Here is a 144,179-nt window from a genome sequence, read left to right as displayed (position 1 = left end):
GATACAAAGCTGGTCGTGGAAAAACCTGGGTTCAATTACTACCTCAGACACATGCTGGCTGTGTAATCCTGGACAAGTCACTTGATCTTTCATTGGTCTGGGCAGCTAAGACTGAATTGCAGAACAGTTGCTGGTCTGTCCTAGTAGAGAGAACTTCCTCACTGGAAACTTCCAACACTGTAAAATAATAGTGATGATAATGTCTAGCATTTATAAAGCACTTCAAGGTTTGCAAAGCATTTTATATGTATTAATTCATTTTGTCCTCACAGCAATACTGTGAGACTGGTACTATTACAATCCCCATTTTACAGACAGAGAAACTGAGACACAGAGAGATTAAGTGACTTGCCTGGAATCACATAGCTAGTAAGTATCTGAAGTAGGATTTGAATTCAGGTCTTCCTGACTCCAAGTCCCATCTCAATTTACTGGGTGACTTAGCAGCCTGACCAAAAGATGAAAAGAATCTCAAAAACTAAAATAGATCTATGATCTCATTGATTTGAGAGTGCCCTGAAACAATGCCCATTACAATCCATCTGTGTTTTCCCATCCTGTGCAACTCTTGTACATGTTGTCCCAAAAATCAGGCAGAACGGGTCCACCAAACAATCTGAATGCCTTCCTTGATTTCTCTTGATATCATGAGAATAGGATTGGAACAATCCAGCCATTCATCTGCCATCCCTCATTCTTGCCACCTAATCAGCCCATCTTCTCTTCCTGGGAGTAGACTATAAGCTCCTCAATAACAGAAACTATCTTTTGCCCTCCTTTGAATCCCTACCACTTAGCACAATGCCTGGGTCTTAGTCAGCACTTAATAAATACTTATTGACTGACTGTCACACAATTTTTAGTGACATCCTTTCCTCCTTAAGAGTTCTTCATTGGAGGAGCAGCTAGATGGTGCAGTGGATAAAGCGCCAGCCCTGGATTCAGGAGAACCTGAGTTCCAATCCGGCCTCAAACACTTGATACTTACTTGCTGTGTGACACTGGGCAAGTCACTTAACCTCAATTGACTTAACCATCCAGGGTCATCTCCAGTCATCATCATATACATCTTGCCACTGGACCCAGACAGCTCTGGAGTGAGGTTGGTGACCTTGCACAGCTCTCCCTCACTTAAATCCAATTCAGTGCAAGTCATGATATCACTCAGATGTCATGTTCCTCTTTAAGGATGAAAGACAGGGGGCAGCTAGGTGGTGCAATGGATAAAGCACTGGCCCTGGATTCAGGAGGACCTCAGTTCAAATCTGGCCTCAGACACTTGACTCTTACTAGCTGTGTGACCTTGGGCAAGTCACTTAACCCTCATTGTCCTGAAAAAAAAAGAAAAAGAAAGAATGAAGGACAAACAACAAAACAAAATAAGAAAGCTTTGCATTGTCCAGAAAGCAATCCAAACTAGTTTTTTGCCTCCTTTTCAACTCTAAGCCTAGCTGATTGTCAGTCTGCACTATCTGTTCTACACAGATATAGTTGGACAATCTCTACACAGTGGCCATCCAAATTCATGTGGAAAGCTGGAATTTAGGGAAATCTGAGAAGTAAACATTCTTTATCCAATTGGTCTTTTCTGTGTGGATCAAGTAGCCAAACTCTTTTGAGTGATTATAGATCTCTTCCAGGAGACTTTTATGTCTTGGGACTAAATGCTTTCAACATAAAATTATTTTTAAGGGGCAGCTAGGTGACACAGTGGATAGAGCACCGGCCCTGGAGTCAGGAGTACCTGAGTTCAAATCCGGCCTCAGACACTTGATACTTACTTGCTGTGTGACCCTGGGCAAGTCATTTAACCCCAATTGCCTCACTTAAAAAAAATAATAATCTTTAAAATAGGAGCATCTGGAAGACTTCAGTGGCAGCTAAGGTGGCACACTGGATAAAGCACTGGGCTTGGAGTGAGGAAGACACATCTCCATAAATTCAAATCCAGTCTCAGACTGTTACTAGCTATGTGACCCTGGGTAAGTCACTTAACCCTGTTTGCCTCTTTCTTAGCTACAGAAGAAAATGGCAAACCACCTCAGTATCTTTGCCAAAACAAACAACCCAAATGGGGTCAGGAAGAGTTGGGCATGACTGAAATGACTAAACAATAACAGAAGACCTCACTAGTCACCAGAAATCCCTTCTCGATCTGGACTTTGCCCTAAAGATCCTCCATTTCACTCCATAGACAGTGCTTTTGAGGCACATGTATCTAGTTTTATGCCTTACCTGATTGCTATCAAAGGGTTATTGAACACTCATATCCTGGCTAATTCCAATTATTTATACATAAAGAATTCTGCACTAAACTCACTTGTGGCCTTAAGTGAGTCACTTAATTCCTCTGAGTCTCAGTTTTCTCATTTGTGAATTGAAGGTGTTAGGTTCAATGGATTCTAAGGTCCCTTCTATCTCCAAATCTATGATCTATTATTGTTGTTCAGTCATTTCAATCTCATATGATTCTTATTGACCCCATTTGGTATTTGTTTTAGCAAAGATACTAGAGTGGTTTGCCATTTCCTTTTCCAGCTCATTTTACAGATAAGGAAACTGAGGCAAACAGGGTTAAGTGACTTGCCCAAGGTCACACCACTAGTATATGCCTGAGGGTGGATTTTAACTCAGGTCTCCCTAACTCCAGACCCAGCACTATCTGCTTTGTCACCCAAAAGATCTTATTGGGGGGAGGGCAGCTAGGTGGCACACTGGATAAAGTACCAGGCCTAGATTCAGGAGGACCTGAGTTCAAATTTGACCTCAGACACCTGACAGTTACTAGCTGTGGAACCCTGAGCAAGTCACTTAGCCCTCATTGCCCCTCCCCCAAAAAAGATCTTATGATCTTACATTAAATAGATTCTGTCTTTCACTATTCAACTGTTGGTAACCTCCTAAAGTTCTGGATTTATTCCAAGACAGAATTAATTCACCTCCCAAAACCTGGTTCTATACCTCTTAAGATCTTGCTTCCTATTGGCTACAAAATGTAGGAGCCTCTGAGTTGGATGTCCCTTGGGGAGTATCCACTCCCTAGCTCTTCTTCATTGTTGTCCACAACTTACCTCTTTTGGAAGACAGTGTGTCACAGCAGCAAAAGAGAAGCACAATTTTTTCTGTCATCAGATATGACAGATTGATTGACAGGTTCCAAATCGAGTAACTGCTGGTGGCAATTACATTGACATAGGAAAAGGAACCAAAAATGGATTTTACTTTAACTCTATCAGTTTGGCAAATTTCTTGAAGTTCTTCTTTGAATAAGTTACTTTGCTAAAAATGAAAGAAGACAGTTCTTTCTCCTTTCAGAAAATTACAATCCTGTTCCTGGAGTCAGAGCTACAGATAGCAAACCACAAAGAAATTTGAAAAGGTAATATGGGAAAAGTAAATTCTTTTCCACATGGCTTGCAGAATGCATTTTTAATTTATACAATAATATACCAGTAGTTGAGATGCACAAGGAGATTATCAAATTTTAAACCTATTTCCAGGAATATAAAATAAAAGGGCATTTTTAAATGGACACACAAGCACATACACACACAATCTCTTCTTTCTATTGCAATTTTACCCCCAGCTTTAATGATCATACACTAAATGTAAGTGGACCTTATAAGAGATACAACACTCTTCTCTCTACCCCCTATCATTTTACTTCTCTCCATACCTCCCACCTTGTCTACCCCACATGCCCTTCTATAACATTCAGTAATTTATTTGATATATACTATAAAGACTCACATATAGATAGCTGCTGGTTAATCTTAGTTGAAGAGTATTTATTATTCTAAGAATTTATCCCAGTTTGTTAAGCTTTCTGCTCACTTTCAAAGATAGCTGCTGGTTAATCTTAGTTGAAGAGTATTTATTATTCTAAGAATTTATCCCAGTTTGTTAAGCTTTCTGCTCACTTTCAAAGAGTATTTGGGAAAAAAGTATGATTCTGATGAGTTCCTGAGCATCCTTTTGATTTTTAAATTGCTTATCTTTTGCCTTCAAACAACATACTGAGAGTAGCTAGAAAACAAATTCTGAGCTTGTGACCCCTGTTTTTCCATTTTATATGTGTCATATTTTAATCTTTCTGGTAAATCCTGGTTTTCACAAGAAATTTAATGACAGCCTGTTTGCTATACTTTTTTTGCTTGTGATGTGGAAGTGTATTAAAATTCTTCTTATTTTCTCTAGAAATATTATGAAAAAATATTTTCCTGGTCTAAACCCTTTCCAGATTTGTCTATCCCACTCCCAAGAAGGTGAATTAGGTAAAGAATAAGTTACTTTTTAAAGAATAAGTTACTTTTCTTAAGGAAATGAATTCAGGGTAGAAACTATATTTTGAAAAAAGAGTACAATTAGATCATTGTCTTCCTCACCTTCTAAAGTGATTGGTTTATTGATCCAATTAAGGGTAGCCTTTTCTTTAACTTGTCCACTAAGGTAATAATACTGTAACTCACACTTTTCTATTTAGAAAGCATGATACTGATATTTATCATAGGAAGGAGACCCTTTTCAATACGTGAGTGGAGCAGTCCAAGAAGTATGGGATAGTAATTATTAAGAGACTTGCGGGGGGGGGGGTGCAGCTAGGTGGCACAGTGGATAAAGCACTGGCCCTGGATTCAGGAGGACCTGAGTTCAAATCCAGATGCGTGACTCTGGACAAGTCATTTAACCTTCATTGTCTCACCAAAAAAAAAAAAAAAGAAAGAAAGAGAGAGAGAGAGAGAGAGAGAGAGAGAGAGACTTTTCTCAAAGGTTAGCCTAAACTGTATCAGTTATGATATTTTCATAGTTCAAGATTCCTAGAAATGTTATATCATCCTGGGGAAGAGAAATACCTCAGGACATGGGCAGACTATAATGGTTTGTACATTTCTCCCACTAGGCTGAAAGAGCTTGGCTATTTAGAACCAATTAAGTAAAAAATGTTTCTAGCAGACTTGCCTAAAACACAGAATACATTATTAATATTATTTTTCTTCAGTAATATCTTTCTTCCTGCTGTAAGGTTAAATAACATTTTTACTTTGCCTTTATCATTTTAAAATTTGACCCTAATGTACCTAGGAGGGTTGAATTTTTAGCTTCTTCTCATTGGAATTCAATGAGTTCTTTTAACTATAGAGTACTGTTTACTATAGATAATCCTGGGGGTTTTTTTTCTTTTCAATTTGACAAAATACAATGATCAGACTCTTCATCAATGTTTCTTAAGATCCCCATAATTCTGATGTTGTCTGTCCTTGATATATTCTCTAAAGCTGTCATATTTTGGCTGCTTTGTTTCCAAATCTTTTTTGGAATTTTGCAATTGAGTTATTTTCTGAGAGTAGCATTCAACTTCATTGGAAAAGACCTCTATGGAAAGACTGAAGGCAAAAAGAAAAGGAGATGGCAAAGAATGATATGGATGGATAGTATCATGGAAATAATGAACATGAACCTGGACAGACTTCAAGAGATAGTGGAGGATAGAAGGGTCTGGTGTGCAATGGTCCATGGAGTTGGACTTGAATGAACAACAATTAATGACCATCCTCTTGGTTCCCAAATTTTTGAAACATTCAAAAATGCCACCATAAATATTTTTTTAACATGGGTCTTTTTTCTTCTTTCTTTGATCTCTTGTGGGCATTGACCAAAGTAACAGTATCACTGGACCAAAGGGTATGCACATTTTGGTGATTTGGGGACCAGAGTTGCAAACTATTTTCCAAAAGAACTGGACCAATTAGCACCTCTATCAATAGTATGTTAGTTTTCCTGTTTTCTCACAAGCCCTCCAAGCACTGTCATTTTCTTTTTTGTCATCTTTGTCAATTTGATAGGTAAGGCAGAACCTCAGCATTATTTTAATTTGTATTTTTCTATTTTTAGTGACTTATAATGTTTTCACATGGCTATTGATACCTTAAATTTCTTCCTTTGAAAACTCACTATTCATATCCTTTGGCCATTTATATATTTGAGAATGTCTGTTGTTTTTATAAATTTGAATCAGTTCCTTATATATTTTAGATATGATACCTTTATATTTGTTTTTGCGCGGCAATGGGGATTAAGTGACTTGCCCAGGGTCACACAGCTAGTATGTGTCAAGTGTCTGAGGCCGGATTTGAACTCAGGTACTCCTAAATCCAGGGCTGGTGCTTTATCTACTGAGCCACCTGGCTGCCCCCAATACCTTTATTTTTAAAAAAATCTTCTCTGCTAAGGGTTTTCCCCCAGTAAGTTGTTTATATTCTAATTTTAACTGCTGATTTTGTTTGTGCAAAACTTTTTTAATTTTACATAATTAAAATTGTCCCATTTTATTTTCTATATTCTATCTCTTATTCATTCATGAATTCCTTCCCTTTTCTGAAAGGACTAATATACTAATACCTGCTCCCATGCAAGTTAGACCAGTTTTTCCTTAAATTATATTGAGACAATTCTTAAGACTTGCTTGGTTCAGGGGAATAAATGCTCGAACTATTTATATCACTTCCTAGTTACCTAATTAAAAGCAGTCATAAGAATCTCTAAGTTCTTTCTGATGCTATCCTGGGAGGAAATGATGGGCAACTCAGGCAGGAGAGCTTCTCTCCACTGAATGACCTGAAGATGTCCTCAATGTATATCCTTGTTGAATATTCTTCTCCTGCTATGACTAAGTAACTGTTACATAAATTGTGAGTAAATTGTTAATTGTTGAGTGACCTACAAGTGTCTCATTTTGAGAATACCAAACATAAACTACCAGGTAACTCACTTGAGTCAGGCATAGTCCAGAACACCAATGGAGAGATGTTTTCTTGTCTCTCTTTTCTAGCCAAAGTCCCTTAAAAAGCAGTCTACACTAAGTGCCTCTATTTACTTTTTTCTCATTCTCTTCTAAATCTTCTGCAATATAGCTTCTGATATAATCACACAACTGAAACTGTTTTTTTCCAATTACCAGTAGTTTCTCAACTGTGAGATCTAATGGTCCTTTTTCTGATCTACATCCTTCTTGATCTCTTTGCTACATATGACATTGTTGAGCATCCTCTCCCCTGGATACCTTCAGTTCTTCTAATACCTTCTCAGTCCATTTTACTCATTTGTCAGCCATATCATGCCCACTAAATGTTGGAGTTCTCTCAAGGTTCTGTCCTGGACCTGTCTCTCTATTCTCTCTTACTTGGTGACTTCATCAGTTCCCATAAGTTTAACTACTATCTTTCTGTAGATAACTTGATTCATCCCCAACACACACTCCCAGTTGCTAGTTAATTATCTCCCAAAATAACCTTGTCATATTCTTTCTGCATATATAACATCCACTTAAAATTAGGAGTTGACTCTTTTGTATAAAGGGCAAAATAATCAAGGGCTCACTAAGCATTTCGAGTATTATAATACAATATGGAAGAAGACTCATTTCAGATATTAAACATTAAGGCTGAACACTTGAAAAGGCAGAGCAGTGGAAATGCAGTGGGGCTGAAGCTGGCTGGGGATGGAGTGATGAAATGACCATGGCATTAGGTCCTTCAGGTTGCCTCACAGCATGTATCTCAGGACAAGAGACAGGATAGAAAGCTGTCTGCCTTTGCTTTGCAGGAAACACAACAAAAGCACTAAGGGCCAAGCCTGATGACATTACCTTTTAAGAACTATTGAAAAACTGCTTAGAGATTTTCTCTTCTTCTAGACTACCAGGATCCATTCTCTCCCCTCTCCCCTCTCCCTCCTTGGCTGCATGTTGCCTGGTGGTCCAGGGGGCTTCTTGTCTATGTTTTCACCTTAGTTCTTTCATTTTGACAATCTCCTACTGCTCTCATGAATCTATATATTCAAGCATGAAATACTGTGGGTGACTTGTTTAAATATGAATGTCATAGAGAAGGTGAGTCGATAAGAAACACAGTGGCTAGCTGAAGTTTACCTAGAGTGTAAGATAGAAAAGGAAAGTGTCTTCTCTAACTTAAGTCCCAGAGCTTCATTAATCACAATAAGCTCCTTGAAATAGCAGGGGGAAAAGACCATAGAATCTACTGCCTTTGGACTTTAGAAAGACAGAAAAATGAGCTTGTAGTGAAGTCTCTGATGTTTCCTAGGGTCTATAATGATCAATGGATCAATCTATATCAATCGATCAATTGATAGATAATCATAGGATTTGGCACAGCATGTTCTTAATAAATATTGTTGATTGGTTAATATTGAGTAGTACAGTGGCATAAGATTCCTATCAAAATGAACACTGGGACATGAAGATGGAAAACTGGCTTAATGATAGATGTGGCAGATCTGAATTTCAATTTTAGGACGTTATAGATACCAGCCAGTGTGACTTCCTGAAGATAATTTTAACCTTGGAACAGCTCCCATTTCAACTTCTTTTCATTATCAAGGCCAAGCAGGAACCATCTGCCTGATTCCCATTTTGTTGCCACCACTTCTTCCAAACAAGGCTCACTTTTTGGAGTAGGAATCCAGATTCAGAACAACTAATCCTGCCCTTCTATCCCTAAAAGAAGCATGAATCTCTTGTGTTCAGCTAGGGATTCTCTACCTTTTTTGTGTCATGGATTCCTTTGGCAGTCTGATGAATCCTATGGACTTCTTGGAATGATGTTGTTAAATGAATGAAGTAAATTATGTAGGATTTCAAAGAAAATAAATTCTATTGAAATATAGCTACCTATATCTATATACCTATATCTATGTATATTTTTAAGTCATGGTCAACAAGTTAAGAAACCTTATGTAGTCTAAGGAGTTTTAACCTTGACAATGAGGTGGCTAAGTGGCACAGTCAGAAGACCTGAGTTCAAATCAAGACTCAGATACCAGTTATGTGGTGACTAGGCAAATGACTTGGGCAATTCAGCTTTAGTTTCCTCTTCTATAAAATGGGGATAATAATAGTATCATATAATGCCATAAGACAACTTAGAAGGTCAGCAGAAAAGGTCTGCTGTACCAGGGTAAGAGTGGAATGCAGCCCAGGCCTCAGGAACCTCTGAATCAGTGGCAGCAGCAACTTCTTCTGGAACTCAGCCCACAGATGGTAAGGGGGTCAAAAAATTGGCCAGAAGGAGATTACAGGGGTCTCTTTGCTAGCAATGTCAGGACTCTGTTGTTCTGCCAATGCTCAGATCCAGGTCACAGTCTTGGATGGAGGTCTCAGGCCAGGGAGGAGCACAAGCACACAAGAGCTTGCAGCCACATTGCAACAGAAATCTGTTCATAGTTAAAGGGCAGAAAATCAGGCCTGTGGTTGCTTACAGACCAGAACACAGGGCACAGGGCAGGAAAGTGGTGAACATACCTCTCCTTAAATCATACCACCTTGGAATAACTAAGGACTTACAAATTCCCAGAAGTATCTTGGAGAACAGTTGCCCAAACCCCCTGAACCTTGGGACAGTGTGCCCTCCACCTTGGAAACAGTGCCCCACTCTAACAAACAGTTAAAAGTCAAGAAATAGACTGGGAAAATGAACAAACATTAAAAAAAAAATTCTGACCCTAGAAAGTTTCTAGGTGACAAGGAAGATAAAAATATATTCTCAGAAGAAGATAACAAAGTCAAAACTCCTTCATCCAAAGCTTCCAGGAAAAATATGAATTGATCTCAGGCCATAGAAGCAATCCAAAAGGACTTTCAAAATAAAGAGAGGTAGAGGAAAAATGGAAAGAGAAATAAGTGTGATGCAAGAAAATAATGACAAAAAAGTCAACAGCTTGGTAAAGGAGACACAAAAAATACTGAAGAAGATAACACCTTAAAAAACAGACTGTGAAAAACAGACTGGGCCAAATGGTAAAAGAACTACAAAAAGCCAAGGAGGAAAAAAATGCCTTGAAAAGCTAAATTAGACAAATGGAAAAGGAGTTACAAAAGCTCTCTGAAGAAAATAACTCCTTAAAAATTATTATTGAACAAATGGGAGATAATAACTTTATGAGAAATCAAGAAACAATAAAGCAAAACCAGAAGAAAGAAAAAATAGAAGGAAGTGTGGAATATCTCCTTGGAAAAACAACTGACCTAGAAAATTGATCCAGGAGAGATAATTTGAAAATTATTGGACTACCTGAAAACCATGAACGAAAAAAGAACATAGGTATCATATTCCAAGAAATAGTCAGGGAAAATTTCCCTGATATTCTAGAGGCAGAAGGTAAAATAGAAATTGAAAGAATCCACCAATCACCTCTTGAAAAAGATCCCAAAATGAAAACTTCCAGGAATATTATAGCCAAATTCCAGAGCTTCCAGGTCAAGGATAAAATACTTCAAGCAGCCAGAAAGAAACAATTCAAGTACTGTGGAACCACAGTCAGGATAACACGAAATCTAGCAGCTTCCACATTAAAGGACTGGAAGGCTTGGAAAATGATATTCCAGAGGGAAGAGGAACTGGGATTACAACCAAGAATCACCTACCCAGAAAAACTTAGTATAATCCTTCAGGGGGAAAATTGAAATTCAATGAAAGAGAGGACTTTCAGGCATTCTTGATGAAAAGATCTGAGCTGAATAGAAAATTTGACTTTCAAATACAAGACCCTAGAAAAGCATAAAAAGGTAAACTGGAAAAAGAAATCATAAAGTATATTAAAAGGTCAAACTGTTTACATTCCTACATGAGAAGATGATACTTGTAACTCATAAGAACTTTCTCATTATTAGGGCAGCTGAATGGAGTATATTTAGAAAGGACACTGTTGTGAGTTGAATATAAAGGGATGATATCTTTAAAAAAATAAGATTAAGGGGTGAGAGGAATGCACTGGGAGAAAAGGAAAGGGAGAGGTATAAAGGGGTAAACTATCTCATATAAAAGAAATAAGAATAAGCTTATACAGTGGAGAGGAAGATGGGGGAGATGCTGGGGATTGAGTGAACCATACTCTCATCAGAATTGGCTCAAAGAAGGAATAACATACACACTCAATTGGGTATAGTAATCTAACTTACCCTGCAGGAAAGTAGGAGGAGAAGCATATTGGGGGGGGGAGGTGATAGAAGAGAGGGCAGATGGGGGGCAGTCAGAAGCAAAACACTTTTGAGGAGGGACAGGGTAAAAGAAGATAGGAAAATAGAGTAAATGTCATGGGGGAGGCTATAGGATGGAGAGAAATGCAGTTAGCAATAGTAACTGTGAAAAAAAATTGAAGCAAGTTTTTCTGATAGGCCTCATTTCTCAAACACGTAGAATTGAGTGAAATTGGTTAAAATGAGGGACATTCCCCAATTGATAGATGATCAAAGGATAGGAAGTTTTCAGATGAAATAATCAAAACTGCCTATAGCCACATGAAAAAAGAAATGCTCTAACTCACTATTTATTGGAGAGATACAGGTGAAAACAATTCTGGGGTACTATCTCATACCCATTGGATTGGATAATATGACAGCAGAGGAAAATGACAAATGTGATAGGGGATATGGGGAAAATGAGGCATTAATGCTCTCTTGGTGAAGTTGCAAACTGATACATTCTGTAGAGCAATTTGGAACTATGGCCAAAAGACTATAAAACCATGCATAATCTTTGACCTAGCAATACCACTACTAGGTCAGTATAGAAAAAGAGATAAAAAACCCCAAAAAGTTGAATTTTAAATTGAGGAGATGCCCATCAATTGGGGAATGGCTGAACAAATCGTGGGATGAGATTATGATGGAACACTATTGTGTTATAAGAAATGATGAGCAGGATGATATCAGAAAAACCTGGAAAGACTTACATGAGCTGATGCAAAGTGAAATGTACGGTATACAAAGTAACAGCAATATTGTAAGATGATCAGCTGTGAATGACTTAGCTATTTTCAGTAATACAGTGATCCAAGACAACTCTGAAGGACTTATGAAAAATGCAATCCATCTACAGAGAAAGAATTCATGGTGTCTGAATACAGACTTAAGCACAATTTTTTTAGTTCCTTTTTCTTAAGTTTTTTTTTTTGTCTTTTCTTTCACAACCTGACATGTGGAAATGTTTTGCATGACTGCACATGTATAACTTATATTGAATTGCTTGCATTTTTAAGATGGAGTGGGGAGGGAGGGAGGAGGAGAATTTGGAACACAACATTTTAAAAATTGGTGTTAAACATTGTTTTTATATGTAATTTGGGGAAAAAATAAAATTCTAAATAAAAAACAAACAAAAAACCCCCCAAATTTTCCAAAATGGATTGAGATTGAAACAGTTTTGAGATACAACTCTCAGGAAATGTTTCATCAAAGCAGGAGTAATAAAGTGAGTAGTACAGAAATAAAAGGAAAAAGACTGAATTGCCAAAGATATAAGGAGGAGAAAATTCAGTTAAAAAACATAAGTACAAACAGATACATCAATAAAAAAGATATTTAAACATAATTTAAATGTTTTATCTCCTTAGCAGCCCCTGCCCCATGAGCCTCTTCTTCCTCTGATTGGAGAGAATGGAGGGTGGACATTGGAGACTCCTTCTGGATCTCCCACCATATAAGGAGGTCTCTCTGGAAATTCCCCTCATCATTTCCAACCTGGTTATTCGCCTGGATTTCATGATCTCCAGAAATTCATCATTCGTCAAGATGAAATAAACTCTGGATGTTTTTTCCTTAATTCTCTTCCTTATTGGAGGAAGCTAGGTAGCACAGCAGATAAAGCACTAGTCCTGAATTCAGGAGGACCTGAGTTCAAATCCAGCCTCTGACACTTGACACTAGCTGTGTGACCCTGGGCAAGTCACTTAACCCTCATTGCCCTGCCAAAAAAAAAAAAAGAAGATGAAATAAACTCTGAAACTCACCTCCTTAAGTCATCCCCCCTACAACCACTGTAGGACTTCATCATGCCCCTTTTGTTGGGTAACTTCTACCTTTCTCTATCCGACCCCCCCACACGTTTCAGCTTCTTTGTATGTCGTGTCTTGCTCCATAAGAATGTGAGCTCATTAAAAGCTGACACTGCTTTTCTTTGTATCCCCAGCATTTAACACAGTGCCTAGCTCATAGTAGGTGCTTAATAAATGTTTACTGACTTTATTGAGAAAAAAATGTGGGCACCAAGATATCCAAATAAGGCAAACATCTATGGATAAATATTGTAAGACAAAGGAAAATGAATTAAAATGAAGCAGAGCTCATAGATTCTCAAGAGAGCATGGAAGAAAAACAATATGTTACTGAATGGTATAAGAGAGAAATAAAAATTGCAAAAGGTCTGAATACCAGAAATAATTGGCATAATAGAAAACTTGAATCCATGAGGGAGAGTCTCTCCAAAGAAACAAAAGGGAGAACAATTGACTAGGAATGCAAATACATGGAAGTGAGGCACAATCTTGAAAAAGAGAAGAAAAAAGCAATAATGTTAAAAGAAAACATGCTCTCCATACAAGCAAAACATACTCAAAGACAGGATGCTTAGAAACAACTTAAAGATTATAAGTCTCCTAAAAGAACATGACAAGTTCAAAAAACCTGAATACCATAATGGAAGAAATAATATAAGAAAGCTGCCCAGAACTTCTGAACACAAAAGACGAAGTTCAGATTTTTTAAAATTCATATACTACCTCCAGAAAAAAAAAAATTTCTGTGCTGCAAACTTCAAGACACATCCTGGTTAAAATTTAAAATTCTATTATCAAACAACAAATTCTTCAAGCAAACAGGAAAAATATATAAAACATAAAGGAAATTCAAATAACGCAAAACTATTTTGCACCCACTAGATATTGAAGGAGGGAATGAAATGTGTTCAGAAGAGCAAAGGAACTTAGTATGCAATACAAAATAACCACCAGCAAATCTGCACCTAATCATTAATTTTAAAAAAGAGAGGTGTTTGAAGTATCCCTACAAAGACAACCAGACCTAACAATTTAATTTGCAAATACCCTCCTTTAGTTTCCAAGATCTATATGCATATCTATATCTAATCTATATCTATATCTATATCTATATCTTGGATACCAAATCCTTATCAAAGAAATATGATAGAAAGATTTTTTTTTCCATTTAAGTATTTCCCTTCTTATCCTAGGTGCATTAATTTTGTTTGAACAGAGATTTTTCAACTTCATGTAACCAAATTATCTATTTTATCTTTTGTAATTGGATTATTTAACATCTCTATTTGGCCTTCTTTTAGTTTGGGTATTTCATATATTTCAAAGGTATACTTCTAGTTCTTTTGCATTATTAACTTTGATAGTATTTAACTGCATAATAAGTTCTACAAATCATTTTTTATTTCTCCTAGTTTTGTTGTGATTTTTACTTTATTTGCTTTTTTGTTTATTTCCTTTTTTAGTAGATTGGTTAAATATTTATCAACTTTATTTTTTAGAGAATCAAATTTTTGTTTTATTTATTATTTCTATCATTTTTTGTTTCTAGCTTATTTCTCCTCTAATTTTTAATATCTCATCCTTTATGCTTATTTTAGGTTTATTGACCTATAGGTTTCCTAATTCTTTAGAGTATATATTCAGTTCATTAAACCTCTCTTTTTTCTATTTTGTTAACATATTTTTTCAGAGATGTAATTTCTCTTCTGGTTTTTCTTTAACTCTGTCCCAGAAATTTTGTTTTGTCATCTCATCACTATCATTTTCTTTCCCATAATTATTACTGGTTTCTATGATTTGTTCTTTGACACATTCACTATTTATTATTTTGTTTTTAATATCAAGTCAATTGCTGTAAAACTTTCATGTCATGCTGAGGATATGTACATTCCTTAGTTGTTCCATTAAGAAGATACCATCTCCCCTCAAAAAAAAAAAAGAAGATATCATCTCTTTTACCTTTAATTTCTCCTGCAATTTGTTCAATTCTATATTTTTCTTTACCTTTCTGTGAAATTTGTGCAAAACTGAAAGATATTACAATCTTTCATGATTGTATTAATCTGTTTCTTCTTATAATTCATTTAACTATCATTTGTCAATTTAGATGCTAAGGCATTTGAATCCTGTAACGATTGGAATGACGCCACCTGCTGGAGACTTACTGTAGAAAAGCTCTGCCATGAGGTGAAGGTCTCTGAAGGCAAGACCATGCATCTTTTCTTTGGTGTCAGGAAGGGACATTTGCGGATGGGAGGGAGAAGGGGGAGCCTGGCGCTCTGCCTTTCTCTCTTTCCTGAGGACTCTGGTGGAGAAGGGAGCTAGAAATGTGCTCTCTCTTTAATAGATAGATGAATCAGGCCTTTCTTTCTCTCTTTACCAAATTCTTATTCTCCTTAATAAATGCTTAGGGACAACTAGGTGGTGCAGTGGATAGAGCACCGGCCTTGGATTCAGGAGTACCTGAGTTCAAATCTGGCCTCAGACACTTAACACTTACTAGCTGTGTGGCCCTGGGCAAGTCACTTAACCCCAATTGCCTCACTTTAAATAAACAAATAAATAAATAAATAAATAAATAGATAAATGCTTAAAAGCCTAACTCTTGCTAAAGCTTATAATTTATTGACGACCATTCATTAGATATTTTAGACAGTATAGCTAAAATTTTAGCCTTAACAATCCCATAAGTCTAATACTTATATTAGTCTGTTGTCTATGGTTATTTCAGTATGATGAAATTTACTTGTTTATTTATTTTTATGTTGTGGATGCTTGTTTTTGCTTTATCAGATAAACATGATTATAACTCCTACTTTTTTGGATTCATATGTTGAACAGTAATTTTTGTTCTAGTCCTTCACTTTAATTCTTTCTATATCTTTGCTTTCTTAGGTGTGTTTCTGAAGCAGCAGGTGGGAGACTTTCTTTTCTTACCCAATATGTCACTCTTTTGTTTTAATACATTTTTAAAATGCAATCACCTTTAGAATTGTGAGAGTTAGGTGTATATTTTTCTCTGTTTATCTCTAATTATTTTTTTCTAAATTATCCTTTTTTCTTTTTCTCTGTAAGTAAAATGCTTTATTTCTTTATTCCCAATGATACTCTTCAACTCACCCCTTTTTTTCTTTCAGTTAAGTAGTCAAATAAAATCTACCTTCCTCTTCTCCCCCTTCAAATTATGTTGGTTATTAGTTTTTTGGAGTTTTTTGAGTTTTTGGGGGGGTGGGTTTTTTTTAGAGTCAATAGAAAGTGTTTTATTAGCAAATTAAGCCTTTTCACATATACCCCCCCAGTTTTGCTTTGTCTTCTTGCTCCTCTGGCCTTGTGCTAGTGTCTAAAATGGGTCTTTTTGCATACAAGGTAGTGTGGGCCATTAGTTTTTAATCTAATTCTTTAACCCTTTTTCAAAAAGAGTATGTTTTTTCCTTAATTCTCTTCATTATCAGGGGCAGCTAGGTGGCGCAGTAGAGAAAGCACTGGCCCTGGATTCAGGAGGACCTGAGTTCAAATTTGGCCTCAGACACTTGACACTTACTGGCTGTGTGACCCTGGACAAGTACTTAACCCTCATTGCCCCACAAAAACAAAAAAAAAATTATCTTCATTATCATCTTTCTCTATACTTTGTTTACTCATGAATCAGGAGAAAAATTCATGTGTAAACAACATATAAAGAAGATTATAGGAGATAAAATTTTGATTACATAAAAATATAAAGTATTTATTAAAAATTATTAAAATGGAATAGGTAGGAGATGACTTGTGTGGATGTGTGTCTGTAAGGGCCAAATTTAGTAATGATAAGAGTTAATTGGGTGGCTTGCCTTAATATTGAAGTAAGAAAAGAAACAGCCTCTTTCAAAAATAAAACAGTTTATTAATGGGAACAAGTTTAAAACACTATCTGAATCACACAAGTAAGATTAATGGAACTAGAAACAATGTACAAACAATGTATAAATCTCTGGGGTAAAAAGAAAACCCCAGGCACTGGAACCTGCCTCTAGCCCAGCTACCTCAAAAAAGCTAGCTTTACCTAAAAAACAAAAAAACTCACTCACCACACCTGAAATCTGTATCTCTAGTCTCTTCTGTTTTGATCCGAAGATCAAACAACTGCAGCTCCTCTAAAATGTCTGCCTTTCTTCCCTGTTTACCTCAGAATCCTCCCTAACTCACTTTTTTCCTAACCCCTCTAGCACCAACCCCCAACTGACTTTTACCTGTATCTTAACTTTCTCTCCCACCGGAAGGGGAGGGGCTGTTCTTAGCCATGCTGAGTCTCCGATTGCCTCAGCACACCCACATCTGCTGTTCCCATTATAATCTGGCCAGACCCACGGGGCTGTGGGAAAGCTAATAGAGGGAGGCTTTTAAAACAGTGTTTTGGGGCAGCTAGGTGGCACAGTGGATAGAGCACCAACCCTGGATTCAGGAGGACCTGAGTTCAAATCTGGCCTCAGACACTTGACACTTACTAGCTGTGTGACCTTGGGCAAGTCACTTAACCCTCATTGCCCCACCAAAAAAAACCAAAAAACAAATAAAATAATGGTTCAATAAATGTTCCCTGTGGTCAGAGCTCCTCTTGTTTGTTCAATTATCTCTCAAAGTACACATCCATCTTCTCCTAGGCTTTTAAGCTTCCATTTTTTCAGTCTAACCTTAATAAAGCAAAGATAGGGTTATGAAAACCCCAAATCACAATTAATTCCTTACAGTTTCCTAACTCCTTTATCCTAAATAAATTGGATAGATTGAGAGAAAGAGAGATAGGTAGATAGATATAGATAGATAGATAGAGGATGGTATATAGAGATATAGATACATTTAGACACACATATATGCATATATGAGTGTGACCAAAAGCCATTTTTGAATAATTAAGTGGTCAAAGAATATCAACAGTTTGCAAAAGAAAAATTGCAAACTATTAACAACCATGTGAAAAAATGCAAAAAATCACTCATAATAAGAGAAATGTAAATCAAAACATATTATCACATCCTTAAAATTGGCAAAGATGATAAAAAGTAGGAAGAGTCAATGTTGGAGGGGTTGTGGGAAGATAGGCACATTAGTAGATCTGTGGGTCAATAAACCATTTTGGAAACAAATTAGAATTATATAAATAAAATGAATTAAATTTCTATACCCTTTAACAGAGATTCTACTCATAGACTTATGTCCCCAGAAGCCATTGATTTGAAGTCACCATATGCATAAACTATTCATAGCAGTACTTTTTATGATAGCAAAGAATTGAAAACAAATTAAATGCCCATCAATTAAAATATTTCTAATAAAAATATATACATATATATAGAGAGAGGATGTATTAATGTAATTGAATATTACCATATCTCAGAAATGATGAATATAGAGAAGCATGGAAGGATCTATATGAAGTGATGCAGAGTAAAGTAAACAATGACTACAAAAATGTAAAGGAAAGAACAGCCATAGAAAATTCAAAAGTGAATGTTGCAGAATTATAAAGAATAAGTACAGCTCCAAAGGAGGGATTTGAGAAGATCCATCCTTTACAGAGGTGTGAAGTGCAAGTTTGGTGCATTGCACATATCTTCAGACTTTTATGATGTATTGATCAGTTTGGATGATTTTTTCTCATTTTGCCTTTTAAAATATTATTTATTTTACAGAGTGGCCTTCTGGGAGTGGAAAAGGGACAGATACTGGGGAAAATATGGTAATATAAAAAAAGACTGCTAAAATGTAATTTAAAAAAGAATAGGGAAGCAGATATCTTTGACAATTATAGACAGGAGACAAATTCATGAGTAAGTAAGGTATAGAGGTTAGAGGTGATTAAATGGACAATTTTAATGACAAAAATACAAAGTATCTATACATAAAAAAACAATCCAGTTACGATTAAAATAGAAGCAGTTAATTGGGGGAAAATTTTGCAGCATTTCTCCCAGATAAAGGTATAATATTTGAGATATGTAGGGGATTGATACAAATATATAAATACAAGAACTATTCCTCAATTGTCAGGGAATATTGTAAGGGCCAAATTCAATATGAGGAAAGTTAATTGGGCGGCTCTCCGTAATATTGGGGTAAGGAAGGAGATTAACAGCCTTTTTTTAAAAAATGAAACAGGGTTTATTAACAAGAACAAATGTAAAACACAAGTGAGATTAGAAGAACTAGGGACAAGGGAAAAAGGGAATAGGGGAAGGAAAATAATATGACCTGAAATCACACCAACTGGACTCAGCTGTTTCCAAAGAATGGAGAATCTCTTCCCTTCTCCTTCCCAGAAAACCCCAGGCCATCCACACACAACCGCAAGCTAATTGGATGGCAGCCCTGATTGACAGTCACATGACTGTCCTCACTGGGCTTCTAGTCATTATAACTTGGCCAGGCCCATGTAGGCATTGGTGCGTGGTGATGACATGAGCTGCAGTGCCATGTCAATGGCTACAGCCAGTGGGTGGAGCTCCATGCTGGCACAGAGGCAGCCGCGCCAGCTGAGGCGCTCCCCAGGGCTTCTAATTTTAGCCAAAGATGGTGTCATAGAAACCTCAAATCACAATTAATTCTTTACAATATGAATATATAGTTCCAAAAAGAATAAAGGCAAGCTACTAAAATTTATATGAAAAATTGTCCAAATAACTAATTATAAAAATTAAAATTACTATGATATTCTACCTCATATCCCTCAGCCTGGCAAAGATGACACAAAAGGAAAATTATGATTATTGGAGGGGGCATAGGAAGATGCACTATTGGTAAACCTGTGTGCTTTCCCATATATTCTGGAAAGTGATTGAAATTATACACACAAAGTTACTTAACTGTGTACACTCTGATCCAGCAATCCCTCAAAGTCTTATACTGCAATGCAATCCAAAAAAAGATGGAAAGAACCCATATGCACAAAAATATTTATAGCAGTACTTTTTGTTGTAGCAAAGAACTGGGAACAAAGTGTTGTACTCTTTCAGAGAATATCTGAACAAATTATGATATATTAAATGGTGAAAGGGATGAATCCTGAATGACATATAAATTGATGTACAACAAGGTTCCATTTATAGTCTGCACTATGCCCCCACTTGTAGTGTGGCTTGAAAGGAGGCAAAATAAATATCTCTATCCTCTATTCATCCCAACCTTCACCAAGGGATACTTTAATTCCTGCCAACAGGGGAAGCAGGAGATAGGGACCAAAGGTCATTCTGCTCTCCTCAAAAAGGGGAAAGGGGTGAGAAGATGATTCCAGGCAAGAATTATATTTCTCTACTCCCTTATATACTGTCAGTCTAAGGACTATAGTCAGGTTCAATATAACTTCTTATCACATCATTACTGAGAGGGAAAGAGGACCCCGAGCTTTATATCAAAGGTTTCACTCCCTTCTCACCAAATACAAGTTCCATAATGAACACACATAGTGAATAATAAAGAAAACCAAATCATAGCAAAAGATAAATCCGAGTCTTTTCCTTCAGCAAACCGAAATGGGGTTGACCTCTTCCATCTTCTCTCTTGAAGTATCAGAAAAACCTGAAGTGACTGAAGCTTGAAGAGTCCTTAAGAAGACTAAACAAAGTGAATCTCTCTGGTTCTTGCCTACTCTGCCTCAACCCTCAAGTAAGGCAGGGCTTTCATCTCTACCAATGAGGAGAGTCCCATACCAATGGGCTTTGTAACTGGGGGTACAGATGCATAGTGACTTGAACAGAACCAGAATAATTTATATAATGACTACATCATTGTAAAGGGAAACAAGTGAAAAACTTAAGATCTCTGATTAAAGCAATGACCAATCATAATTCTAGAAGACGGATAATGTGCTTCACAGCTCTAAATAGAAAAGTGATAGGTTTTAGGTGCAGACTAAAACATGCATTTTCAGACAAGACCAGCACAATGGACTTTTTTTATTTTTGCTTAACTATATTTATCTATTACAAAGGAGGAATTTTATTTGGGAAAGGGAAATTGTTCAGGGGAGTGGATAGTGATAGTGATGCAAAAAAAGAAAAGTGAGAAAAATACCAATTAAACACTTTAAATTGCATAAAATAGAACAAAGGGAAGTTCACAAGGGAAGATAGATAAGCAGGACTGTATTGGTACTACCATTTTAAATTTAACATATAGGGGCAGCTAGGTGACATAGTGGATAGAACACTGGCCCTAGATTCAGGAGGACCTGAGTTCAAATCTGGCCTCAGACACTTGACACTTATTAGCTGTGTGACCATGGGCAAGTCACTTATCCCTCATTGCCCTGAAAAAACAAAAACAAAGAAAAAGAAAAAGAGAGAGAAAAGAAAAAAAATTCATCTTCAACAATAACAGCTAATAAGTGTCAAGTGTCTGAGGCTAGATTTGAACTCAGGTCCTCCTGAATCCAGGGCCAGTGTTCTATCCACTATGCCACCTAGCTGCCCCCAGCATATACTTTTAAATGAGTTATGATGTAGCAATTTTGCTATTTCATATACAATCTTCTTCTTTTGGTCCTTTGTATTTGTAAACATTCAATTTAATTAATGATTGTAAAATGTGTTAAAATAACATATTTGAAAGTGTAGAATATGTCTACACAACAGCACTGCAATTCAAGAGAATAGTAATTACATAATCCCAAGTGCTTTTGTCACATTCAATTACACAGAAAATATGGACTATTATTACTCAGATTCAGAAAGACTCAAAGAAGTTCAGAGTTCAGAATGAGTTTCAGATATCTAACAGATAATACAGATAAAACCTCAATGTCACAGATTAGGAGACTAATTATTTTAATTTATATGCCATTAAATAAAAGGTCTACTGGCCAGTATAAACACTTTGGGTTCTGACCAATTCCCAGTAACTATGGCTGGAACTCAATGCTATTTTTAAGTCCATGAATAGGAAAGCTCCTGAGGCAGCTGAAGAAAGTGAACTTGGCTGGCCTTGGCTCTTTTACCAGACTTGGCTGACTAGTAAAAAAAATTGCACTGTGCAGAAAAAGTCAGCTAAAGGACATTCTTAACCACTCAAAAGCAGAGCCATTGTATTCAAAAAACTTCTATAAAACTTTGACCCTAAAGAATGGAGCACTGAAAGACTGATTGGATTATCACTCAAAAAAAAAGGAAATTCATTTATTTTTCAACTTTATGTCTACAGCTAAGGCAGCTGTTTCCTAATAGTAACTAAGGCAAATGTTGTATCTATGACTCCAGCAGAATTTATCTGTGATGACTAATAGCTCCTTACAATTCTTATGTCTTTCCCTGAAACTTGCCTAAGACTGTTGAGCTTTTATTGATGTCTACAAGCTGGCAAGAAAATTCAGTTGTGTTCTAGTGCTACATTAGGCAGTAGTCAGACAGAGACAAAATGGCTAATGCCAGGCATTTCAGGAGAAGCTATGTTCTAAGTTGATTTCTTGATTTGGGGAAGAGTCAGAATGGGGAATGGACACCTCTCAGAATCAGAAGCATCGCATATGGGGGCAGCTAGGTGGCGCAGTGGATAGAGCACCGGCCCTGGAGTCAGGAGTACCTGAGTTCAAATCCAGCCTCAGACACTTAACACACACTTACTAGCTGTGTGACCCTGGGCAAGTCACTTAACCCCAATTGCCTCACTAAAAAAAAAAAGAAGCATCACATACTCTCTACTAATAATAATCACTTGCATTTATGTAATAATTTATAATTTAGAAAATGTTTCATACATACCACTTGCTCTTGATCCTCAACAACACTATGAAATAGAGTAGATAATGCCATATTTATTTACATTTTACAGATCAGGAAAGTGAGACTCAGAGAAGTTAGGTGTCTGGTTCAAGTCCATACAGCTACTAAGTGGCAATCAGGACATGAAAATCAGCCCATTTCCCTTCCCTCAATTTTGTGGTACCTCTCCTCTTTTCCATTATCATTCAAATATTACAGACATTGGCTCAGGAATATCTGCAGGGTTTTTCAATACCCAGGGATCTTGTTCTTCTGGGCCAAATGATTTCAATCTATTAAGGGCAGACTAGTTGCATTCTTACTATGTCTGTATTTATAGTATCTTGGATATTGACAAACTATTAGCTATTTCCACACTGTCAATTCCAGTGCAAATATGATTCTCCTTGGCAGAGGTAACAGAAGCAAAATGAGAACTGAGCAACTCTGTTTTCTTTCTGTCATCAGTTATTATTGTCCCATCCACCACCAAGTGGCAGTTCTATTCATTCTTTGATATTCCTTTCCTCTCAATATATATATATATATATATATATATATATATAGCTTCTTAAAATCCTTTTTATTTTACTTAGTTTCTATCAACAGCCTCAATTTATTTTGAATTTTAGCACTTCTGACACTATTTTTATAGGACCATGCCATACTTCTTATATTCATCCTTTATTGTCTGTCGTTTCTTCCATTTTCTGTATATTTCTTTTTAAATCTGACTTGGTTGGTGAGTTCCTTGTACAATCAAATCTTCAGAAAACTCCCACTTACCTCCTACAATTTGAATTGCTTCCTTCTGCCTCTTTAGAATTTCCATTATAGGTTATTTCTATCCTTCTTGGACTGATCTCTCCTTTGGAATTTTAGTAAATGGAATCTTACCTATCTTCTTTTTAAACTATTTGAAAAATTCCTTTTTCTAAATCTAGGTTACATTTCAGACTAAGCCCACATTTCTTCTACTTCTCTATCACAAACTCTAGGAGGGAATAAAGATTTTCACCGAGAGTTCTCATCATTTCCACTTCAGAAAACAGTTTTTTCCTATGAGTGAGAATCACACCCAGAAGGGAATTTTCCCTAGTTTGTTTCTCTGCCTTTTGAGGAATAAATTGTCCTTAAAGTTAGTAAAGAAGTTCACTTGTGCTCTGATTTGGGTACAGAAAGCATTCTGGCTGATATCTGGACAACTGAAGTCTCTAATCACAACTATATCATGCCTCTGTGCCAGGCTTATGATCTATACACAGAACTCTTTATTGCCTCTTTTTGTCAAGGTAGTCTATAATATCCTCTAATGAGAAAAATCACTTGTTTCGCCCATTCTGTTGCTCTTTACTCAAATGTTCTACTGTTGTTGACAAACCAAGGCCTGAGGGTCAAATCCAGTACATAGCCTGTTTTTGTATAGCCTGGGAGTTATGAATGGCTTTTACATTTAAAAAAAAAAAGTTTCTCTGAATTTTAAAAATGTAAAAATCAGGGGCAGCTAGGTGGTGCAGTGAATAAAGCACTGGCCCTGGATTCAGGAAGACCTGAGTTCAAATTCGACCTCAGACACTTGACACTTACTAGCTGTGTGACCCTGGGCAAGTCACTTAACCCCCGTTGCCCTGCAGGGGAAAAAAATGTAAAAATCATTCTTAACTCCCTGGTTGTACTAAACCAGCAGGATGAATTTGGCCCTTGGACCTTAGTTTGCTAACTCTTATACTAGATCATATTTCCCATCTCTTCTTTCCAGATATCTTTACGTAGTAGCACCTTTCAGATCAATTCCCCCAACTGGCCACTTGCACTCACAGGTTGGGTTCCCCATAAATTGACTGACTTTTCCCTTCAGGGTTTTAGTGGTAACCTTGAGGTACTGAGATCTCTAATACTGTCATTCACAAGCACTGGCTTTTAGAAATAGGTAAATAGTGCTTCTTAAAAGCTGCCTTTTTCCATAGCTGGCTTTCTTCTCAACCTTCTCCATTGGCAGGGCTTCTCATAACTACAAAGCTAGTAAGCTTGCTTTGTGAAAGCCACCAGATGTGTGCTCATCCTTCACCTAGCAAATAGCAAGTGGCCCCATCATTTAATCAAGTTTGATTGAGGAACTTCTTCATATCTCCTAAAGAATTAAAGTGTAAACACTGCCTTTGCACACCTTTACATTGTCCTCCCAGATAATATTCTCTGTCCCCAGAAAATCAGGTGAGGAGATTCGGGGCATGTTAGTCCATATTCCCAATTCTAGATAGCTCTTTGGGTGATTTGAAACATTGTACTCTCAAGTGCCTTCCCAAAACTACTTGAAAGAGACCAAAGAGTGTCAGTAAAGTTTTTTTGGTATAGTTCTTCAATAAAATCCAGAAATTAATAACCCCTTGGGAGAATTCAGGCTACGAAGTTGGTAGGACTGGAGATTACACTTACCCCTAAAAACATGGAGAGCAATTAGGTGGCATTGTAGAGTGCCAGGCCTATAGTCAGGAAGATCTAAATTAAAACCTGGCCTCAGACATTTAACTAGCTGTGTGATTCTGGTCAAGTCATTTAACTGTTTGCCTCAGTTCCCCATCTGTAAAATGAGCTGGAAAAAGAAATGACAAACCACTCTAGTATCTTTGCCAAGAAAACCCCATATGTGGTCAGGAAGAGTTGGACATAACTGAACAACAACAATAATGACAAAATATGATTATGTAATTCACCTTCGCAAAATTCTTATCGCTCATTACCCCTTTCTGAATGTAAATACTTGCCACAGCCCAAAGGCAATAAAATAAAGGGGAAAAGAAAAATTATTCCCCTCCCTCAGAGGGTAAAAGTTCCCCCAAAGAACTCCCTACTAGAATAAGGGATCTGGAATTGATTGAACATCACCCTTCACCTTCAGGTAAGAAACCAAAATGTCCTAGGCCAAAATCCATATGGGTCCCTATAACATACAGGGTAATCAAAATTTCTTCATTGGATCTTAGAAACATCTAAATGTCCCAAATATATGTCCAAGTTCATTCCTCTCTAGGACAAGCAGATTAATTCAAGAAAGAAATAAAATACATTCAAAAAACTACTCAGAGAGGTGTGAGGCTCTGAAAAGGGGATTAAGAACTGTGGATTGATTGCTTGGAGGTTTCTTAGCCTAGATAATCCGATAAATAAGGAATCAATAAAGACCTTAGACAAACTGGCCTCAAGTCACAATTTGACAAATAGTCTAGATCTAATCAAAGAAAAAAATTAACATTGATTAGTCCCAACAGTATGCTTTAAATACACTGGTGGGTACCAGTGTTCTAAGGATGCAACATACCTGCTGCTCATACTTCCATAAGCATAATGAATACATTAATACAGTAGATAGCTGTACTTAATTGAGCCATGCAAAATTTATCTCAAAAAAACCCAACTAGTTTAACTTGTAAAAGAAACATCAGAAAACTCACTATCCAGTAACAATATGAAAACATAACAAAAGGGGCAGCTAGGTGGCACAGTGTTTGATAAAGCACTGGACTTGGATTCAGAAGGACCTGAGTTCGAATCCAATATCAGACACTTGACACTTACTAGCTGTGTGACCCTGGGCAAGTCACTTATCCCTCATTACCCTCTCCCCTCCAAAAAAAAAAACAAAAGAAATAATAATTTTTCTCCAGTGGATCCTGGATCCTTATAATACTAGGATATATGAAAAGGAAAACCTTAGAAAAGCCCAAATAGTACTCCCTCTGCATGTCCTCTCAGGTGAATTCATTGGTTTGATTCTCTTAAGGGAATAACTACTTAAAGCACAAAGTACTCTAACTTACAAGCCCCTGCCGGTATATTTATTTTTAATAGTAAGCCAGTTGACACTATTAACACAGCAAAGGCACTGCAGTAGTATAGTAAGAGCAATAATGACAAAACAATCCTGCCTATGGCATACTATCCCATAAACGTATACAACCCCAGTGGGAAGGGTTCACTAATAGGGAAGCAAATATGTCAAGAACACATGTGGCCAACACAACACCTATCTCTGGCACTTCAGGATACGAAAGTCTCTTCCTGGGACATCTTTCTATTACTCCCACTTTATACTGGGTCTTCACTACAGACGTCACTCCACTGGACTCCTTAAACCTATTTCTTTCTACAGGTCAACTTGACACATCTGGGTCTGTTCTCTGCTTGGTGTGTTTCTTTGTTCTAAGATGTCATTGCTGATTGAGAGTTTAGTAAAAAGGAATTTGGTAAATAGAATGAAAGGGAATTGGGTTAAATTCAGTTAAAAATATACTACAGAATTGTAGAGTAATTTCCATCAAATGTCAGGAACTTCATTGCTCATTAGAGGTGCTTTAAAAGTCGATGGAAACACAGTATAAGAAAAATCTTAGCAAAGCACAAAAATTAAATGACCTAATAAGTCCTTTCCATCTTTAGTTTCTTTGATTTCAAATTAGCTCAAAGAAATGCCTTAGAATAGGAGAGACCATAGAGCACTAGACTTTCAGTTAGGCACTAAATGGGAAATACTGAAGTGATGTCAAATTCATTCTATTAATATAGCCTATTTTGGATCAAATTTCCATGCAAGAAAATGGGTTTTTCCTCCATTTTAAGATGAAATTGCTCTTTTTTTAATTTAATCTTCCTAGTTGGAATTAGAATCCTCAAAGATATTTATGAATATACACTAAAGATTATAGCTTTATAGAATATTAAAATAGATGAGGGCCCTTGAGGATGGGAGCAATTACAGATTATCCCTATAATCTGAGTACCATTCTAGCTAAATTTGATAATCAATAAGCATTGAAGTAAAGGGTTATCCAGTCAGCCACTAATTTGTCGACAGATTAATCAGAATCCCACTCCTTTTGGAAGGAACCTCAGGAGACATTTAGAAATAAGATCATAGATTTAGAGCTCTAAAGATTATTAAATGCCCCTAGTTCAATACCTCACTTTTTACAGGTGAGGAAACTGTGACTGAGAAAGGTGAGATAACTACAGTCACATGAATAGCAAGTTACAGGGTCAAGATTTGAACCCAAGTCTTCCTACCTAAAAAATCAAGTATTTTTTTTCCATTGCACTATACTACTTACTTAAAATTACCTTTCATCAGTCTGGCTTGCTTTTCTCTGAGTGGTTTCTAGCTTACCAATGCTTTTCCTAAAATGTGGTACCCAAAACTGAAAAGAAATCTCAAGATGTGATCTGAACAGAGCATAGTGAATGGAAATAATTAGAAACATATGTTGGTGCCAGATAGTGATGAGCTTTTAATGCCAAGCTGAGGAGCTTGTATTTTATTCTAGAGATAATAGGCAGCTACTGAAGGTTCCTGAGCAGAAAAGTTAAATGGCTGGACTTGAGCTAAAAGAAAATTATTTGGGTGATTGTATGGAAGATGAGTAGGAAAAGGGAGATACTGGAAGTCAAGAGAATAATTAAATGGATATTCTAGGGGGCAGCAAGGTGACTCAGTGGATAAAGCACCTGCCCTAGATTCAGGAGGACCTGAGTTCAAATCTAGCCTTAGACACTTGACACTTACTAGCTGTGTGACTCTGGGCAAGTCACTTAACCCTCATTGCCCCGGGGGGGGGGGGGGGGGGGGGAGGGGCGGGGAGGATATTCTATTGGTCTGGGAGAGAGCTTATGAGTTTCTCAACTTGATGGTAGTTGTGTGAACAGGAAAAGGGGAATGATTTGAAATGTGTTAATGAAGTAGAATGAATAAGATTTGGTAATTGTTTATGCACAGTGATGGAGATGGAAGAAATGATGATGACTCTTGGATTGGGAATCTGTGTGATTCGAAAAATGATGGTTCCCTCAAAAGAAAAAGGGAAGTTTAAAGAAAAGGTAAGTGTAGGATAAAATACCTAACAAACATCTAGGAAATCTCCAAGTGGTCATCTAGACTTTGTTTCTTAATCTCTAGTGAGGGGTCATCATTGCCCATTCCACTTCTGGATAGCGGTAATTGTTGGAAAGCTTTTATTCATATTCAGCCTAAATTTGCCTCTTGCTCATTGCGCCTATGCTTTCTGGGATCAAAAAAGAAATTTAATCCCTCTTCCAAAAGACAGTTCTTCAAATACTTAATGAGGCCTATTTCATCCTCTCTAGCTTCTCTTTTCCAAGATAATCATTTTTAGTTCCTTTACATTTTATGGCATGTTCCCAAAGCTCTTCACCATCTCAATTCCTCTCTTCTTAGAGAGAGAACTTTGTAGTTCTTCCTAAGATGTGGCACCTATAATGGAATTCAATATTCAAGATATGTTCTCACTAGAATACCATTTGGAATATAACCTCTCTGGGCCTAGATAACATAACTCTTAATACAATCAAAAGTATCAAGGAGTCTTATGCTATTTGCTGTTGAGTAATTTTATTATGGGAAAAGTGTTCTTCCAATCTGTTAGCAAGCATTTATTAAGCACATACAATATGTTACAGGGATTGCACCAGGTGCTAGGGAAACAAATTAAAATGTGAGGCAATCCCTGCCACTATTCAAAGAAAATAAATATAGGAGGTTGTGAGAATTGGAATACCGCCCCCTCCTGGAGAGATACTGTAGGGAAGCCCAGCCATGATGAGAAGCCTGGTGAGGAGAAGTCAGGTGGTCTTCTGCATATGGAAGCTGGCTGGCTTGCATTTGTAGAGCCACCTGTTAGTTCTGTCAATCAGGGCTGCCAGCCAATTAGCTTGGGGCTGTGTGTGTGGACAGCCCTGTTTCCTGTGGGAGAGGGGGCTTCTGGGAGAGAGAAGGAAGGAGAGGACTCACTCTTACATGTGTGAGAGAGGGAAAAAGATGCTGGTGTGGTGGACCTACGGACTGGGCCGGGGAATACTGTGCAGCTGGTTCTCCTTGGAGCTGTGGATTCTGGGTGGTGGTGAGTTTGTGTTATTGAGGTGAGGCTAGCTCTTTGGAGCTAGCTGGGCTGGAGGCAGGTTCAGGGGACCTGGGATCCTTCTGCTCCAAAGATTTAGATTCTAATCATCTGGGAAGCCGTTGTACTTTTCCTTCCCCTATTCCCTTTCTCATTGTTCCTAGCTCTATTAACCTCATTTGTGTTTTAAATTTGTTCCTATTAATAAAACCTGTTTTGTTTTCTTTAAAAGAGAATGTTAATCTCCTTTCTTACCCCAATATTATGGCGAGCCACCCAATTAACTCTCCCCATACTAAATTTGGCCCTTACAAACTTTATATTGAGAAACCACTATTGGGCCCATAGGGACTGAGATACTGCATGGGTTGAACCCAAACATGATTTAGTATTAGTTCAGTACTAAGGAACCTGACCTCTCATGAGACGGGTTAGGCTCCCTTTTCTCATACTCTTTGATTCATTAATCCCCAACACTGCCACCTCAGAAATGATTTACTTATAATTTAGTTTTGCTTATGGCTAACATCTAGAGATTCCCCAAAAGGTACACAATGTACAATATAAATCAAGTATAAGACAGGTAATTTATTCCTATGCACAAAAGGAACCTAAACATAAAAGAAACACAATGTACATTAACAAATCTACTTAAACCAAGATTCAGCAATTATAACTGCTATTAAAAACTTGTGGGAGAATGATACTTTTAAAAAAATTATTCTTTTTGAACTTTAAAACAAAAAGACCAAAAAAATTCCATGTACACAGCACAACATAAAAAGAAGATTCAATATAAAATCATGAATTTTCATTTCATACTCTTTACTTTTTTTAAAAAACTATTTAATAAATACTATATATCATTTTCAAAGCTACCCTGCTTTTCTTTGCTTCCTTCTAAGTATTTTTTGTTCTCTGCTGTGCACTTTTTTTCCTCCCTCCCTCCCCACCTTGCTCCAGAGAAGACTACCACTAGGCACAAATATGTGTGTATATATGTGTGTGTATACATACATATATATATATATGTGTGTGTGTGTGTGTGTGTGTGTGTGTGTGTGTATGTGTGTGTGTATGCGTGTGTGTGAAACCACACTACACATAATTCCATTTATCAGTTCTTTCTCTAGAGGTAGATAGCATCTTCCCTTATAGGTCTTTTGTAGTTGATATGAGTATTTACAATACTCATAATGACTTATTCATTCAAAGTTGTTTTTAGAACAATATTGAAACTTTTGACAGTGCATCCTGGAAGCAGTGCCGCACTTTAAGAAGGAGTTAAAGGTCAAGAAATAGCCTAGGAAAATGATCAGACAGAAACAAATGCTGACCCTAGAAAGTTTCTATGGTGACAAGGAATATTGAGATCCACCCTCAGAAGAGGGTAGCAATGTCAGGACTCCTACATGCAAAACTTCCAAGAAAAATATGAATTGGTCTCAGGCCATAGAAGCACTCAAAAAGGACTTTAAAAATAAAGTAAGGGAGGTAGAGGAAAAAATGGAAAGAGAAATGAGAGATGCAGGAAAGTCATGAAAAAAAAAGTCAACAGCTTGAAAAGCCAAATTGGCCAAATAGAAAATGAGGTACAAAAGCTCTCTGAAGAAAATAATTGCTTAAAAATTAGGATTGAGCAAATGGAAACTAATGACTTTATGAGAAATCAAGGCAAAATAAAGCAAAACCAAAAGGATGAAAAAATAGAAGGCAATGTGAAATATCTCCTTGGAAAAACAACTGACCTAGAAAATAGATCCAGGAGAGATAATTTGAAAATTATTTGAGGGGCAGCTAGGTGGTGCAGTGGATAAAGAACCAGCCCTGGATTCAGGAGGACCTGAGTTCAAATCCGGTATCAGACACTTGACCCTTACTGGCTGTATAACTCTGGACAAGTCACTTAACCCTTATTGCCCTGCAAAAAGAGAGAAAAAAACAAAGAAACAAAGAAAGAAAATTAATGGACTACCTGAAAACCATCATCAAAAAAGAACTTAAACATCATCTTCCAAGAAATAATCAGGTGGGGGCAGCTACATGGCGCAGTGGATAGAGCACTGGCCCTGGAGTCAGGAGTACCTGAGTTCAAATCTGGCCTCAGACACTTAACACTTACTAGCTGTGTGACCCTGGGCAAGTCACTTGACCCCAATTGCCTCACTAAAATTAAATAAATAAATAAATAAATATATATATATATATATATAAATAATCAGGGGAAATTGCCCTGATATTCTAGAGGCAGAAGGTAAAATAGAAAATGAAAGAATCCACTAATCACCTCCTGAAAGAGATCCCAAAAGGAAAACTTCCAGGAATATTATAGCCAAATTCCAGATCTCCCAGGTCAAGGAGAAAATACTTCAAGTAGCCAAAAAGAAACAATTCAAGTATTGTGGAGCCACAGTCAGGATAATACAAGATCTAGCAGCTTCTACATTAAAGAATCAGTAGGCATGAAATATGATATTCCAGAGGGCAAAGGAACTGAGATTACAACCAAGAATAGCATACCCAGCAAAACTGACTATCATCTTTCATGCCTTTCAGGCATTCTTGATGAAAAGACCTGAGCTGAATAGAAAATTTGACTTTCAAATATAAGACCCTAGAGAAGCATAAAAAGATAAACAGGTAAAAGAAATCATGAGGGATATTAAAAGGTTAAACTGTTTACATTCCTACATGAGAAGATGATACTTGTAACTCATAAGAACTTTCTCATAATTAGGGGGGCTGAATGGAGTATATTTAGACAAAAGGCACAGGTGTGAGTTGAATGTGAAGGGATGATATCTTTTTAAAAAAATTAAGGCTGAGAGAGAGGAATGCAGTGGGAGAAATGGAAAGGGAAAGGTTGTTCTTCTTTTCACATAAAAGAAGAAAGAAAAAGCTTAGGGAGTGGAGGGGAAGATAAGGGAGTTGCAAGGGGAGTGAGTGAGCCTTACTCTCATCAGAACTGGCTCAAAGAGGGAATAACATACACACTCAATTGGGTATAGTAATCTATCGTGCCCTATGGGAAAGTGGGAGGAGAAGGGGATAAGGGGGAGGAGTGAAGGAAGGGAGGGCAAATTGGTGGAGGGGGCAGTCAGAAGCAAAACACTTTTGAGGAGGAATATGGTGAAACGAGATGGAAAATAGAGTAAATATCAAGGGGAAGGTAATAGGATGGAGGGAAATACAGTTAGCAATAGTAACTGAAAAAAATTGGAGCAAGTTTGTCTGATAGCCTTCAGTTCTCAAACACATAGAGAAATGAGTCAAATTTGTTAAAATTACAAGCCATTCCCCAATTGATAAATGATCAAAAGATATGAAGATTTAAGATGAAATAACCAAAGCCACCTATAGCCATATGAAAAAAAAAGCTTTAATTCACTATTGATAGGAAAGATTCATGTTAAAACAATTCTGGGTACTACCTCATACCTATTGGATTGGATAATAGGACAACAGAGGAAAATGACAAATGTTGTGGGGGATATGGGGAAATGAGACATTAATACACTCTTGGTAAAGTTGTAAACTGATTCAAACATTCTGTAGAGCAATTTGGACCTATGGCCAAAAGGCTATAAAACCATGCATATTCTTTGACCTAGCAATACCACTACTAGGTTGGTATCCTAAAAGATTTTTTTTAAAAGTTGAATTCAAAATTGGAGTGATGCCCATCAATTAAGGAATGACTGAACAAATTGTGGGATGAGATTAGGATGGAACATAATTGTGCTATAAGAAATGATGAGCAGGATGCTATCAGAAGAGCCTGGAAAGACTTACATGAGCTGATGCAAAGTGAAATGTACAGTATACAAAGTAACAGCAATATTGTAAGATGATCAGCTGTGAATGACTTAGCTATTTTCAGTAATACAGTGATCCAAGACAACTCTGAAGGACTTATGAAAAATGCAATCCATCTACAGAGAAAGAATTCATGGTGTCTGAATACAGACTTAAGCATAATTTTTTTAGTTCCTTTTTCTTAAGTTTTTTTGTCTGTTTTCTTTCACAACCTGACTAATGTGGAAATCTTTTGCATAATTGTACATGTATAACCTATATTGAATTGCTTGAGTTCTTAAGGGGGAGGGTGGGGAGGGAGGGAGGAAGATAATTTGGAATACAAAGTTTTAAAAATCGATGTTAAGGGGGCAGCTAGGTGGCTCAGTGCATAGAGCACCAGCCCTGGATTCAGGAGTACCTGAGTTCAAATATGGCCTCAGACAGTTAACACTTACTAGCTGTGTGACCCTGGGCAAGTCACTTAACCCTCATTGCCCTGCAAAAAAAAAATTTTTTTTAAATCGATGTTAAAATTTGTTTTTACATGTAACTTGGGGGAAAAGTTCTAAATAAATAAATAAAATTTTAAAATTAAAAAAATAAAAGAGCAATATTGCTGTTGCTGTGTACAATGTTCTCTTCATTCTTCTTATTTCACTCTTTATTATTTCATGCATGTCTTTCCATGCTTTTCTAAAATCAACCAGCTCATCATAGAACAGTAGTATTCCATCACAATCATATACCATAACTTGCTTAGCCATTTCCCTATTGATGGGCATCCCCCCAATTCTTTGCCACCACAAAGAGAACTGCTATAAATATTTTAGAACATATAAGTTATTTTCCTTTTTCCCTAATCACCTTGTCAAACAGACCTAATAGTGGTATTGCTGGGCCACAGGTTATGAACTATTTTACTCTTTGGGCATAATTCCAGATTGCTCTTCAAAATGATCAGATCAGTTTATAATTCCACCAGCAGTAAATTTGTGTCCCAATTTTTCCACATCCCCTCCAACATTTGTCACTGTCCTTTTTATCATTTTAGTCAGTTTTATAGGTATAACAAAGTTGTTTTAATTTGTATTTCTCTAATCAGTAGTGATTAAGAACATTTTTTCATGTGACTATATATACTTTTGATTTCTTCACTGAAAAACTGCTTGTTCATATCCTTTTACCATTTATCATTTGGGGAATGATTCATATTCTTATGAATTTGACAAAGTTCTTTATAGATTTGAGATACGAGACCTTTATCTGAGAAAATGTCTATAAAAATTTTCCCCAAATTTTTGGTTTTCCTTCTAATCTTGGCTACATTGGTTTTATTTGTACAAAGCCTTTTTAATTTAATGTAATCAAAATTATACATTTTATATCTCACAATTCTCTCTATTTCTTATTTATTCATAAATTATTCTTCTATCTATAAGTCTGATAGGAAATTTGTTCCATGTTCTTCTCATTTTCTTATTATACCTCCTTTTATATCTAGGTCATGTATCCATTTTGACCTTACCTTGGTAACTGGTGTAAGATATTGGTCTATGTCCAATTTCTGCCAGACTGCTTTCCAGCTTTCCCAACATTTTTTACCAAATAATTAATTCTTTTTTTTTTTTTAGTGAGGCAATTGGGGTTAAGTGACTTGCCCAGGGTCACACAGCTAGTTAAGTATTAAGTGTCTGAGGCTGGATTTGAACTCAGGTACTCCTGACTCCAGGGCCAGTGCTCTATCCACTGTGCCATCTAGCTGCCCCCAAATAATTAATTCTTATCCAAAAAGCTTAAATCTTTACATTTGCCAAAAGCAAGGTTACTTAATCATTTGTTAATGTGCATTGTATGTTTACTCTGTTCCACTGTTCCATCTTTCTATTACTTAGCCAGTACCAGATAGTTTTGATAATTGCCTTATAGTATAGTTTAAGATCTGCTGCTACTAAACCTTCTTCCTTTCCATTTTTCATTAATTCCTTTGATATTCTTGACTCTTTGTTCTTCCAAATGAATTTTGTTATTATTTTTATCTCAGTAAAATAATTTTTGGCAATTTAATTCAGATGCATTAAATAAATAGATTAGTTTGAGTAAAATTGTCATTTTTATTACATTGGCTCTGCCTACTCATGCGCAATAAATATTTCTCCAATTATTTAATCTGACATTATTTATATAAAAAGTATTTTGTCCTGGGTTTATTTTGCTAAGTATATTCCCAGGTATGTTATACTGTCTACAGTTATTTAAAATGGGATATTTCTTACTATCTCTTTTTGCAGGCTTTTGTTGGTGACATATATATATATATATATATACATATATATACATATATATATATACACTGATGATTTATGTGGATTTATTTTATATCCTGCTACTTTGCTAAGATTATTAATTGTTTTCATCAACTTTTTAGTGGAATCTTTAGGATTTTCCAAATACATCATCATATCATCTTCAAAAAGAGATAGTTTATTACCTCATTGCCCATTCTGATTCCTTCCATTTCTTTTTCTTCTCTTATTGCTATTACTAGCATTTCTAATACAATATTGAATAATATTGGTGACAAAGGACATCTTAATATTATTGGGAAGACTTCTAGCTTATCCCCATTACAAATAATGCTTACTGATGGTTTAGGTAGATGATTTTTATCATTTTAAGGAAAAATCCATTTACACCTATGCTTTCAAGTGTTTTTAATAGGAATGAATATTGTATTTTATCTAAAGGTTTTTCTGCATCTATTAATATAAACATATGATTTTGTTACCTTTGTTATTGATATAATCAATTATATTCATAGTTTTCCTTTTATTAAGCCATCCTCCATTCCTGGTATAAATCCCACTTGGTCAAATGTATGTATGTGATATATAATTGTAGTCTCCCAGCTAGCTGGCACAGTGAATAGAGAACTGGCACTGAAGTTGGAGGAATCTGAGTTCAAATCTCACCTCAGACACTTACTAGCTGTGTGACCCTAGGCAAGTCACTTAACTCCAAATTCCTTAAACATCTGGGGCCATCTCTAGTTGTCCTGATATATATATATATATATATATATATATATATATATATATATATATATATATATATATATATATATATATATATATATATATCTTGCCACTGCATTTCCTTAGAAAGGGAAATTTCTTAGTAGTACTGCATAGTGGAAAGAGCTCACCAAATATCATTTGCACCCTAAAGATATAAAGATGTCAACAGGAAGGTCTCCAGTGTGTTGAGTGAATTCTCATGGCATGAACAAGAACCAGAGGATGAGAAAATAGGGTGTATTAAGTCCAGCTGTATTGTGACAGATACAGTGCATTCTATAATGTTGAGGTTATAGCTGTGGTATCTCTTTTTATAATGTATACAAGGATATGTTTATTATTTAGGATGTTAAGGCTACAAATACTAGTATTCCTTTGTGAATGAATTGACAGTACTTGCTATAAATGTATCAAGGGAAAGCCGTAATGTCCTTGAGCAAAAACCCTTATTATCTTTGTACCACAGAACATGCTTCAAGGCCATTTCCTTTAGCATTGGTCAAGCTTTTTAGAGATAAACAGAACTGCTTTAGGATACTTGTATTCATACCAAATATTTATTTTCCTTCTTGACCTTGTTAATTTTTTTTTACATTTGACTAATTTGCTTTATGTCCTAAAATAGCTTAGACCTTTCCCTATTTCCGAAAGTTATGATTTCATAAATAATAATCATCTTGGCCCAAATGGAAGAATCTTTTGTAGCATCCTAATTCATGGGAATATAGATAATAGATTTTTGCATCCTCTTGCTAAGAGGCTTTTAGTAGAGATAAAAAATATGACTTTTCTAATTCTATATTCAACATCTCATTTAGCCCATCACTGCTGTAAAATCCCCAGATGCCAGAAAACTGAAATACACAAATCAGAAATAGTACCTCTCCAGAAGGAAATGTTGGTGAGTGACCTTTGGTACTACATCATCTGGCACCCTGACAGCCCTATGAACCATGTTGGTCATGTTGCAGGTGTCACTATCTATGTGAGGGAATTTCTATGTACCCCCTGCCTCACCCCCACAAACTGATCTGTGACTGCAAGTTTATGTACTTCCCAGATAACTGATGGAGATCTAATTTGGGCCAGAGAGCCAAGGAAGCACAACACCCCTTCTCTCCAGCTTTCTCCAGCTTTCTACTTGAATGTATTGAATATTCCTCAATAAGCACCATTAGAAAATATAAATTCTATGCATGAGCTATTTTCCCATTCTCTGGTATGGTAGTTAACTCAACACAAAATTATGTATATAGAAAGAAGTTGCTATGAAATAGTAGGGAAGAATGAGAAGAATTTTGTCAAATGTTTCTTTTCCTTTAGTCCATATTGACCCCAAAATAAGACCTTTTCATGGAGTGTTTTAGTCCTCTCCCATCTCCCACTTACTAGTTGCCCTATGACTTAGTGAAAATAATTTACCCTTTATCAGGTTCCTCATTTTTAAAATGAGCGTGATATCTATTTTTACCTTTCTCACATACCCATCTTGTTAGTACCAAATGATACTTATCTTAACAAAGTCTTCTACAACAGTAGTGTCAAACACAGAAACAGGACCAGTAAACCATACATAAGAATCCTTGCCTGTGGCTTATTAACTTAGATAACCACATACTGACATTATCCATGTTGTATTGTATTTTTATTTATTTTGTTAAATATTTCTCAATTACATTTTAATCTGCTTGGGGATACTGAAGAGTACAGCAGGCAGACCATATGTTTTGACACCTCCACTGCACAATGTGGCCCCATCCTACTTTTCCAGTCTTATTTTCAATAGGTCAAATCTACTATGCTCCAAAATAAACCAGTGCTTGGCTAGGTGTATGAGATCATAGTAGGAGTTCAGGTTAGGACACAGTAAGAGTTGTAGAATTCTGATCTTCAAAAGCAACTCAAAAAAGGGTTCTTGCTGAAGGCTCATTTCTCCTAGCTCCAACTAGTCTATGAACTGTACCATGGCATAATGGAATGAGTTAAAAACTTAGAATCAGTGATAACAAGGTTGGAATCCTGCCTTGGATGGTCATTTGTATGGCCTTTGGCAAATCATTTAACCTCCCTGAGCCTCAGTTTCCTTATATATAAAACGGATAGTTTCTACCCCAGAGGATTGTTGTGAAGCTCAAAGGAGTTCAAATTTGTAAAGTTTAATGCACTATATAAACTTGAGAAATTACTATTATCTTGTTCTCATCCTTTTGATGGAGTTTAGATAGAAACAGTGGTGGTATAAGTTATTAGGCTGCTATTATTCTTTTGTATTTAATGTTATATTGATTGTTGCATTCGTAGATAAAATAATTCATTTTTATGATTAAATAAGAGCAATTATAATCAAATAAAAACATGTACACTTGTCTTTTGTAGGCCCACAAAAAGAATATTTGCGAGAATTCTAGTAGCAGAGAAGATGAGGATACTAGATGCAGATCTATATATCTAAATCCAAATCTAGATCTATACATATACACAAACACACACACACACACACACACACACACACACACACATATATATATATATATAGAGAGAGAGAGAGAGAGAGAGAGAGAGAGAGAATATGCATATGTTTCCCCCTGGTCCCACATTATTTTTATTTCTTCTTTTAAATCTCTATATTTTAAAAGATTTTCATTTGATGTATTATGTAGATTGTGGAGTATTTAGTATTGTGATATCTATTTAAAGTGTTTCTCTGAACTTCTTATGGTTCTATGATATGTCCAAACAATTATAAGCAACAATTTTATCTGTAAGAATACTCTGGTGCCAGTGTAAGACATTTGTCAAATTCCCAAGGACAATTTGGGGTATATAGCTATAGATTAGGAATATTTCATCTGTTTCTTTATGAAGGATAGTGAGTTTCTGGTATTTACCTCTGGCTCTCAGATAATATCTTTCTTTTAATTTATTATTATTATTATATATATATTTTTTTAGTGAGGCAATTGGGGTTAAGTGACTTGCTCAGGGTCACACAGCTAGTAAGTGTCAAGTGTCCGAGGCCAGATTTGAACTCAGGTACTCCTGACTCCAGGGCCGGTGCTCTATCCACTGCGCCACCTAGTTGCCCCCAGATAATATCTTTCTAACTGTTCAATAGGCACTAAATTGTTACAACCTACAGTGTAATATTGCATTTTTTTATAATTTCCTGTCATAATCATCAATGATATATAAGTTTGGGATACTAAAAGATAACCTTTCTGTTATTTCTAGGGATGATGTCCTGACCCTGTATTGCTATCATAAGCTTCTCTCTTTCTATAAACAAATCTGAATGATTCAACCATTTGCTTGATGCTTCTTGATATATCCTTGACTGAATTCATGTGGATGTTGTCACAGGTCTTTTAATTCTCCTCATTTAACTTAGCTGTGTCATGGGCTCTGTGCATTTTTTATAAGATTTGACAAATCTAGTGGTGAATAGCTGTTGTCAGGTTTTCCTATTATTCAAGGAAGTGATGTCATAGCTGCCTTAGGATGATGGTCCCTGTGTTTCATTAACATTGTAAAGGTTTTTGTTATGATGTTTTCCAAATCTGTTATTGATTTTATTGTTTGGAAAGCATATGTTAAAATTATTGTTGCTTAGTTGTTAAAAATTTCAAACATCTACCTTTGAAATTTGACTTCAGGATGCCAGTAAGTCTCTTGATGTATACAGCCATAGTTTTCTCCTTAAGAACTTTATGCTTGGGGGCAGCTAAGTGGCACAGTGGATAAAGCACCAGCTTTGAACTCAGGAGGACCTGAGTTCAAATCTGGTCTCAGACACTTGACACTTACTAGCTGTGTGACCTTGGGCAAGTCACTTAACCCTCATTGCCCAGTAAAAACCAACAATAACAAAAAAAAACAAACCGAGAACTTTATGCTTGATTTTCTTGCCTGAAGAAAACCAAGGTGTTTGTATTAATTTCCATAGCCCATTGGTTTAATTTGACCTCCAAATACAAGCTCAAAGTTTTTGGTGTCTACTTTTCCCTTAGCATACATTAAGAATTTACATTCATGGAGTCCAAATGATATCATCATCATCATCACCACCACCACTACCACCACAACATAGACATGGCATAGCTTGAAGATTATGCCAATGAGCTTTGGCAACTCCAAATAAGTTTAAAAGTTTTCAGGTTCAGCCTAGCAACAAACCAATAGGATCAGCCCAAGTTCAAAGAAGTTCATCATCAGAAGTGTGGTCACAAGGTGAGAATTTCTTTATCATAAAACCTCATGAAAACTATTTACCAAGGTATAATCTTCATGGATAATGCCCATCCTGATTAAGTTGCAGATGAAATTTATCCTACTGTCCATATATTAGGAATCTAGGTTGTGTAGTGGATAGAGTGCCAGGCCTGGGGGCAGAAAGACTCATCTGCCTGAGTTCAAATCTAGCTTCAGACACTTATTGGCTATGTGACCCTAGGAAAGTCATTTAACCCTGTTTGCCTCAGTTCCTCATCAGTAAAATGAGCTAGAGAAGGAAATGGCAAACTACTCCAGTATCTTTGCCAAGAAACACATAAATGAAGTCACAAAGGATGACAAGACTGAAACAACAACCACATATGTGTGGATATGCATATGTACATATTCAGAAATAGCTGCCAATCCTGAACAGAATTTATTATATACCTTCTTTATACAGGAACCTGAGGATAAAAAAGATGAAAAGGAAACACTGTTGTTGCTCAGCACAAATTCTATTGGGAAGACAGAAACTCTATTGGTATTCAAGGAGTACCAATTCTACTGGTAGGATAAATGTACACTCATAAGTACAGTATGTCAGAAGTAAGTAAGTAAGTAGCACTGGCCCTGGATTCAGGAGTACCTGAGTTCAAATCCAGCCTCAGACACTTGACACTAGCTGTGTGACCCTAGGCAAGTCACTTAACCCCCTTTGCCCCGCAAAAAAAAAAAAGAAGAAGAAGAAGTAAGTACGCATGATATGCTAAAAAGAATTTTTGAAGATGGAATACTAGCAGAAGCTGGAAGATCAGGGAAATCGATAGAGAGTAGGTAGTACCTGAACTCAATCTGGAAAGAAGATAAACAGTCTAAAAGGTGGATAAGAAAGAAATACACTTTAGGCATGAAGAATGGGTTGAGATGTTATAGCAACTTAGGAGAATAGCTAATAGTTCAGTTTGAAGTCAAAATAGTGTGTTTAAAGGGAAATGTGACCTGTGGCTCAATGCTCTGGAGGTCCAAGACTGACTAGGTTCAAAAGATTGGATCCAATCTTGGGAACATCCTCCCCAAATCATAATTTTGAGTGCATTTTGTCCCAGCTCACTACAATAGATAGGATAAAAGTTTATGTTATGTAATTTTAATGGTGTAATATGAATGGCAGTGAATAGAGCACTGGTGCTGGAGTCAGGAGGACCTGAGTTCAAATCCAGCCTCAGACACTTAATACTTACTAGCTGTGTGACCCTGGGCAAGTCACTTAACCCCAATTGCCTCACTAAAAAAAAAATATCATGAAGAGTTATGAAGATCTTATTAAATTACTAAATAAATTAAATTCTTATGAAGATATTATTCAATTACCTTGGTGTTCACAACACATTTTTTGTTGTTATTGATAGAGTTTCATAGAACAAAAACATTGGGATGTACTGATCCAGAGGATTCATAGCACCCCACTGTGATTTGATCTCCTCTTGGAAGGGAAATGACCTAGAGGTTGCTGACATTTTCACACCAGAGATACATAGAAGTATTCAGACTAATGCTACTTAAACTAAGGGATTGATACTCTCCAGGGGGAAAAAATGTACTTGAGATTGTTAGAGAGATAACATCTTTCTCCAAGATTGTCATTTCTTGATCTAAGATTTTATGCTCTTGCCTCTTTAAGGTCAGGAATTTGGGGGTCCAAGAACTCTCAGGCTATGTGAAATGGGAAGAACTTCCAATATGCCTCTGCCCCAAAATCAGTCATTAGCACTCTGGAGATTGGAGGAGGGTATCTTCTCCAGGTCTCAGTTTCAGTGATAGTTCATTGCTCTCTGGTCTGTCCTCCAAAAGGGGAAAAGGCAAAAAGTGACAGTTTCCCACTATCAAGACATCCTTTTATAGGACTAACACAAAGATGGCTCTGTCCCATAATCAATCAACCATTTTAACAAAAGTTTACATATGTGTGTGTTGCCTAAAGTTTATAAAGTGCTTTACATGCATTGTTTCATTTGATAATCACAACAATTCTGTGAAATAGAGGTTTAGAAAGGTTAAATAACTTTCCAAATCACAGGGCTATTAAGTGTCTGAGGTGGGATTTGAATCCAGATCCCCTGTGTTCTATCCACTAAGCTGGGCAACTTCATTTTAAATTAATGAGATTCAAAGTCTCAAACAAAAGCCTTCTTCTTCTACCATAGGTTCAACAAGTTGATCAGGGAACTCCCTAGATCAACCTGCTACACCAGGATTATTGAAATAAAGCTCTAAAGGTAGGTTGGAACCAAACTATAGAAAGCCATACACATCAGGCTAAGGAATTTGTATTTTATCCTATGGTAAAGGGAAAACGCTAAAGATTTTTGAACAGTGGAGTGACATTAATACAGAGCTGGAAGTGACCTCAGAGGCTATAGAAAATCATTCATTTATAAATCCATGCATGTACATTTCCATTGTTATCAGATTCATGCCTGAGGGGCTGAGGAATCAAGGGCTTTGCTGAGGGGTCAGCAATTACTAGAAAGTGTGGGATGGATTCTTAAATGAAACTCATTTTATTAAATTCTTTTTAAAATTCTGTCTTGCTGACATCGCCCCTCCCCTTAACTCCAGAACAATCAATCCTCTATTTGAAAATATGATGTTACTGAGGAGAGTCTTCCTTACTTTTGTCTTGAATGTTCTGTAGAAGCAAGTCCCAACAACATTTTTGGCTGTGCAAATCTTGTCAGGTCTCTTAATTGTTTTAAGTTTCTTTTTTTCTCCTCTATAAAATCAGTATATTATTTGCAGTACCTTCTGTACCTGAACACACTTGATACTCAGGAACACACAGGCTCGTAATTTATTGTTAGGATTTCTTTTCTTTGAGTTATCTAGGTAAGTGATCTTCAGACACAATTGAACTAAGCCAGCGGTTTGTGTAGCCTTTAGCTCTTATTCTATTTATTCTTTTCGTATTCACACAAGCCCCAATTCTAGATTCAGTTGGATCAAGTTAAATTCAGTCTCACCATTGTTATTTGGTATATAGTTCACTAACTTAATTTACTATAGTAATTACTATGCATCTTTGCCCATATCAAGCATTTCTCTACAAGTATTTCATGCTTTAGCAATATGAACTCCTTGCTGTTTTATAACCATATTCTTCAGTTTCCTCCTTTAGAACTTTGCCTACGCCCTTTTGGTTAACTGACCTTTTTTTTTTTTTTTGCAGGACAATGAGAGTTAAGTGACTTTCCAAGGTCACACAACTAGTAAGTGTCAAGTGTCTGAGGCTGGATTTGAACTCAGACCGTCCTGAATCCAGGGCCAGTGCTCTATCCACTGCACCACCTAGCTGCCCCCAAAAGCTTGAGTTTGAATCCAGCCTTGAACATCTACTGGCTGTGTGATCCTGGATGAGTCATTCAACCTCTGTTTGCCTCAGTTTCCTCAACTAGAAAATAGGGGTGATAATAACACCTACCTTCCAGGGTTGTTGTGAGGAGCAAATGAGATAGTATTTGTAAATTGCAAGGTGGCACAGTAGATAGAGAGCCACACCTGGACTCAGGAAGTCTCCTCTTCTTGAATTCAAATCCAGCCTCAGATGCTTACTAGCTGTGTGACCCTGGCAAGTCACTTAACCATGTTTACCTCAGTTTCCTTGTTTGTTAAATGAGTTGGAGAAGGAAATGGCAAATTATTCCAGAATCGTTGCCAAGAAAACCCTAAAGGAGGTCACAAAGAGTCAGATACTACTGAACAAGCCCCAGGACACAGCAAGGGATGGAAACAATAGCATAACTTGGAAGACCTATCTTTGGTAAGAAGGGCCATCTATCTACCATAGGTTGGAACAAAGGTGTTCTATCCTAAACTTTCTTCTCCTCCTCAGGCTGCTTATGCCACCTTTCCTGTCCCTCTCAGCAAAGGAATTGTATTCTTCCTTTATTGAGAAGGTAGAAGCTGTGCACTTCAAATTTCCCTTTCTTCATCACTTCATACCTCAAAAACACTCCATCATTTTCCTTTTTCTATTCCTTTACTCCAATCTCTCTTTTTCTTTCTCTCCATACATATACATACCATACACATACATATATATGTATGTGTGTGTATATATATGTGTATATGTGTGTGTGTATATCTATCTATCTATCTATCTATCTATATATATATATCATTTTATATATATTATCAACTAGCTCTTTCTTTTCCTCTACTGACAATATTCCCAGGTCTCCCCTGATCCTTCAAAAAAAAATCATCACTTAACTCTGCCACTCCTGAAGCTATTGTCTTATGTATTTTCTTCCTTTCATAGCTAAACTCCTGTAATGATCTGTCTAGACTGAAGGTCTCCATTTACACATTTTCCACTCACATTTCAGTTAGTCCTTTATAATTGGACATCAAACCCCAACGTAAGACTGAAGCCACTCCCTCTCCGAAGTTATCAGTCTCTTGACTGCTAAATCTAAAGGCCTGCATTTTGAGCCATTTAAAAACTAATAATGATCCTGGATTTAGCAATAAAGTATTTTTTAATTGAGGCATGTATGTTGGTTTTGTCTTTTGTCTATTGCCTATGGTGATGTCACATTAGTACTAGACCAAGAAAAGAGTCCTGGCAATATAAAAAATGTTTGTTTGAAGAATTATTTTATAGTAATGAAAAATGGAGTGATTCTGCAACATGCAAAGTTAGTGCCCTCCATTACATTCTACTTATTTTTAATATGTGTTATATTATATATGTTATATTATATGTATACATATATATGTATGTATGTAATATGTTATATTAGTTATTTGTACTCAAATTTTCCTCTCCTAATCCCAATTAGAATGGAAACTCCTTGAGGTCAAGGATTTTCACTGTCTTTATACAGTTCACTGGCATGTTGTAGTTGCTTAATAATTGCTCTTAGCATTGAATTGAGTTGAACTGAATTATGACCAGAGCCTAGTTTTTAGAGCAAGTGCAACTATTAAAGTCATGTTAAGTATAGAGAGTCCTTAGAAAGACATAGTTGGTCACCCAGATCCAAATTTAAATAGGGTTCTCAAAAGGCAAGACTACTTTGTACATGGACAGATAAAGAAACTGATGTTTGGAGAAACAGAATTAGTTGCATAAAGATGGAGGCAATTTCTTTTTTTAAGTGAGGCAATTGGGGTTAAGTGACTTCCCCAGGGTCACACAGCTAGTAAGTGTTAAGTGTCTGAGGCCGGATTTGCACTCAGGTCCTCCTGACTCCAGGGCTGGTACTCTATCCACTGCGCCACCTAGCTGCCCCTGGCAGTTTTCAATTATTTGGGGAATGAGCATCATTTGTGAATTGTCCTTTTGATGATTTTATACCTTTGAACATTGTTATTTTATTGGGTAACAGTTGAAAGTTTGGTGGGGAGATTTTAAAAATTGTGACCTATCCATGTTTTGGGGCTTTTAAGCCTTTCTTTTGTCCATATTTCTCTATTTGCAACAATAATCAATTTGCTCTTTAAAAAAAAAAGTATTTAAGTTCAGAATTTTTAAAAATATAGAAAGTGCTTAGTAAATGTTGAATTGATTTGAATTCTCCACCTATGGCCATGATCTTTTTCTAGATTATTTCTTAGGTTTGGGGGCCTTTACACTTGGTACACTTCAGCTATCTTTTGGCTACAAATATTAAAAATTAAAATTGAGGTATGAATACATTTTCTATTATTGTACTTTAAGTATGTGCTTCACTATTATCAACATTACATACAGTATGGAGAGTGTATACCCCAAGTGTTTATGGGGGGAAGTTTTATTACTATTGTCTTATGATTCCATCTCAGTAAATGTTTTTGCTTTGAAAGACTGATTGAGAAGTTATCTGTTAAAATTTATGCATCCTCTAAGAATAAATGAATATGAAGAATTCAGAGAAGCATAAACATATGAACTGATAAGCCAGAAAAACAATATACATGACAACAATGTAAATGGAAAGCATAACAACAAAAGTGCCTTGAATTTTATATATATTTATATATTTGTAATGACCAAGCTTGGCCCCAGAGAAGTTCTAAAAATTAATCTCTCTCCTTTCTTTGCAAAGATAGAGAACTATGTGTGTGGAATATTACATATGTCAGAATAGATTGATGTGTTGGCTAGTTTTGAAGAACTGCTTTTATTCATCTTTCTTTTTTATTCTTTATACAAAGACTGGCTCTCTGGGATGGGGGATAGAAAGGATACGTTCAGAAATAAAGCTGTTTGTAAAAACAAAAGATTTTTAATGTTACCCATCATGGGGTACTCTCAGGGGATAATAGTAGACACATACTTAAAGTCTATTAGTAGGAAAATTTATTCATAATTCAATTTTAAATTTGGGATGCTTATAGCCAGAAGATAATGGGAATGAGCCAATTGTAAAGTCCCCAAAGTTTAAGAAATAGTCTAAGAAAAAGATCACAACCATACTCATCATTCAATGCATCACTATACACAATACTAGCAGGACAAGTGCTTCAGACAGCCATTTGAGTCTTAGGAAAGGTATTATCTCCACCCTTCTTCAGGTTGGAATTATAGACACATTGAAGACATTGTTGATGGATCTTGAGAAAATATCATATTGTCTGTAGCCATCCTAGTAATCGTACTCAGGAGGGCACAGAAACCTGTCTCAAATTCACTTGTCCATCGTACTATATGCAGGGCTCTGTGTTAGGTGCTGATGGACATTTTTTCTTTGTTTGACTCTTCGGGAGGAACCTAAACTTCCAAGAAACGTGGGTGTTTTCTTCCCAGCAGCTAACAAATTCAGGATTTATGAAATGCAAGAGCTGAGTGACTATTATTATTATCATCATTATTATTATTATAACTTTTCAGGAAAGGAACCTAGACCTGGGAGGTCCTGACACAAGCCTTTGCGCATAATGAGCACTAAGTGTTTGCTGAATTAAGGAGCTTTGGAAATAAAATGGCTAAAGCATTCAAAAAATGTCTCCTCCATCCATCAAATAACTTTTTTTTTATTTCTTAAGGGGTGGGGGAGGAAGAGAGGGGAGGGAGAGGAAGGGCTGTGTCGAGGTGAGTGAGCAAGCGGCACGTATGAACTCGCATATGTATTCATAATTTAATTATTTTTAAACGAGCCAGTGAGAAGTTCAGGGTCCAGGACAGCAAAGATGGTGACTGGTAAATAGAGGACAGAGAGGAGAGAAGCTCAGGTAAAAGTGAAGGGGAAGCGCAGTCGCACAGAGGATGAGCTAAGCAGTGGTCTCTTCCAGCCCCCATTTCCCCCTCTGGTGTAGAACACGTGGTTTGATCCCAGGCGGGTACACTGTGGGGGGGACAGTGAAGGAGGAGGGAGGCGGAGGTTGGACGCAAAAGAGTCTCGGTGGCTGATGCTGCGGTTAAGAGGAACGGATGAACTTGTAATTGCGCAGGCGCGGCGTGGGCGCGACCATGTCCGCCCTCTCTGAAAGACAGGTAATCCAAGCAGCAACTCTGAATATTTAGTTGTTAGATAAACCTATAATTCCATTTTGTCTTTTCAGTTCCTTTCACTTGCTTTAATTTTATTGATCTGTAAAGAGAGAGCCTACATAAGAAGCTTTCCTCGCCAAATATAGAAAGCTATTTGTGCTACTTTCCCCACAGCTGGCACAATGGGCGCGTCCCGCCTCCCCACACTCCCCGGAAGGCGGTGGCTAGTCTCTCCCACCCCCCCTAGTGTGGCGAGTTGGCTCCGCTTCCTCCCCGACTCCACTTGTCGGCCCCCTCTACCGGGCGGTGCCGATTCCCCCTCCCATCACCCCTCCCTCCTCTCCCTCCCTCCCTCTTTCCTTTCCTCCCTGCCTGCCTGTAGCGCCCCCGTGGCCGCCGTCACCACCACCACCTCCGCCACCGTCTCAGCGCAGGCCATCCTCCGTCCCCTGCGCGCTCCCAGCCAGCCGCGGAGGCGGCAGCGGCGGCTGCAGAAGCCCAGGAGTCCGGAGTCAAAAGCAGCAGCCGCGGCGGCGGCGGCAACGGGGAGCCCATGGCGTACAGTCAGGGAGGCGGCAAGAAGAAAGTCTGCTACTACTATGATGGTAAAAGAGGCCGACCCTCAGCGGGAGGGGGGGGGCACGTTAGTGGGGCTTCAGGCCCCCCTTCCCCCCCTCCCCCCACCTTGCACTCAACCTTGGCCTTCTCCCCCGGGCGGGGAAGGGGGAGGAGAAGAGCCCGAAATTGGGATGGGTCATCTCCTCCTGCTGTGAATTAGGGGTGGTCGCCTGTCTCCCTCCCTTCCCCGCCCCCGCCGAGTTTGCAGGCGGGAAAATGGGCATCTCTCCTTTTCCCCACCTCCCCAACCATCCTCATCCTCCTCCCCAAAAGTCGCCACCCCTTGGGGAGCCCGCCCAGGCTTCTTTGGGGTTGGGGTAATGGCGAATAAGGCCCGCCCTTCACTCCCACTTGCATGCGTGGGGAGGAGAGATTGGGAGGGGGGGGGAGGTGGCGAGATGTGCATCCTATTTCCACCGTCACCCCCGAAATAATGGTTTATGTTGGAGACATTATCGGTTTACACAAAGCGGTGCATCCCCCTAGAAACCGAACCCCGCCTTCTCTCCCCTTCCCACCATCAGTCCCTTCCTCTTTTCCCTCCCCTTTCATCCCCCCCTCCCCGCCCCCCTGTACTCCCTCCTCCCTTTCTCCCTCCCTCTGGCTCCCTCTCTTACCCACCTTTAATGCATCCACTGCAGTAGGTGGAAGAGTTTTCCCCAAATCGTAGGGCCAGGGTAGGATTACATCAAATATCCGTGTTAAGGAATGATCTTTTTCATTAGCCTTTGTCCATCCAGTTCATGGGGCCCTGTGGGATAAAGAGGGCCCCTTTTTCTACCTTGGCTTAAATGCCACCGGTTTTTTGGCGACTAAAACCAAGGGGTTTTAGCCCAAGGATTTTTACCGATTTTGAGACTTTCGCTGTAGTGATGGATTAGAATTAAGAGGAATGAGAGGTGACTGGGGAACTTGGAGGTGTTGCTATTTGTGTTTGGAAATCAGACCTGATGGGCCTTGGCCTTGGTGAAGCCTCTGTCTATCTCAGTGGTGCCAAGTTAGACGTGGTTGCCGCCCACTTCTTTGTTGTTCTTTGTTCAGCAAAGGGTGTGTGTGTTGGAAGGGGGGTGTTGTTCGAGAACCCCTGTTTGGGAGTTTTTCATAGCCATTTTGGAACCTTTGGTGTAGGTAGAGTTAGAATCCTGGTGAAGGAAAGCATTCAGCAGCAATTCAGAAGTGCTGTATGATTGCAGGTAGTTGAGTACTTCAAGGATCTGTCTGTTCGCTCCACTGGTACATATTGCAACCCTTCTTCATCTTATTAGAGGCTCTTCAAAAATTGATGTGGCTGGAAAAAATCACCCTGTGGCCAACATGGTGAAGAGCCTCTACTAACACCTTTTTCCCCCTAATTGTAGTGGGACTTGATAGCACTTGTGCTGCACTAGTAAACCCCTGAAGTTATCTCCACAGCATAATGAGGCATCGGAGTAGGGCCTGAGTAGAGAGGGTACAAATATTTAGAAAGTTAGTGGAACGGATTATGCTAAAGGCAAAAATCCCAAATTCTAGCAAAGAAATTAGACTGCTTGGTCTGATGTGCCTTTGAAAACTTGTATGAAATAAATCAAAAGCTTCCCTTTACAAACCAACCTGTTTCCTAAATCTGATATGGTATCTTTTGGAAGGGACTTCATAAGTCATATATCCCAACATAGAATCATAGTCTTACCAAAAAAATAGATGTTGAAGATTTGCTTTTGAAGTTTTTTCAAAAGCGATATGACATCTTTTTAGTGAAAATGACATAACTTTTCACATAATTTTTCTCAAACAAAAAAAAATGACTATCAAATTTTATGGAGATTTTATTTTATGGCTATGAGAATAAATAGATTTATCTGTTAGAAATATATTTTCTAGAAGGCTTAAATATTTAGTTTAAGTTGCTTAAAAGTTGTATGTGGGGCTTAAGTTGTTGTAGCAAGATTTATAATTCACTTTTTGTACATGTTTTGGGGTGCCACAAAATTTTTTGGCTTCTTTAACCAAAATAGACTTTGATTATTTATATTAGCAGGTGATTCTTTTTATTTAAATATAGTTTTAGAACACTCTTTTTAAAATTGGTGTTGTAAGGAAGGTCTGAAGGATCAGGGAAACCTGATCCACAGAATGCTTCAAACAGCTGTTAGTTGGTCTTGGCAGTGAATTGTGGGCTCTGAATGGAGTGAGCTTGTCTGTACTTTTTCTTCTGGTCTTAGTAACATCTGTGGTGTCCAAGGGAGAAACCGTCTCTTCTTTTCCCTTTAGCACTCTCTCATTATAACTAAGCATATTTGTGTACCTATCATACCCATCCATATTGTCTCAATCTTAATGGATTGAGAACTGAGACTCTCATTTTAAAGTTTTGGATCACCAGCCTGCATGTAAGAAGTGTTTAAAATAAATGTTATAACTGAGTTGACCCTACTACCGCTCTAAAGATTTGGGGTTATGGTGACTACTACACAGTGAATATATCCAGGTTTTTTATTTGTGGCAGGGCAGTAGTCCTAGGTGAAAAGCAGGAATAGAAGTTGACATACATTGTCAGCATTTCTTTATTGTGGACTACTTTATTTAGTTATCTTACTCTGCTAAGGACTGTCACCAAAGTTTTTAAGGACATACCCTGAAAATCATTAGACTAGATGCTTTATGTGACACTGGCCTCTTATGCTTTTCAGCCTTAAGATTCCTCCAAGGCACTTTAGTCAACCCAATCAACTAAACCCTGTCCTGAGAAGAGAATGTCCTCTGCTTTTTTGCATCTTCAGTTAATGGAACCACCAAGAACATGGTCTCCTTTTCACCTATTTTACTATGCATTCTGTTTTAAAGAATGGCACTCAGATGCATTTCCCTAGAAGGGGAAAAGCTCCTTACTCTCTGTCCTTAGCTAGCATTTGTGTTTTATACTTCTGAAATAGATTATTGTGTATCACACAGTTAAGTGTTTTATGTAAATTTTGCCTCATTGTCTGTTTGAAAAAAGCATAGAATTAATGTACTTTTCATCTGGGGTTCTTTTTAATCTATGTTTTTAACTTGCCTACCTTATATATAAGTGCCTTAATATATAAGTAAATTATATATTATTTCCCTTACTCTGCATTCTAATTAAACTGATCTACTTACACTTCCTGAAGACATCCATCATATCCCTGCCTTTGCAAAGACTGAGCCAAATTATACTCCTTCCTCCCCTCAGACTTTTAGAATCTAGATTCTTTCAAGTGCCAGCTCCTACATTAAACCTTTCCTGACCCCTTTCCCCCATTACCTTGTATATATTTTGTATTTATTTGTGTCCCTGTTGTTTACTCCATACAGTATAAGATCCTATACAGCAAGGACTGATTTTTATCTATGTGCCAGTGTTGCCACATAGTAGGCACTTAGTAAATGCTTAAACGTTGATCTATTTTTCTTACAGTACTGTATTTACATAAGCATTATTATCATGCGTTTTGAATTCTATCTGTGAAAAGAGTTGGGTCCCTCATATTTCTGAGCCTTCATTGGCTACCAATTTCCCAGTGATATCTTTGATGTTGATAACTTTATTATGTTTATAATTATTAGCATTACTTAATAGTTTTAATCCCTCTTCTGTACAAGGTGCTGAGATCTGTATAATAAATATAATTGTTTTCCATATCTCCAAAAATTTTACAGTTAGGATAATACTTGTAAGAGAAGGATTTTTACCAAATTTCAAAGATCACAGATAGTTGAAATATATGCTCCTCAGAAAGTAACTTAAATTTGACAAGTTTTGCTTAAGTCAATTAGCATTTATTAACTTTCTCCTCTGTCCCAGGACACTTTCCTCTTAAAAAAATATTTTCATGTCTTTTCACTTTTTTGGGTGGCCTTTAATTTTCATCCTCTTCATTTCAAAACTCAAAAGGACAAATGTAGTAGGAGAGAGCATGAAAATGCCCATCTTGGCCATAAGTTTAATTAACTCCACAATATTTGAGCACCTACTATGTGTAAGACTAACATTGTAAGAGCTACTTTCAATAACTATGACTAGGAAGTAATCAGGAAGGAAAAACAAGCTTAGATAATACACCAACCAAATCAGCAACATTTCCCAGTTCAATGGGCCACAAAACACTTCTGATCTTGAGATCTGTTGATTGAAGGAACCATGGATACCATCTGAGAGAGTATTTGAGCATGTAATACCTCTTGGATAAAGGAGAATTCACTAAATTTGTTGAGAAAATGAAAGCCATAGAACATTGTAAAATGAATATTTTGTGTTTGCATAGAATAATGTTTTGGATTTAGAGCCAAAAGATTTGGGATTAAATTCTGTCTCCGCTACTTAGTAACTGTGTGACCTTTAACTCTCTCTGATTCAGTTTCTTCATCTGTAAAAATGGAGTTGATTTCTGAGTTCCATCCAGCTCTAAATATATGAGATTTAATATTTTAGAGTGGGTAATATAGCTATTGTCATTTTTCCACCTTGAACCCTTAATTGACATCATATGGAATGAGTCTTTGAAATAGTTTGGAAAACACTTACCTAAAGATAAGCACTTTAACAGGAATTTGAGAAGAAGAAAAACAAAGGAATTCTGGAGAAAAAAGAAGCTCTTATAGCTAATTAATATACATGTGTATATACACACATATATGAACATAGGGTGGGGAATATTCCAAAAGGTATAGTACTTAAGGTTTAAAACTGCACCTAAGACTTTTGGGGCACCCTGTGTAATAGTTATATACTAGAGATGAGGTAATTTGCTATATTTTTAAATTATATTTACTTCAAGAGTTTAAACTTTTCAGTTGGTACAAAGTTATTATTTATTTTTATCTTCTTCCTCTGTCATCATTACTTAAATTTATTGCCTAATAGGACATGTCCTCTTTATAAGCCAGTCAGAGAAATAAAAGTACTTGATTTTGCTTATACTGAGTCCTTTATTAAAAAAACAAAAACAAAAAAAGTTCCACTGTCTCCCCCTCAATAGAAGAGTAAAATAGACAAAAATACCCTTACAATAAATATGCATAGTCCAGCAAAACAAATCCCACAGTTTATGTGGCTAAATATGGCTGTATCTGTCTATATTTTAAGCTTATCACTTCTATTAGGAAAAGAAGTAGGTGATTCATTTTAATCCTCTGGTTTATCATTATGTTAATAAAAGTTTCAAAGTTTTTTTTTTCTATGTCATTTTATAAATTATTCTTCTATTTCTGTTCACTTCACTCAGCATCAGATCATAGAGGTCTTTCCCAATTACATTGAAATTGTCCATTTAAGGGGCAGCTAGGTGGCACAGTGGATAAAGCACCTACCCTGGATTCAGGAGGACCTGAATTCAAATCATGCCTCAAATACTTGACACTTACTAGCTGTGTGACCTTAGACAAGTCACTCATTGCCCCACCAAAAACAAAAAAGAAACTGTCCATTTATCATTTCTTGCAGCACAGTAATATTACATTACATTCACATACCATAATTTGTTTATCTATTCCTCAATTAGTGATCATCTTCTTAGTTTCCAATTTTTTACCTTTTTGCCTTTGATCTCTTTGGGGTGAAAGCCTAGTAGTGGTATAGTTAGGTCAAAGGGTATGCATAATTTAGTAACTTTTTGGGCATAGTTCCAGATTGCTTTCCAAAATGTCTGAACCAATTCACAGATCCACCAGGAGTACAGAAATGTACTTATTTTCCCACAGACCCTCCAACATTTATCATTTTGCTCTTCTGTCATCTTAGCTAATCTGATGGTGTGAAGTAGAATATAAGAATTGTTTTAATTTTATTTATAAATTATTAATTATTTGACTCATATGACTGTTGATAACTCTTAGAGAATGGCTCTTATCGATTTTAATCAGTTCTTTATATATCTTGGAAATGAGACATCACACAAATCTGGTATAAGGATTTTTTTCCCAGTTAACTGTTTCCCTTTCTAATCTTAATTACATTAGATTTGTTTCTATAAAAACTTTCAAATTTTAGGTAATCAGTATTGTTCATTTTATTTTCTGTGATCTTCTCCATTGCCCATGGATCTGAAAGGGTTATGTGTTCCTTCCTCTAATTTGTTTATGATGTCACCTTTTATGTCTATTTGGAGTTTATCTTGGTATGTGGTATGAACATTGTTCCATACCCAATAGTTTTCCCAGCAGATTTAGTCAAATAGTGAGTCTATACACCAGTAATTAGTGTCCTTGAGTTTATTGAACAGTTACTGTGTTCTCTTGTTGTGTTTTATATCTATCTGTTCCACTGATTATTCTTTGTATTTTTTAACCAGTACCAAATTGTTTGAGTAATTAATTCTTTTTAGTGTGGTTTGAAATGCTATACTGATATATCTCCCTTCTTCCCCACTTTTTATTTTCGTCCTTGAAATTTCTTGACCTTTTTTCCTCCATAAGGATTTCTTTTTTTTTTTTTTTTTTTTTTTTTTTTTTACAGTGCTGCTTTTCTTGAAGCAGCAACTGAGCAATCTAGTACAGGGTAGTATTCTATTCCCCAAAGCTCTTTCCTGGGCCCTCTTTCTTTCCTTACTCTCTTCTATTTCTCTTGTCAATCTCATTAATTCCTATGGATTTGATACTTTTCTCAATGCTGATGATCCTCAGATCTATTTATCCCAAGCTCTCTCTTGACCTGAATTTTCACATCACCAGTTACCAATTGCACATCTCAAACTGGATGCCCCACAGACATCTTAAACTTAATACGTACACTCTCTCCCTGAATTCTCCCCCCTTCTCTATTACCATTGAGGAAACCACCATCCACACAGGTTCAAAACCTAGATGTCATCCTTGACTTGCGCTCTCATTTTATCTTTTTGTCTGTGTCTCTGGCGTTCTCGTTCTCTCTCTCTCTCTCTCTCTCTCTCTCTCTCTCTCTCTCTCTCTCTCTCACACACACACACACACACACACACACAGACTCATATCCAGTCTGTTGTCAGATATATTGATTCTATCTTCCCAGGGTCTCTCATCTATGTCTTTTTCTCTCTTTTGATACTGCCACCATACTAGTCTAAGCCCTCATCATCTCATACTTGGACTATTGCATTAACTTTCTGCCTCAGGTCATTCCCCACTGTATTTTATCCTCTACTCAGCTATCAAAGTAATCTTACTAAAATAAGTCTGACCATGTTACTTACTTGTACTGTATATATTTTTATAAGTATATAGCTGTTTGTGTGTTGTTTTCCCTTTAGATTGTGAGTTCCTTGAAGTCAGGTGCTATTTTGCTTTTCTTTCTATCTCAGGTGCTTAAGCCTGGTGTTTAATAAATACTTGTTGACTTGACTTCACATAGGCTCCTGTGGATATTCAAGACTTTTAAATCCTTGATAAAGCAGTTTCAGGGATATATGCCATGGTTAAATTTATTTATGATGGATTTTTTATTATTTTTATTATGTATTATTTCCATGAGGATCTAAATGGAACTTTAAAAGTTCTGTTTTATCATTGATTAATATAAACCATAACCTTCCACACCTAAGGGGGAATCTCTGTGAGTTGCTATGGTTAAAACAACTGATAGTCAATTTTCTGGTAATGACTGACCTAGGCTCATGCTTGGCAACTGCTACCTCAGACCAAGGTATGAATGGATATTGTGATAACTGTTAAGAATCCAGGACATCTGAGAGAACTTACATGAAAGAGAATTCATTAATTTAGGATCCAATTAAATCAGTTAAATAACTCCAAACATATTTAGGCATGATGTGGAGAGCTAAATAATAGAAAAGGCAAATCACTTTTCTGAACACTCAGAAATTGAACTATTTTGCATATCTTATAAGAATAGAAGTTTTCTCCAGAGGGCAGAACTAGGACCAATATGTGGAAATTGCTAAAAGGCATTTTTAGCAACATCATGTAAGAAGAAACTAAAAGTGATGAGGTATACAGATTGACAGTCTTCCAGTAGGGACTCTACAAATCAAACATTTGTTGGAAATTGTGTAGTAAGGAGTCTTGTTCAGGTTTTGGCTTGAATAGATAGCCTCTGAGGTCTCTTCTAACTGGTAAATGATAAATATTTTGTATTTTTATAGTTCTTTACATTCTTTCTTAGCAGTTAAAGATGTCTGAGTATGGAGAACATTTTAAAGCAGTCTAAAAAACCATTTGTCAGAAGTCTTGTTTGGGGGATTTTTTGTGGGTTGGATTAGATGGGCTCCAGTGTCTTGTCTTATTATAGCCTGTGGTTGTAGTTCTTTTAAAATACTAGTTTGGGGTTTTTTTTTCCCTTCTGTTACTTAAGTGAGTCCTTATTTCTTAACTAATTTTTTTCTTGGGGGAGGGGAGAGTAGAGGGGACTTCATAGTACTTCAAAATTTAAAGTTAATCTAGCAAAGCACCACAATTTTGAGATATCTTTGTCTCCTCTCCCCGCCTGCAAATACCTTAACCACTTCCCTTTCTGTTCTCCTCAAAAAGCAACCTAAATTGTCATACCATTGAAGGGAGAAAAAGTAGTATTTGAAAGATTAAGAACAATTTAGTCTTTCCTACTTGTTCTTTTTGCATATTTAACCTTTTAAATCTTTTAGGCAATTTTAAGTGGAAGGTGACAGCTTCTTGAGGGAATCCCTCTATAATTTGATCACTAATTTTCTTGTGATACTTTCTTTTAATGGAAAATTAAGATCTTTATCCAGTGTGTTGCTGCATAGTACCTTGTACATAGTATTTACATAATAAATATTTGTTGAATAAGGAATTAAGGAAATAACCTCAAATTTGTGTTTGTAGATATTTTATTATTGTATATGTCAGTTGTCTTGGACCTTAGGTGTGGATAGTAGAGGTTATGAAAATGTGAAAATACAAGGAATTACCAACATATAATCATAAAATTTCAAGACTGTTCATCTTTCATTTTGAAGTGGACCAGTGACATCACAGGTGATGTCTTGACTTGAAAGTGAATTGGATGGAAATCAAAGGAATGCCCATCAATTGGGAAATGGCTAAACAAGCTGTGGTATATGATGGTGATGGAAATTGTTGTGCTATAAGAAATGGCCAGCAGGATGATTTCAGAAAGACCTGGGGGCAGCTAGGTGGTGCAGTGGATAAAGCACCAGCCCTGGATTCAGGAGGACCTGAGTTCAAATCTGGCCTCAGACACTTGACACTTACTAGCAGTGTGGCCCTGGGAAAGTCACTTAACCCTAATTGCCCACCAAAAAAAAAAAGACCTGGAAAGACATGTATGAACTGATGTATAGTGAGGTGAGCAAAACCAAGAGAATACTGTGCAACAGAGTCTGCAATATTGTTTGATGAAGAATTGAATGACTTAACTATTCTCAACAATACAATGATCTGAGACAATCCCAAAGGACTATTTATGAAATATACTATCCACTTCCAAAGAAAGAACTGATATTTGATTGAACACAGACTGAAGCATGCTATTTTTCACTTTCATTTTTTAACATTTTTTCTTTTATTCAAGTTTTTTTGTACAAAATGACTAACATGGTAGTTTTTTACATAATTACACATGTATAACCCATATCTGATTGCTTACTGCCTCAGGGAGGGGAGAGGAGAGGGAGGGAAGGAGAGATAAAAATTGGAACTCAAAACTATAAATAAAAATATTTATTATTTTTAAAAAAAGAAAGTGAATTTGATTAAATGAGGGAGATTTGTACACATTCATCAGCATTTCTCTCTTTCTGAGTCATCCAGGTTCAGTGGCAGAACAGAAGTCAAGAGGACAGGCAGTGGCCCACTGAATGGAAACTTAAAGATCATTTATAAATGTGCACTGGAAGTTCCCTACCCATTCTCTAAATTTTTATATTTGGAACCAGTTTGATGGTGGAATTAGCTTCAACTTGTTGCTCTCTGACAATCATGTGGATACATTGTTATAGGCTTACCAGTCGTTGATGGTACCTAGAAAATAGAGCTTGCTGACCTTTAATCTAAACAATCCCTAAATACCTATTTTAATCATTTTCAGAAGAGAATTTCAAAGCTAGAAAAAGAAAAAAAAGCCAAGTACTAATAGACTCAAGGTGCTTTATCTCAGAAGTTGGTTGAAGCTAGAGGTTTGAGTTAACTGAATACTTAATATCAAATAATGTGTTAATGACTTTGTAAACCTAAAGGTGCTATATAATGTTAATTGTTACTGTTACTTTTGGAAATATCACTACATTTTAAGAAATGAATGGTTGTTTTCAAGTAATTATTTTGATTACCATGGCAGAGAAACAAACTAAAAAATCTTTATTCCCAGAATTTTCATGAAAATATTTTATAACTAAGACATTTTGAAAGGCTTCCTATGCTGAAGATGGGTAGATGGCTCATCAAGCAGCATTCAGTAACTCTTAATTTCAAGAATATTAAATATACTTTTGAATCATAAAACTTTAATCCATTGATAAAGTTCAACAACTAATAACAAAATTACATGCATATATAATAAAATCATGAACAGTTTATTTTCATATAATTAACCTCACATGAAGAGATAATTTTTTCATCCATTTACTTAATAATTTGAAAGGAGTAGGTAACCCAAACCCTACTAAAAACAAGAAAGGTAATATTTCTAAAACTGTTAAAACTGCTTTCAGTGAAATGTACATCAGTCACTTGATAAGTAATTAATATAGAAAAGCAGCATGATATAGTGGATAGAGAATAACCGTTAGAATTAGGAAGACTGTGTTTAAATTCTGCTGACAAATTGAAACAAATAGTAGTGGCATGACCTGGGCTTGTCACCTAAAGTCTCTGAGCCTGTAAGATGCAAAATGGTTATTGATCTGCATTGGTAGAGGGTGTTTTCTTACACCAGGAGACCCCCCAAACCAATGAAAATCCAATTCCTGACCAAAAGAAAAAATATATAATAGTGGCTGGTATGAGGGTATAAGAAGCAAAGAATATATGCTTTAAAAGATGCACAAAAGTAGCTTCATGGTATGTTAAGTTTCTCACTGAAGTGGAAAAGTTAAATGAACTTGAAGTACCATATTATTCATTGTTGCCATTCATCATAAAAAAAATTAATAACTTTAATTTGTAAAATGTAATATGATAGATAAAAATGACTAGTGTTTAGAAATAGTATTCATGTGGCAGCTAGGTGGCTCAATGGATAGAGCACCGGCCCTGGATTCAGGAGGACCTAAGTTCAAATCTGGCCTCAGACCCTTGACACTTACTAGCTGTGTGACCCTGGGGAAGTCATTTAACCCCAATTGCCTCACCAAAAAATAAAAAATTCTTTAAAAAAAAAAAAAGAAAAGAAATAGTATTCATTTTTTTGGTTAAAAAATTAAACACAATCTAAAATGTATAAACTTTGATTTAACCTCATATCACAAGATTGGGTATGAATATTTAAGACAACATAATATATACTCTTAAAATTTTTATTTATTTATTTTTAGCATTTAGGACAATTTTGACTTATAAATTCTCTGTAGGGAGAATCTCTTCCCCGCCTCATACTGAGAAGGCAATATGGTACCCATTACACATGTGAAAAATCATGCAAAACATTTCCAGATTAGCCATGTCACCAAAACAAAGCAAGAAAAAAAGGTTTTAAATGTTATATTTCAATATGCACTCATAGTTCCTCAGTTCCCTCTGGAGGTGGATAGCAATTTTCTAAATGAGTCCTTCCAAATTATCTTGGATCATCGTATTGTTCAGAGTAGCATAAGGCAGCTAGATGATACAGTGGATAGAGCTGGGGGCTGGAGTCAAGAAGACCTGAGTTCATATGTGGCCTCAGATACTTACTAGCTGTGTGACCCTAAGCAAGTTACTTAACCCTGTTTGCCTCAGTTCCTCATCTGTAAAATGAGCTGCAGAAGGAAATGGAAACCATTCTGGTATCTCCCCCCAAAATTCCAAATTTGGCCAAGAAGTTGGACACAACTGAACAAGTTTTTCACAGTGGATCATCATTATAAGACTCTAAATGAACATTTTTGTTTTTTGTTGTTCCTTCTGTTACTATATACATCATCTGTAATATGTATTTTCCCTTTCCTATATTGTTATTAGTATATTGTTAGCATAGGTTATGATATTCTGTTATTTTTAAAATTCATTGTTTATTGTTTATTATTTATTGTTCCAACAAAGAAACACCCCCATGTTTCTTGATGAAACAAATGGGGGGAATGTGAAGAATTAATTGTTATTTGAAGTTTAAAAAAAAAAAAAAACCTGGTGTGCGCACTGGCCTGGGGCTCAGGCGCCACGCCTCCACAATGGCATGGTGTTCCACCCACTGGTTGTAGCCATTGCCATGGCACTGGCACCTCATGTCATCTCGCTGACGCCTACATGGGCCTGGCAAAATTATAATTACTGGAAGCCCAGTGAGGGCAGTCATGTGACTGTCAGTCAGGACTGCCAGCCAATTGGCTTGGGGCTATGTGTGGTTAAGCTGGGGTCTGCTAGGGAGGAGAAGGGAGGAGTTTCACCATTCTAGCTTGAAGCTGGAAAGCGACAGGATGCAGCTGTGTATTCTCACCTGATCCCTGGGCAGTGGTGTTATTCAGGTCATATTGTTTCCCTTCCCCCATTTTCTTTTCCTTTACCTTAATTCTACTCATCTTGCTTATGTTTTTTAAGTTCGTTCTTGTTAATAAACCCTGTTCTGTTTTTGAGGGAGTCTGTCGGTCTCCTTCCTTGCCTCAATATGGAGGGGAGCCACCTAGCTAACACTCCCCAATTAAAATTTGGCCCCTATACAATATTGCTGTTATTGTGTACAATTGATTTCCTGGTTCTGCTTACTTCAATTTCAATGCCTTGTTTCTACTAGACTACTTAACAGTTTTTGCCAAATAGTGATTTTTTTTTGCCCCAGTAGCTGGGATCTTTATATTCATTCATCACTAGATTACTGTGTTCATTTGTTTCTGTATCTTGTATATCTAATCTGTACTGATTATCAGCCTCTCGAAATTTCTTGTTCAGTACCAAATTGTTTGGATGATTACCGCTTTATAGCTAAGTTTGAGTTCTGGTACTATGAGGCCCACTTCCTTCCAATTATTTTTTTTATTAATTTCTTTGATATTCTTGATCTTTTGTTTCTCCAGGTGAGTTTTCTAGCTCTATAAAGTAATTCTTTGGTAGTTTAATTGATATGGCACTTAATAAGCAAATTAAATTAGGTAGTGTTGTCATTTTATTATATTGACTTAGCCTATTCATAAGCAATTAATGTTTCTCCAGTTAGATCTGTCTTTATTTCTGTGAAAACTGTTTTGTAATTGTGTTCATTTAGTTCCTGTGTATATCTTGGCATGTAGATTCTCAAGTATTTTGTACTGTCTATAGTTATTTTAAATGGAATTTCTCTTTCTAGTTTTCTGCTGGATTTTATTGGTAATCTACAGGAATGCTGATGATTTGTATGAGTTTATTTTATCTCCTACAACTTTGTTGAAGTTGTTAATTGTTTTAATTAGTTTTTTAGTTGACTTTAGGGTTTTCTAGGTAAACCATTATTTTATCTTCAAAGAATGATAGCTTTGTTTCCTCACTGACTACACTTAATTAATTTCTTTTTTATTGTCTTACTGCTATAGCTAGCTTTTCTAGTACAATATTGAATAGTAATGGTGATCATTCAAATCCTTGCTTCACCCCTGCTCTTACTGGAAAGGCTTTTCCCTTTGATAAGTAATGCTTGCACTTAATTTTAGATAGGTGCTACTTATTTAAAAGAAAGATCCTTTTATTTTTATGCTTTCTAGAGTTTTCATAGGAATGAGTATTGTATTTTACCAAGCTTTTTCTGTATCTATTGAAATAATGATGTGATTTTTGTTTATGTTAATAATATGGTTATACTTAAAATTTTTCTATTATGAAACCAACTCTTCATTTCTGGTATAAATCCAACTGGGTCATATTATATTATCTTTGTGGTATTTTTTCTGTAATCTCCTTGCTAGCATTTATTTATTTTTTTGTTTATTTTTTTTTGCTCTTTTAAAGAGTCATTTTTAAAAACAACAACAAAAACCTCTTTTGAGAATTCTTGTTGTGCTTGTGTCTAATGTGCATTTTTCCTTGAGGCTTTGATTGTAAATATTTTCAGGTCATTGTCTTTGTTTGTATCTTGAGCTTCCCTGTCACCATAGTAGCTCTTTATGGTCATCCATCTCTTTTTTTGTTTGCTCATTTTTCTAGCTTATTTCTTACTTATTTATTTATTGATTGATTGATTGGTGGTGCAGTGAGGGTTAAGTGACTTCTCAAGGGTCACACAGCTGGTAAGTGTCAAGTGTCTGAAGCCAGATTCGAACTCAGGTCCTCCTGAATTCAAGGCTGATGCTTAATTCACTGCTCCACCTAGCTGCCCTCCAGCTTATTTCTTGACTTTGGACTTTATGTCAGTGTTGATCTCTGCTTGTTTCTTGGGGGTGGAGGATGTCTGGCCTGAGCTTCTGTCTTTTTATGTCCTTCTGATGTTTGCACAGCTTAGCCTAGGGGCCTGCAAGTTTTGGTGGTTCATAGGTGGTGTGATCTGGAGAGAAGTGTGTTCATTGCCCTCCTGGCCTGAGCTCTGCAAGTTCCTGACCCAGGTTTAGGTCTCTTGGCTTATGTGTAATTTAGTTTAAGTAAATTGCTACTGGACTCAGTCACTGTTAGCTTGCTAGGAACTTCTGCAGGTTCAGAGCAACTGAACTGCTGGTGCCATTTTGGTCTTGGTTTCCTGCCCAGGTTATTCCACTGCAGGCTTGTGTGGGAGGCTAAAGTCTTCCCCTCTGCTCTTGGGCTAAAAGCCACATAGCTATAGTTCTGGAACTTGTTTCTTGCTCTGTGAGGATCTCTCTTGTTTATAACTATTCCTCTCTTCCCTGGAACTATAACCTAAAACTGGGTAATGGGCCGCAGAGCTGTCACCTGGCATCTGTTCCTGTTCCCAACACTGGTTTAGAGATCCCTAGGATTTCTTTCTGCTCTCATGCTTCCAGCACTGTTGTTCAGTTTCTGCCCTTTTACAATCTTTGGTCACTAGACTGCTCCCCACTGCTGCTGCTGCTGCCTCCCTTGCTGTTCCTGGCCAGCACCCAACCCAGTGCCCACATATCTTTTTGTTTCCTAAGCTTCCCTGGGCTAGAAAAATAACTCACTGTTGCTTTTTTCTTGGCTTTCCTAGTAAATTTTGGTATATTTTCTAGCTTGTTGTAGAGAAGTGTATTGGGTGAGCTGTGCAAAATGCTGACTCTCAACTCTGCCATCTTTACCATTTTTCCTCTGATAAGACTTTTAAATTCATACAAATATGAGTGACTGGTTGCAGTTAAATTGAGCATCTGGATTTAATTATTTATTCATCATTTTAAAAATTTATCAGATATCCCTTTTAATATTTAAGTTTCTCTTGTTCATCTGGCTGAAAATGGAAAGAATACATATTTGCTTTGTTAAAGTAACTAAGTGTATTTTTTGTTCTAAGAAAAATGGCCACAAGGTGTTAAGATAACTAGTTTAGTTCAGTGAAATAATTATTTAAATATTTAAGATTAATATTTAAGATACTTAATCTTGTTAGTAAAAATTATTGTCCTGGTATAGCCTGAAACCACCACTTTCAGCTATAAACTGTTGAATTCAAAATGGTTTATCTTCTAGTGACTTGACATAATGATAACATTTCATGAAAGTCTTATATTTTTTTCAAACTAGCAAAGATTTAAGAGATTATCAAACCTAATACTGTCATGTTATACATAAGTGTACCAGAGCTCAATATAGGTGTCACACAGTGAGTTAGTAAAAGAGTTGAGGCTGCACTTTCCACTTGTCCATGGTTTCTCCAAGCTCAATGTGGCTTGTTTAATTGATGATAATGCCGTGAAATGATGTAAATCAGGGCATTATTATGTAGGATATGCTTATATAATGGTATTTTAAAATATGCTTCTATGTAAACTATAACGTCTTATTGTATTGTTGATTGTGCTTATTTCTCTTATTTCAGGTGATATTGGAAATTATTATTATGGACAGGGTCATCCTATGAAACCTCACAGGATCCGCATGACCCATAACCTCCTACTAAATTATGGCTTGTATAGAAAAATGGAAATATATGTAAGTATCATCTTTTCACATGAACATTCATGATTGAAATTTTAATTGAGCTGCTACTTTGAAATGAGCACAGTTTTGACAGAATTAGTAATATTAACAGTAGTGAGGGAAAAAAATATCATCTGCATTTTCTTTTCTCTCTAGCCTCAGCCTTTTTGAAAACCCTGGGCCTTAAATAGTCTACTCCCATTATTTAAAAATCACATTTGATAGCAATCCATTAACTCAATTATGTAATAAAATAAAACAATAAAAAGAATAAAAAATCCAGAAAACATCAAGCATGTCTGTTGAGCCCTAGTTGCTGTAAATATGCATGTCCTTGCACAGAGTGCTGTGGAAAATACAACAGAAGTGAGAGTCCCTGCTTTGCTGCAGCACATTATCTGATTAGAAAGATAAGCCACAACCAAAGAATTTGAGTTAGAAGCTCCATCACATCTTCACCCAGGCCTTTGTGGTTGATATTTTTTACAGCTTAGTAAATTAAGGTTCAGAGAAAGAAAGTTAATTGGTGGTTCTGGGCCACTGGATCCCAGGCTTTAACTCTAATGTTCTACCGTGCCGCATGACCTTAAATCTTTGAGCAATATTTTCTTGTTCTGTTGTTACCATGTCAGAAACCACACAGATTATTAAAGTTGGAAAGGACCTCAGCAGCCATCTAGTCCAATATATACCTGAAAAGGAATCCCCAGTACAACATGTCCAACTGCTAATCATCTATCCTCTGCCTGAGAACCTCCACTGCCAGGATACCCATCATATTCCACTTTTTGGATAAGTGTGTTAGAAATTTTTCCTGATGTCAAGCTTAAATTTGCCTTTGTCAATCCTTTCCGTGTCCGGGCCAGGTGAGGTTTCCCGTGTTGAGTCAAATTAAGCTACAGGCTCCATTCCTGGTGGTGCCTTTCTGTCAGTTCCTTTAAGTTTCAGCTTTGCAACCATACTCCCACCAGAACCCAAAGACTTTGGTTTCCCGGAAGCTGCCTGGCGGGTCATGGGAATAACACTGCTGGATCACTAGTCAGCATCGTTTATGGTTGGAACTATGATAGTATCTGATCAAGTCTCTTCATTGTTTCTAGTTTTATCCAGTGGAGCCAAACTGAGGCAAGTCTAATCTTGTACCACTTGAAAGCTCTTCAAATACTTGAAGACATCAAATATGTCTTACTTCAGTCCTCACTTAAAGTTAAAAATCCCTACTTCCTTTTAGTGATGCTCTTAATGACACCTAACTTAAGGCTTTTTACTATTTTGAGTGACCAACTTTAGACCCTCTTTATTTTATCATTATGCTTCCTACACTATCCCAAATGTGGTCTGACTGGGGAAGATTATAGAGGAACCATCACTTCCTTCCTGGAATATCTCCCTTTCCTAATGTAGCCTAAGATTGCATTAGCTTTTTTCATTGCCATATCCCACTGTTGACTTATGGAGTTTTCACTTCACTAAGACCTGGCTTCCCCCATTTTGTATCTAGGAAGTTGATTTCGTGAACCTAAAAATGTAAAACTTTACATCCCTGTTGAATTTCATCTTTTCAGATTTAGCCCAATGCTCTATCTAGCCTATCAAGAGTTTTTTTTAAAGATACTGAATGCCATTCATTGTTAGCGATTCCTTCCTCATCTTTGTGTCATTTACAAATTTGATGATGCCATCTATACCTTTATCCCAAGACATAGATAAAAATATTAAATAGAACAGGGCTAAGCACATATCCCTGGGACACTTGACTGGAGATTTCAAAATTAACTACTACATTAATGACTCCTTTATGAATTCATCCATTCCGTTGATTCTGAATCTTAATTGCATTGCCCTGTAGTGTACAGAGGAATGGTATGAGCTGCTTTATCAACAATCCTGTCAGAAAAGCAAATACAGTTATTTTGGCATGGACCATTCTGGATGAAGGCATGCTGAATCTTAGTAAAAACCATTTCATTTCCTATATGGCTACTAGTCATCTCTTTAATGATCTATTCTAAAACTTGCCTAGGAATCAAAAGTAAGCTCTGTGATCTATAGTATATGAACCATTCTCTTTTGAAATCAGAACATTACCCTTCTCCAGTCTTTGCAGTTTCTCCTCCAGCCTTCCTTTCTTTCAAGTATTGTTGATAGTGGCTCAGCCATCCTACCTTCCAGTTCTTTTAGTGCCAGAGGATGAAATTAGTTGAAGTTAGCCATGGGCACTTACCGGGTGCTCCTTTACTTACCGTGAGTATCAGCTTCCTGTAAGCCATTTTTGTTAAAATATTTTTATTGTAGAGATAACTTCTTTAAAATAGAAGACATACATGGAAAAGAATTGAGCATCTCTGCCTTTTCTTTGTTGTCACATATCATCACCTAGGACTTTACTACATGAATATTCATCCTCAATTACCTGGCCTTGCTGTGATCTTGTGGACATATATTTTTATAACGTCATTTGGTTAGTGAATTCCATGTTCATTCACATTGTTCTCTTCATAACTTCTATTTTTCCTTCTCATTAAAATTGTTTCCCTTTGTTTGTTTTCAGAAATTTCATTTTTTAGTGTTTCCTGACCCTCCTGAGCTGACTTCCCTTGTAGAATTTTAGGTCGTGGGATCTGGAACCTATCCTTCAAAGCTCTTAACCCTTTGAAATCTGCTCTCCCAACATATAAGGTGCATGCCAGATTATGCCTAGCTTTCCTCTTCTGTATCACATATACTACTAGGAAGAAGTGGTCACTTTTCCCCCAAGGGTTCTAGCAACCAGTTCCTCTGTTCAATCATCTCAAGAGTTGAATTTCCCCTTCATGTTTCCTCCATTTTTTTGAATGAGCAAATCATCATTAATGCATGTCAAAAAGTTACTGGTTGTGCTTTTTGGCACAAAGAGCTCCTCTATCTAGCAAGTGTCTGCATAATTTAAGTCTTCTGTCACCACTATATCATGTCTCATAATCAGACTTATTTTCTATTTTTGTTAAACTTCCCATCTATTTCTCTTTTCTGTCCAGGTGTTCTGCAGTATTCTTTAATGATAAAATTTCTTCTGTTTCTCAATCCATTGATCTTAAACCAAATGTTTTCCACCATGCTTTTCCCCACTCTGGTTCTGGATTTGTAGATTTCCTCAAACAAGTACACACACACACACACACACACACACACACACACAATCTCTCTCTCTCTCTCTCTCCGTCCTTTATCTCCTTTCCTCTCCTTTTTAAAATACCATAACTTTTTATTAAGGCATAATCCCTCAAGAGTATATTCTAGTCATAAGTTTTCTCTCTCCAAATTTCAGTGATACCCATGAGGTTCAAGTTTATTTCCTTCTTGCTTTAGGATATTTAATTCTTACTGATTACTTAAATGTTGAACTTGTGTGTATAGACAGTCGAGGTGATCAGTTTATGGCAGCTCTGCTTTTGTCTTTGTAATCTCAGCACTTAGCTCATTGCCTGCAATATTGTAGATATTTAATAAATGTTTGTTGATTAATGAATTTATTACCACTGGCTCCTCTTTTGGATTTTGTCTCCTTTGACTTTGTGAGTGTCTCAGATCCTATTCTTTCATTGTAATTACTCAGTAGTATCTAGGGTGGTATGTATACAAGAGCAGTTTTCTTTTTCCCCCATTTCTCTTATCATCTGACACCAAAATTGAATGCTTTGACATCAGTGAGGTTCCTCAAAAACTTACCCACGTCCGAGAGACACCTGGCAAGGGGGATGTATGGTACAAGGAAGGTATTAAGAAGGCCAGAGCAAGGTCTCTCCTCCCAACTGGAGCGTGGAATGGATTTTGAATAGATAAGAAGAAAGGCATTCCAAGTAAGGACAGCATGATAAAAGATTGGAGTTGGAATGAATCTGATATTTTGGACTAGTCTTTCTGGAATAGGGTTATTTATTTTTTCTGACAGTTTTTTTTTTTTCCAGTGATGGCAGCAAAGGGAAATGTTTAAGCATCCTTTGTCAATGAGTTTATTTTAAAATAATTACATATAATTCTATAATTCTCATTGTTTTCCTACAGAGGCCCCACAAAGCTACAGCTGAAGAAATGACCAAGTATCACAGTGATGAATACATCAAATTTCTGCGCTCAATAAGGCCAGATAACATGTCTGAGTATAGCAAGCAGATGCAAAGATGTGAGTTTGAATATTAAAAATGGATGTTAGAAATTTTATATATGAGGTTATATAAAGCTTATCTTAAATGATCACTTATAAGGATTAACAGTACTCTTATTCATCATCCCCACTCTATGTGTCTTTTATCAGTGCATATTAAGATGTTGACATTTATGGAAAGAAGTGCCTAAACAGCAGTTTATTTTTTGCTTCAGTTAATTTTCAGTACTGTTTATTGGCAAATGATAATGAAAATGACAGCTAATGTTATATAACACTTTAAAGTTTGCAACACACTTTATATACAATATTTCATTTGAGCCTAATATTAACCCTGTAAGATAGATCCTAAAAGTTTTAGTCTCCCCATTTTGCAGATGGGGAAACTGAACTCAGATGTTACAAGTTACTTTATGGGTAAAGTAAAGTAATGATAGTCTGTAGTCACTTGGAAATGATAAAAATGATGTTTAATGTGGCTTAATTGTGCTATGATAGTTTTTGTCCTAATTAACAAAAGATTGACTTAGGATTATAAAAGTAACATAACTAGAAAATGCCAGGATTTCAAAATTGAGTTATTACATTTTATTTGTTGACTTTAGAGACTGATATAACCAACTTTTAATGGGAAACTAACATATGTAGTTGACTTTTGAATACTAACAAATTAGTGAGATCTGGAAACCAAGACTGTCCTTATCCTTCAACAGCTAAAAAATATGGGGATAATAATAGCATCTACCTCACAGGGTATCGTGAGGGTCAAATGAAATATTTGTAAAGCCCTTAGCATAGTGCCTGATATACAGCAGGCACTTAATTAATGCTTGTTCCCTTATTCCTTATAACCATTTTTGTACATATGGATCTCTTGCTGTGAGTAACCTATTTGTAAGGAAATGCATAGTTCTCTAGTAGTGGACTGTCTAGGTCAACTCATATAAATAATTATAATTATAAATAATATAAATAATAAATTAAAAATTGTGTATTTTTATTACACAATTACCAACTTGTGTGCACCAACACACACTGAATTAGTGCTACTTGTATTCCTGTAGCTCTTCCAACAATGTTTTCCCATCTTTTAGCATTTTTGCTGGTTTGAAGGATATGATTTCTATCTTAGCTTTGTTTTAATTTTCATTTCACTGATTATTAGTGATTTGAACATTTTTTGAGGTGGTTGTGAATAGCTTATATTTCTTCCTTTGAAAACTATTCTTATTCTTTGTCTTTATGAAATTTTGTCTCTTAGTTTTTATAGATTTGTGTCAGCTCCTTATTTTTGGGGTGTCCGATATTTATCAGTTATTTAATGCAAAGGGATTTGGTTTCTACTCCATAACTTTTCTTAATCTAGCTGAACAGATTTCATTTGCACATTAGCTTTTTAATTTAGCATCATCTTGATTTTCTATTTTGTCAGGTGATCTCGTCTACCTTGTGTCTAGTTATGATTTTTCCCCTTCTCTTTCATTCTTTCCTATTTTAAAAATGATTTGACTTTTTATTTAGATCATTTGTCCATTTGGAATTTGTTATGGTAGAATAGCATAAGATGTTGACTTTATGTTTCATCAGACTGCTTTCCTGTTTTCTGAGCTTTTCTTGTTGAATGAGGAATCCACTCCCTAGTAATTAGTATTCTTGGATTTATTAAATACTGGGTTACTGTGCTCATTTGTTTAGGAGTATTATTTAGCTATTCTGTTCTACTGTGTTTATGTGTATATGTCTGTGTATGAAATAATCATTACCACATCATTTTTAAAAAATTATTGTTTAATTTGGCTTGAATGAAATCTGGCAATCTTAAGCCTACATCATACCTGCTTTTCAATATTTCTCTTGAAAAATAAATTTTTATATTTTTGTCCAGTGCTATGAAGTACTGTAGTATATCATTGCCTCTCATTTAGTCTATCAAAGTATCTTTTTCTGGCTACCTGTGTTTCCTTTATTCTATCACTTAAAGTGCTTCTATATACACATTTTATTGCATGATTTTACTTCTTAAAACCTCCTCATTGCTTCCTTAATGAAGCCTTGATTTCTAAGCTAGATGTTCAAAACCCTCCACAGTCTGGCTCCAATCTACTCTGATTTCTCACACTACTCTTTCTCAAACTGTACTACTTGATAAGTATGAAAACTTTCCTTCCCTTACTTCTGGCTGTTGAAATACTGCTTCTGCAAGAAACCTTCCCTAAAACAAACCTCCAGATAAAAATAATCTCTCTTCTTTGGAATTTTGTAACACTACTTTTTTTATTCATTTGTGTATCTGCCTTATACTAACTCCTAAGTTCCTTCATGACAGTGACTTCAGTCCTATATACACACAAGTATTTGTTGTGTCTAAGTTTTTTTGCATTGATACATTAGATTAAATTATACTTGGTACTTCTTTCATAGTTAACGTTGGAGAAGATTGTCCTGTGTTTGATGGACTTTTTGAGTTCTGCCAACTGTCAACTGGTGGTTCTGTTGGTAAGTAATCTTGATTTAATCCTACATCCACACATGGGTTTAAAATTTAAGTCGTCCCATTTTTAAAAATGCCTGGTAGATACTTAAATACTTCTTGACTTAAAAACCAAGACCTAAAAATTCCTCACCTTTTGTTTAATAAAAAATTATGCTAAAGTATTTCTTATTTTAATGATTGTTAGCAGTAACAGCGTTTCCCCTTTTAAAATTTTTCTTTCTCAGCTGGGGCAGTGAAATTAAACAGACAACAGACTGACATGGCTGTTAACTGGGCTGGAGGTCTTCATCATGCAAAGAAGTCAGAGGCATCAGGTTTCTGTTATGTTAATGATATTGTCCTTGCCATCCTAGAATTGCTAAAGTAAGTTCATTCAGATATTAATGGTTACTTTTCTAATATTGTAACTATATTGACAATCCCACATATTAGTAAAGATAACCCCCCATTGGCAAAAGATAATTTAAAAATTATTCTGTTCTACTTGAGTCTTGACTTGGCATCCATTTAAATCAACATTAAGAGATTATTCTTTACAATTTCTGGAAGAAAATATTAGATGTACAAAACTCAAAATTAATGTCCTGTCATGATTTTCCATTATAAGAAGGCAAGAAATTCCCACTTACCACTGAGAAAGACTTTTGAGAGATAAGAAAGATGAGAAGGGAATAAACTTTGACCAAGTTGTCAGTGAGTAAATATATTGAATTACCAGCAAATTTTGAGGGGTTTCCTCCTTGCTTTATAGGCCATAATCAGGATCTGATGTTTTCCCTTTAGTGTTGCCATTCTCTGTGTGCTTTAAGGGTTTCTTCACCTTTGACTTCCTCCTTCAGGGGATAGAAGGGTTAGGGCAGCTAACAGCACCCAGGATTTCTCCTCACCACTTCTTAGATTCACTGTAATTGTTTTTCATGATCAGAAAGTCTTTCCTTATAATTGTTGGAAACTCTAGCAGGTTATAGGAAAACAGAAATGCATAGGAAAATTAGTACTTTTTGCCTGAATTTTATACAAAGAGATTAAGGAAATAGCATACAGACTGTAAGGGGGGAAATTATGACTCTAAGCACTAAAAATATCCATTGAATTGAATAATTTGTTTATAATTCAAGTGATCATTGATTATCACTCCAGATTGCTTTTGGTAGTTTTGTGAATTTGGCAAATTCCTTCTTTTATAACCAATATGTTTCTCTGCATTCATTTTTTGGTTTTTGTTTTTTGGTGAGGCAATTGGGGTTAAGTGACTTGCCCAGGGTCACACAGCTAGTAAGTGTTAAGTGTCTGAAGGCGGATTTGAACTCAGGTCCTCCTGAATCCAGGGTTGGTGCTTTATCCACTGCACCACCTAGCTGCCCCGTGCATTTATTTTTTGATGTTTATTTCCTATAAATTTTTTTGTAGGTACCATCAGAGAGTCCTGTACATTGATATTGATATCCATCATGGTGATGGTGTTGAGGAAGCATTTTATACAACAGATCGTGTAATGACTGTATCATTCCACAAATATGGTGAATACTTTCCTGGCACAGGAGACTTGAGGGTGAGACTACCAAGCATTTTAATTTGTTTTACCTCATGGGTATTGTAGAGTTCATGTGTGAGCTAATTAATGAATGTGTCTTGTTAATTTCTGTTCATTATACATAATATGCTTAGAGCTTTCTGCGGTCTAGACTTGAATTTTAATTTTCCTCAACAAAATTTTTGAGCATTTACAGTAGTAAGAGGTACTTCTCTTTGTAAACCACTGCTTAACTGGTGTAACCATAAGGTATCGTTAGTTGAATTAAAATGATTGTAATTAACTTTGTAATTTTCATCATTTTTTAGAAACAAGTAATTCTTGAATTTTGCTTTTTTCTCTGGATGGGGTGAATATAGGTATTTTCTTACTAAATCTGTTTAATAGGTGGTCCTTTGGCTAATTCCCATATACCTTGTTATTCAATTTGAATCTTAATAGTTTTGTGTGTTTAAATAACACAGAAATATAGTCCTTCACAGCTTTATTAACAAAGGAGAAAGAAGCTAATTGTAAAAGGAAAAAGAAGGTGTTTTTGTTTTTAGTAAGGTTTTAGTGCAGTTTCTGCACATTAATAACGCTGTACTAATTGATAGATTTAACCATCCCATATACCTCTCATGTTGTCAAGGCTCTATAAAGACTGATTACTATTATACTGTATTTAGTAGAATTATGTTGTAAAGTACCTATAAAGACTAATTATTGTTATACTACAAAATATATACTATTTTAGTATGTATTTTGACTGCCCAATTGTTGCATCTTTCATTTTTAATATTGAAAGATGGTTTATTACAGTGGGAAAGAACATTTGATTTGGAATGAAGAAAACTGGATTCAAATTCTAAAACCTGTTCCTTATCATCTGAGTAACTTTGGTTACCCAAAAGTTAATTGGTTAGTGATTAGTTGTTTGTTTGTTTTTCTTTTTAGTGAGGCAATTGGGGTTAAGTGACTTGCCCAGGGTCACACAGCTAGTAAGTGTTAAGTGTCTGAGGCCGGATTTGAACTCAGATACTCCTGACTCCAGGGCCGGTGCTCTATCCACTGCACCATCTGGCTGCCCCTGGTTAGTGATTAGTTAATCATTTCATGTTCCAGTTTCTGCTTTTGTGCAAAGTGAAGGCATTGGAACTCTTATCACTTAGAATCCTGAATCCTTTGGCCTAATTAGTGTTCCCTACAAAGTAATGCTTTTTTGCACTAGGTAACTTTAAGTGGGACACAACATTATGTTGAGGGATAAAGTGTGTTTTGTTATGTCAAGAAAATTTGTTTCTGACTTTTCCTTGGCACTCATTTATGAAGAATGAAATTATTCCTCCATAAAGCAATCTTTTAGTAGCAGAGCAGGTACTAGGATTATTTTCCTCCCTTTTTTTGGTGGGAGTGGGGTGGGGGGTTATGAATCCATCTCTGATTTCATTGGTATAAAGAGCTCTCTCTACCAATGCAGGCCAGAAGTTCTGCAATTTATAATCTTAAGGAGGTTCAGAGTCAGGACTTTTGTAGACTGCCTTTCTCTTAGGAATAAGGAGACAAAATGAGTGTACAGGCCTTCAAAGAGCTTATATTTTATCAGAAGTTTAGTGGTAATACCTAAATCTCATTTTGATGAACTGATAATACCGGATTCTTTTAACTATACTGAAATTTCATTACAACAACTTTTCCTAAAATTCAGCTTTTGTCTGCACAGTATGTCTATGAAATTTGTCATCAGCATGCCATTTGTTTTATAGTAGTACTAATTAATTTTGCTAAATTTGCATACGAAAATAGATTTAGTGATAAATTGAAATGTCATTATTGTAGTAATTTAATAGAATGGCATATCAGCATGCTTTTTTTTCTTTAGGTATTAATAAAAGGTAGGATTTATATATCAGTACAGTGTCCTTTTTTTTTTAATGAAGTCATAATATTCTACCAACTTTCTCTAAAACAGTAAACTGCCTTAAAAGCCCTGGCTCTATAAATAGAAAGAACTTTGAGAAACTGGATGGTATAAGTGTTCTACCAAAAATTATGTCATTTTAAAAACTAAATAGACATGGTTTTCCTATTAAACTTTATAATCTATTATTTTTTTTATTTACTAATGACATTTTAAATTATATTCACTAGAATAGCAATAATGAAAAACTTTTGTTAGGATTATTTCTAATATTTTAAAAGAAAAAAGTTAGTAACTATGTTTAAATTACCTTTTCCTTTTTCATTCCTTAGATTATCATCATTGATTAATATTGTACCTTCTTTTTTCCTATGTGGATATCATTTCATCTATTAAACATCCCCAGTGTTCTGGACTGTTTAATAACCTTTTTTGGTCCCTGCTAGGTTTTAGGCAAAAAATAATGATAATACAGCAGACTTAATTAGTGAATTAAGTGAGATTGTCTGCTTTGATATAACCAAACCACGAATCATGAGCTACTTGATAAGAAAGAGAAATACATGGTATTTTTAATAGGCAGTAATTGCCCTATAATGGAAGTATCATGAGGGCAGGTGCTATATAACAGTTTTTTCTATTTGTATCTCCACTGCCTTCTACAAAGTGTTTAATAATAAATATTTGTTTAATTTAAGGAATTAAGCCAAACCTTTTCTGTTTCCCTCTTTTCATGACTTTGAATTATTTAAATGGCGTATTTGGGAGTCAGAATAAATAGTGTACATTGTTTCTTTCTAAATGGTACTTGCTTGTAAAACAAGTCATTGGAAGTCTTCAAATCTAAAATATTTCTTTCTAGGTTTGATTTTCATTTGTCCACAAGATGGTACTGTTTCTTTAACCCAAAAGTCATGAATGCTGGATGGAGAATATTGAGAGCTTATCTTCTTGTAAAAGGCAGCTTTTAGATAGTTTTCATTCCAAATATTTGCTCATGAGAAATTTGGGGTTTATTATTTAAATATTTCATAGTCAGCAATAAAATTCATAGGATTTTTTGCTATCTAGTTTGAAATTTATTTTTTTTAACTTGCATGACATTTTCCATATTGTACATAGACTTCTATACCACTTATGTGGGTGACTTTAAAATATTTTGTTTGATATAAAATTGACTTGACCATATCTGCATTTATTTATACCAAACCTCCTTGTTATCTTAGATCTTTCTACTTCCTTTTTCCTTTCCTGTGTTAATAGACCAGAAAAAAATGTTTGGAGATTATCTGAAATGCCATCTTTTCTCAGAATATAATCTGAAAACCAAAGAAGAAAAGAGAATTTTTTAAAGTGGAGCATATCGAAACGTATTATTTTCTCCCCTTTCCCCTCCCTCTCAACCCTGCCATGTTAGTATCCAGGAAACAACCAGCTTCCCAGTTACCTAGGCTCACAACCTAGATTTTGTCCGAGACTCCTCACTCTTTCTCATATGCGTTCTTACCAACATAGATAATCAGTCACTAAGTTCAGTTTATTCTTCCTTCCCAACATTTTTCATATAGACCCCTTTTTTTCCTCTGACACTGCCACTACCCTAGAACAGGCCCTCATCTCCTTGCACCTAGACCATTGCAGTAGCCTGCTGATTGGTCTCCCTGCCTCAGGTTTCTCCCCACTCTGGTCCATCCTGTACTGTGCTGTCCAATTGTTCTTCCTAAAGATTATCTTTTCTGATCATGTTAATCTCCTATTCATTAAACTCCTGTTACTCCAGGATCAAATATAAAATTCTATTTGACTTTTAAAGCCCTTTATAACATGACCCCTTCCTGCCTTTCTATTGTTCTTAGACTTTACTCCCCTCCAAATACTCTACAATCTAACACCACCTTGCTGTTCCTCATACAAGACATTCCATCTTCAACTCCCAACTCTGTATATTTTCAGTGGCTATTCTCCCATGCCTGGTATTCCCTCCTTCCTCATTTGTGCCTTCTGGCTTCTTTCAAGCAATTCTCAGTGGAAATCTCAGCTTCTGCAAGATTCCTTTCCCAATCCTCATTCATACTAGTGTCTTTGCTCTGTTGATTATCTCTAATTTAGCCTGTCTGTATCTTGGTTGCACCTAGATATTTGCATGTTATCTCCACCATTGGACTGTGAACTTTATGAGATTAGGATCTGCTTTTTTGAGTTAAACTCCAAATGTAGTAAGTGTTTTGTCTTAAGATTAATAAATTAGTTCAGTTTGGGAGTCAGCATCTTTGATAGTGTTTATGTCAGAAAATAGAAGATTGTCAATCCACGGTTTAACTATAATGCCATCAAAATAATAATAACTTTGAGAGTCCTGAGTTTTTCCAGGTATTTGGAGATTTCTCTTCCAAGAAGTTACAGATTTTTACTTCATTTCATCTTAGTACTTTCTCCAGCACCTGGAAGTTTATAAGATTGTAGCCTCTGCTTTCTTCACTACCAGCTTAGTGAAGAAATTTTGTAAATTTTTCAGTAACATCCATACCTCACATTTCTCAAATAGCTTTCTTCACACAAAAAGTGCCTTGATATCTTTAGATGCATTTTTGAGATGACCTGATATGAGATACCCTTTCAATTTTGGTAGCTTCATACCAATGTTGGCAAGAATTTGCTACAACACTGTGGCATGTTCCATCATATTGATTAATGTAAGTGAAACCATATTAATATGTAGTCTTTCATCATTACTTCATTTTTATTTCATAATTTTCACTTAAATTGGGATTAGAGATCTTTTTTTTTTTTTTAAGTGAGGCAATTAGGGTTAAGTGACTTGCCCAGGATCACATAGCTAGTAAGTGTTAAGTGTCTGAGGCCTGATTTGAACTCAGGTACTCCTGACTCCAGGGCCAGTGCTCTATCCACTGCGCCAACTAGCTGCCCCGATTGGAGATCTTTTTGAACTCATATGTTTTTTAAATGACTTGTTTGATAATCCTGCATAGAAATAAGTAATTTATACATTGTCAGCAGGCATTTGTAAATGCCTACTATGTGCCAGGCACTGTCCTAAGCTTTGGAGGAGAACGTAAGAATGGCTAAATCAACCTCTGTTCTTAAAGAGCTTACAATCAAATGGTGGAAACAACATGTAAAAACTGCATTTATGGAATAGATACAGGATAAATTGAAGGCGATTAAGAGAAGGGAAGACTCTAGCAATAAGGGGAACCATGAAAGGCTACTTGCAGAAGATGGGATTTTAACTGTGACCTAAAGGAAGTTGGATAAGCCGGGGGCATAGATGAGGAGAGAAGGAATTCCAGGAATGAGGGAGAACCACTGAAAATGCAGCATTATGAGTTAGAGATGGAGTATCTTGATCAACAAAGGAGTCTAGTGTCATTTTATTATAGAGTAGTGTGGAGGGTGGGGTAATGTATAAGAGTGTCATGGTCAGAAAGGATAACTTTTCCTTCATTCTGTTTATGTGCATTTTTGAAGTAAAGATAGTTGCACACAGAATGTTGTATAATATAGTATCAGTGTATTTATTATTCCATGAAAATAATACACATTTAAAAATTACTTTTCAAGAAAACTGAATTGTTAGAAATGAGAACCATTTCTAGGAAAACACAAAAAAAATCCATATTCCAAGAATATTAGGATCACTGTGTTATTAAGCCATTAAAAGTGCTTAAGCTTTAGATAAATTATAAAGCTGGCCTTCTTTTACTTGTCATTTAAAAAATGGAATATCCTGTACTTTTCTTAATAATCTTCTGATAACTGTTTTCTTCAGGACATTCTACTTCTAGCCTTATTAAAATACCTAGCTTTCCATCTTTCTCTAATGCCTGCCTTTTTACTTGGGGAATTCAGCATACATATTAATACTCCCTCAAAATATCCTAATTCCCATTTCCTTAACCTACTCTTCCACTCTGCCTCAGGTACACACAGAGTTGGTTCTACCCCTTGATATTGCCATCACCCACAAGTGTTCTACATTTCTAGTTCAAGACCTCTGAAATTCCTGATTACTCATGGTATCCACTATACCTTCCCTCTTATTAATGTGCTTTTGAAGGATGCTGGAAAAAAATCCAAAGCCATACTTACTGGTTCCACAAATTTATATTACATAATCTCATCAGAGGCCATTTGCTAAGAACTCTTTTCTCATTTCATATTACTCAGATGCCTTTCTTTACTATGTCTTCCTTCTCCCTATCTCATATGAAGAGGTAGCCCTTCTCTTAGGCAAAACAAACTCCTTTACATGGAAAAGTAGATCTCATTCCATCGCGTATTCTCCAGGAGTTTGCCCCCTTTATCTTCCTACTCACTAAACTTTAATCTCTCCTTGCACTCATTTTTTCTTTACTATATACAAACATACGTAAGTCTACCCTACCCTCAAAAAACTTATGTCATCTGTCTAACCTCACTACTGTCATCTTCTGTGTCTCCTCTCTTTCATAGTTTAACTCCTTGAGAAGTCTGTTTGTAATCAATATCTACACTTCCTTTCCTCTCAGTTTTCTGCAGTCTGGCTCCATCCTTCAACAAAACTATACTCTCTAAAGTTACCAATGATTTCTTAATTGCCAAATCCAGTGGCCTTTTCTTATGATCCTCATTTTCTTTGACCTTTCTGCCATCTTGGACACTGCTGATAACTCTCTTTTCCTTGGTAATTTCTTGTTTTTTAAGTTTTCACTTCACTGTTCTCTCCTGGCTCTCTTCCTCCTTGTCCAACTGCTCCTTCTCAGTCTTCTTTGCTGTAGATCTTTATCCAGGTCTCTCAAATCTCTGTCCTGGGCCCTCTTGTGCTTCTATATTATTTAGCTTGGTGATATCATCAGCTCTATTTACCCAGCCCCCAACCTCCATTCTCACATCTCACTGCCTATGGGACATCTTAATGGGATGTCTTAAATTCGGTATGTCCAGAACTGATCTTATCTTTCCTCACGATCCCTCCCTTCTATTCTTCCTAACTTCCCTAGCTACCATTAAGGGTACCACTGTCCTCCCACTTATCCATTATAGCAACTGAGGTGTCATTCTCAACTCCACATATCTAATTAGTGGCACCCTGCCACTTCTAATGCCTAACATCTCTCACAAATACCCCCTTCTTTGCTCAAAAACCTTACAAGATGGTGCATAACCTGTATCCTTGCCTAATTTGTTAGCAGTAAAAAAATTACTTTAAATTCATAGAGACAGCTCTGTGGTACAGGAGATTGAGTGTTGGACCTGGAATCAGGAAGAATTGAGTTCAGTGTCTTCCTCAGGCAAGTCCCTTAACCTCTCTCCACCTTGGTTACCTCAACTATAAAATGGGAATAATTATATCACCACTTCCTATGTAGTTCTTGTATCACATGTAACATCAGATGACACATGTAAGGCCTTTTGCAACCTTAAAGCTCTATATTAATAACAGCCATTATTAAATAACACACTTCAACAGTTGCTTCAACTATCAGACATGATAGAACTTTATTTGTTTACATTGATAGCCTGGCTCCTGTCTGTGTTGCAAAAGGCCAACACTGCCTTGTGTAGAATTATAATTCTCACTTGAACTGCCAAGTTTTGCAAAATTTTAACAATGAAAACAACATATCTGCTTCCATGTATTGATCAACAAACAATTGTAGGTAGGGAATACTGGAAAACAGCATGGACTTCTAGGTCATCAGTATGAGAATGCATGACTTCATTTGGTGGTGAATGGCTGGTTGATGCAGTTGCCTAATAATTGGCCAGCTATGATTTTTTCTGGTGACAAAGTCATGGATATTTATAATACTACTCTGGCTTGTTGCCTACAGTCATAATTGTAATAAATGCCAAATTTCATCTAGATGTTTTTTGTCTGTCATTATAGTCAGTTACCAAGTATCTGGTTGCCTACTAATACATGCTGTTTTCCTTTTCATGTCCAGTGTATACTGATATTTGTTTGTAGCTAAGCCAGATTTTAGATTTGTCAATTTTCCCTTTAAATAAATATTGTGGGGGCAGCTAGGTGGCGAAGTGGATAAAGCACGGGCCCTGGATTCAGGAGGACCTGAGTTCAAGTCTGGCCTCAGACACTTGACACTTACTAGCTGTGTGACCCTGGACAAGTCACTTAACCCCCATAGTCCCACAAAAAAAAAAAAAAGAAAAGAAAAAAAAATAAATAAATATTGTGAGATTTCTAACAAATTAATATGACAAGATTATAGTATTTGTTCTGAAAAATTCTCTTAAGTTTTAATTAATTATGCATTTTTAGGACATTGGTGCAGGAAAAGGCAAGTACTATGCTGTCAACTTTCCAATGAGAGATGGTATAGATGATGAGTCGTTACGGGCAGATATTTAACCAGTAAGTATTATATATGTCAAATCTCAACCATTTTTTGTTATGTGTTGAAAGGGATTAACCTTTGATATCCTTTTTTTTCCATGTAGATAATATCAAAAGTGATGGAGATGTATCAGCCTAGCGCAGTAGTGTTGCAGTGCGGTGCAGACTCACTATCTGGTGACAGACTTGGTTGTTTCAATCTTACCGTCAAAGGTAAAACTACTTTAAAGTGTGGTATTCCCAGATCAGGATGGGAGGAGAGTTTTTAAAAAATTATTTTTCTTTAATTTGATTATGTCTTTTATAAGAGTTTAAATCTTGGGTAGGGGTATCTGTGTGTGTTTACATGTACATATATATGTAAACATACACATGTGTGTATACATACATAATATAACCATTTGATCACTTTTTGCCTATTGTCATTTTAAAATTAGTCTTTCACTAAACTCACTTGGCCATAGTGTAGAGATAATCTTGAGTTGTTAAACACCAATGGACTATAATCTTTGGCAGTTGCTATCATCCTAGAAAGGCTTTGAGTGAAGTTTTGTTCTCTTTTCTAAGGTCTAGTTTAACTAAATTTGAAAGATGCTCATCCTCAAATTGACTGCAGATGAGTGAATTTTTCAGCTACAGCATTTCTCAAAGAATATTGGACAGCACAGCTTTAATGCCAGCCCTCTCTCAGTTCAGGTTCAAATTTTAGGACATGAGTCACTCATAAGTCGATTAACATTTAACAAAAGGAAGTTTACTTTGCCCTAACATAGCAGGCATATGCAACAAGGATACAGTGACACTTATCTTCAGCTTTGGTAGATCCGGCCTCCCTAGCCTCCTTATGGAAACATGTCTGATCGGCCGGTCATCAGGGTATGGTCCTAGGCACCCATCAAGACTGAGAGACCTAGATTCCACGTGGCTTGGACTTTTCAGTGTCATTAGTATGACCATGAATCTGCAACATGGAAGCCAGGGCTAATCAAATCCCAGGACAGCTTTTGTCCTAAACCTACCCCAGAAGAGGGGTAGGAATTGGGTGTGCAAGGAAGAGGAAGCTACATCAGAGAAGCAGGAGTTAATCACCTAGGGCAATCAAGGCACTTTTGCCTTTTTTAAGTACTGCCTCCTTGTCTTTTGGGTGGGAGGAAAGAAACCATGTCAGGGAAACATAACTGGTTGGTGGCAGGGTCTTAGGAATCTTCTAGAGGACCTTCTACCATTTAATGCTTATAGGACTTATGCTGCACTATACTAAGGGGGGAAAGGGAGAAGAAGAAGAAAAAAAAATGAAACAAAAATATGAATGTAACCAAAAGCCAGAAATGCTTAGTCCTTTGCCTCCTACCTTCAGAAGGATCAAGTCTCAAATTTTAAAATCTGATCATATTGTGAGTGCCACTGAGTCAACTCAGCAATCCCTTTTCTACCAGGTCATTATGAATCTACCATTGTTATAGTGGCAGTATCAATTCCCCTATGCTATAGAAAGCAAGATCCCCCCAATTCTATCCCTTTGTCTCCCAGGCCCTTTCTGGGAAGGAGTTGCCCAAAGCATCCCAGAGGAAAGAAACCTGCCAGTTGAGGGGAACATAACCTACTCAGGAGGGGGCTAATTAGTACCCTCTGAGGGAGCATTAGCTGGAACTAAGTCCCCAAAACATTGCATTCTTACTTATCAGGTAAGTCTTCTGGAGACTGGATCTCCAAAATCACTGGACCAGAAAGCGCTTCTTCCTAGGGTGTCATTGATTCATCATAAACATTGTTAATGAGAGGGTGGAAACTGTACCAGAGTAATCAGATGCATAATGATTCAGCTGTTGATTTTCAGATGCAAACCTCTTGCCACTAAGATGGAATAGTGTCACTTTGCTAGTTGGAGACAAGTTGAGTGTCACTTAGGTTGTGCTCCAGCTTGCCCAGTTGGACAGTAATAGCTGCCTTGTTCTTAGTTTAGGGGATCATGTGGTCCTGTGCCCAGCACAGCCTGGTATCATCACCACCCCGATGTTCAACTGGCATTAGACCCATTCCATAACTTCTGCTTTTCTTATGGCAGCTCCACAGTGGTGATTTAGCATAAAATGTCCCTGGTGGGTGTTGACATGTGCCACAAATAGCTGTATGCAGTGGGAGACTTCAGCATAATTCTTTCCCTGGTCCCAATTCCAAAGGGGAGAGCTGTTGATTATCCAGTCCTGTGCACTCTAGGCTCCAGACAAGACATAAAGCTACCACCATGGAGTCAATATAGATGAAGATCTTCTTCCCTACTTAATGGGCTTAAAAGAATCCTTATTATTTGGGTATCCCCTTACCAGATATGGGGCTACAGAAGTCAATTTGTACATGCCTGTCATAGCAGTTAGAACCATGGTCAGCCAGGCAAAACGGCTTTCCTCAGGTCTTTATAAGAAAAAGGCCTGTTGGGCCAGTGGAGGAGGCACGGTTCCCAGGGTCTGAAGTGGAAACTATACTAGTCTCTGGTATAGTCATCCCCTATTTGTTAAGAGCACTCACACCAGAGGGACTCTCAAATGTAATTTCCATTTAGGACTAGAGAGACTTCTTGTGATATAACTGTCCTTTAAGAGGGCCCATCTTGCATCACAATTCGGGCTTAGAATAAGCAAAAGTGATGTAGTGACCACAGCTGCCCTAGAAAACTTGGTGCTCCAGGAGCCCAAGAGTCTCTTATTCTGGACACCTCTTGGTATCCACTAAAGGTTCTGCTTATCCTAATCTTTATTGACAGAGATACCCAGAAGCATGAGCCTTACACAGCCATAAGGGCCCAAACAGAGAAACTGTAAGATAGCTTGCTTTATATCTTTCCAGGGCTGTGGCCTGCTCTGGAACCCATTTGAAAGAGGCAGATTTGCAAGTGATTATAAGTGGGGGTCATCAAGATACCCAGGTAGGAAATAGAGGTTCTCCAAAACTTGAAAAGTCCAATAACTTTCTGGCTTCTTTTTTAGTTCATTTAAAAGTGTTTATAGCTTATTCCAGACTCTACCTGGAATCCTTCAGTTTTTCCCTATCTACTGTATTCACCAAAATTCAATTGAATGGTCTCAACCCTGGATTACTTTATAATCGATTCCCACCCGCATTCCTTTTTATGAGCCTCCTGCCACAGTGGGCTTCATCTGGCCCTGTTACCATTACATCATCATTGAATGAAACAGTGTTCACCAATGCTCTTTTAGACCTCTTTAGGTCTCTGCCCATCATAAAATGTGGTAGTATTAGGGAGAGTAGAGTTAGGATATTGAAATTATGTTGGACTCCCTTACAGGTGAAAGCAAATCTCTCTTGACCAATCTTGGTTGCAGAAGTAGCAAAAAAAGCATTGACAAAACTGACTGCCCCGTGCCAATCACCCTGGTCCTGGGCAACTCATCTACAACATTGACAGGGTCAGGAACAGCTGTAGAAATAGGCTTGACACCTTTTCAGCTCCCAGCCCATTGTAAGTTAACAGATGCCATCCACCTTCCTCTCAAATGACATAGAGTTGTATAAAGATAGCTGGTATAGTGAAATGATCCAGCTTCCTTCATCTCCATCACTTGAGAAGAAATATTTTTCATTCCATCTGCCCCCTTGGGACCAGATACTGTGTGGTGTTAACTACATGGGAGCAGGTAACTAAACATTTTCATTTGGCCTTACCTAGAGTAATATGCCTATAGATTGCTGAAAGGATTTGCACAGGTACTTAACCTATTATCTTCCCTCTCTACATGGTTTGAACTCTGTAGCCTTCCCTGAATGATCTCCTTGGAGCAGAAGCTTTCGAGGATAGCTCAGGTTGGGCCGAAGAACCCTTGTTAACTGGTTTCTTAATTTCTTTGTACAGTTTTGTTAACATCACCTTGGGCTAGTCATCAGTTGCTTTCTTATCAACCTCATGTTTCAGGAGTCTTCCCTAAACTCCCTCCTGAGGATGATGTTATTCTGCCTACCTAGCAGGGTGATAGCCTCTGATACCTCCTCATTTCGCAGAGTTCCTGTTTCAGCTGACAGTATTTGCCCAAGCCACAACTTTCCCAATCTGCTGCTCAAGTTTCACCAGTTGATCAGCCCATTCTTATGGGGTTATGTGTCTGGGGAGACCCATAGCTAAAGTCTTTGAAGCCTTCAAGAGAAGCTCCACTGAGGAGGTGGGATCTACTTGCACCTGACACAGGCTGCTTATAGAGTTCAGGGACTCCTTAGGTTTCTCTTTGAACTTCTACAAAAACCCCAGTTCTTCAGTGGAAAAGGTTTGCTTACTACCAGCTCTCATAAGGTGAGTTCCTGCATGTGGAGTAATAAATCATCAATCTCTATTCCCATCAGGAGAGATCCCTTTTAATTGATCAGTCACTAGTTGACCCCTGGCTTTCATCACAACTAGAGAACTCAGAGAATTCAGTCTCTAGTTGCTGAATACTTCATTTCAATTCACTTTCAGTCTTGTGCTGGTAGTCCAACTTGCACAGAGCAGTCATCAACAGTCAGGGAATTCTGAACTTTATGCTTTCTTACCTTCTCGTCAACCTTCTTCAGGACCCACTAAGCTAATCCCTCTGCTTAAGCAGGAGCTTGCTTGCTATACTATACAGAAATACATCATCAGGAGAGGTCTTGAAACAGGGAGACAATAGTGACCCAGTCACCCCATCCTCTATAATTTGAAGAATTCTTCCTCCAGTTTATTGTAAACTTATCCCAGTTTGCTGAAACTATGTCATATGTCAAAGGTGCTTCTCTGACACTAGCATTCTTTGTTCAGGTTCAGTTTGGGGTACAAAGTAAGATACTTGTAAGCCTTTGAATATTTAACAAAATGTTTACTCTGCCCTAAGACAGCAAAGTTATGTATTACTTGCCTTCTCACAGAAATGCATCTGAATCAGTTGAATATGGTTTAACCCCCCACCTAAGTCTTAGAGACCTGTGTTCTACATGGCTAAGATTTTATATGCCCTTAGATTACTATGAACCTACGTCATGGAATCTGAGTTTAGTCATATCTGGAAAGCTTTGTCTTCTAGGTAAAGCCTCCCCATATTGGTGGTGGGAAAGAAGGTGCATCAGGAAAACCTTGCCTATCAGTTACCTAAATTTAGAAGAATTGCAATCTGAATCAGTGGAAAGATTATCCACATAGATTCTTGAATTTTTCACATCAATAAAACAATCCAGAGTTTCCTTAAAGACTGCTACCAAGAAAACAAAGCAGTAATTACTGTTTTTATGACCATAATAATCTGTGGGTTTATCAAAGTACATTCAGATCACATATCAATATTCATTTATATAGACTAGTCATAAATTCAGTTTTTCTTTTAAAAATAGTAAATTTAATCAAATGCTATTTAAAGCTGAATCTGTACTATGTAGAAAACTGTCCCTTTGAGATTTTACAGAGAAATTAGGATAGGTTAACACCCTATATTGTTCCCTGTACAAAAGTCCTACTCTCAGAACTCATTGTGAAGTACCTTAGGTTCTTGAAGAAAATGTTCAAGGTAATTGGATGTTTTGCACATTGGGAAGGTTCAGCATGATTCAGAGAACCAATTAGATGTGCTGTCTCAGAACCAGCCTAACTGTTAGAGGCTCATCACTGATAGTCTGGCTACTAGGAATATGAATTCTTTGAACATGGTAACCCATGATATAATTTTTTTAATGGCCCTCCATGTCATGTGATCAATCTCTTTCCACTTAAGTATTTGCAGTATGTATAGAGTAGCCATAAATATCAATATTTAAAGATTTGGGGGGGGTGGGGAGCAGTGAGGTGGTGTAGTGCATAGAGCACTGGCACTGGATTCAGGAGGACCTGAGTTCAAATCCAGCTTCAGACACTTGATATTTACTGTCTGTGTGACCCTGGACAAGTCACTTAACCCTCATTGTCCCATTTAAAAAGAAATATTTAAAGGTTTGGTAAATTATATTTTTACCTAAAGTACTCCAAACACAAGATACTTGTCGAAGTAGTCAGTAGAGTCATCCAAAGGGTCCAAGAGAAATCATTTCATGAGACTCCTGGTCATTTTACTTTTCCACATTTGTGATGTACATAAGCAAAAAGACTACCAAGAAGATAATTGCAGCTTAGGTACCAGCAGATATCTCAAATGTTTGTGTCTCTTAAGTCATGAGTATTTTGGTCAAGAAGGGAGTTCAAAGATCAAAAAATAATTTGTTGAAGGAAGGAGACAAGGGCATTTTAATTGGCTATTTATTTAGCCAAGGAGGGAGAAAAGGATGAATAACTAGTTAGAATTAGCTAAAGGAACTTGTAAGTTAGGAGATACTCCAAAACTAGGAAATGAGGTAACAAAAGTATGATTGAAGAATCCAATAAAAGTGACAGATTATGCAAGAAAACAAAACCTCACAATGTTTTTCTTATAAGAAGCATTTTAAAAACACATACATGTAATAAAAATGGGCTAGGAAAATAATTCCATCAGGCAAATTCCTAAACAAGGAGTTACAATCATGCTGTCAGACAAAAGTAAGTACACTGAAAACAAAGTTGGATGAATATTATGCTAAAATAGCCATGTTTCAATATTTAACATATCCTTCAAATGCCTTTGCATCTAAATTAAAAAAAAAACTACAGGAGATCATAGTAACAGAAGTGGCAGGGCATTTTCATATCTTATTTTTGGATAAGTTTAAGAGAAATAAAATGAAATATAGAGAAAATAGAGAACTGAATGTTTTTTCTGTAGAAACTAGAGCTAAGACTTAAGATGTCTTCTAAGAGTATACATATTTCTCATCACCAATTGGAATTTTGACAGATTGTACCATTTATGAGAGTATAGAGATAAATATAAAAAATAAATAATATATTCTTTACATACCATAATGCAATAAAATAGTCAATTCAAAGACCACAACACAGAACCACTTGGAGACTGAACAAAATCCTGAAGTAGGTTAAAGAAAAAAAATTATGGAAACAATTATTTTGAAGAAAATTATAATGATGAAACAACGTACCAAAAATTCTGGGGTGCAGCTGATATACTTGGGGAAAAACATTTCTGAAGCTATAACTAAATGGTAGTATTAATAAACTGAATATACATTTTTAAAAGTTTGAAAGTTAAAGCTAAAATAACAAGAGGGATGTATCAGAATTAAGCTGAAAATAAATTAGAAACGTACTATAGAAATTATTAGACTAAAAGTTAGTTCTTTGAAAAGACTGATAAAAGTAATAAACCTTTAGCCAATGTAAGAAGAGGATGGCAAAAATCAAATTAACAACAAAAAAAAGAAAATAATCTGTCTCTTTAAAATTTATTTAGAATTTTTATTTTCACAAATTACATGTAAAAACAAGTTTTGACATCAATTGTTAAAAACTTTGTGTCTCATTCTCTTCCTCCCCATCCTGCCCAAGAACTCAAGCAATTCAATATAAATTATACATGAGTAAAAAAGAAAATAATCTGAGTGAAATCACAGCAAACTCAGAATAAGTTTTTAAACTGACACATTAGAAATAGTGTGGGGGTGGGGTGCTGGATGATGCAGTGTATAGGGCACTGGTCCTGGATTCAGGAGGACCTGAGTTCAAATCTGGCCTCAGACACTTAACACTTACTAGCTTTGTGACCCTGGGCAAGTCACCTAACCCTCCTTGACCAGCAAAAAAGAAAAGAAAAGAAATTGTATGCTAACAAACAACACAAGAAATAGGTGGTTTCATAATAGTGAAATTAACAGAAGGCCAAATAGAAATTTAAACACTCCCATTTCAGGAAGAAAATAGAACTAGATGTAAAAGAACGATCAAAGGGGAAAAAACTGCTCAGGATAGATTCACAGATTTCTGTCAAACCTTTAAAAACCATGTCCACATTACCTACATTCTCAAATTAAGTAATCTACTGAATTTCTTTGAAAGAAATGAAATTCTAAGCTAAACTAAGAAAAGGTTAAAAAAAACTGGAATTGTGTTATTAGTGAATATTGATGTTTAAAATTTTAATAAAATGTAGTCAGTCATACTCCATTGTTTTATCTAAGAAATTATTATGATGGAATTTGATTTATAATGGGGATATAAAGATGTTCTCAGCATTAAGGAAAGACAGTTATTCATATTGACAACATATCCCATCAGTAGATGTGGAAAAAGCCTTTGACAAAGTAAAAGAGGCATTTATGCTAAAACCTCTGCAAATAATGGGCATAGAGGGGCTTTTTTGATGTCATAAAATGTTCAAAAGCAAGTATCATAAACAGGAACATACAAAAATTTTTCAGTTAAATACTGGAGTATAACAGTGGTACCCCCATCCCCACAATTATTTGATAAAGATTTGGAAATGCTAACATTAAAAATGAGGAAATTAAAGGCATATGGATCGCTTTTTGCTGGTTGTCTCCAGCTAGTTGGCACAAGAGTGCTGGGCCTGGAATCAGGAAGACTCATCTTCCTGAGTTCAGATCTGTCCACAGACATTAACTGTGTGGTCCTGGGGAAGTCACTTAACACTGTCTCGGTTCCTCATTTGTAAAATGAGCTAAAGAAGGACATGACAAACCACTCCTATATTCTTGCCAAGAAAATCCAAAATGGGGTAACCAAAAGTTGAACACAATTGAAATGATGGAATCACCATCACCTAAGGAATCAGCAAAAATAATCATTAAAACAGTAACAAGCAAAGTTTCTGACTTAAAATCAACTGCATTTCTGAGTAACAACAAAGTTCCAAGAGGTAAAAATAGAAAGGAGGAAATCATTCCGAATAACTACAAAATAAAGTATCTAAGGATCACACTGCCAAAGCACACAAAATACTTGGTTAGGTTCAGTTACAGGGTACTCCTTTATAGCTAGAATGTTTCACTGTGCAATAATAAAGATGACTGTCACCAAAGTTAATTTACAGTATTCTATGCTAATCAGATTATCAAAGGGATACTTTGCATAACTCAAAAAATAACAATTTTTTAAAAAGCAAGTTCTGTAGGGGTAGCTAGGGAGTACAGTGGGTAGAGCACCGACCCTGGATTTGGGAGGATCTGAGTTCAGATGCAATCTCAAACACTAGACACTAGCTGTGTGAACTTGGGCAAGTCACATAACCCTCATTGACCTGACCCGCCCCCCCCAAAAAAGTGCTGTAATACCAAGGGAGGTAAAAGAAGCGGGCACAAATGAAGAGAGAGTAGCATTTCTAGACCTTAAACTATCTTTAAAGACTAGTCATCATGGGGCGGCTAGGTGGTGCAGTGGATAGAGCACCGGCCCTGGAGTCAGGAGTACCTGAGTTCAAATCTAGCCTCAGACACTTAACACTTACTATCTGTGTGACCCTGGGCAAGTCACTTAACCCTCATTGCCTCAATTTAAAAAATAAATAAATAAATAAGACTAATCATCAAAATCATCTCTTGGTTTAAAATTGTGAAACAAGACAACAATTGTAAATAACAACTCAATAAGCCTGTGGTTTTTTTTTTAATTATCTTCCTTTCATTGATGTCTTTTTTTTTGGGGGGGGTGAGGCAATTGGGGTTAAGTGACTTGCCCAGGGTCACACAGCTAGTAAGTGTTAAGTGTCTGAGGCTGGATTTGAACTCGGGTCCTCCTGAATTCAGGGCTGGTGCTTTATCCACTGCACCACCTAGCTGCCTGACAAGCCTGTGTTTAAAAAACAAGAAAACACGTTTCTTAGGAAAGAACTCCCTGCTTGATTTTTTAAAAAATAAACTGGGAAAACTAGAATACAGTTGGCCAGAAATTAGGTTTTGGTATCATATTTCATGGTACATTCTGAATGGATTCATTACCTTGAAAATAAAGACTATGCTATTAAAAATTTTAAAAGAAAAGCACATTGTATGCCTTTCATAGCTTTGCATAGAAAATATATTCTTATGCAAGGGATAGTGGCAATGATAAGAGAATAGATAACTGATTTCATGAAGGTGAAAACACAGAACACCTTGGATAAGTTTGAATAGTCAAATAGGGGAAAACTGTCAAATTTCTCTGATAAGGTTTTGGTATCTAAGATATAAATAATTGACACATAGACCTCCACATATAAAGATCAAGAGCCATGCCTCCGTAGATAAGTGGTCAAAAGAATGACCAAAATATTAACTATATGAATAATCCAAATCACTAATAATGGGAATGCACATCAAAACAACCCCTGAGGTTTCACTTCAAATTAGCAAAAAATTACAAAAGGTGAGAAGTCAGTGTTGGAGAGGTTGTGGAAAGACACACTAGCACATTGTTGATGGAGCTGTGAATCAGTACAAGCATTTTGAAGAGCAATTTGGAATTGCCAAGTAGTGAAATATCAAAAATATCATGCTTTGACCCAGAGATTCCACAACTAGGCTTATGTTTAAAGGAGGTTGTTGGTAAGATCAAAGTGTCCATATATACTAAAGTAATTATAGCAGCACTTTTTGAGATGGCAAAGAATTGGAAACCAACTGGATGCCCATTGATTAGGAAATGTGAATGTAATATTAATATCCTATAAGATGAGATATGAATTCAAAGAAGCATAGGATGATCTCCATGAGTTGATGCAGTCAAGCAGAGCTAAGAAAAATGAAATACACAATGACAACAGCAATGAAAATGGGGGGAGAAGTACCAAAAAAAAAAGTCAAAAGTAAATTTTTCAGAATTAGGGAAGAACAAGCATGGCTCCAAAAAAGATGAGAAAACACCCCCCCCCCTTTTCAAAGACAGTCTCCACTAGTATAATGCATTGCACATATTTTCATTGTAATGATCAATTATACTGACATTTTTCCTCTTTAGTTTTTTTTTTGGGGGGGGTGGTGCTTTTTAAGATTACTGTTATATGGGATGCCTTTGGGAAAGGGTGGAGAGGCTTGGATACTGGAGAGGAAACTATGGTCATATAAAAAAATACACAAAGTATATCAGTAAGAACTTACTTTGGAAACACATTCCCAGACCTGCAGTTAAGAAACCCTCACCTAGTGACAGTGAAGTTTCCAATGAAGTGTCGGTATTTTTCCATATAAACAATGCAATTTTCCCCCATTCCCAAGTGAAATGGGACAGTTTGAGAAATAAAAGGTTTTCTCTTCCTTATGAAATTTGGATCACTTATTAGAAATGCTTTTGAGGGGGTACTTTAGACCCTGATTGTAATAGTACAAATTGCCTCTAGTGTATGTCATGTTTTAAATTAACAAAAAATCCTCATAAAGTTTAAAATGAAGTTTGAAAAGAATTTTTTTTATTTTAGTTGTTTACCTTTTTAAAAAATGTTGTGGTTTATTTTGTAAGTTAAACTGCTAATTTATATGTCCTCTCTTTGTGTTAGGTCATGCTAAATGTGTAGAAGTTGTAAAAACTTTCAATTTGCCTCTGCTGATGCTTGGAGGAGGTGGATACACAATCCGTAATGTTGCCCGATGTTGGACATATGAAACTGCTGTTGCCTTAGATTGTGAAATTCCAAATGGCAAGTATTATTACCCAATTAAGCAGTGAAAATAATGAGAAAATGATAAAATTACTTATGATTAATCATTGCTCTGAACAAAGAGGAGGGTGAATCCTTTAGCTCAGGGCAAGGACTCTTCACCTTCTTTGTCATGGACCTCTTTGGAAGTTAGGGAAGCCAGTAGACACCTTGGAATGATATTTTAAATGTGTAAAATAAGATACATAGTATTATAAAGGAAATCTATTATAATGAAATAGTTATCAAAATATCAAAAAGAATAAGTTCACAGACCCCAAGTTAAGAACTGAGTTAAAGAATAAATGTGACTGAGGAGTTGTCAGTGTGGGGTGACTGAAAGAACACTGATTTGTTTTACCGTTGCTCTTTACCATTGATAAAGGATCCTAGAGTTCTATAGGATGTGCTTATAAAATATTCACCAGTAAGAAATTATTTTAGTGAACAGAAGATTATTTGAATAAAACAAATATTGGATTGAATGAAACAATTTTGAAATGAAAATATATGTAAATCTTTTTTACGAACCTTAAAGTATTATATGTTAGTCATTTTCTTTCCTCTTTTTTCCCTACAAACACGAAAATAAATAGGTATAATACATGTGTATACATATATATACACACACACATACATAACATACAGAGTATATGGAATCTCAGAGGAAGAATTAATAGCAGGTAGAGGGACCAGGAAAGGCCTCTTGAAAGTAGGATTTGACTTGAAGCTTAAAGGAAGCCAGGGAAGAAGAAATGAATGAACTATATTTATTATGAACAAACTATTAAGCACTTACTATATGACAGTCATGTTTTCAGTACTAGGGATATAAGTACAAAAGCAAAGATTGTCTGTACCTTCAAAAAAAGCTTGAATTATAATTGGGTGAAATAACTATCATTTAGGGGAACAGTGGTAGGTGGTAGCACTTCGTTTTAGAATGTTACCTGGAATGGTAAGTGGGTCCATAGGGAATAAATCAAAACGCCCCTTACAGAAACAGTGGCAGAGTTTATTTGATGCTAGTTCCAGAAGGGATTGATTGTAGGGTTGAGAGGGCAGGTTTAGGTGAAATGACCAGAGAATAAGGAGCTCAGTATACAACATTGCACTTGGGGTCAGAAAGACCTGAGTTCAAATCCAGCAAGTGCTTAGCATAGAAGAAAAGAAATTATTAAAATAGGAAGACAGAAAATAGGTGGAACTGAAAAGGAAGAACATTCCAAGTATGGGGGACAGCTTGTGGAAAGGCTTAGAGATGGACTAAGTGAAGAACAAGTTAGGCAGTGTGTTTGGACTGTAGATGGGAATAAATGATAGGAAGATTTTAAAAGTAGAAAGGGAATCGCCTTCTCCTAAACAACTTTTTCCTGACATTGTTTTGCCTTGGCTCTCCTACCTGCCTGGATTATTCTCAGTCTCATATGTTGAATTATCTCCCATGTTCTCCCCTAAGGCTCCATCTTTGATGTCCCTGTTACTTATCTCTACCTGGATGTCCTATAAGTATCTCAAACTATCTCTTGCACCTGTCCCTTATATTACACTCACTCTCACCACCCTAGATCAGGCCCTCATCACTTTTTGCCCATACTTGTGTAGTAGCTTCCTAATTGGTTTCTGTGCCTCAGTTTTCTCCCCTTCTCCAGCAATCCTCTACATACTTCAAAAAGTGATATTCTGAAAGCATAATCAAACATTTATTAAGCCTGTGCTATGTGCCAAGCACTGGTAAGTACCCAACATGCAAAGAAAGGCAAAAACAAGACAGTCCCTGCCCACACGGAACCAGCATTCTAATAATAAACACAAGTCTGACTATGTCATCACTCTTCTCAAAAAGTTCTGGTAGCTCCCTTTGTAGCCTGCCTCCATGGGCCTTTCTGACTTTAGGCATCATTTCCTTTCACGTGCTCTGTGGACCAGCCAGACTGACATTTTCCTTACACATAAGAGTTACTCCTGACAGTTTAATACAGTGGGTAACTAACAGATCTCAAACCATTTGGTGAATTAGGGGAATATCTACCCCAAGCATATGAAGACTCCCTGGCAGAAGGGGTGGATGAGAACAGTGTGTTCCAATGACCATGAAAGTGGCGGAAGCAAGCACTGTGGAACATTTAGCGTTTGGTCAGACATCGAAAACACCAAGGTCGTCCACTGCATCCCAGGCCCTAGTCAGTCGTCTTGCCTTTTGTCCTGCTACTGAACTTTGATGACGCATGAAGCGAGAGGGAGGCAGATAACTTTGTGCAACTCTGCCTCATTTGAAACTAATTCACAAGGTCAAGACATCACCCATGATGTCAGAACAATTCATCTGTAAAATGAAGGGGTTGAATTAGATGGTCCTTCCATAATACTTTATGATCTGTCATCTCTCTCCATACCTTTGCACAGGCTGCATGCTCTGTCCCTGGAATGTACTCCCTTCTCAATTTTGCCTCTTAGAATTCCCAGCTATTTGCTGAGCTCAGGCACATCCTACACCATCCTCTCTGATTTCTCAAGTGCTGGTTCTGCCCCATCCCTTGTTACCTTGTATTTATTTGTATATATTTTATGTATTCTTTGCCGAATGTTTTCTCTTCCCTACACAAATTTAATGAATGCTTGATAAATAATTAATAGTGTTGGATGTTGTAAAGTGTATTGTAAATTAAGTATCATGGTTCTGTACTTTGGCTTAATGAAATTAATATTGTATTATACATTTCAAAATGTTTTCAGTACTTTTTCCATTTTATCTTTATATTCCCAGACCCTAACAATGCCTTGTACATAGTAAGTACTTAATAGATGCTTGTTCTTTGAACTGAATGCAGTAGTAGTTCATATTCAGTTAGCTTGAAATGGGGGGGGGGGGGAGCAGATAGATGGAAGAGGGGATGTATTGTGTCATAGTAGCTGAAGAGATGACCTTAAAGTCAACAAGACTGGGTTTGAGCCATTCCTCTTGATATATACTGGTTTTGTGATTAGCAAGTAAATCATTTAACCTCTTGGTGACCCCAGACAACTCTTAACACTATAAAGGCACTACTTTGGTAGAAGGAGTTTCCTTGCTAAAAGTTCCCTATCCTAATGAAATCAAAGTCATTCCTGGCTTCTTTCCTCTTTCTCTCCAACACCTTCAAATGATTCAGGTTACCAATCTTCTTGAATTGAAGAGGAATAATAACTAAAGCAGCTCAAATATCTTCTTATAGAATATTTGGACTTAAGAAATTAATTATTGCTGTATTTTAGATTTTCCTATACTTTTGCATTTCACTCGTGTGGGCTTGTTTGGGGCTTAGCCTGCTGTATGTGGTCCTGATAATGCTTGTGATTTTCTAAGAAATATTTTAAAATTCTAGGTCTGATGGATGTTTAATATTTCCACATTGAAGATGAGCTTTTTATCTGTAACTTGTTTTGTTGTTTTCAATAGAGTTGCCATACAATGATTACTTTGAGTATTTTGGACCAGACTTTAAGCTGCATATTAGTCCATCAAATATGACAAATCAGAATACCCCAGAGTATATGGAGAAGATCAAGTAAGTAGTGTTTGAAATAATTTATTTTGTTAAATGTTTGATAAAATAAAACTTTTAGCACATACATATGCAGACACATTTTTCAAAGTAGCTTTTGTATATTTCCGTCTGCCCTAACTTTTTCAGTTATAAAACTTAGGCTTCAGCATTAGATGATGAACTATGATGTTTATATTCTTCCTACTTTTTACTTCTCCATTATACTTAATCTCATTAAACTGTAATTCTGAAATATTTTTTTCACAGAATCTCAGAGTTGGAAGAGTCTTCAGAGACTCCCCTTTACAACATTTCTGATAAATGGTCATCCAGTCCTTACTTGAAAATGTTATTTTGACTAAGTGACTTTGAAAATAATATCTTTCTCAGTGCTTAAGATTTATTGTTAATAGCTAGGTAAACATGAGTCTTGTATTACTTTTTTGCATAATCTAGTAAATAGTACCTAGTCCTGTTTTGGATTTGGCAACTCTAAGCCCTAACTTCTTGGTTGGATTGGGTCTAAATTTAAACTTAATCTTTGAACCCCACAATCTAATAAGGCATTGATGTATCAAAAATAATACCCTAAAAAAAAAAACCCAGTACCCTACACTATATAAAGAGTTGAGGAAACTGCAAATATATATGTATATGTACACATGTACATCTAGAGGGAGAGAGATATCCATGTGTTTATATTTTTTTTATATAGACATAGATATCAGTATAGATAGAAAAGAAAAGATATGGGACTGACAAGTTAAAAAAAAACATTTAGGGGCAACTAGGTGGCACAGTGGATAGAGCACCAGCCCTGGATTCAGGAGGACCTGAGTTCAAATTCGGTCTCAGACACTTAACACTTACTAGCTGTGTGACCCTGGGCAAGTCACTTAACTCCAATTGCCTCACAAAAAACAAAACAAAAACAAAAAGAAAAGAAAAGAAAACATTTAACTTTGAAAAACCAGCAGCTGATACCTAAGAAAGCTTTTGTCTTGTTCTACCTCTTGTGAGAGGGCAAGATGAGGAACAGTGAACAGAAGTTGCAAAGATTAATTTACATTCAATTAATAAATAGAACCAACTATTCAAACCTAGAATAGACCCTATAAGATGATAGTGCTTTCTTCCTCACTCAGTGGCTGGATGGTCACTTCTTGGGTATATTATAGAGGATTTCTGTTAAAGTACAGGTTTGACTATATTTCTTGAGTTTCCAAATCTCAAGATTCCAATTTATAGACAGAACCAGACTGTGTAAATTTAGCAATTGTGAACTTAAACAGTGAAACATCCGAAGATACTTCTAAATAGTCCTGAAGTAATATTAATATAACTAGACTTTATTGACTATTTAACTTAGAAAAACTTAATGTCAAATATTGAAACACTGAAAATTTGAGGAAAAAAACATTGAAATACTGATCCACTTGAAATCAGGAAAATTGAGTAAAAATGTTACCACTTTAATAGGTTTAAAATAATATTTTATCAGTTTATTTTGAAACCATTTTGGTGTTTCATGAGTTGACATTATTCTTATACAGTTATAACTTTGATCAAAGTATTATGAAATTTCTCCTTAATGAAATGCATCAATGAAACATAAACTGAGATTGAGATAAGGGTTGCTTTTTGATGATCTGTCTAATAGCCATATTTCCCAGTTCTCTTGTAATACTGTTTTAACTTGTCAGTATGTATCACAAATATAACACTTTGATTTACATCACGATGACATTTTTCTTACAAATTTTGTCATTTTCAGTGTAAATAAATTCCATATAAAAAAGACATCAGTTAAGACCAATGAAAGAAAATAATTTTTAAATTATATGTTACCTTATTAAAGAAAGACAATTCTTGATGTAAATGATATGTAGTTAATCTGGAGGTAATTTTTAAAGAACTTGCTTAGACCTATAAATGTTTATTTTGAATATGTCCTATGGTATAGATAGCAAATATTAACTGATTGTATTTTTAGTATCATCTTGAAGGCTTTTAATTGAAAAGCAATGTAGATTTTTTCTGTTTTGATATTTTAAAAATTATTAGATGTTAGAGCCTAAGGCTAATCACACAGATGTACTGTTTCCTCTTTCTTTGGGGTAATTTGAAATTCCAGGAATGAAATTAGAGATATTAATCTTTTAGTTGCATTATAGCTAAGCCCATTCAATTTAAAGAGAAGGAAAGAAAATTAAATATGTATAGATTTGAACTCAAGTATTTTTTGTTTGTTGTAACCCAGTATGACTCCTTTGTTTATGATTTTCCTCTGTACTTTGGATAACTCTCTATTGAAATTTGACATTTGAAAATGCTGTTTTGCTAGAAAAATATAACCAGTACAACTTCTAAATGTATCTAGTCCATGAATTTATAGGTACTCAAGCTTTAAAAGATTGTATATTTTCTTGCTCAAGATTCTTTTAAAATATATTAGGGACTAATAAAAAAATGAATTATTTGAATGACTGTTCCCTGTGCAATATAGACAACGTTTATTTGAAAACTTGCGCATGTTACCTCATGCGCCTGGTGTACAGATGCAAGCCATTCCTGAAGATGCTGTTCATGAAGACAGTGGAGATGAAGATGGAGAAGATCCAGACAAACGAATTTCTAGTAAGCTAATACTATCAGATACTATGAAAACTGTGTTAGCTATACTGCTTTTTTTAGTTATTCAAGCAATACTAACTTATTTGAAAGTGATTTAAATATCAAGAACTTTGATATAGATTGAATTCTAGAATATTTTTCTTTCTTAGAAAAAATAGCTTGCTTCTCATTAAAAACAGAGTTGCCTTGTCTTCCCAGACTATTGTGCTTCTTTAAAAAATTTTGATGTTCAAAAAGGTTTGCTGCTAACTTTTTAAAAGCTTTGTTATGGAAGAGCATTCATCTTATTTGCCTCTTAAATATGTTATTAGATTGAGCATCTTCTATTGTGATTTCTAAAGTCCCCTTGGTGTTATACCTATTTGTCTTGGGAAATAATAATAATAGCTGGTATGGAATAGCAGTGTAAGACTATTTCTCATTGTAAGCTATATTGTTAAAATCCCTAGATTTTCCAGATTTCTTTTTAATTCCCTTTTACTGTTTCCTCCCACCCCCATGCTAATGTATGTTTGAGTATTTATTGAGAGAGAAACATGACCTAATTCTGGAATTTTAAAGTTTCTATTTTGGCTTTGGCTTTAGTATGTTATAGGTATTTTGTGTTATTTATACTTTGGATAGAACTTAGATTAAGTAAAATCTGTACTTGAATGTTAATAGAGTATAATGAATGCAAATTTTATACTGCTATTTTCCAAAATGTAATATGTACCTTTACATTGTGTTTCAGTTCGGGCATCAGACAAGCGGATAGCTTGTGATGAAGAATTTTCAGATTCTGAGGATGAAGGAGAAGGAGGGCGTAGAAATGTGGCTGATCATAAGAAAGGAGCAAAGAAAGCAAGGATAGAAGAAGACAAGAAGGAAACAGAGGACAAGAAAGCAGGTTAGCTGTTGGTCTTCAAAATGTAGTAAATGATACCTTTGCTAAGGAGATATATTTCATCTTTGAAGTGATGTGAACTAAATTACAGCAGTACTTAAATAGGTCATTGTGCTAAGTAAACTGGCCCAAAAGTGAGGTACATCTATCTTTGCCTTTAGAGAATCAATATATATATATATATATATATATATATATATATATATATATATTTTTATTTTTATTTTTTTTTTTTTTGCGGGACAATGGGGGTTAAGTGACTTGCCCAGGGTCACACAGCTAGTAAGTGTCAAGTGTCTGAGGCCGGATTTGAACTCAGGTACTCCTGAATCCAGGGCCGGTGCTTTATCCACTGCGCCACCTAGCCGCCCCCGAGAATCAATATATTTTTTAAAGGTGTACATCGTCTAATTTTAATAATTCATAGTCTCCAATACCAAGATAAAATGGGAAATTGAAGCAAACCAACAGAGCTCATTATACAATTCGGTAAACATTTATTAAGTGCCTTCTGTGTGCCAGACACTGCACTAAGTGCTGTTTTATTACATGGAGGGCAACAGAATAGAATAACCGTGTGTGTGTGTGTGTGTGTGTGTGTGTGTGTGTGTTCTACTAAAGCTTGATATGATAGCCCAAGACTTAACATCTCACTCTGTCTTCCACATTGGAATTTTTGTTAACTCTAGTTTATTTTGCTTTTTGATCACTTGAATGGAAAGTAAGACAAACATTTAACATAGGTGACACAGGTATAAAAATTGTGACATTTCAGTTGCTGAGAACTTTAAAGTTTATGTTTATTCATTGACAGTTTTCAGAGGACATAGGATTATTTTCTTTTCCTTTTTCTTTTATTTAAGAACTAAGCATTCCTGTGTAGGTTATTTGTATTTATTGTACATTTTTTTATCTTTTATTTTTAGATGTTAAAGAAGAGGAGAAGTCCAAGGACAACAGTGGTGAAAAGACAGACACCAAAGGGTAACCCAGTACTAATTGAATCTCTTATGAGTTAAATGTGGTTAAATTTCAAATAAAAGTTTAAAGTAACACACCAAGCTTAATACACTAGGAATGATAAATACAGACGTGGAATGTCTAGTGTCGTATATTCAGAAAACATTTATATCAACTCATGGTGCTAGGCTTTACAAAATGAATTTACCATACTAGTCCCAGCTCTCATAATTTAATGAAAAGCACTAGGTGAACAAAAGACATTTTCTGTCACTGAAATACTTGTTTTATTGTATGTAGTTGCAAATGTTAGTTCAAAGTGCTTTTAAACTAAAACTGTGCCACTTTTATATTTTGCCTTTTGAACAGAGCCAAATCGGAACAGCTCAGCAATCCTTGAATTAGAGAACCTCACACCAATTTCAGGAAAAAGTACTAAATTGGGAAAATATTGGGAGAAAAAAAATACAGGTTTCTTTTCAAAAGAGACTGCTGACTTCATTTTGTACTACTTGGCATGGACCGTATTTATTTCCAAAACGGCTTTTTTTTTTTTTTTGGTTTGTTGGCGAGTTGTATTGTGAGTTTTTCTAATTATGATGCAAAATTTCTTTCTCCACCATGCTTTATGTGATAGTATTTAAAATTGATGTGAGTTATTATGTTATGTCTAAAAACTGATCTATTAAAGAAGTAATTTGCCTTTCTGAGCTGATTTTCCATCTTTTGTAATTATCTTTATTAAAAAACAAATTGTACTTGGGTTGTCTTTCGTTTTTCATTGCAATATGTTGTCAACTTTTGGTTGACGGTAGAGTACAAGAGTTACATAGAATTAGTATATTTAAGAGTGGAGAGATTGCAGTTGATTTGAAAATTTGGGAATTCCTTCTTCTTAGGTATCTTATTGAGCTCATATATCTCAAATTAAGTTGGCCACATTAAGATGTAGAAGTAACTGCAATATTGATTTTAATGACTACCCTAGAAATTATTATTTAAATGCAGTACGACCTTTTAAAAAAATTTAATATTCAGATAATCAATACTCGCTCTAGATTATTTGAATAACTTTCATAGAGAAATCCCTTAACCTCTCTTATCTGACCTTCAGATAACTCTCTAAGATGTCCCAACTCAGTTATTGATGGTATGAGATATTTCTAAGTGAAGCTAGTTTTTACACCAAAGAAATAAACTGTTCATGTATATCCATATTTCATAATGAACCATGTTTAATATACTCTAAATGAGTAGAAGATTCATTTTTTGCTGTTTTTATTGGATTTTCAGTGTGAGTTTAAATTAGAAGTATTTTATCTCCTGGGCACAACACTTGAAATATTTTAAAGTGAACAGACTTCTAACCCCACTCCTAACTTCTGTTTTAGACTTAGAATGAAGGTTTGTATAGTACATAAAAAGGGAACCAGGGATATAAATGGATTTTTTTTCAATCTTTCAAATTATTGCTGTCTGCTAGTAATATTTTTATTTTAATTGAGTACTAATATTAGAGATTTATTTGATGCTGTAATCTCCTATAGTAAATCATGTGATTTGTGATTCTTTGCCCCTAATATTGAAATTCAGAAAGGAATGTTGTGAATTTAGTTATTTTTTTTTTTGGGTATGGTTTACAATTATCTAGGACACTGTCTTCAGAAATTTAAATTTTTTAAAATTTAATGCTTCAGAGATTTGGTGAACAAATTCATCTTATAGTTCAGGTAGTCAATTTAAGTTGTTTATGAAAGTAATAACAAACTGGGAAATAAAACATTGAGTTGGAAGAATAATTTCTGAGGCTTATTATTGATAATCGGATACCTAAAAGTTTTAGAAAATGAGAATTACTTTCAAATGGGAAGGGGGGAGCTAAATTTAATCATTTTTAAGAGCAATGATCTGCATGTGTCCGGCAAACTCCACTAAGTTGTTTTCCTTCTTCCTTTTTAAAAAAATTCCGTTTAAAGTAAGAATTAAGATTATGAAATATAAAGCCACTTGGTGAATGGTCTAACCCCAGAGTTCTTAATTTGAGGTCTATTAATTTTTTAATATTTTGGTAATTATTTCAATATAGTTGGTTTTCTTTGTAATTTTACAAATCTAAAAATGTTCTGACAAGGAATCCATAGGAATCACCTGGCTGCCAAAGGGGATCTATGACACACAAAACAGTTTAAGAACCCCTAGTCTGAAATGAAATTTTTCTATGTCAGTATTCAACATCTATCATGTAAGTCAAATAATTTATTACCCTTCTCTGCCAACCCTCAACTGGCTTGGTTGCCTAGCTTTTTTTCTTTTTTCCCCCCCCAGATCCTTTAGATTTTCATTTTCTTCCTAGTGCTAGCTTGAATTCCCAACCCAACAAACTCAACAAAACCTTGTTGAGAGAGGAAGGTTTTGTGAATAGGTGTGCTGCTCAGCACATAGTGTTTAATAAATTGTTGACCAAATCAGTTATCAGTGAAAAAACACCTAATAATATATAAGAAATGATTTATCAAAACTATGAAATTGTATTTGAAATTTACAGAGATGTCATTCGTAACTCATTGACTTTGCTTTACTTAAAGTTATGCCCCAGCTACATCATGTTTATGACTTGTCTTACTGGCAACAAGTTAAACCAAGATCACACCTTTTTTTTTTAGGAGGCCTAGAATTGGTCAGTTTTTCATTTTTTTTTAGCCTTTTGGGGATATTTTTTAAGTCTCAGAGTTTGTGTGTGAACAAGTTTTATTTTTCTTAGCTACAAATAGTTTTAAGGTATTGTAAACTGTTCATAATTTTGATATAATAGGTCTGTGATTTCAGCCAGTACAGACCACAACTCATCCACACTTAATCACCCTGAGACTCTTGTCCCTGTTTTCCCATTAATCCTCCATACCCCTCATTTTAGGGGAACTTTTAGATTTCTGGACATTGCATTTTTAAAAATGAACCATACAGGGGCAGCTAGATGGCGCAGTGGATAGAGCACCGGTCCTGAAGTCAGGAGTACCTGAGTTCAAATCCGGCCTCAGACACTTAACACTTACTAGCTGTGTGACCCTGGGCAAGTCACTTAACCCCAACTGCCTCGCTAAAAAAAAAAATAAATAAAAAAAATAAAAAAAAAAAAAATGAACCATACAGACAAAGCATTGTTTACACTTTACTTTTGTCACATAAATAACTCTTTTCTCTTAATCTCTCTGATATCCTTTATGCCACTCCTCCTATATAATTCTTTATAAGTATCAGTGAAATAGAGGTTTGTTATAAATTATAGTGAGGAAATCTTAAAGTATCAAAATAGATTTTTATCAAAAGAGGTCAGTAACAAAATCTGAACCCCAGGCTTTGTTTCTTATATCTTGGTGCAAGGATCATAAGGAGACAGTGCAGAACCTGATTTTTCATTCCATTTGTGTTATTAGGACTACTGCCTTGGGAGCACTATGTGTTGCAGAACAGCTGTGGAATACAAATCTGGGAAGGTTGATGGGATTTAGCTAGGAATGGACCCTGGAATTCACATATGGAAAAATGAAAATGAATGATTTATAAACAGATGTTTGTCTTGATTGTTAAGAAACATGTCCATTTATTGGATTGGTATCTATTTTTAGACATTTGAAAAAAGTCACAAGGGAGCAATGGGAACAACATGGAATGCATTCATTGTAAAGAACAGTTGTAATGTGAGCTGAACTGTAGAAAGAACTCATTTCTATACAATTGTCTTTTCCCCTTCTGACCACAAGATGTCAGCTTTCCCACTGTTCAGATGTCTTAAAAATAAATACAGAATGTCTGTCTCCTTACCATATGTATTACTACTAAAGTTATTTAAGGTTCCATAGTGATTCATAGTATGGCAAAAGAAGAATTGCATTGGTTAGGAAATGAAGCTGTGTTCCTTGCCATCTGCATATGAAGAGGATAGAAATGTATATACTGATTTTGGTCTCTTCAAACAAGTCAAATATGATTCTTCAAAATTTTGTATCCATAAAGACTTTAATTCTGTATTAATTTCTTTGCATAATAATCATAGCAGGCATTTAATAGTACTTTAAGGTTTTTAGAGCACTCTATTATAGGGAGAGTATGATAAAGTAGATCCTACATGGATTATTCCTGTTTTTATTGATGATCCCATTTCTTCTTTTTATTTTTTTTTGGGGGGTGGGGCAATGAGGGTTAAGTGATTTGCCCAAGGTCACACAGCTAGTAAGTGTCAAGTGTTTGAGGCTGGATTTGAACTCAGGTCCTCCTGAATCCAGGGCCAGTGCTTTATCCACTGTGCCATCTACCTGCACCGCCCCCCCCCCCATTTCTTCTAATTAAACAGCATGTGGGATCTAGGATTTGAACGCAGATGTGTCCTGATTCCAGGTCCTGCTTTCTTCCTTACTACACCACAGTATCTTATCTCTTTGTGCTTTTTATGTTGGTTGTTAGTTTCCCAGTCAAGGAATTGGAAGTAAATGGGAAAATCTAATACTTAATTCTTTTTGCCTTTTTTTTTTTTTTGTGAGGCATTTGGGGTTAAGTGACTTGCCCAGGGTCACACAGCTAGTAATTGTTAAGGGTCTGAGGCTGGATTTGAACTCAGGTCCTTCCGAATCTAGGGCCAGTGCTCTATCCACTGCACCACCTAGCTGCCCCCTCTTTTTGCCTTCTTAAAGCAAAAATCTCCTGCTAGTTAAAAACTGTTGTGTTCTAATTCAGAGATTCAAGATTGACCCCTCTTCTTCATTCTCTGGAAATAGATTTCAGTGAATCAGTCAGCAAGGATTTACTAAGCAACTACACCACTCTGCTTGCTAGTGGGGTACAAAAACAAAAAAAGAAATGCCCTTTTGCATCAGATAGTTTAAATTCTGTCACTTAGCTTGATAATATCAGGAAAGTAGGAACTGAAATTCTGCTTTTTCTCCTATCCATGCTGTTGAATCTTACCATCTTGATAATACTTGGAGCTTGCATCTTATAACCTCATCACTACTACCTACCCACCCTAGACCCCATACAATCGTATTATTTTGTATTAAATGTTCCCCAATTACTTTTTTTTTGTATTGAATAGAATTTTTTTCCAAAATATATGTAAAACCAAATTTTAACATCAGTTTTTTAAAACTTTGTGTTCCAACTTCTCTTCCTCCATTCCTACCCCCACCCACAAGAACTCAAGCAATTCAAAATAAGTTATACATGAGTAGTCATGAAAAACATTGCCACATTAGCTAGGTTGTGAGAGAAAACAGTCAAAAAAACCATACAGTTAAACTTTGCATCCAAAGGCAGGCTAAGGTAGCACCCTGTTGTGGAATGTGAACATTGGCTCTAGAGCCAAAGGACCAGGCTTCAAATCCCAGCCTTCCCATTAATACTGTGAGACTTTGGGCAAGTCACTTAACATTTCTGTGCCTCAGTTTCTTCATCTATAAAATGAAGAGTTGGACTAGACCAGAGGTTTGATGAGCAATACTCCCAAGTTGGTTGGTGGTTTTCCTTCATTCTTGAAGAGGACCAAAAATGACATCACTATGTTGGAGTCAAATTACAGTCCCAACTGTGGCTTGATTAGACCAATGTGAGCTCAGAATGCTCTACTACAAGTCAGGCACAAATAGACCATTTGAACATTTGGGTGGAGATGTCTCTAAATTTGTGCATCTCTTGTTCCTTTTGAGCTACTGCAATTCTGCTTTGCACGTATTTTGCTCCAATTTTGTGGAACTACATAGTTCCTATGAGGTAGCTGATACCATGATTAAATTGTCCTTAAAGAAAGCTTTTTAGTAGGTAAAGTGCAGTTGTACAAGATCGATGCTTTCATATGAGCTGTGTGAACTGTGGCATAATTTGGGAGGTGGAGCATGGGGGATATATGTAATATCATCTCTACCCTTTCCTGATGATCCCATCAGATCCCACAGGTTCAAATATCTTTTATTTAGTATTTGTTTAAACATAATTTAAATATACATTTATTTAATTTACACCCAGCCCTAATTCTAGTTCATCGCCATCTTCTGGATATTCTGAGAATGTAGCTTTACCACAGGCATCACAAACTCAACATGTTCAAAATGGAATTAGTCTTCCTCTAAAACTTGTATCTCCAGGAAATTTCTCCATTTTTAGTAAAAATAATTTTATTGATAACTTGTGTTTTTACATCATCTGGGTTTCTCCATGTATTCCTTTCCCTTTTATAAGAGCCACATCTTAAAGAAGAGGGGGGAAAATCAGCAAAACCAACAAAGACATTTAAAAAAAACGTTATTTGTATGTTTTATTCCACATACCTCTGCAGAGGGAGAGGAGGAGGTATCTTCTCATATCCTTCTTTGGGGGTAGACTTGTTATTGGTACTTTTGCAGTTACTGGGCTAGACTACTCAGCTGCTGCTTTGCAGCTTTTCCAGACCATGAAATGCTTCTAAAGTTGCTACTGTGGCATGTCCATATCAAGGTTGCTATTGGGTCATCTCATTATTGCAGCATCTGCTGCTACTGGTGGATTCTACTAACACTTCCAGTCATTGATTTGATTTCTAATGTGACCCTAGTATTTCCTACATTGCCACTTAATTGAAGGAAAGAGAATAATCGTTAAAAATAGAAATAATCCATGTAGGACCTGCCTCACACTCTACCTCCAGTAGAGTGCTTTAAAAACCTTAAATACTCCACAAATGCCTATACTCACATGGTTTCTGAGATACTCACCTCTGGTAATACATATTCACCCAAAAGCAGAAAACAGGCAGCATGTGGTCATGGAAACATGGTGTGCTGGCATCAAAAGGCAGCCAGCCGCCCCTCCTCCATCTCCCTGCTAATAACCACAAGGAACAAGACTAGAGTTGGAGTTGGCCAAATCACAACACACTTGATTCTAACCTGGCAGTTTTAAAATAACAAGTTCTGACTTTGAAGTCAGAAAACATCATCATATCATACCAGTCTCTGAGTAGAAACTACTCCAAAGTTTCCATAGAGTTGGGTTGGAAGCAGACCGTGTCAGCACAGTCTACTCTCCTTGTTTTGTTAAGTTTTATTTTTCGGGTTGGAAAAGTTAAGAATGGGAGGTGTGTGGGGCAGCTAGGTGGTACAGTGTATAGAGCACCAGCCCTGGAGTCAGGAGGACCTTAGTTCAAATATGACCTCAGATATTTGACAGCTTACTAGCTGTGTGACCCTGGGCAAGTCACTTAACCCTAATTGCCTCACCAAAAACCAAAAAAAAAAAAACAACCCAAAAAGAACAGGAGGAGTGATAATGTTTCTAAAAATAGAAAGAAAAGATTGTCAGGGAAGCATTAAAAAAAGGGAGAGTGGGCAGCTAGGTGGCACAGTGGATAGAGCACTGACCCTGGAGTCAGGAAGACCTGAGTTCAAATCTGGCCTCAGACACTTAACACTTCTAGCTGTGGGACCCTAAGCAAGTCACTTAACCCTAATTGCCTCACAAAAAAATCCAAAAAAACAAGAAAAAGGAGACTGGCATTTTCCATATGCAGTCTTTTTATTTTGTTGATATTTCTTAAAATTGTAATAATGGTCTATCTGTTAAGTTCATTATGAATGGTATCTGGTATCTTTATAAATTTACATTTATATAGCACTTTAAAGTTTGCAAGGTACTTCATGTACGTTATTTTATCCTCACAGCAACCTGTAAGTTATGTGTTGCTGTTATCCTTATTTTAACAATGAAGAAACTGAAGTTCAGATAGGTTAATAACTTGCTTGGGTTCACATAGCGATTCAAACCCAATTTCCCTGACTCCAGGTCTAGCCCTCTATCCACTTTGCCATTCTACTACAACAGCACATGAGCGGAAGCCATCTGGTACAACTCTTCATTTTACCAGTGAGGAAATGGGCCCAGAGAGGTAGTGACTTTCCCGAGGCCACATAAGTAGTAAGTGTTAGAGGCAATATTTGAATGCAGGTCCTCTGACTCTAAAGTTAGTGCCATGTGAACTACCAATATGTGAGCAAATCTCTAATTTGTGTTTTAGAGAACTAAAACATATCTGCATTAAGTATCAGAAAGAAAATTCAAAGTTAATGAACTAACTCTTGGTGGAGGCTAAGAATTGAGAATCAAGGGAATGTCCATCAATTGAGAAATGATGGAAAAAGCTGTGTTATATGATTGTAGTGGAATGGACTTGTGCTACAGGAAATGACAAACAGGATGATCCCCGAAAAACCTTGAAAGACTAATGAACATCGATGTATAGTGAAGTGAGCAGAGCTGAGAGGACATTGTGCATAGTGACAGCAGTATTATTCAGTGAGCAATTGTGAATGACTTAACTACTCAGCAGTACAATGATTCAGGACAATCCCAAAGAACTAATGAGGAAGCTTACTATGCGTTGAAAACTACCCTTACATGTAAATGGAAAATAAAATAAATTATGAAGTGAGGCTAAAAAAAAAAAAGTTAATGAACTGAGGACAGAAACATTGAGGGAATAATGATATGATCCTATATGACCTTTAGAAAATGAACATTTGAACAGTGTCTTTTGTAAGTAGGTGTGTTACAACTCAGTAGGACTCTTTAAAACTATAGCAATAAAAATTCTAAAGGCTTGATAGAGAACTAACTTGGAGCCTTATGAGTAAAAAGTACAGTTGTTCAGAGAGCTTCAAGTTCAGTTTAAAGTAATAGAATTCATGGCAATAGAAAAATGTAGAGTGAAGCAGGTAAACCTTGTCTTTGTTTCTTTCTGTCTCCTTTCATGCTGCCTGCCCACCATTCCCCAACCTGTATCCTTCCCATTCAAATTCTTCCTCTCCTGATCTATGATCAATGAGCATGATATTTAAGATGTTACTGTTAGTTAATAATAATGATAGCTGACACTCAGGTGTCAATAATAAATTACATCTTCAAGTTTTATTAAAGGACTTAACTTACATTTTAAAATTTTGATCTTTTTACCAGCCCTATAAAGTAGATAGTATAAGTATCATTAGCCCATTTTGCAGGTAAGGAAGTTGATGCTGAGTGACTTTCAAACAAACCAATAATAGAGGTCGATAGATGGTACAGTGCCTGGAGTATTGAACTTGGAATCAGAAAGGCCTTTGGTTGAATCCTACCCTGGATTAGCACCAAGTGTGACACAGTACCTGAGTGTTTCCTTGTGTGTAAAATGGGGATAATGGCACCTGTTTATCAAGGTTGTGTTATACTTACCCACTCTCTCGACACAACACCTAAGTTTATAATTGCTTGTAAGGCCAATGATGTCTATGATTTACCTCATAACTAATCATCTGCCCATGCTTTGCCACGTTTTGGGCTTTACTCAAGAAGTTCAACAGAATGTTGCTCTTATTAAAGAAAGAACTATGTATTTGCCACTGCTCATATTCAAAGATGGTTCTTATTATGTGCTGGGTACTATATCAAGAAAAGGAAAAATAGTTCCTGCCCCACGGAGCTTACGTTCCCATGGAGGAGATAATGCATATATATATATATATATATATATATATATATATATATATATATATATTTTGCAGGGCAATGGGGGTTAAGTGACTTGCCCAGCGTCACACAGCTAGTAAGTGTCAAGTGTCTGAGGCCAGATTTGAACTCAGGTACTCCTAAATCCAGGGCCAGTGCTCTATCCACTGTATCACCTAGCCACCCCCTACAATGCCTTTATATTGTGCTGTGAGGTTTGAAGATTGCTTTCCTCACATAAAGAGAGGCAGTGCAGTGCTGCAGAAAGAGCTCTTAAACATAAAGAAAACGATGATGATATGATGAGGAAAATTCCTTCACTCGCCAAAAATCCATTCTCCCACAGATTTACATACCATTGGTAAGAGAAGAAGCACTCATGATGAGGGAGCACAACTAGGAAAGGGTACACATATAAGAAATATGTATAGTCAGAGCATGGAGTTGGGTCCTATGGCTACAGCCTCACTGGAAATTGTTCCCATTGCTGCCATTTATTGCTTCGAAAGAGCCACAAAATGACTTTGTCTGGTTGGATGATATCGTCTAAGTGCAGTCTACTGGTCTTCATTCCTGAGTTATTCTTTTCTCTGGTGTTCTGTGACTGGAATAATAGGCAGTTAAATATTTATTGACTGATGCATAGATTGATAATTACCTGTGAATACTATGATATCTGCTGCCACCTGCTGGTCTTCTGTGGATTTGCCTCTGTGTGTGTGTTTTAATAGGGTAGGAATTGTCAGTTGATTTAGTATCTAAATTCAGGGTCTATATCTCTTTTTATTTAAATCAGAAAACAAGTATAATAATCATTCTGAAAAACCTTGGACTCAAAGCCTTGGAAGGGGAAGAGGATGTTAAGCTACTAAAGACCCCTAGGAGTTATATTTCTTCTTTCCTAGAATTCCAGTCCAGTTCACTTCCGAGTGCTGTATAGCCGGTTGAGGAGTAAGTCCTTTATTCACAAGGTCTAGCTCCGTACAGGATATGTTTCCCCTGTCAGGTTAGTCCACTGTTGGACTGGATCAAGTAGGTTGCTCCTCGGGACTGGCTGCTCACTACACTAAGTTTTTAGTGCTACTATTAGCTCTCTGCTACTGATTCTAGCTGCTGAGGGGATTCCTTATGGCTCTTCTGACTCTCGAAGCTGATAAAGTCATAACCTGGTCCATTCAGTTTCCGGATACTTACTCACCTAAGATAATGAACAAATAAACACAAGTGACAAAATAAACAGAGGTACCATGTTCTCATGCCTGCTGTCCCTCCTCTACCTGGTAGCCCATAGAAGTCCTCTGGGAAGAGAGAGATTTTCTGAATGAAATTTTGTATGATTCCTCAGTTTTGACTTCTCAGCCATTCAGAAGATTCATCATCACCGTCGCACCAGCCCACTCATGGTGAGAAGTAGGCGTATCAAGACTAAGTGTTGGATTTGAAGTAGATGGAGAATATTGCATATACGTACTCTATACGACCCACCAGGAAGGATAAATCCACATATGCTCCAAACACTGAGCCTTCTTTGGTCAGTTCCCCCTTTTACTCAAATCAGAAAAAACCCAGGCAGCAAAAGCCCTCAGCTTCGATTACATTTGTCCTTCAGAACCATTTAATTCTGTCTAGCCTGCCAACCACAAAATCATGGAATTTTGGAAACCCAGCATCCTTGTAATCAAGCTCAGACTCTAAAAGGAATCCCCACTGTAATATACCTGATAAGTGATCATGGAACCTTTTTTTGAATATGTTCAATGAACCCATTACCTCCTGAGGGACCCATTCCAACATTACCTCCTAATTACAAATTTATGCCTATTTTAATGTAACTCAAAATTATCAAATTATTTTTTGGCTATCATCATGTAGCCCAAAATTCATTAACTTTTTTTTGATTACCATAACACTGTTAACTCAAACTGAGCTTGCTGAAACTCTTAGATCTTTTTGAGAGGAATTGCTGTCTAGTCATTCTGCTCCCATCTTGTAGGAAGAACTGGCTCAGGAATCAGAGAATTTCAGTTTGAATTCTACCTCTTGGGAGCAATGCCTAACTTCTTTGAGCTTGGATGTCGTTGTCTGTAAAATGAGGAAGTTGGATTACATGACTGACAAAGTCCCTTCCAATTCTAGTAATATAATATGGAGACTTTGTATTTATACCTATTAAATTAAGCCCAATTTTCCACTGTGTCAGTTTCTTTCGGGGCCCTGATTGTCATCTAGAGTGTTAGGTATCCCTCCCACACTGGCTAAGCATGCCATTGATGCCGTATCTAAGGTATTGATAAAAATGTTAAAAAGCATAGGACCAGGGGCAGCTAGATGGCGCAGTGGATAGAGCACCGGCCCTGGAGTCAGGAGTACCTGAGTTCAAATCCGGCCTCAGACACTTAACACTTATTAGCTGTGTGACCCTGGGCAAGTCACTTAACCCTAATTGCCCCCCACACACACACACACACAAAAGCATAGGACAAAGCATACATTTTACTACAATTTGATATGGCTATTCAGCCAGTTTAAAATCTGTCTAATTTTACTATTACCTGACCGACATCTTCTCATTCCCTCCCCCAAATAATGACATGAGCTACTTTATTAAATACTTTGCTAAAATCTAGATAAACTTTTTCAGCATTCCCGTGATCTACTTGATTAGAAACCCTGTTAACAATGGAAAAAAGTTGAGTCTGATATGACCTGTCCTTAATCAAGCCATTCTCACTTTGTGACCAACCCTTCCTTATCTAAATATTGCAAAACATCTCTAATAATATAGTTTGGAATTTTTCCAGAAATCGAGGGAGGTGGGTCCACTAGCTTATCATTTGCAGCTTCCATTCTTTTGCCTTTTTCAAAGATTGAAACAATACTCACCCTCCTCCTGTTCTGAGGGGCCTCTCCTGTTCTCCATGAATGTTCAAATGATAACTGACAGGGGTTCAACAATCACATCGCCCAGATCTTGCAGTAGCTGAGCAGGTAGTTCATCTGGGTCAGATGGTTGGGATTCATCAAGGGAAACTACAAGTTCTTACAGTCTCTTTACTTATGCTGGATTTCATCTTCCTGTTAGGCAGTTTTATTCTGTTCTTTCCAGTTGAAAGATAAGAGGAAATAGAAACAAAATAAGAACCAATGACCCTGCTTTCTCTCTTGTCAAGTTCTCAATGTATCCATCCCCACTAAGCACATGCTCAGCCTAGTGAATGTGGTCAATGAAGGAAGGAAGAAAGCAAGGAAGGAGAGAACAGGAAGTTGCTGCTGCCCTCTAAACCATGATGTTTCTGGTAGCTAGCTACCCACTTTACTAATGGGGAAATCTTTCCTCACAAGAACTTCTTCCAAAAAGAGAAAGAAGATATAGTTTAATAAGCAGCAGTATGTGGTAAAAGCACAAACTTTCTATTCTCTTAGCAGACTACACTGAAAAAGCTCAGTTTCTTATGAAACTAACTAAACCCCTTTCAGCTGGGCAAAATTTGTCTTGGGATTCCTAATGGTCTTTAGGATTCCTGGGCACATTCATTCCCACACCCACACCCACGCCTCTCCTCCTGCGCACAAAGGGGGTCTGAGCTTCATCAGTCCATTGCAGGGAAGAGAAGGCTCAAGAAACTGACTAAGCTGCAAAGTGGAAAAGAAAATTGATGTTTTGATTAAATGCATCTTTGAGATCATTTTGTGCCAAAGGGAAAAAATATCCCATTTTACTGCCAAGTATTCAACATTCACAGAGAACAAATGTAACATGTGTTCAGTTTCAAATGAGCTTGAGGAGACCCCAGAACCTTATATTTAAATGGCATAATTCATGACAGAGTACTGAAGGTGATTTTGAGATGAGACAAAGGACAACTTTTATTTGTGTGTGGGTGTGTACACTTTTATACACACATCTGTAAATGCATATATATGCTCACATACTGTTTAGCTCTCCCTTTATTTCTGTTCCCAACCCCTTTATTCCTTTTTTCATCTTATTTTTTTTTATTCTGAAGTTAAACATCAAATGCAGTTAGCAACATTTCCAAAGATACTGTAAAAAAAAGGAGAGGATTGTACGTGAAACTCCCATCCACTTTCAAAGTGACAGTGGCAATTAATTCAATAAGCAATTAATTTCAAAGAGTCCTCTAGTAATAATGGAACATTTATTTATAGTTAAAGTTTAAAAGTTATGGGACTATGTCTGCTGGAATATTATGGCAGAGGCAAACACAAATTCTTCCTATTTTCCCAGGACAATTATTTACTGAAAATTTGTGCTTCTTGACTTAAATGATGAACTTGGAACCAAACTCTTTGTCTTAGAAATACATTTTTCCATCAAGTTTCCTTGACCTTTTGAGAGAGCAACGTTTATCAACCTCTTAAAAGCAAAAATATGTCAAGATTTCTTACTTTCCAGTGATATGAATGTAGCTGTGTTTGGAAGTAGAAATATCTGTTTGTTTCTAAACAGTGATTGATATCAGGATGCCCAATTTCTATCTAATCTCTCATCTAAATGTACCAACCAGTTATAGCAGGCTCAGAAAACATTCCCATGTGTTCCTATCCAAGATAACACCATCAGTGAATGAATTGTGGTGTTTTACAGTTAATGGCTAAATAGCTTTTTTTCTCTTTTTGCTAAAATAAATTTAAAAATAACTTCTCAGATTTAAACATGTTTCTTAAATATTGGTACAGTGCGAGGATTCTTAGCCATTTTGTGTTTCATGGACCCCTTAATGTTTTAAAATGCATAAAAGAAAATACTTAGGATTGCAGATGAAACTAATCATATTCAAACGTTGTTATTGTTTCGTCATTTTAGTTGTGTTTGACTCTTCGTGACCCCATTGGGGGTTTTCTTGGCAAAGATACTGGAGTGGTTTATCATTTCCTTCTCCAGCTCATTTTACAGATGAGGAGGTTGAGGCAAACAGGGTTAAGTGACTTGCTGAAGGGTCACATAGCTAGTAAGTGTCTGAGGACAGATTTGAGCCTATTGTATTCAAATACGGTTATCAAAATGAATATTTTTAAAAGTTCACAGGCTGCGAATTAAGAACTCTTGGTATACTGGTTCCCTTTTTAGGAACCACTGGCTTTTTCAATATATTTTTTTAAAAGACCTGGGTTCAAATTCTAGCTTTACCACTTACTACCTTTGTGACCTTAGGCAAGTCATTTCATCTCATATAATCAAGCCTTCTCATCTGTAAGAGGAGGTTTTATTAGATGACCAAAAGGTTTCTCCAAACTCTAAACCTGTGATCCTATGATTGTCATACTTCTAATGAATTTAAGTTAAATTTATTCACTCGGTAAATATTTATTGTCTACTGTGTACAAGGCATTCTAATGAACACTGTACAGTAAGAATTCTATCTGAAATATTTGCTGTCGTTAGATTTTATATTAGTGTTATTTTAAAAAAGAAAAAAATATCAGAGGTTCTACTCAGTTTTCTTTTCTAACTCTTTGTGCATTTGACCAAATCCTTTAACCTCTTTGTGAGTCAGTAGTACCCATCTCTAAAATAGGCATGCTCAAACAATAAATAAATGAATGAATGAACAAATAAATAAGTAATTAGATGAACAAATAAATAGATAAATGAATGAATGAGTAAAGATAAAATAGACACGTTAATACTTCCTATCTACAATGCTTTGAGATTTGGGGGTGAAAATCTATACTATAAAAAGAAAATATTGCAATTTCTGATTTACTTGAATATCTGTTCCATATGGGGAGAAAAAAACTAAAGGTTGTGAAGGTTGTGAAGATACATGAATATATCAAAAAGGGGGGCAGCTAGGTGGCTCAGTGGATAAAGCACCAGTCTTAGATTCAGGAGGACCTGAATTCAAATTCAAATTCGGCCTCAGACACTTGATACTTACTAGCTGTGTGACCCTGGGCAAGTTACTTAACCCTCATTGCCCTGCAAAAAAAAAAAAAAAAAGATATCAAAAGTACCTCATACTATTTCAAGCCTCATAAATGAATATATGGATATTCCCCTATCATCTTCTCAAGTTCTTTCATTGATATGATAAAAAATTATATGATGCTAAGAAGTGCCCACCCTTTAAGAGGAAACTAGTTGACCACTTGTAGCAAATATTAGGGGACAGCTAGGTGGCACAGTAGATAGAGAGCCTGTCAGGAAGACTCATCTTCATGAGTTCAAATCCACTTTTAGATACTTAACTAGCTATATACTAGCCATGTAACCCTGAGAAAGTCACTTAACCCTGTTTGCCTCAGTTCCTCATCTATAAAATGAGCTAGAGAAGGAAACAGCAAACCACTCTGCCAAGAAAACCCCAAAATGGGGTCATGAAGAGTCAAACACGACTGCAACAATGAGGATTTTAGAGCATTTTTTGTTAGGATATAAGGCAAACTGGATGGCTTCTGAGATTTGTTTCAAGCCTGAGAATATTTCATTCTATGAAGATTGTGAAAGAAATATAGCAATGGCCCTTTTTAAACTTTTTTTCAGTATTCAAAAAATATGTACCCCTTTTAGGAGCTACTGGCTTTTTCAATATATTAAAATAAATAAATAACACTTCAAATTCTTAGACCCTAGTAATCTTCAGTGAGTTTTTGACCTGGAAAGCCACATCCATTTTCAGGGACTTTTATAAAATATACGTGAGCCTATTGAGTTTCTCTACTGAGGCCATCTGCCCATTGCAGGTCTGGTCAGCTTCCTGCTTTTTCTTACCTCCCCATCACTGTCAGTGGCAGTTAGCCTTCTGACATCAGGAAGAAGTCAAAGCTGATGATTTTATGATCATGCTCACTTCTGTTCCTTAATGGGATTATCTAGCATGCTCAATGCAATTTGTTTAATAGTTGTAGAACTGGACCATGTCCTGAATTCTGGTCAGAAAAGAATATGTAATGCTACCATTCCCTACAGTCTTGAGTCCAGGTTCATGCATTTATTTATCGTTCAACAAACATGTATATTTCATGGACAGTCTTGTGCTAGCCTGAAGGAAAGGAGAAGGTGTACTATAGTGGAGATGGCACTGGGCTTGATTCAAAAGACTTGTGTTGGAATCCCTTTTTTTACCCTCCGCCCATGGGTGATTCTGGACAAGTTATTGCCTGGCCTCGGTTTCTTTACCTTTGAAATGAATGAGTTAGACTGAATAATCTCTAAGGTCCCTTCCAGCTCTAATTCTACAATTCTAAGGCACATAACATAGATTCTTGCCCTTAAGGAGTTTACAATCTAGTGGGGGAGATTGGACCTATATACAAATAACTTAGGGAGGTTTAAAAATTAGTTTAAAAATTCCCAAAAGAATGAAATCATTTCTGGTTGGGAGAGATGGAGGAAGACTTCCTGGGTAAGGTAGTATATGAATTAGGCCTTGAACAACAGGTAGGATTTCAACAGGTTGAGATTAGGGAAAAGGAGTAATAGGGACATAGAGAATACTGTGGGCAGAGACAAGAAAGCATGTAATCTACTAAAACTTAATTTATAGCTGCTGTAGAGATAGAGCCCCGTGTGGAAAGTCAGAAAGAAATATTACTTTTCTCTTAATCTATCTCTGAAATCCAGGTCTTTGTGACCGAGAAATCCTATAACCTCCATGTAAAACTATTTTCTCAGTTTCTATGAGAATCTTTAAAAAGTAACAGATGTGAGGGCAGCTAGATGGCACAGTGGATAAAGCACTGGCCCTTGGGTCAGGAGGACCTGAGTTCAAATCGGACCTCAGACATTTGATACTTACTAGCTGTGTGACCCTGGGCAAGTCACTTAACCCTCATTGCCCTGAAAAAAAAAAGGTAACAGATACTCTAGCAATGCAGTGTTTATATATATTTTAACATAAAATTTCTAAGGAACAACTTCTCACACTATAGTATAATAGAAATGAAAAATATACAATGCACTTCCTGAACCCTGTGAAGGCAACAAGAGAGGAGCCCTGTAGCTTCCATCTCTTACTATCAGTAACTACATTTAGAATCCTCCATTTCTTTTTCTTTTCTTTTCAGGGCAATAAGGGTTAAGTGACTTGCCCAGGGTCACACAGCTAGCATCAAGTGTCTGAGGCTGGGTTTGAACTCAGGTCCTCCTGAATCCAGGGCCGGTGCTTTATCCACTGCACCACCTAGCTGCCCCCCTCCTTCATTTCAATATAAACTAAGTAAGTCCCATAGACTCCCATGTGTGAGGTTTTTTTCTTCCTCTATTATTCTTGTACAAGGCCTTTCAAAATCATATTCTGTCCTTGCCAAGGTCTCTCTTATTCCAGTCAGAAACAGGACTGTAAAATATCTTGCCTTAGAAGTACCCTCCCTCAGTCCCTCCCTTGAGCCTTAATTTGAGGAGTTCTCCCAGGACAGCCATCTCTCCATTTCTGACCCAGATGCTACATCTCCATCTTACCCTTGATAGGTACTTTCCTCTTCTCCCAACTTTTTTCATCTCCCTTTTATGCATTGTCTTTCCCCATTAAAATGTAAGCTACTTGAGAATTGTTGAGGGACTGTCTTTTTTCCTGCTTTTATTTGTATTCCTAGCACTAAGCACAATGTCTGCAATATAATAAGCTTTTTGAGTGAATGACAAAAATTATTGCTAAGGACTTTCTTTGAGAGGAACATTGCTGTCTAGTAAGACTACACCCATTTTCTCTTCATTTCATTCTATATCTAAGAGGGCAGCTAGGTGGCATAGTGGATAAAGCACCAGCCCTGGAATCAGGAGGACCTGAGTTTAAATTCAGCCTCAGACTCTTGACACTTACTAGCTGTGTGACCTTGGGCAAGTCACTTAATCCTCATTGCCCCACAATAAAATAAAATAAATTATTCTATATCTAATACTAGGAAAATGCCATCCATACAGAATCCACTTTTCCCACAGAGATTTTCTCTGAGTCAACCCAACTCTCTGCAATGACTTGTCATATCAATGAAACTCTTTTTAGACTGGCACACCCCAGATTTTGAGCAGTATTTCTTTTTGCCTTGACAACCCAAAGACCCTTTAGAATATTTGGGTTTTGCATGTGGTGGTGCCTGCCCGTGATCCTTGCTGCTGGAAGAGATGGAGACTGGTAGATCACTTACATTTAGGAGTTCTGTGACTTGTAATAAGATTAAAATCAATTGAGAGTCCACACTAAGTCTTGGCAACAAAACACTGAGCCCACAAGAGTGGGAAGTCACTAGGCTGCTTGAAGAGAAAGGAACTAGCCAAGGTCAGAGACAGAGCAGGCCCTGCTTCCATGCCAGTCATCAGTGAGACTGGAGCTATTTGTGGTCCTAAGTGGAACAGGGAGATGAGGCGGAGGGGGAAGAGAATGAAGAGGAATGGGAGGGAGGAAGAGGGAGAGAGAAGAGAGGAGGCAGGAGAAGGGAAAGGAGGATGGGAAGGGAGAGGAGAGAGGAGGAAGAGGGGGAGAAGTAGGAGAAAGAGGCAAAGGAGGGGAAAGGGGAAAAGGGGGAGAGAGAGGGGCAAGAGGGGGAGGGGAAGGAGGACTAGAGGACAATGACAGCAACAACAGAGACAGGTAGAAAATTAAAGTGAAGCTGGTGAGGTAGTGTGGAATGTTCCGATGGAAAGCTTTGAGTCTGAGAATACTTCCTTGTCACAGCAAGTATCCCTTAGAAGTTCCACTCACAGAAGAGTTGTAGAGGGGGATCATGGCTTAGGGGAGGGCATAGCCTCTGAAGCACCTGCACTTTCCACTGCAATGTGTTTTCCAATATCATTTCATTCAGATAAGCAGTTTTCTTGTTAGCATCCTCCTGAAACTTTCAAAAACCACATCGCAGGAACATTGCAGGTGGCTAGGTGGTGCAATGGATAGAGCACCAGGCCTGGCATAAGGAAGACCTGAATTCGAATCAAGCCTCAGACACTTAGTAGCTGTGTGATCCTGGGCAAGTCACTTAACCTCTCTCTGTCTCAGGTTTGATCATCTCTAAAATTGGGTTAATAATAGAATCTCCTTCCCAGGATTATTGTGAGGATAAAATGAGATAAAATTTCCAAAGTACTATATAAAGCTCCAAGTCCTGGAGATTTTATTATACTGTGTGGACAACAGGAGCCAAAAGCTACCCGTGTGTCATGGGCTCTTTACTTGAAAACAGACTCCCTGTATAATTGATGACAACTAGCAAACTAAGGCTGCCTCCTCTAACCCCCCCCCCCATAGAGTCCTGTGTCCTTTGCCTTCCCATGATCACCTTGCTCATTTGTGGTTTGTAACTGTTGCCACCTCAGGAGGCGGAAGTGGTATCAGCCCCCTGGCCACCTGCTTGGGTGTTTCCCACTTCAAAGGAGCAACTGCAGGTTTTATGTGTTTTATTTTGAATCAAGACTGCTTGAATTTTGTCAGGAGCACCTGTCTTCTCCACTGGAAGTTCTAACAGGCTGTTCTCCAATTTATATAGTAAGGCTTGTCTTGTTAACTATAGAACCTTGCAATGTTGGCATCCAATAAATTACTGGCACACAGACTTCTCCCGGAAGGTATGAATAAATATTATATGTACATTTGTTGTTGGTGTTCAGTCACTTTCAGTCGTGCCTGACTGTTCGTGACTCTATTTGGGGGTTTTCTTGGCAGAGAAACTGGAATGTTTGCTGTTTCCTTCTCCAGTTCATTTTACAGATGAGGACTGAGGCAAACAAGGTTAAGTGACTTTCCCAGGGCCACACAGATGTTGTTTGTCCCTCATTTTCAAAGAGGAACAATGATATCATGAGGTGATGTCTTGACTTCTGCGTGAATCGGTTTTAAATGAGACAGAGTTGCACAAAGTTGTTAGCCTCACTCTCTCTTTCTGAGTCATTGAAGTCCAGTGGCAAGACAAAAGTCAGTATCACTGGCGATGGTCCAGAGTGAAGGTCCAGGTGACCTTGACATCTTTGATTTCTGACCAAGCTCTAAGTGCACCACAGCAGCCTGCTTCAGCCACCTTCACGGCTGTTGGAACACATCGTTATCTGCCCATTCCCCCAGGGTGGAAATCTTCACATGCTTGGGCAAACACCGCCCCCCCAACTCACCTAAGGGTTTGAGGTCTGTAGGTTACCCTCAACCTCATTTAGCCCATTTGCCAAGATGGGTTTACTGGGATGTAACCACTGTGCATGCTACAGCTTCTTAGAACCACAGGTGAGAGTTGAGTGTCAGGTAGACACCAAAGATGCATGAGCAGCTCCGAAACGAATTGGGTAAGCCCTCACACCAGAGGTGCTAGTCCTCCTTGAATACTCCATAGATCCCAGGGACTTGGTCAGGGTCACACAGCTAGTAAGTGTCTTGAGGCCAAATTTGAACTCATAATGATGAGTCTTCCTGACTCCAGGTCCAGCACTTTATCCACTGCACCACCTGTCTGCCATATATACATATACACATACGTGTATGTATAATATAATGTATATATATAGCATATATAATGTATATGTGTGTATATACGTATTGAATCTATAGCCCTAAAATATACCCAAGTTACTTTGGGCAAATATTAGCTTTAAAATAAATATATCAGGGGCAGCTAGGTGGCGCAGTGGATAAAGCATTGGCCCTGGATTCAGGAGGACCTGAGTTCAAATCCAACTTCAGACACTTGACACTTACTAGCTATGTGACCCTGGGCAAGTCACTTAACCCTCATTGCCTTGCTGAAAAAAAGAAAAAAATAATTTTAAAAATTTTTAAATAAATATATCAATAGTTTCCTTAAAAAGGAAATTTAATCTCTAACTCCCAAATCCACAAACATGTTTGTACATAATAGAACATTTGGATGAAAAGCTTTGAGACTAGGAACAATTACCCGTTATGTGCCTAAGGGAGCCAGAACACCATGCTTCCTCTTCTGACTCTCTGGACTTTACCACTACATCTCAGCAGCCTTCTCACCCTGGAAGCTCTTTTAGTCCCTGCGGTCTTCTCATTCTGAAACATTTCTCTACCCCTGCACCTTCCTTCTCTCATTGGTAAGTTTTCCCTGGGACCTCCATTTTGAGAAATGTCCCAGGTCAGCTGTCTTTCATTCTGTCCCAGTTCCACTTCTGACTCTAAATTTGCCAAACTGTTATATCTCCCATGCCCTGCCCCCCAACACACACACACACACACACACACACACACACACACACACACACACACACACACACACACACACACAGAGTATTTATACCCTCAGGGCTTAGCACAGTGGCTGGCACATAGTAAGCACTTAATAATGTCTTATTGACAACGAAATGCTGGGAAATCTATAAACTTAAAATACAGAATAGTCCCTGTTCCCATGAATATTACAATCTAGAAGGGGCACAAGACAACAACAGAGACAGTACATTTCAATGTGTAGCAGGAATATTTGGTGCGTTCACTCTGTTGTCTCTAGAACAAAGCAAGAATTCCTTGCATTATGTGGCAGTTTTCCCTGTTCTGGGTCTCAGGTAGCTTTTGTTTGAGCAGCATCAATAAACATTATCAAGTTTATAGCTCATTGTAGATAGATATGGCATAACCTTTTAAAAAGATGTCAACCCACCAAGAGTTATAGGCAGAAGAGTCACAGACATAGGCACACACTCTAGGACATGGAGAAAATAAAGCTGTATTGAGCGATCCAGAGCTATTCCTTTGGTGGAACCATGAGGTCTGTGGACTGTGGAGGCCCAGAGAGAAGGTGGAAACCACCAGCATGGAGGGTTAGTTGGTCCACGCTGGTTTGTGTATCAGTCTATTTTGTATTTTCGTTAGGTTAAATAAAATCTGGCCTACATACTATATCATATTAACTATAGTAATATACTGTGTAATATAGTATATGAATACCTTCACCCAACTCTCACTTGTGGCTTCAAAAAGCTGTAACATGAGCAGCGGCCATGCCCCAGTAAACCCATCTCAGCAGAGGAGCTTAACCAGGTTAAGGGTAGCCAATGGGCCTCAGACCTGTCAGTGAGTTAGGAGGTATCTACCTCAAGCATGTGAAGACTCCCCTCTGAGGGAATGGGCAGATGAGAACAATGTGTTCCAGTGCCCATGAAGATGTCTGAAGCAGACACTGTGGAGCACTTAGAGCTTGGTTAGACATGAAAGATGCCAAGGTTATCCATTGCATCTTGGGCCATCACCAGTGGTCTTGATTTTTGTCTTGCCACTGGACTTCCATGACTCAGGAAGAGACAGTGAAACTGACAACTTTTGTCACTCTGCCTCACTTAAATTCAGTCAAAACATCAGCCTGTGATGTCACTGGCCCTCTTTGAAAATGAAAGACACACAACAAGAGGAGTAGAGAGGAGAGGGGCCAGAAGCAGGAGTCAATTAGGAAACTATTGTCTTAATCCAGGTAAGAGGTCAATGAGTCGACCAGCATTTATTAAGTGCCCCCCACACCCCACCCCCGTGTGCCAGGCACTGTGCAAAATACTAGGAATACAAAGAAAGGCAAAAAACACCCTGTTCTCAAGAACCTCAGTCCATTGAAGGAGACAACGTTTAAACAACTATGTCCCAGCAAGTAAATAGAGAAATCACAGATATGATCAATTTGCTATATGTGATGCACAATACAACAAACATAAATGACATATATATGTATACATAATAAATTAGGGATAGTTTCAGAGGGAAGGCACTAAAATTAAGGAGGACTGGCAAAAGCTTCTTGCAGAAGGTGAGATTTTAGCTGAGACTTGAAGGAAGTTAGGAGGCAAAGATGAGGAAACAGCATTCCAATCATGGGGAACGGCTAGTGAAAATGCTCAGATTTGAGAAATCGGGTTTTATGTGCAAGGAATAGCAAGGAGACCACTGAGGAAAACTGGAAAGATAAGAAGGGACAAGGTTATAAAGGACTCTAAAAGATTTCGTATTTGGTCCTAGAAGTAAAGAGGAGTTGGAGTTTATTGTATGGGGCAGGGGTGTGAGGGAAGGGGATTTGATCAGACCTTCATTTTAGGAAGACCAGTCTAACAACTGAGTGGAAAATGTATTGAGGTGCTGGAGAAACTCAAGGCAGGGAGACCAACCATCAGGTTATTGCAATTGTCCGGGCATGAGGTGATGAGGGCTTACATGAGTTGCATTTGCAGTGTCAGACGAGAGAAAGTTACGTATGAATGAAATATAAGGTAGAAACAACAGGACTTGACAACTGATTGGATGTAGTGGGGGGAGATAAAAGAAAGTGGGGAGTTGAAGATGACACTGAGGGCAACTGGAAGGATGATAGTATCTTCAATAGTAATTAGAAAGATGGTGGACAAGTAGATCCAATATACATATATATAAAAATGATCATTGAAAACGCAAAAGTTGATGAGATTACCAAATGAAACAGTATATAGAGAGAAGAGGGCCCAGGATAGAGACTTGGGGGACTCTTACATTAACAAATGTGAAGTGGATGACAATATAGCGAAGAAGTAAGAGGAGGTATCAATCAGGTAAGGGAACTAGAAAGGAGCAGTGTCATAAAAACCAAGAGAGAAAAGTATATCAAGGAGAAGAAAGTGTTCTATACCATCAAAGGCTGCAGAGGGGTCAAGAAGGATGAGGATCCAGAAAAGGCCATTAGATTGAGCAATTGAGAGATTATTAGTGGTCATATGAGTGGAGAGGAGAATGCAAGAGATGTTATGTAAGTAGAACCATGAAGATTTGACAAATAATAAGATATGGGGTTTGAAGGAGAGGAAAGAGTGAAGAAGGACTTTGAAATTGGGAATTGGGGCAGTTGGAGAAATGGTGCTACTCTTAAAGGAATTAGGAAACTGTCTAGGAAAAGAATGTGTTTTATTTTGTATATGTTAAGTTTGGGGTGGCTGTATAATAACTAGGAGCAAGCAGTGCCACAAAATCTCAGGAAGGACAGAGTATCCAGGAGTGGGAGGTAGTCAATAGTGTCCAAAGTGGAATGACCAGACCTTTGGTCTTCCAGAAGCACATTCCTAAGGTCTTCCATGTGGATAATGCCATCTTAGGTAGTCTAAGAATACACCAACACAGTCTTATGTGTGAATTATAATGTAATTATTTTTCCTGCATTTGCTTTAGTGTATAAATATCTGTGGCATTTTTATTACTTCTTTTGCCTAATTGCCAAGTAAAATAGTATGTTTAAGGTCTAAAAGCATTGTAATTGTGTCTGGTTTGTGTAAATGGAAGTGCACTAGTGGGGGGTCAAGAGCCAAAGTGGTGAATTGGATAATGTAACCCTAGACAACAGGATTATTCCTAGGACACTGGGAGAATTTGAATTTAAGTGTTTGGTAGTAGTCTTATTCTGGCACAACTAGACATGCTACTGTGAGGACAGATTAGAGCAAAGCTGCTTAAACTGTGAGTCATGACCCCATATGCGGTGATGTAATTGAATGTAGGGGTCACGAACAATTTGGAATTAAATGTTTGATTAGTATACCTATTTTATAAACCTGGGGTCATGTAAAAATTTCTCAGGCAAAAAAAGGGGCCACGAGTAGGAAAAATTTATGAAGCCTTGGGTTAGAATGCTCAGCAAACCCAGAGATTAAGTAAGTGTCTGCATGCCCTTTGAGAGGTATGATGTACTACAGTGGGTGTAGATGGGTGTAGACACCTCACACAGTCTTTAGATTAAAAAAAGAAAAGAACAACACATCAAGGAATCATTAAATCATTAAAGAAAAATAAATATAAGACAGCCAAAGGAAGTTCAAAGGGGGATATAAAGTAGTGCTGAAACTACCATGTTAATATTACTGACACGTGTTATATATGTGTTATAGGTATATGTATAAATAATAGAAACAACATTAATAACACAATATGTAATTTTATAAAATATATTGGCATATGTATAATATGGTAAATATCATATGTATATATAACATGAATATACAGATATAATCTAACATACACATGCATATAATATATTTTGTGTGTGTACTGAAGATATACATGGTATAAGATATATAACAGAAGTTCACAATTTTATATACAACTTTTTTGCTTTATATATTGGAATCTTCATATTTATTTATGTTTATTAAATCCATAACAAAAAAATTTTGAATCAAAAGGAGAAAAATCAAGGGAAGAAACTCCCCAAAGAAATAGAATGGAATGCTATTGTGGAAAGAGGTGAAGGAGCTGGCCTTGACAAGGAAAAAGGCCACATCTTTTTCAGAGGCTAAAGGAAAGGAAGAGAAAGTATAAGATTGATGTTTAGGGGATTTAGGATATAAAGTCGAGGAGAGGAGGAAACTGTAGGGACCAATTTTTGATTGGGGAGTGTTAGCTAGGTGGCTCGCTGCAATATTGGGGCAAGGAAGGAGACAGACAGCCTCCCTCAAAACAGAGCAGGATTTATTTAACAAGAATGAATTTAAGAAAACACAAACAGGATCAGTAGGATTAAGGGAAAGGAAATAAAATGGGGAAAGGGAAATTATACAACCTGAACAACACCACCGCCCAGGAATCAGCTGAGAACACACAGCAGGGTCCTGTCGCCTTCTAGCTTCAAGCTAGAATGGTGAAAAACCTCCCTTCTTCCCAGCAGAACCCAGGCTGACCACACGCAGTCCCCAGCCAATTGGCTGGCCGCTCTAAAAATCACATGACTGCCCTCACTGGGCTTCCAATCATAATTTTGCCAGGCCCATGTAGGCATCAGCGAGTGGTGATGACATGAGGTGCCAGTGCCATGGCCACGGCTACAACCACTGGGTGGATCATCGTGCGGTTTGCAGAGCCCCAGGCCAGTGCACGCACTGAGGTTTTTTAAAAAATTCTAGTCAAAAGATGGAGTCATAAAAACCTCAAATAACTGCTAATTCTTTGCAGAACTCATGACAGATGTTAATGTATGATTTTTACTTTTACCTTTTTTTTGTGGGGGGAAATATTGAGCAGAGTTCCTCTTCTATTAGAGTAAACAGAGGAGGTGGTGTAGTTGTCTTGAAGAGAGAAGATAAGTTCTAAGGTAACCACTTTGGGAGTGGGGAAGAGTCAAAGCATTGCTGAACAACAATGATGATCAGTTTGAAGTTAGATAGCATCAAATTGTGGTGGCCCCAGTCGTCACAGTTTTGTGACTTACTCCAGCAGCATTTAGTAGAAATACTCTAACAGAGAAGGAATGGAGAAGGTGATGGTAGGGGTAACACTGGTATTTGAGAAGGCATGAGTGGAGGTAGGAGAAGAGGGGAAGGAATGCAAGAGTAATGGAGGACAGTATTTTTGAGGGGAAATTCTGGGTAGGAAAATGAGCCAAGTTCTGACATTTCATGGAAAGCCTTGGCAGAGAGTATGAACCATGACATAATATCATTGGGGGAAACTCTACAGTGAACTCTTCTTTGCAGTGGCAAAGTCCCACTCAAAACATGAAGTACAATCACATTCATGATCTTACTGATATATACATATATAGAAAATCTCTCTCCATATCTATCTATATCTAGATATATATCTACATAGATAGATAGATAGATAGATAGATAGATAGATAGATAGATAGATAGATAGATAGATAGATAGATAGATCTACACACACACACTCCAGCCATCAAGGGTAGACTGTGGTCCATTCACTCCTCATCCTGTGTGATTCTTGTCTATTTTCTCCCATGGATCTTCCATAGAGGGTCTACTTTGCATTCTAGAGGTCTTCCTCTAGGTCTCTTAATCATTCGGGGGTATCAGTGCATCAGCCAGATGGTCCAGCTGTTATCCTTCACTACATTACTGACTCACCTCCTCTTCTCATCAGATGTTTCCCAGATGGTATCCTTTATGGTACATGGTAGGATGATGTCATCAATAATATGTTGCCCCTTTTGGTTTCTTTTGAATTATTAGCAAGGATTGTGATGAATCATGATTTGTAGTCATAAAGACACAGTAGAAAAAGTTTGGTGTTAAAAAAAGATTTTGTGTCAGAGAGCAGATTGAAAGTGTGTATCCAATTTCCTAAATTAAATATAATTTACTCTTTTTCTCCTGTTCATTCTGGTTCCACATCTCTGTCTATCTCTAGTGCATATTCAAGATATATGCATTCACTTTTGTCTTTGTATTCTCAGTGCCCAGCGTAGTGCTTGCTTGTCACATAGCAGACAGATAAGACTAGTGTTGTTCAATTGTTTTCAGTCATGGCCAGCTTTTCAAGACCCTGTTTGGGATTTTCTTGGCAAAGATACTGGAGTGATTTGAAATTTCCTTCTCTAACTCATTTTACAGATGAGGATACTGAGGCAAACGGGGTCAAGTAACTTGCCCAAGGTCAGTCAGTGTCTGAAGCCAAATTTGAACTCAGGAAGATGAGTCTTCCTTACTCCAGGCCCAGCACTCTATCCACTGTCACTTACCCACACTCACCCAAGGCTCCCTGAGGAGAACACACACACGCTACCTCTTTTCTGGCTGTCTGCTAATGAGGGTCCATACAGTGCTAGAGGACATAGACACAAAGAGAAAAGAACACCCCAGGACCAAAGACCAAAGCCATGGCTGTCTTCATCTCTCCTCTCGGTTTGTAATAGTTGGCATATGTAGATTTATAAAAGTCCAGCCTCATCCTGGGAATGGTTGAATTGTTCCTCCCAATTAAATCCACAGGCTACAATCAGCCTTCACATGAGTAGAAAGGCAGCTAGGTAGTGCAGTAGATAGAGCATTGGCCCTGAAGTTGGAAGGACCTGAGTTCAAATCTCACCTCAGACACTTACTAGCTGTGTGACCCTGGGCAAGTCACTTAACCCCAGTCACCTTAAACATTTGGGGACATCTCCAGTCGTCCTCATATACATCTTTCTAATAAACCCAGTTGGCTCTGGAAGAGAGAGTGAGGTTGGTGACTTTGCACAGCCCTTCCTCATTTAGATTCAATTCATTGGGCAGCTAGGTGGTGCAGTGGATAGAGCACTGGCCCTGGAGTCAGGAGTACCTGAGTACAAACCCTGCCTCAGACACTTAACACTTACTAGCTGTGTGACCCTGGGCAAGTCACTTAACCCCAATTACCTCACTAAAACAACAACAACAACAACAACAAGAAAACCCAAGATTCAATTCATTCCAAGTTGTGACATCTGCTATTGCTCTCTTCCAGAATGAAGGACAAACAACAACAATATGAGCAGAAACCCTCAGGAACTCTCCCAGCAGAGCTCTGCCTGTTCTCTCCCTTTGTCCATGATTGCCTTTTTTCCTATGCTAATAGTGCCTCCCCACACTACATGCTTCATTGAACCAAGTTAATATCCAACAGGATTTTTCAGGTTCTCTATGTACCCAGAGGGACAAGCACTGCAGATGCCAGAGAAATTCTGCCCTAATTCCAATAGAAAGTCATTTCTTCAGTTTAATATCATGGCCCTGGTGCTTCTTCCAGAGACTCATTTGGTTTGGACTGTCCCCATGGTAGCCTTCCTGAGCAGCCAGGATGCAACAAGACAGAAAGCAGAGGGTGCTTTAGGCCTACACTAGGTTTTTGGCTAGTGGACTGTCATCAGGTTCTCCCCAGCAAAGAGTTACAGAGTTAGGAGAGAAAGGGAGGTGGTAGCATCACCATCCTCTTCTCTGGTACGTCAGGGAAAGCAGAAGCTATGCAAGGGTGAAGGGACCAGAGGGAAGAGACAAACTTCCATCACCACCACACCCCCACAACTGTGGAAGCAAGAGCAGAAGCTGAGAGCTGTCATGTGGAACTGAGCCCAGAAGCTTGAAGTCAACCACAAGAGACACGGCTCGCCCCACAGTTTAACTGAAACCACAGCATCGGGAGAAGTGCATCTCACAGGCACTCCTCTCCACACACCAGCTAACTGTCTCTATGAATCAGACTCACCCGAAATCCCACTTTCTGTGCAGACTTTTCCCAGTCCCCTCCACTTCTAGCGTCTTCCCTCTGAGATCATCTCCCACTTACACTGAATGTGTCTTTTACATACAATATTTTGCACATTGTCTCCCTCATTTAGGAGAGAGATGAGCTCCTGAAGGGTAGGGACTATTTTCTGCCTTTCTTTGTATAACCAGCACTTGGGGCAGCTAGGTGGTGCAGTGGATAGAGCACCGGCCATGGAGTCAGGAGGACCTGAGTTCAAATCCAGCCTCAGACACTTAACACTTACTAGCTGTGTGACCCTGGGCAAGTCACTTAACCCCAATTGCCTCACCAAAAAAAATTTTTTTAAATAAAAATTTAAAAAAATAAATAAATAACTATAACTGGCACTTGATGCAGTAACTGGCACACAGTGGACATGGAATAAATCATTGCTGACTAACTTTATTTTGGCAAGTCATTTATTCCTATGCAAAAAGATGGATACCAAGCTGCAAAGAATCACAGCAAGCATTAACCACACAACTTGAACAGAATTCAGTCACAGCTTATAGGTATTGTCACAATCTATCAGGAAGCTAACGTTTAAACTTCATTAGAACATAAAGCCGTTGACAGAACTGGTAAGTAGGTATTTTACAATCCACGTTGACTCGGCATTGTTGCTCCGTTCCAAACTCAAACTTGATCACCATTTGAGCATCATGCTCAGTTGTTGCCATGGTCCACCATGGCTGCGTTTGCTATTGCTGCTGTCAACCTCCCAGGATACAGCTGGTCACTATGCTATGCTCACTAACCTCCGTAATTTTGAACTCATGAGGTCACCTCTTCAGGAGAAGAAATGCCAGGTTTATAAAGCCACCAAGGGACCTAGTGAAAGATTGCCTAGTTGTGTCCATGCCCCATATGAAGCCAGTTTCAGGGAGATGGAGTCCACCTACGGACCCACCAACACAAGAGAGTTAAAGAAGAGAGTACACAGCCAACCACAGAGAGGAGGCTGATCCAGAGGATGTCACTTATTGTAACAGATGCAAAACCACCCCCACCATTATCAATGGGTGGGTAGAAGACCAAGGGATCACTCAGATTTTTCCGAGTCATTCTAAAATGCCAAGTCCTTTCAGTGAAGGGCCCCAACATGGCCAACAACAGCTTTTGTTTTTGTGGGGCAATGGGGGTTAAGTGACTTGCCCAGGGTCACACAGCTAGTAAGTGTCAAGTGTCTGAGACCTGATTTGAACTCAGGTCCTCCTGAATCCAGGGCCACTGCTTTATCCACTGTGCCACCTAGCTGCCCCCCTTTTTTTCTTTCTTTTCTTTTTTTTTTTTGTGGAGCAATGAGGGTTAAGTGACTTGCCCAGGGTCACACAGCCAGTGCAACAACAGCTTTTAAATGGCCAAGAAATGAGTCCCCGTATTCTCAGAGTAACCAGAAGTTTACAGGGGAATACTGGGCACATGGTTTATGGAATGGCTTGTGTAGGTCCGTGTATTTTGTCTCCCCATCACAAGAAGATACTATAGGAAAAAGCAAGTGGATGCCACACATTTTTTATTATTGTTTCTTCATATCTCAACTTCCTGAAGTTATCCGGGATACCTGCACTACATCTGGACTGGGTTTGCCTTATAGCTAGCAGGGCCAAAGAATACTAACACTATAGCTGCAAGTGTCTTACTCCTTTTCTTGTTATGTGAGTTGTGTGACCTTCTTGGGATTGGGGGCATCAATTTCTGGCCCAAGCCAAGGCTGCACCATTATCCATATTCCTTAGAAGTCAGTGTTCTACTGTGGAACTCTGCTGGTCTTCATATTCTGGGTCAGTGATCCTAAAAAATAAGAGATAGGAAGAATCAGTCAATTGTAACAAATTCCTCTAAAACCCATGTAAGAGTTTCCATGAATATCAAATACAAGTTGAAAAATGGACCCAATATATTCTTCCCGGGAACATGAATGAATAATCCCCTCAGAAGAATGTTTTATATATATATATATGATTTTGGTTAATGATGATAAAACTAATTTGAGTATATGCCCCATTAATAACAATAAATCCCATTTGCATAATACTTTAAGTTTTACAAAGTCTTTTCCTCATAACAACTGAGAGTTAGGTATTATCCATTTTCCATAAATGAGGAAATTGAGGTATGGGAGCTTAAATGAGTTCTTTGAAAGTACACAACTGGGGCAGCTAGGTGTCACAGTAGATAAAACACCAGCCTTGGATTCAGGAGGACCTGAGTTCAAATCTGACCTCATACACTTGACACCAGCTTGTGACCCTGGGCAAGTCACTTAATCTTCATTGCCCTACCAAAAAAAAAAAAAAAAGATACACAACTGCAATTTGAATTCAGGTACTCTGAGACAAAGACGAGTGTTCTTTCCAGTATACCACAGGACCTCCTATTAGGTATTTCCAATATGTCACAAATACCTCCTGTTGATAGAAAGGTCAGACAAAGTCAATGTTTTCTTGCTTTTCATGAAAATTTCTACAATAGCAGAGGTATTAAAGTTTAACTTAAATTAGTATATTTTTATCTACAGAATTTAAGCAGTTCATTGTTTCCATTTGATAACAAAGCTAAGTAACTAATTGTTTCAGCTTCTGAAGTGAGAAATTTAGGTACAATATATTTTACTAAAACAACTTATAATTTTAAACTTTTCTTAAAATAATGAACATTAATTTTTGTCTATATTCCATCAAATGCTTTTACATGCTAGGCTTCAAAGTTGGTTCCAGGTCCTCCAGATTATAACCCATCTATTGCTTATAATATTAGAGAGGTATAATAGTCTCAGAGAAGCTAAGTGACTTGCCTGTGTTGTGAAAGGTCAGAGGCACAATTTGAACCCAGGTCTTCCTGATTCCCAAGTCCAGCTTACTATTCCTTATGTCATGCTGCCTCTCTGAACCAAACCTTATGAAATGTAAATGGGAGTGATAATGATGATTCTACATAATAAATAAAGAGAGTAAGGAACACCTGGGTTCACCTGGGGCAGCCAGATGGCACAGTGATAATGTGCCAGACCTGAAGTCAGCAAGACCTGAGTTCAAATCCAGCCTCAGACACTTACTAGCTATGTGACCCTGGGTAAGTCACTTAACCCTTTTTGCCTCAGTTCCCCATCTGTAAAATGAGCTGGAGGAGGAAATGGCAGACCAGTGTCTCTGCCAAGAAAACCCCAAATAGGATCACAGAGAGTCTGAAATGACTCAACAACAACAAAATGGGGATAATAATAGCACCTACCTTGCAGGGTTGTTGTGAGGCTCAAATGAAATATAATTGTGTGTTTGGCACACAGCGCAATATAAATGTTGTCTCTCATTATTATTAATAATGCCCTGCTACTGACATGTACTAACTTTGTTGACTCTAAGCAAATTACGTTGTCTCTCTATGCTCCTAGCTATTCTCTGAGAGCTTAAATTGCACTTGAACTGTTTGTTCGAATTATTGGGGGAGTCTCTGCACTGAGAGCTCCCTATACCAATGAAATCACAGATCTAGACACACCCCACCACCTGTATAACTCTACTATCATCTGGGGAAAGTGGAGAGAGGGAGGGGATCCTGCTCAGTAGCTCATGCTGTGTTTAGCCAGTGTCTGTATTTTCACTACATTCTCTACTTTGCTGCTTTGTTCTGGTTTTCTAAATTACAGCATATGTGAAATCCTCAGTGTATTCCTTCATTTTCTCCCAATCTTTAAAAGTATGTCTTTTCCCCTTAACCTGGTGATAAAATATATTGAAATGATCAAGGTACTAGAATATTGGAAAACGTGGGTAATGTGTGCAAATGTTTCCTTATTAATGGGATGACAGTTGTCCTAGACTGGTAATGATGAATGAGGACTCTGGATGAAACAACATGCAGTTAATTGTGTTAGCTTTTATAAATATTGTTAGTAGCTATGTAGTTAGAACACCTAAGGAGAGTTTCTTCCCTGACAATTAATATCAAAAGCATTCTTGAAGACTTTTGTATGCTCCCATTAATTCACTTTAAGAGAGGGAAAGGGGGGGAGGGGGGGAGTCATGCCTTTTCTGTGTACTATACATGCATCTGCCTCAAAATAGTTTTCTATGTTTAACAAAGGGCAAAGTGGAAAAAGTACGATTTTGCCATATAATTAGATGATATCTCAGTAGGACTGAGCAAAAGTTTAACCCATTGGTGGGGGTGGGGTGAGTCTGTGATTTCATCAAAGATGGGGAACTTCAAGTGAGAAAACTCTCTTCATCAATGCAGATTGGCACCTGCTCTTCAGCTTGGTCTTACAGAATTGCTTGGGGCACTGAGAGATGAAGTTACTAGTCCAAGATCTATATATAATCAGCATAGGTCAAAGATGGGACTTGAATACAATTCTTTTTTTTTTTTTTTTTTTTTGCAGGGCAATGAGGGTTAAGTGATTTGCCCAGGATTACACAGCTAGTAAGTGTCAAGTGTCTGAGGCCGAATTTGAACTCAGGTCCTCCTGAATCCAGGGCTGATGCTTTATCTACTGCACCACCTAGCTGCCCGCTATAATTCTTCTTAATTCTCAGGCCAGCTCCCCTCTAAACCATACTGCCTCCCTACATTAACCCATTTTATAGACCTATGGCTGTGTCCCTGAGAGTGGAATAGATCCCCTGCCATTTCCCCTGAATTTCCAGGTTTGGTTCTGACCATTGCTCCTAATAGCTCGATAATTGGCAAATATTTCTAGGGTTGTATCTATAGGTGTAGCCCTAAGTATGTCTTTTGCCAGCACAGTTTGTGGTCCGTTTATAAAACAGGATCACTAGGAGCCGGCTGTGGGCAGAGTTTGTATGCCCATCCTTATTGATGTTTCAGTAAAGCACTTAGCACAGTTCTTGGCACATGGTAAATGTTAGTTATTAATATTACTATTTCACAGGGATCAAGTGAATAAGGAAACATTTACTGAACTTTGGCTTTCCCAGATCCATTTACCATTCAAAACTCAGGAATATGTCTATATGTGATGTTTAAAATCTAAATGTGTCGTCGCCTTAAATTAGAAGCTTCAGCACCAGTCTTTGGGCATTAAACATTTATTAAAGCATACTAAGTATTAGTAAAAAGGAAAACACGTGGAGTTCAGAAAGTTACGAAAAGGCCTATCTAGCCTAGAGTTCCAGCCTGGTCTGATTCTTCCTCAAGTCCTCCACCACAAGCCTGCTTCAACCATGAACTGCCCCAGCAAACTGAGTGTGGAAGCTTTTTATAGGTCTGGAGCAGAGGTGGTCCTTACACACTGCTTCAAGCTGATTGGTAGATATCATCCAAGTCAATTGGTCCACTGGACTTGAAGATGGTCTTCAGTTGAATTCAAAGTCCTTAGCTTCTGAGAATAATACCTTCTTTTTTTTTTTTTTTTTTAGTGAGGCAATTGGGGTTAAGTGACTTGCCCAGGGTCACACAGCTAGTAAGTGTGTGTTAAGTGTCTGAGGCCGGATCTGAACTCAGGTACTCCTGACTCCAGGGCCAGTGCTCTATCCACTGCGCCACCTAGCTGCCCCCAGAATAATACCTTCTTAAGGGCTAGCCAGGTATGATTACAATCTAATTGACTGTAAGTAGGCTAATCAGCAAAGTCAATCACTCTCACTTAATTCAATCAGTTTAGATTAATCTCCAGGTGGGCCTTTGAGTATCTGCCAAATCCTGTTATTTTCTCATACTATTAACAGAGAATATTCATTTGGACTTGGATTTTTTTTTTTTACACCAAGAACCCAAACCTCATAAACACAGATCTCAATTTTTGATGGAATTAATATTTGCATTATAGTGGCTCCGTTTCCTATTCACTCTTTGTCTCTGTCATTTCCTAGATAGCTCATAATATTCTTAGGAGAATTAAATGAGATAACTTATAGGAACAGGCTTTGAAAAGTATTAGTTGGGCAGCTAGGTGGCACAGTGGAAAAAGCAGTGGCCCTGGGTTCAGGAGGACCTGAATTCAAATCTGGCCTCAGACATTTGACACTTACTAGCTGTGTGACTCTGGGCAAGTCACTTAACCCCAATTGCCTCACCAAAAAAAAAAAGAAAAGAAAAGAAAAGTACTAGGTGACTGTAAAGTATTGGGTTATAATATAAAAGACATTGAACCTGGAGCTAGAAAGGTCAGGTTTGAGCCCTGGTTGGATTGATTCCTGGTCGATTTGAGTCTTCCACTGGAGCCAGAGGTCCTGGGTTCAAAACTTTCCCTAGAGGGGCAGCTAGGTGGTGAAGTGGATAAAGCACTGGCCTTGGATTCAGAAGGACCTGAGTTCACATCCAGCCTCAGACACTTGAAACTTACTAGCTGTGTGACCCTGGGCAAGTCACTTAACCCTCATTGCCCTACAAAAAACCAAAACCAAAACCAAAACCAAAACAAAAAACCAACCTTTCCCTAGAACCTAGGAGTAGTCACAACCTCTCAGGGCTTCAGTTTCCTCATCTACAAAATGAAAAACACACCTCCCAGGGTTGTCAACAGGTAAGCCATTTGAGTGTGGTATAGGGGAAAGAGCATTTACTCAGAAATCAATTTGTAAACCAAGAAACACTATATAAATCTGAGTAGTGATTACAGTACAATGATTTGGGCAAAAATAATAGATATAGTGGTCTTTTTTTTTCAATATTTATTAAATCAGTCACTTCATGCAAAGAACTATTCAAGGTTGGGGGGAGGGGATACAAAATTTAGAAAAGACATTGTCCTTGTCCTTTTGGATCTTAGGCTATAGTCTAGAGCTGTGATATAGGGAATTCCCACAGTAGGAAAGTCCTACCAATGCAAGTTGGCACCTTCTCTGCAGTTTATAGTGTTAGAGAGTTGTCCAGGGCACAAAGAGGATAAGTGAATTACTCAAGCTTAAGCAACCACTGTGAGTCAGTGACTTGAACTCAGGTCTTCCTGGCTCCAAGGCCAATTCTCAATACCCTATGCCATTTGTCCCATTTAAAAAATTTATAATTTATTATAAGATCAAAAACCATGCTTGTTTTGGTAGCATATATACTTAAAACATAGAGACCCTGGAGTTGACAAGATGTATGACATGTAAGAAAAGGAGAAGTATTCTGGGGGCAGCTAGGTGGCGCAGTAGATAGAGCACCAGCCCTGGAGTCAGGAGTACCTGAGTTCAAATCTGGCCTCAGACACTTGACACTAGCTGTGTGACCCTGGGCAAGTCACTTAACTCCAATTGCCTCACCAAAAAAAACAAAAAACAAGCAAAGAGAAAAAAAGAAGTATTCTGTCAAAAGTCATTTAAAACCTGTATATACTAAATTCCAGACAATGGAAACTCCCTTTCTAATCAAAGCTAAGAAAGGTCAAAATGGAAGTTCTTTGTTTAGGTCCTGATACTTTTTTTCTTTTTTTTTTTTCCTGATGCTTTCTCTTTATATCTCCTACAGATCCTAGCACAACGCCTTGCACATAGTAGTAACTAGTTCATAAATATTTGTGGATTGATTGTTGGAAAAGAAAGAGATGGCTGGAATGTCCTACTTCCTGTCACTTTTCCCTTTCTATTTGTAGACTGAGTCAGGGTTGATAGCAGGAGTGGCAGGGACAAAGGAGAACACCTCGAGTTTAGACTCATAGGAAATTCATTGCCAAACTGGTTAAACAAGATGTTTGTTCCCAACCTGTTAAACCAGACAGCCTACTCCCAAACTACTTAAGCCAGAAACAACTAATCATATTGGCTAAAACTTTTGTGTTTTTCAGTGAAAAAAAAAACATTTATTTCTTCTCTAACTTTCCCAGGTACTCTCTAATTATATTCTAAAGAGAAACAATTCCAATTTGTTTAATTAAACAAACACTAACTTTATCAATTTTTTAAAATGCTCGTTTTAATAGAGTTAACATTTCAACAAGGATGAATGAATTTTCTAGCTCTTGATGAAAGAATTTTTAAACTTCTACCCAAAAGGGCTTCTCTCTCAAACTTCAGCCATATGTCACTCAGATTGCTGACCGAGCTTCAGTGGAAGGTATACTAAATTTGGAATCATATGATCTAATTTCAAATTCCAACTCCCCATTTTACTTACCTGTGAGATTTGGAGCAAGTCTGTGGATTTCAGACCCTCATATATAAATTGATGGTGTTGGACTAGATGACATCTGAGGTCCACTCGAACCCTAGAGCCATGATACTAATCCTAACTACTCTTTGAATGCTTGTTGAGTACATAGAATCACCTTCTTCCCACTAAAAGAGAGTGAGCTGGGTGGGGGATGAGAGAAGATGAGGAAGGGGGAAGAGGAGGGAGAGAAAAGAGTACAATTTAATTTAATTTAAGAAATTGTCTGAAGTGGTTATGTGGCGAACATAGGACAAGGAATTAAGCTGTTCTTGTAGGTTGAAATTGTCTATATTCTCTATCAAAACCTCTTCTCGGGGCAGCTAGGTGGTGCAGTAAATAGAGCACGGCCCTGGAGTCAGGAGTACCTGAGTTCAAATCTGGCCTCAGACACTTAACATTTACTAGCTGTGTGACCCTGGGCAAGTCACTTAACCCCAATTGCCTCACTAAAAAAACCAAAAAACAGAAAAAACCTCTTCTCACCTGGGACTCCCCGAGGTTCCCATCCATTCCTCTTAATGCCAACCCTTACCCACCCCCAAAGTGTTAGCTGCTAACTAGCTGTTTAACTGAGGGGTTGCAGTCCCCTACAGAAAGAGTCATTTGCTGCCACTATATGCTTTCTTCCCCTGACAACCGTGTGAGAACCAATTCCCAATAAAAAGAAGTAGAATCTAGTGTTAAATTCAACATAGAATCAAAGAACCTTAAAGGTGATTACCTAATAATGCTAATCTCTTGTTTTACAGATAAGGAAATAGGCCTAGAAGGGTTAAGTAACTTGTCCAAGGTCACCCAGCTAGTAAATGTCAGAGGCAGAATTTGAACCCATGTCTTCCTGATTCAAAGTCTCTCACTCAACCCACTTCAAGGGAATAGCCTCTAGAAGTTATTTTATCTAACCCCTGCAGCAATCCACTATGCAGTGTGCCTCACAGGTCTCTGTTACAATACCTCTGCTGTTGTTTGTCCATTCTGGAAGAGGACTGTGACACTGGGAGATGATGTTTTGACTTTCAGTGAATTGGACTTAAGTGAGAGAGAGCTGTGCAAAGTTACCAGCATTACTCCTCTGCTAGACTACTGGTAAAAGGGAGCTCACTTATCTCATAAAGCATTGCATCATTAAATAGATCTAAGGGAGCTTCTTCTTGCCTGTAATCCTCATTCAAAAAGGAAAAGCAAAAGTATTTTTGTTTAAAGAAACACATTTTGGGGGCAGCTAGGTGGTGCAGTGGATAAAGCACGGGCCCTGGAGTCAGGAGTACCTGAGTTCAAATCCGACCTCAGACACTTAACACTTACTAGCTGTGTGACCCTGAGCAAGTCACTTAACCCCAACTGTCTCACTAAAAAAACAAACAAACAAAAAAAAAAGAAACACATTTTGGACAAAGATTAGATTCAAAGATGGCAGTTCAGAGGCAAGTACCTGAAAAATCCTTAACTCAGCGAAACATTTCTTAAATTTTAGCTTTCTCAAATGACCTGTATAATTGGTCCTGCTTTGGGTTTTTTGTTTGTTTAATTTTTTTTAGCATTTATTAAATTCTAAGTCTTGACAACACAAAAGGCATTTCCATTTGACACAGAAGGACACAAAAAGAGACAACTTGGTGCCTCTGGAGTCAGGGAGACCTGAGTTCAAATCCAGCTTCAGATACTTAACCACCTGTGGGACTCTGGACAAGTTGTTTAACCTCTGTTCACTTCAGTTTCTTTGTCTGTAAAATGGGGATAATAATAGCACCTACATTCCAGGACTGTTGTGAGAATCAAATGAGATAATAAATTGTAAAGTGGTTAGCACAGTGTCTGACACATAGTAAGCCCTATATAAATGTTAGCTAGGGGGCAGCTAGGTGGCACAGTGGATAAAGCACAGGCCCTGGAGTCAGGAGGACCTGAGTTCAAATGTGGCCTTAGATACTTGACACTTACTAGCTGTGTAACCCTGGAAAAGTCACTTAACCCTGATTGTCCTGCAAATATAGATAGATAAGATAGAGATAGATAGATAGATAGATAGATAGATAGATAGATAGATAGATAGATAGATAGATAGATAGATAGATAGATTAATGAATGTTAGCTATTACTGTAAAACCATGAATCCCCATTTCATAATGCTTGTTCTTTTTTTAAGTGTAGGATAAATTCAATGTTAATTTCAAAACTGTCCCACTTGTTCTTCCTTTTGAAGTTTCTTCTGTTCTCTTGTGTGTGTTTTAAAATGTTATAATGACTCCCCTTTTCTGACATCGTTGTTACTAATCCTTCTTCCCCTCCATCTTTTCACAGCCCCATTAAAAAATGAGAGAAAGAGGAGGGAAAACTCTCTTGTAACAAATTCTGTTCTATTTCTAACCATAGACATGAATGGTGACTACTGAAGTAACCGAGGCCTCTGCTATTGCTTCAGTGACCTTTATCCAGACTGTCCCTTGGAGCAAGATATCTGTAGCAAGTGCAGTTTCAGTATAATGGCCAGAATTTTGTGGGAGTGATTAAATTACATATAGTAATGCTTTTTTCTAAGGGAAAATGTGGAAGGGGGTAAGTTTAAATAAAACTGAAATATTGGTATTTACCCATGAAATAGTCATTCATGTTTAACAAGTCAAAAGAGATGAGTACAGGGGGCAGCTAGGTGGCGCAGTGGATAGAGCACCAGCCCTGGAATCAGGAGTACCTGAGTTCAAATCTGGCCTCAGACAGTTGACACTTACTAGCTGTGTGACCCTGGGCAAGTCACAACCCCAACTGCCTCACTAAAAAAAAAAAAAAGAGAGAGAGAGAGATGAGTACATCTGTCTTGGGACGTTTAATCAACCACCCAATCAACACTTACTATGCACCTTCTAGCAAGTACTAAGCTAGGGATACAATGACAAAAATAAAATACTCTTTGCTCTCAATCTAATGAGGAACACAACATGTACACTAATTCCTGCAAAATATAATAAAACTAAATACAAGTCAATTGGTGAGGGGAAGGACAGTAACAACTGGAGGGGATCTGGAAAGACCCATAAAGGAGATGTTACTTAAACTGAGCTTTGAAAAAAACTTAAGGCTATGGAAAGGCAGTGGTGAAAAGGAGGTGAATTCTCAGTGTGAGAGACAATCTTTTCTCTTAAAGTGACTGAGAGGCTAAGAACAATCTTACCATAAAATTCAGGCAGACTTTTTTTTTTTTTGAAACAATGACTGGAAAAGCTTAGTTAGGGTTTGAAGTATATTTCACCCAGAACCTTTCTGTGCTTTCCTACTTCTAAATATCCTTCCATAGCAAAGGAATAAACAGCTAATGCATTAATTAGTTGATAATTACATGTGTGGCAGGAACTGAAACTCAATAAACACTTTATTGAAAGTAAATTATAATAAGTTGTGTCAATAAAAACAGCTACTGAAAGAGCCTCTTCAATTCCATCTATGTTAGAAAGCAACTTTGGTAACAAGAAAGATAAAACTTAAAGCTTGAACACTTTTTTTCAAATAAAATTCAACTCTGATTGTATTTACAGTTGACAAACTGGATACACATGGTGAATATTTTTATCCTTTCCTGTGGTCCTTAAATAATTCCAAATAAATGGGAATTTGTCCAAGATGTAAATTCTAGTTTTACCACTAGGGGGAGCCCATACTGTTTCATACGAACCATAAAGGGTGATGACCAATGACATTAAATTACCATTATCACTACAGAGTTCTTTTTATTAGCAATAATAGAGGTATGAATTAATAAAAAAAATAATGCTATGCACTTATTCCAGGTCTTTCTTTCGAGACTTTCTCATTTTCCCAACAGTACTGAGAAGTAAGGGTCAAGTAATATTAATAGAAGGTAATGTTGAGTAGCTGCAAATGTCAAAAGTACAATTAACACAGAAGGAACTTTGGCTAAAAACATTTAAGTTACTTATATAATATTACCTTGTAAAATTTCTGCTTTAGATTTAAATAAAATCTTTCTCTTTATTCCTCCAAATGTTTTCCAAAGTAGAAAAACTATCCCTTCTGACTTGCCCCCCAGGGAATAGGTGTTATGACTTTGAATAATACATGTGAAAAATAATTAATGTTCCAATTTTCATATCCGAGATCTGTCTCTGTTCTCTCTGTCCCTATCTTTCTCCTTCTTTCTCTCTCCAACTCTTACACTTCCATTCTATAAGGACAGAGTTAGGGACATTATGTAGGAGAGGGGGCTGCTAAAGTCTTTCAGTGTAATATATAGCCCTGTTCCTATCATGATTACCCCAATTTCTCCATCTTGAGTAGAATCTTCTGGCCCATAGATCGGTCATCACTAGAAACAGTTGCCAAATACTTTGAGTTCTCCATTAGTAGTATAATTTTATCAAATGTTCTTTAATTTAAGTTCATAGCAGGTGCTAGGAACACCTAACAGATGGGGAAAATACAAAGTTTAGAAAAGAGAAGGTTCCTACCCTCATAAAGCTAGCAATATAGTAGGAAGGCTCAATAGATTCCAAAAAACAACAACCCTATGATACAAAAAATGGTGCCAGATAGATCCATAAGAGAAATATGTACTTAATGCTATCCTAGGTCAGTAGATTCAAACACAAACAATTTTAAAGGCAAGGGAGGCCATTGAAGCCAGGAGGATTGAGTTTGGGATAGATTTGGTGATTTCTAAGATCCCTTCCAGCTCTAAAAGAGTATATATGTGACTATGTGAATGTATTAATTCAGTTATTTTGTAAGCATGTCCAACTTTCCATGAATGCTTTTGGTATTTTCTTGGCAAAGATACTAGAGTGGTTAGCCCTTTTCTTCTCTAGCTCATTTTATAGATGAGGAACCAAGGCAAACAGAGTTAAGTGACTTGCCCAAGGTCACACAGTTAGTAAATGTCTGAGGCCAGATTTGAACTCAAGAAGATGTATCTTCCTGACTCCTGACTTTTCAATTCTTGATTCCAGATCCAGCATTCTATCCACTGCACCCCCTAGCTTTGGTGGCAAGAAGCTGGACATTAAAAAGGTAGCATCAGCTGGAGAGTATGGTGTATGAATGTAATGAAATACTATTTGCCATAAGAGATTATGAAAAAGATGCTTTTGGAGAAACCTGGAAAGACTTCTATGAACCAATGCAGATTGAAGTAAGCAAAAGCTGGAAAGCAATTTGTATAATAACACTAACATTGTAAAAATAAACAGCTTTAAAAGACTTATAAGCTAATGATTTCTGAGAACCAGTGATGAAGAACACTACCCACCTACTGATAGAAAAGTGATGAACTGACTCCCTGTATCTCTCAAAAATGAGAAACAACATTTTTGTAAATTGGTAATGCAGAAATTTTCCTTGCTTGATTATGCATATTTATTACAATGGTTTTGGTTTTTGTTTTTATTTTCAGCAAGGGTGATAGGGGAGGAAGAGACAATAAATGCTTGTAAATTGAACCAAAAAAGCATTATTGCAATTCTGATGAGAAGGGGGTTGTCTTTCTAATAACCCTGTTTGTTTCTTTCCAAGAAGAGTCAAAATCTATGGGGTAATACCATAAGTATGAAGGTCTGTCTGTATAGGAGATATGGTTGAGATGCTGCCTACTAAGATTGAACACAATTCATGGAACCCCAGAACTTGGGTTCTGAGCCATGGGTTACATGAACAAAATAAGATAGCAAGAGGAAACAAATTCATATGGAAATAATGATAAGGGAAGAAATCAGGGGAAAATGAAGAAACAAAAAACCCTGAAATTTCTGGGGGATTTCTGGGTTCTAAATAGACCACCATAAAGAGTTCATATGGTTAACTCAAAATGGGCATCCGTGAAAATAAGTTCCATTTGTAAGCTCTTGAACTAAAAACGAACAAAAATCAAGTAATGTCCCTCCAATTCAATATAATGTAAAAAAAAATACCACCTCATAATAAGGACATTTTAATGGAAAAGGATTCAGAAAT

General features: G+C 37.1%; 1 protein-coding gene across 1 annotated transcript; it reads left to right on the top strand.

The window, feature by feature from the left end:
* The first annotated feature begins 48,283 nt into the window (after positions 1 to 48,283).
* On the top strand, positions 48,284 to 101,476 carry HDAC2 (histone deacetylase 2). Its single transcript, XM_044002651.1, is given in 14 exon segments — positions 48,284 to 48,642; positions 64,674 to 64,786; positions 68,819 to 68,936; positions 71,340 to 71,414; positions 71,637 to 71,775; positions 72,823 to 72,964; positions 81,130 to 81,222; positions 81,309 to 81,417; positions 92,571 to 92,711; positions 96,151 to 96,259; positions 98,745 to 98,875; positions 99,606 to 99,761; positions 100,685 to 100,742; positions 101,088 to 101,476. Coding segments are annotated over 14 exon segments (1,467 nt in total). The 5' UTR covers positions 48,284 to 48,590; the 3' UTR covers positions 101,119 to 101,476.
* The last annotated feature ends 42,703 nt before the right edge of the window (positions 101,477 to 144,179 follow it).

The sequence above is a fragment of the Dromiciops gliroides genome, chromosome 4 (assembly GCF_019393635.1).
Source record: "Dromiciops gliroides isolate mDroGli1 chromosome 4, mDroGli1.pri, whole genome shotgun sequence".
Lineage (NCBI taxonomy): Eukaryota > Metazoa > Chordata > Mammalia > Microbiotheria > Microbiotheriidae > Dromiciops > Dromiciops gliroides.
Note: the sequence above shows the minus strand (reverse complement) of the source record. Positions and strands in the feature narration are given on the sequence as shown.